Genomic DNA, 103,145 nt, shown 5'->3' with positions numbered 1-103,145 from the left:
CATTTTACTTGAAACCCACAAGCTTAAAGAAATTACAATGGAGAACTCTCATGTCATGTTTTTTCCAGACTATACTGTATCAGTACAAAAACGGCATAATACCTTAATGGCAGTCAAGAGTAATCTTTGAACCAAGGACATCTGCTACTCGCTCTTTTTTCCAGCACAGCTGAGACTGATTGCCAATGGAAAAAACTATTTCTTCCACTCCGCAGAGAATATATGGAAATGGCTGGAGACCAATGTCCTTGTGTTCCCGACTCACCGCGAGCTCTAGCTGAGGTTATCTAAGAACTTGCCCGAGGGCCACTGAATGGAACACCACTCTCGTCCTTGACGAGTGTCACATCTACAATCCTGACATGACCTGGAACAAATCATACAAGAGAGATTGCGGGCCCTACAGATAGATGACACATTGCTTAAGACTGAACAGAACTTGGACCAGGAGATGAGATCCACCAAGTCATTCAGTGACAATAACTCATCCACCACCTGGCCATCTAGAGCGCAATCCCTGCCCCCCCCCCCCTCCTCCCCCTCCCCCAGACAGCAGAAGACGTCATATGAACATAATTATTTAGTGCTGTTGTGCAGTTCTTATAAACACTGGACCCACTTTCCAAACAAAACTGTCCATTATTGCTCCACTAATCTGCTATTCTCTATGGGAAAGCTATACGCTATAACTCTGCATCTTATGTCAATACTAATCACCATGGATATATTGGCCCAGATTTGCCTACCCAACACGGCCATACCATTGCAACTTGGTGACCGACCTACTGTATTGCTCAGGGGATAGTCTCCTCTGGCTGCTGAAATTTGTCCCCCCTAGATTTTCTTATGATACGAGATACAGACTACGCCACATATGTTGTTTGGGCGGATACCTGTTGGTCCTCTGCTCTTTCTGTAAACATGTTTTGGTGTTTATGATATGCACTTCACTTAATGCAAATGACGCAAGCACCCGCCCATAATACTAACATGTCCAACCCAATCTAACAGTGCCTGGATAATCTACTCTGAAACGACCCCTCGCTGGACCCCATATACTAAGCTCATGACCCTCCGGAAGTATTTATCCACAGAAAGTTGTATAATTAAAGACTCAAAACAACACTTTGTATCTTCTTCCAAGAGCTTTAATCCAGATAAATATCACAGGTAACAAGAACTCCATCCACATCAGCACGCAGGATGCTCTCGTCCAACTGCCAAGATAGAACACCAGGAGAGTTCCAGGCAGCTGCACAGAGAACAGGCACAGGGGGGTCGGAAGGAACATACCAAGTTGACATACAAACATAGGAGAAATACACTTGCTGCACCTACCTAGGTGAAAGACTTTTGATTACTTTTTCAACACAAAACGAAGTGACTGCATTTACCATGATGGATTGGGGCTAACTTTTTGCTGGAGTGTGAGGCAGTGTGCTCCCTTTTTTCTTTTTGTCCATAGGAGAAATAATGACAAAACCAATAATACAAATAAAGATAACAATACTACAATACCCCTCTTCCCTGAAAGAAAATACAAAAAATACATAAATAACACTCATTACAATTTAACAACTCTATTAAGATTCCAAATACGACTATCATCAAGCTTAACTGCCCCCTTGAACACTTTAGTAGGGTGTACCAAGTTATTAAAGTGTTAAACTTTTTTTTCAGGCAGTTTAACCTTGACCTTATCACCTACTTGCACATTTATTTCTTTTATTGATTTGCGAATATCCTCCTAAACTGAAAATACTTGTCTTTCTCAATGGCAACCCTCTTATGAGTTTCCTGATCAAATTAAACTTTAACATACTTTTTCACCCATGGTGGGCTCACGTTAGTGTGAGGAATGCGCTTCCTGAATAAAACAAAAGGAGATTGACTCGTACTCAAATGTGGAGTAAATCTGTAATCTTCCACCTTAGATTTAACCAACACTTCCCAACTATCACCTATCTGTTTAGCTAACTGAATAGTCTCCTTTAAAGTTCTGTTAAAGCGTCCCACCATTTCATTTGATTCTGGATAACATAATTCACATTTCTTTTGAACTATTCCCCTTGCAGAAAGAAAATCACACATAAGCTTAGAGGTAAATTGAACCCCATTGTCTGATAAAATGAATTTAGGATTTCCTTCCCTGCTAAACACATCGGCAAGAAAATCCACAACTGTCCTAGATGTAACCTCAGATGTAATTAAAACTTCAGGCCAACGAGACAACACATCCATAAGCACAATAATATATTTGGAAATAGCCCCACAAGATATGGGCCCCATGATGTCAATGGAAACTTCCTCCCAAACATCCTTTGGAATATCCTTAAGCACTAAAGGTTGAGTCCTAAGCTTCAATATTTTATCAGCCAATCTGTACTCAACGCACTCCCTAACTCTTCTTTCCAAAATCATATCTATACCTGGCCACCAATATGTACCTCTCATCCTTTCTTTAGTTTTACAAATCCCATGATGACCAGAATGAGCAAGATTAATGAGGCGTTCACGTAAATAAGAGGGAGGTATTAACCTACATCCTCTCAATAGCAATATATTCTGCACTGAAAGTTGAGTCCATATTTTTTTGAATGGCAACACTTCCTTATCACAGTTGTGTACCGACGTCCCAGACAACAGCATATTCGTAATCTTCAATAATTCCTCATCCTTACTCGTTTCTTCCAGCCACTCCCTTTCTGAAATGCAGCCATCCGTCACAACACAGACATTAACCTCATCATCGATCCACTAGTAAGTACCATTAATATCATCATCCACACTCTTAGAACTCATTCTGGTCAAACAATCAGCTGTCCTGTTATCACATCCTGGAACATACTTGACAACAAACTGAAACTCCTGTAATGCTATGACCCATTTACAAATATGAGAAGAAACATTGTCTAGACCCTTCTTCTCAAATATTTATCGCAAAGGCTTATGGTCCGAATGCACTTCAAAACATACACCCCATAGAAATTGCTTGAATTTTTTAATAGCCCAATATATAGCTAACGCTTCTTTTTCTATCGTAGAATACCTGAACTCTGCTCCACGCAAAGTACGTGAGGCAAATGCTATGGTATTAATCTGACCGTCGTTCATGTGTTTAAAAACACAACCCAAACCCTTTTCCAAAGCATCAGTAATAAAACAACAGGACAATCCAGGTTGAAGACTACTAAGAGATTGGGCAGATGACAACGCATTCTTCAAATCTTGAGAATCTTCCTCACATTCACTTGTCCACAGAAATTCAGAATCTTTCTTGAGTAAATGTCTGATGGAACTGGACCTTTTGGCAAAATTAGGGACATACCTGGCGTAAACTTCTGCCATCCCTAAGAAAACTTGAATATCACTTTTCTTTTCTGGGGTAGACAGTTTCACAATAGTTTGCACCAACTCATCTTTAGGTTTAACTCCACTACCCGAAATAACATGACCTAAGTACACAATTTTTGACTTTAAAAACTTGCACTTTTCCTTTTTCAAGGTTATACCTTTTGATCTAAACACATGAAGTACATCCCTGATTTTCTTCTCATGTTGCTCACGTGTCTCTGTGAATACTAGAACATCATCCTGAAAACAACAAACACCATCCATACCACCCAGTATTTCATTCATTAATCTTTGAAACACAGCAGCTGCAGAACAAAGGCCCTATAGCATCCTGTTGAATTTGTAAACACCAAACGGTGTTATGAAGGAAGTCAACAATTTAGATTCCTCAGTTAATTGTACCTGATGGTAGGCAGAAGTTAGATCAAGAGTTGAAAAAAACTTTGCATTACCCAAAGAACTAACCATTTCAGTAATGTTAGGTAACAGAAATTTATCCTCAATAATTTCCTTATTGAGGTTGCGAAGATCAACATAAAGTCTTATATCACCAGACCGTTTAGTGGCAACCACGATGGGAGCAATCCATTGTGCTGCCTCCACTTCCTCAATGATGCCTTCCACTTGCAATCTCTGAAGTTCAGACTTCACTTTGTCTCGTAGTCTAATAGGAATATTTCTTAGTTTGCAGCAACAGGTTTAGCATCGCTCTTCAACACAATACGATGCTTATAGGCTTTGAAACACCCCCACATTGGAGCTGAAGACATCAAGGAATTCAACCAATAAATCATGTTCAAAATCAGAAACTTTCTTTACTTGAACTTGGAGGACCGCATTTGGATTCAAAATAATACCCAATTGTTTTTGATGAGGCCAACTCAATATAGTGTCCCCTACAACTGGAACATAAATTTTGCCAAGAATCTTATTGCCTTTAAATTGTATAAATGTTTCAAAATAACCTTTCAAATCTATAGTTTTACCCCCATAGGAGTATGGTGTTACATCAGGGTCATGAAGAGTGACTATCCCATCAAAATACCTTTTGTAATCATCCACAGATACAAGGGATAATTTTGCACCCGAATCCATCATCATAGAAACCAATGTTCCATTGACATCAACCATATCTGTAGGATAGTCACATCGAACTACAGAAACACAATTAACATCGTTTACAACCTGTAAAATAAAATCATGGTCAGTACTATCACAAACAACTTCATTCAATTTCACATTAGTCTTGGAAGAAGACTTACAATACTTTGAAAAGTGCCCCTTTTTGCCACACTTGTTGCAAATTGCAGCAAGAGCAGGACAATCCTTACAGTTAGCTAAATGAGAGGTAGAACCACACCTGAAACATAACAACTTCGTTTTCATATTGACATTAGATTTGATTTTTAGTTTTGAATCCACTTTTTGAATAGATGAAGGTGAAATCTTAGATTTTTTTAAACTTTCAATGCAAGATTCAGAGTGCTCAATTTGTTTAGCAATCAACAAAACCTCATTCAAAGTATGATCACTTTTCGACCAGAGCGCTTCTCTAATTTTATCACTCTTACACTCAAGCATGAACTGGTCACAAATGCACTCATCAACACTACCCCCAATATTGCAAAGTGCAGCAAGTTTGCGAAGATTGGTTGCAAAAGCCTCAATCATTCAATCCTGAATGTCCCCTTCAGCTGCGTCGGAAGTAATAACAGCAGGAAGAGTTTCCAAAACCTCCTGACCTTCTGCTCTTAAACAATGTTTAAGAACCGATGTTTTTCTTTCAGCTGAGAAATTACCACAAACTTTTAGGTAGGTTAAAAAAACTTTCTTCCATTTAGGCCAAGGAATAGGAGGTTCACCAGGAACAGACATAAAGAAAGGTGGAGGTGAAATGTTCTACATAACTGTAATCAGCAATTGGAAAAAACTGAAAGTATGAAGAAAAAATCACACAGTTTTAAACGTTGATATACAAGTTGTAGGTTCCCAATAAAACATATGAAACCAAAAAAATATGAAAGTTGTTGCAGATGGTTGAAAGCACTTCTATTGTAACATGTGAAATTAAGGCCCATATTTATACTAATTTAGCTCCACATTTGCACCGCTTTTTGATGCAAAAACGGTGCAAACTTACAAAATACAATTGTATTTTGTAAGTTTACGCCGCATTTGCGTAAAAAAATGACGCAAATACAACACAAAAAAAGTATAAATATGGGCCTAAGTTTCCAGAGTGCTACATGCCACAAAGTAACCTCCGAAGGAAAATGGGAAACCGTACTGCGATACACTGTATAAATAACGCGGTCAGCGGCAACCTTGAAACTGTGGGTGAAGACACGTTATATTTCCTGGAGGGACAGTAATGCGTGTGTTTGTTTGAACAATGACGCGCAATTGTAGAAGAAAAACGATTGCGCGTAAAAGAATGAAAAGATGACACGCAAGAGCTGTCCCAGAAACACGAAAGCTGGGAGACAGCAAAGCGTGTGAAAAAAATTACCTGGAACGACAGTAATGCGTGTGTTTGTTTGAAAAATGATGAGCGATTGCAGAATGGAAAAGCAATCGCACGTACCAGAATAAAACAATGACAGCACGAGCTGCACTGGAGCGCGTGAAGAAAGTTGCTAGGAAACGATGTCAACAAAGCAGTGCGATTGCGAGATGAAAATGAGGAAGCAATCGCACGTAGAAGGTTGCTAGGCAACTTGAGTAATTACATGAAATACAAACAATCGCTCAAAAAAAAAAAAACGATTGAGGAAAAAAACAAGATGAAAATGAAGTGAAAAAAAAAACCACTGCATAAACAACACAGTACCTTGATATGTAAAAATCCAAAGGTCAAAATACGGATGTTGAAGTTCTTGTTTTCATCAAAGCGTAGATACAAAAGCCACTCATCGCCCAATGAAGTAATTATCCACAGAAAGTTGTATAATTAAAGACTCCAAACAGCACTTTGATGTATCTTCTTCCAGAGCTTTAATCTAGATAAATATCACAGGTAACAAGAACTCCATCCACACCAGCACGCAAGATGCTCTTGTCCAACTGCCAAGATAGAACACCTGGAGAGATCCAGGCAGCTGCACAGAGAACAAGCACAGGGGGCTGGGAAGGAACATACCAAGTTGATATACAAAAATAGGAGAAATAATTACAAAACTAATAATACAAATATAGATAACAATACTACAATACTACACCTCCCTTAGTGTAATCAGATGGAATGTGAGAGGTATGCATATCGCCTCAAGACATTATTTGGTGTACTCACACTTCAAGCGTCACTCTATAAACATAGCCCTTTTACAAGAAACCAACCTGTCACAAACTGAGGCCTCCAGATTACATAGGCACTGGAGGGGTCAGGTATTTACTACTACCTTCTCCTCTTACACTAGGGGCACACTGCTATGGATTAGGCCAGGAACTCCCTTCGGTGTAGATAGTGCCGAAGTAGATAAGGAGGGACAATATGTTTTTGTTGGAGGCCGACTAGATGGCAATCATATCCTCCTGGGTTCAATGTACGCACCTAATTCTGACCAAGTCAACTTCATACCCTATCAGGAGTACTATCTCAATGGGGAAACCTTCCCTGGCTGATAGGAGGAGATTTCACCAGTGTATTAGACAATACTCTAGACAGCTCCTTCCCTCCTCTACCAAAAACATCTGCTACCTATAGCACATTGGCACTACACAATTGGCTCCACCATTGGCTATTAGCTGACATTTGGCGACAACGCAATCCAAACACAGGGGTATATTCCTACTATTCAGCTCCACACCCACTGCATGTGCGAATAGATTGATTGGCTCCCTCTCCATGCTCCCAACCATCACTTTTTTTTTTTAGAATATCTGGGCCATACCCATTCAGACTACAAACCCCAACTCTTGCACCTAGCCTGGGATGTACGCCCTTCACCCATCCACCAATGGCAGCTGCAGCCTTCAATGCTGGAAGATCCACCATTCAGGACCTCGTCTAACCTGGCAATCTCCAACTATTTTGACACCAACACTGGCATGGCCTCATAGAGTGGGACGCCTTTAAAGTCACAATAAGAGGACACTGTCTAGGGGCACAATGGTTTATACGCCAAGTGATACAGAGAGACATCTTGCAAATTGAACACACACTACTGCCTCTTCAACGCCAGTCCATAAGGCACCCAAATACAGCATCCTGACTAGTGGAAGCCTAGCAAGAACACTCCTCCTTGCTAGAAAGACTATGCTGCTTAAACTACCGGGCACACTCAGCCCACACGTATGCAGCCGCAGACAAATATAGCAACCTACTGGCATGTCTACTTAGAGAAGATACATCCCAACACCAAACAGTGGCACTACACTCTGTTCAAAACACACTGGTTTACACCCAACCTAAAACACACAATGAACTGACCTCACATTACAGGCAACTATACCAGTCGGTCTCTACAGCGGATACCGCTGACTTCCACTGCTTTTCCTTCGAGATTACATTACCCCACATTACCCCAGAACATTGAACGGAGCTCGATGAATCTATCACACAACACAAAGTCCAGGAGGCAATATGATTGCTAGCCTCCAGTAAAACGCCTGGCTCAGACGGACTCCCCACCGAATTTTACAAAACATACGCCCCCTAGTAAGCTCATGACCACTGAAATTGTACATCGAGGCACTATCCACCTCTTGCCTCCCTACCTTCTATATAGAGGTGCTCCTTATCTTCTTTCCGAAACCAATATAGACCCCACACTAATGTGGTCCTACCAACTGCTTGCCCTACTCAACACAGACTATAAAATATTGGCCAAAACACTTGCAGACCCACTTGCCCCCCTGGTCCCATCCCTGATGCACTCTGATCAGAATGGGTTGGTCCCTGCCCAAAGCACTTAGTTAAATCTAAGACTCTTCACTCGTGTCATTACTTACTTACATTTGCATTGGCCTAATGCTGGTTGCCTGGTCTTAGTTCTCGAGAAGGCTTTTGATTCGCTGGAATAGCACTATCTGTTTAACACACTCATGCCATGGCATCAAAGACCGCTTGCTACGCCTAAGACAATTGTTATATATGCAACCAACGATTCGGACTCTTTGCTGTCAGATGCCATTCCAATATAACGAGGCACCAGGCAGGGATGCTGCCTGTCGCCTCCTTTATTCGCCCTAGCCATCGAGCCATTTGCGGTGAAGCTCCGGAGTTTAGGTGAACACTGGGGCATACCACTAAGAGATGGCAACCATATCATTTCACTCTATGCTGATGACATTATACTTTACTTCTGTAACATGCACGCCATTCCTGTCACCTTGGCGCCAACCCAAGAACATTTTGTGTCCCTTTCAAGCTGTGTCAATTGGCCGAAATCATGTCTTTATCCCTTCATACTGGACTCACCAGACCCCCGCCTTCTACCCAGCTTACTGTATTATTTTCACAAATCTGCTCATATACATCCTGGCATCATTTTTCGGTTCCTTCGAACAACACATAAGGGAGTTCATCTGGCACACATCTCGCTGTAGACTAGCTTTAAAGTACACAGGGAGGCCTTGAAGTTCAACACCTGGAACAGTATTACCTGGCCTCCCAAATCTAATGGGTGGCCAGATGGTCACCAAACCAGCAACTGATGGACACAGTGACCTGTATCGAGAAAGCATGCTTCTCACACACACCCTACTTATGGATGATGAAGGGCTTCCTCGTGGTCAGTTTTAACTATACAGTTAATTACTAACCTCAACAAGTGGTCACTAGGGCCACATGAAAACTGAACCTACTAAGCACCTCCTCATACAATACATACTGGGCTCCGCCCTCGCCTCAATCGCTGGTTTGCAGATTCACTATGTACTCATACTTCCCAAACACTAACAACCTTATGCCAGTGATGGGAATCTGACATAACTGGGTCCTGCTCTGACAAGGAGTGGGTAGCGCTGCTAGTGGACCCAACACGTTACTCAAAATGCCCGGTTTAAACTGATATACTTTTATACCATACACAGGGCATACTTTAGCCCAGCCAATATTAATCGCTACTTCCCCCGAACAGACACCGCCTGCCCCTGAAGCCAGCATATGGATGCTGCTTACTCCACATGTTATGGCAATGCCCACAATTACAGACCTACTGGCAGGGGGTAGAAACCTCCCTATTGAAGTGCACTGAACGTCCAGACCTACACACCTGGGAAACCTGCCTATTGGGTTTATATTGTAGACCTAAAGCGCAGAAAGACTCTATCCGACTCATACCTGGGCTTCAGAGCAGACAAGCTCCTCATATCACGGCACTGGAAATCATCAGAGCCTCCTGCACTACAAGCCTGCTATGCATCTGTACTTACATAGGCCTGGGCAGAAAGCATGGCTTTACATAGGGAGGGCATGTTAGGTCTGAGAAAATACCCAATAGCGAGGCTTAGCTTTAGCATGAATAAAGGTAATCTTTTGGTCCTTTCGACCTACCTGCGATTGCCAGATCAACCTTCCTTGTTTAAATCACAGATTGTGATGATGTTTTTGAAAGGGTTGCAGCATCGTTTCCCACTTCCCGTTTGGTGATTCCCCCTTACCCCCAAAGGGACCTCAATCTCGTCCTTACTTTTTTGATGTGTACTCCATTCAAGCCACTCCACAGCAGTTCCCTAAAGAGCCTCATCATCAAAACTGTGTTCCTAGCTGCCATCACCACAGCACAATGCAAGTGTGCTTCAGGCACTGTGTGCTCATCCACCACATCCCACCTTCTTCCTCAATAAGGTGGTCTGCGAACACTGCCATCCTTTCTGCTGAAAGTTGTGACGCCGTTTCGCATTGGTCAAACCATCACCCTGCAGAATTGTATGCTCCACCTCTATGGAGGAGAAGATACTCTATCACTTGAACCCCAAAAGAGGGCTCATTTTCTACATCATACCCCTCAGGTGGACGATCAGCTATTTGTGGGGTTTGTCGGAGCGAAAAAAGGCAAGGGTGTAGCGAAGCATACAATCTTGTGCTAGATCAGACTTTAAAATAGGTTCAGATACATATTGGCTAAAAAGGAAAGTGTAGAAGGACTGCATGCTCATTCTACCAGGGCCAAAGCTGCTACTACTTGACTAGCACACAGGCCGTATTTATACTTTTTTAGCGCCGCATTTGCACTGCTTTTTGATGCAAAAACGGTACAAACCTACAACATACAATTGTATTTTGCAAGTTTGCACCGGTTGTGCGTAAAAAAATGACACAAATGCAGCGCAAAAAAGTATAAATACGGGCCACAGTGTCTCTGTCCTAGACAGAAGCCAGCCGGCTACATGGGCGCCCCACCATAGGTTCATGAAGTACTATTACCTGAACAGTCACATCCACTGAGGGCACTTAACCTGCTAGTTTATGCAGGACCTTTCCGGTTTTAGTCCATTCAAAGCCCACTTCCAATTAGGTATTGCTTTGGTATCTATTCAGAAGGTGAAGAATCTGTGGCTAGAAGTCTCTAAAAGAACAAGTTACTTACATTTGGTAATGCTGTTTTTGGTAGAGACTGTCTAGCCGCAGGTTCCTCTCTGCCCTCCCATCTCCCTGTTCTGTGACTGGATTCTACCCATCAATACGTTCCAAAGTCTAGGAATCTGCACCCTAGTACATCAATTTGCTTGAGGCTTCATGTCTGGGAATGGCGCCTATATAGGCTCTGTACGTCACTTCCCAAGTGGAATGGAGTCCATGGGGAGCCACATGGCTCCTCATCCGGGGCGCAGAGGTACTACAAAAACGTTTCCTGACAACCCCCATTGAAATGACTCCTGTCTTAGCAAAGTCATGCCCCCTTACCCAATGGCCATGCCCAGTGGACTTCTGTCCCCCAGGCATGGCCATTGGGCACAGTGGGATGTAAGGGGGCCCAAGTTAGGCCCCCCGTGCCACTGTAAAAAAAAAAAAAAAAAAACAATCTTACCTTAACTTACCTGGGATGGGTCCCCCGTCATCCATGGGTGTCCTCCAGGGGTGGGCGAGGGAGCGGTCCCTGGGTGCAGGGAAGGGCACCTGTGGACTGCTTCCATTGTCAGAGACCATGGAAGTGGCCCACATGTCTCTTAACGCCCGCCCCTTCCTGTGCGTCAAAATGACGCGGGAGTATAAATAAGGTGCACAGGCTTTAAAGTCATTTTTTTGGATGGGAACGCCTACCTTGCATTTATTAACGCAAGGTGGTTTGCCGCATCCAGAAAAATACACAAACGTAGGGATTTTGACGTTTGCAGGTTCGGGCGTCATTGTATAAATATGGGGCAAGGTTTGCGCTGAATGTGCGTCAACATTTTTTATGCACATTTGGCGCAGACAGAGTATAAATATGCCCCTTTTGTGCCCGACTGAAACTATTAACTAGTTTCAGTAGGTCAAGTTATGACTTGAGAGCGCACAATACTTAGACCAAGACTTTGGTCTCGCCAAAGGAAGCACCTCTCACAGAAAGGACTTGGCATTCATTCCAACCCAGCAACTTGTGTTTTATGCTTGAGGAAGAAACGGTCTACCTTTAATTAGAAGTGGCTTTTATATTTAAATCAACAGTGAGTGAATGTGTATCTTGCAGCAATTTCACTATTTTGGAAGGATGTGCATTTGCGTTACAGGGCTTAAAAATGGCAAATATCGAGACAGCACATGTTATTCTTGCAATGAGAATTGCCAGCTGTATGCGCAATTGTAAGTTTTCCGCAGAAAGAACTGCACGCATGGGCAAGCACTCTCAAGGGCCAGGCAGTGTTTTACCTTACAGGTAATTACATTAAGGTAACTACATCACCTGGATCCTGAAAACAATTGAGGTGGTGTCAGGCCTGCAAACTCGGATATGCCCCAGTAAAAAAAACTCTTAGTTAATCATTTGCCTTTGAAGGAACCAATGTTTGTTTAGATAGAGACCAATACTGGTTTGCAGAGACCAATGCTTCTTGGAACTAATACTTGTTAGAGACCAATGCTTGTTTGGGAACAGGTGTTGCACAAGTCTCCAGCATCCCTATGACTCAGAGTGAGTGTGGCTCCCAGTGAATCAGACTGGGTGTGGCTGGATGCAGCAGGTATTTAAACCACATCCGGCCTGAGTGAATTGCTTGCTGTAAAGGTCACCGGCTGCAGAGAAAGGAATCGTTGGTGCTCTGCCTTTGATCTTCACGTTCTGTTCTGCATCTTGGAGGCCACTACTGGAAGAAAAGGAGACCGAGGGAATTAACCCTTAAAAAGGCAGAAATGAGCTGCATGCGATTTAAGAACATGTATTGCTAAAACTTTATACTTGCTGACTTGAAACTTGATAAGCAAATGTTCCAGGGTGCGATGTGATGCACCTAAAAGGGCATATCTTTTGGTTTTAAGGTCATTGGGATGTCCGTCGCTTGTCATGCTATAACACTAGTTGCCTGCATTATACCACAGAAAGCAGTTTCTATCAAACAATTAATATGAAAACTATATACTGCAAATATGTTTATTTTTGCTGAGTTTCATGTGGCATTACTATTGTTGTTAGTGATATAATGTACTGTGAATACGGTTACTATTGCGGAGTTTAAAGCGACATTTGCATTGTTTCAAGTTTTTTCTGGTGATGCTGAACATTCTGTGCTTGTCGTTTATACAAATTTGAAGCTCATCTTTGGCATGCTCAAAATTATACTGTGATGCAACAGCGATATACCTGTTGTTCATGAAGTAGAAAGCTATTGATTAACCCTAAGTTTTCATAGTAATACGTGAACTGTAATCCTTGATATTAACCCTATATTTTCAGTGGGATATAAACACTGAAATGCTGAAATGTATTCCTCGCAATACTAGCACAGTATAATGATTAACCCAGGAATATCTAGAGAATCTATTTCCCGGACAGGTTGTTATTATTGTTGCCTATGTAAATGTCTATGAGTCGAGTGAGTCAGCATCTTGGGAAATCTCATCAAGGTGAAACACGCAAGATACCACTGAATGTCAAAGAACACCTAGGCAGGCTTGATGTGATGAGGGACTAATCTGGGATCACAGTGGAAGTAGTTATACACAGTATAGGAGGTTCAAGGATCTGATTTAATTTGAGGTAATCCACATCATTTCCAAAACTTCCTAGAGAGGGAGAGCCATCAAAAGTGGGAAAGGGGACCCCCAACAGGTACATCTAGCTTGCACATCATAGCTTAACAGTAGAGTATACATGAGATATTACTTATTTGACTGAAGTGTAATTTATCCTAGGAAAGACAGGCTCTTCAAGAACCATCACTAGGTGGACGGATAAAGCCCTGTGACTCCAGTCTCTCTCTCCTCCTCTCATCTATCCCCTTTTCCCCGGGATGTTGCGGTGCCAATCATATGTATTCAAGTGGGAGGCACGCATCATTTAGGTGGAAGTGGGAACAAGCAGCTTGGTAAACATTGTGCCTCTGAGGGACAAACAGGTTAGTGCTTGACAGGGGAGCATTGGCGATTTCTCTTTTTCACCTATAGAGCAACCCTGGTTGTACTTAAGATGCGAAAAAAAAAAGAATGAAAGAGACAGAATGCATTGCTGTCGTACTTAAGGAGGTTAAAACTTGGTGCCTCATTTTGAGTTTGGCAGAATAATTACTCGGTCACAAACAAGATGGTAGGCTCAGTCAACTGATTACAGGTGAAGTGCATCATATAGAACAGCACTTGTAATAAGACAGACATTATATCCATCACGTTTGTGATGAAGTTTCCTCGGTGGCGCAATGCATGGATTTTGCCACTTTGTAACCCTTTGTGCTACAGCCTGTGCCAGACATAATGTATGCAAAGGGGGCACTTTTAACGCCTGATCAGAGTAGGAGTTAAAAGGAGGCATGCCATTGTTTTCAATGGGCTTTGCAGGATTAGCATCAACATGAATTACGCTAATCCTGCAAAGCTCTGACCTTGCGCCAAACATTTTGACACTAGTTCTCCTAACTACCGCCATGGTGTGCTGTATCTTAGATATGGTGCACACATGGTGTTGGGGGGGTAGGGTGCTAATGAGTGCATTCTTAAATCAGGGCCTGAATGTATAAGTTGAGGCCCACATTTTGCGTCTGGGTTGTGTCACTTTTTTTGTACAACAACCTTGATGCAAAATCTAATTTGTTAAATATTGTAAAGCGCTCAAATGTATTCATGATCGACCTGCTAAACATATGTGAGGTCATATGCGATGTCACACAGTGAAGCAACGTGCTGTGATGTCATGAGCCATGCTAAGGTGAAACAGTTATACAGGTTAATGAAATACACTTTTTTTAAAATTGTGAACAGAGTTTATCACACTTTTGCTGCAAGAGGCCTTTAAACAATGAAGGTGTTTCTAAAAATTAAGCGGTGCAGGACACCCTAGTTACTTCCTTCCTTACTTTAACTTAACCTTTAAATAAATTGTCTGTTTACTACAATATAAATGTTCGTGCTGAGTCGAGTAAACAGCAGCCCTGTGATGCGGTTGACCAGGGCGCCGCATGTAACGGTCAGGAGGGCCACATGCGGCTCCCAGGTTATACTTGGAGTATCACCGTTTTATAGGGACCACTAGCACCAACCTGAGATATTGCACCTAGTCTGTCCACTTCCACGGGCCATCTAGTAACCATATGATGTATAGTACCTTTGTTGCTCACTTCAGATGGATAGGCAACAATGGCCTATGGATGGTACTGCAGCCTAATGAAGAAGCTTGTACAGAAGTCAAAACTGCATGGAGCGTAGTGTCAGTAGTACATGCACTGTCATTTCCATGTGAAGATTGTTTAATAATACAATAAGCTATCACTTTCTCTTATAAAATAGTCAAGTGTAATAGCTTTGATGTAATTGGGGTGCATCCATAAAGTCACAAATTCATCCAGCCACCCATTAACTCAGTTACTCAACCATTCATAGATTGATCATTTTGCTTACACTATACCTCTTCGTGCACTGTCACTTATCCACCCAAGGCCGAACTCATCCATCCAATTTCTATTGCATTATAACATTCACCAATCCAGGAACACCAATCATTGAAAAATTAATTTAACTTATAAAACAGTCAGGCTTAATTGCTTTGGTGTAATATGTCGGCATCCATTGATCGAGGTTATTCAACCATTTATCCACTTATGAATACACTTACCTTAGTCGTATTTCAAAAAGATGACATTCACATTCACCCACCTTGGTAATCAATGAAGAATCACTCTCACTTAAAGTCTGGCCCACTGGCAATGGTGGAATGTTGGAGAGATAAATAAGTGCAAGACTGAGTAAAAGAAGAATAGCACTCGTTTCCCATGGTGATGTGGAAAGCAAACAAAAGTAGTTATTTCTCAAAGCTGGTTTGTCTGCAGCTCAGGCAGTTCACTATTTGGCATCCACCTCCAGTGGCTGCCAAGCTTCGCCATAGAGAAGGCTGGCCCTGGAATAAACATTACTGCAGTAATATATGGAGAATGACCTGCTGTACAACAACACGTAGGAGCATGTACTACTGTGCATCTGTGCATGTAGGCATGGGGGTGCTCCACTGATACGATTGCACAAGTAAGTTATTGTAAGTTAATGGCGGGGAGAATTAACCCTTTCATTGCTAGGCCTCCATACATTTTTCCCCACATAAGGTACCCATGTCAAATTTGTGCGCCCCCCCCCCCCCCCCCCCTCTCTCTCTAACATCCTGTGGGATTTTATAGGTACCTAGTGTTTGTGGATTCTCCTGGAAGGGACTGAGAAAATAGCCAAAATGCAGTTACATTTTAGGTGTTTAGGAAAAATGTGCTGCAGAAGAAAGCGTCTGTTTTTTCATCCTGCGAATTACATCAATGAAAGCTTTGTAGTGCTAAAATCACAATCTTCCCAGCTTTCAGGAACAGGCAGACTACCTAATTTTTCAACATGGTTTTGGCATTTTACTGGGACACAGCCCATTTTTCCTATTTTATGTGCTTTCAACCTCCTTCCAGTTAGTGACAGAAATGTGTGTGAAACAAATGGATCCCAGAAAGCTATATATTTCTGAAAAGTAGAAAAAAAAAAACTGAATTCAGCAAGGGTTCATTTTTGTAGATCCTGCAAGGTTTTCCCAAAGAAACCAAGTGTTGAAATAGAACAAAAATATTGAAATTGAATTGGAACCCCCCCCCCCCCCCCCCCACCTCCCAAAAAATAAAAAATAAATAAAGCCATTTGTGTCTACATTTTAATCTGCAACTTCTTCTAAGGCAGATTTTCCAAAAGCAATATACTGTTACATCCGCTGCATGCTTCTGGTTGTGGGGACATATATAGGGCTTGTAGGTTAACCAAGCACCCTAGGCACCCAGAACCAAAAACTGAGCTGTAAACTGCAATGTTTCTTCATTGTGCACCAGGTATACAGTAATTAATTTGGTAAAATATAAAGAGTAAAAAAAGGTATCGATGAAACCTATGTATTTCTGAAATGGGCACAAGATATGGCGTTTAGAAGCAGTGGTTATTTGCACATCTCTGAACTTGGGGGGTTCCCATTCTAGCACATGACTAGAGTTCATTTCTCAAACTGACTTCTTTCTTACACACTGTTTTTCATTTGGAAGGCACAAATGCACAGAAAGACAATTAGTAATAACACTTTTTCTACTATTCTGTGTCCCCCCACCCCCCAAGTCTCCCAATAAAAATGGTAACTCACTTGTGTGGGTAGGTCTAGTGCCCACAACAGGAAACGGCCCAAAATACAACACAGATACATCAAATGTTTTCACTCAAAACTGACCAGATTTTTGCAAAGTGGGTAGTTGTGGCTTTTGGGAACTACCTCAGCTGGCACCCAGGGAAACCTAGCAAACCTATATACAAAAACTAGACACCTAAGGGAGGCCAGGGCGGGGTGACTTGTGGATCTCAACAGTTTTTTTTTAATTTTTTACTGAGAATCCCTTGCAAACCTCAAAACATTGACCAAAAAAAACACAAAAAAACCAAACACATTCTCCTCATTTCTGTGATGGAAAGTTCTGGAATCTACAGAGCCACAAACTTCCATCCAGCCAGCATTCTCCTAAATCTTCTGATGAAAATGGTACCTCACTTGTATGGGTAGGCATTGATCCTGTGACAGGAAATGGCCCAAAAAGCAACATGGATACATCAAATATTTCTAATCAAAATGGACCCATTTTTTTCCAGTGGGTAGCTGTGGTTTTTGTGCCCTACATCAGCCAGCACCTAGGGACACCTAACAAACCTGTACATTGCTGAAAATTAGACACCTAGGGGAATCCAGGATGGGGTGACTTGTGTGGCTCTGACCATGTTCTGTTACCCAGAATCCCTTGCAAGCCTCGAAATGTGACTTTAAAAAAAAAACAAAAATAAATAAAATACATTTAACTCAAATTTCTGTGATGGAAAGAATGTTGCCCCCTTCTGTTGGGGGGGGGGGGGGGGGGGGGGGGGGGGGGGGGAGGGCATAACCATGCCCATGGTGGTGGAAAGCCCCACCCCTCCACTTAAAATGCCCCTAAATAAATCTAATAAAAAAAAACCATGGTGCCTAGTGGGCTAGAGGGATAAAGGCATTAGAATGTAGGGCAGCCCCCACCCCTAGATATACATACAAAATGAATCCCTGGTTCTTAGTGGGCTCTCTGCCCGCTCCCCCCCCCACCCCCCCTCAGGGGAGGGAGATCAGGGGGTACTGCCATGTGAGACAATTACTGAAAAAGACTAAATAAGGCCAAAATATAAAGGGGGAAGCAATCTCTTTGCCAGGGTGCGCACACCCCCCCCCCCCCCCCCACTAGTGTCTACTGGGTGGGTCCCTGCTTCAGGATCACCCTCCTCTTCTGACAGCCTCAGTGATTTTTGGGGGTGCAAGAAGAGCCTCAGGAGCTGAGGAAGATACTCCCCCCCTACTCGTGAGGCTGTTTTGGAAGAAAGGAAATCCCTCTGCTCGCACCAGAGGGATTTTGAGTGCCATGTGTGCGCACGGCAGGAGCCACCCGACACACACGAGCACTGTTGTGTCAGATGGTCCGGCCGTCCAATGTATCAAAAATGTTAAGTGGGAAAATGCAAACTAAACAATACCTTGTGTTCTGCTATTTTCATGTTATTAGACATATGATTACACATATTTACATTTTATTTGAATACCAACCAGCTCTTCCCAATGCCCCTCCTGGGCAGCAATTTCCATCTCTTCCCACAAAACACTTACTTTAGTTGACCACACTGCGTCGGCTGCCCAACTCAACTTGTATCTCCCTTTAAAATGTCCAGTTTATCTATCCTACAGCTCAGGTAATGTTCTCACATGATACTTCTTCACCAGAGCACCTTTGTTGTGGATCTGTTTTGCTACCTCACTAGGAACCTTTAAAAGCATCAGTCCAAACTAATAACCTGTCCACTCCATTCACTGATATACTCACTCAAACTCCTTCCCATATCCTGGTTTCTGTTACCAAACAACAAGGGCATGATTACCAGGGGCGGTCCCTCTATGGGAGCGTGGTGGTGTGGACCTGCTACTGTGAGCCACTGCAACCGGGTCACTCTTTTTAACACATTTCTTTCATTTAAATATTTTCCCTGAACCAGCATTCATTTTTTCCCCCTAGTACGGGTGGGGCTACAGTGCTCTTTCCCAGCAAGGATAGCCTGAGACAACCACTAGAAGGTGAGACAGTGTAAGCTGAACTGCACGTCAGATTGGCTGGTGTTTTCACTGTGGTCAGCCTATCATGCGCATTTCAGGCTTCCAGAGGAAATGTTATCAGGGAGGGGACACAGCAGAGACACAGCCCCATCAGTCTCTGAGGAAGTGTTGTCTGTGCCTGATCCAGCCAATCCTGGCACTGCTCTTTTGCTGTATACATTTATAAACAGCATTAGAGCAGTGCTGGGATGCTTGGGGCTTATCTTGTGTGGGATCAGCATGCACACCTTAACAGTCGAGCAGAACGAAGCAGGAGAATCCAGTTGCCAAGGTAAGATTTATGTTCATTTTAGGCAGTGTCCATGCTTATAACAGACAGTAAATGCATTAGAAATAGAATGTGCACAGATTACCTCTACAATACAAATGTAATTCTGCAACTATTGCTGCAGAATGAAATTCGTATTGCAGGGGTGATAGGGGTATATTTTATTTATAAAGCATTTACTATCCGTTATAAGCCCATTTAAGTTTACACGCCCCACCACTTTCAGAATTTGCCAGCCGCCTCTGCTTAATAAGAGTTGTTGGGGAAAAACATGCAGATATTGGTGTTTAACACTCAACATTTCACATGATACGATTTTCCTCCAGTAAATGTAAGCAGGCTTGACCTGCTGAAATTTAATAAAGGTTGAGTTATTTAACGCATCTGATAATTATCGGATGCGTTAAATGCCTAAACAACTTGTAATTCCAACTCGTGCGTTAACAGGGTAAAGAGCAACTTGTAAGGAGACCCTATAAGTCGTATGAAACCCACGTGCTGTACTTTTGTTACCTGAGCTGTAAGATGCATAAATAATACACATACATTTGAGAATGTAAACACATTATGTTCAGGAAAACCAAGTCTGTGTACTGGAAATCTGCAACTAAAAAAAAGTTATAACAGCAATAATGCAAAAATAACTTTAATATTGTCTGGACATTGTTTGAGAAATAAAAATTAAAAAAATCACATGGAAAGCCTGAAGAGAAAAAAAATAAAATTTAAAAGGCAAATTTAACACTTTATGCACAACAGCTTGTACTGTGACAACATTTTAACTAACACAATCAACTCATCAGTTGCATAAAGCAAATAATAATTCAGGAAGCCTGTTTTATGGCACCTAATTAAAAAACAACTAACGTGTTTGATAAACTTTTCCGAGTCAATCTCTCTCGCTATATATATATATATATATATATATATAAAAATAAATAGATGACCCATGCAGCAGAAGTACTACTTTTAATTACTAGAATATGCTACAAATTTTAATAAAAATATATCAGTCATCCCTCACGACTTCAGAGTGCGAGGTGGCTTGAAGTCAAACGACAATCAAAGGACTAGTTTAAACACCAGATGAAGCACGTGGTTTCATGTAGCATCCGGAGGACCTTTAAAAGCATCCGAGACCCTGCAGATGCCATTTTTTTCCTCAAACTTTCAAAACCCTAACCGTTGTGCATACAGCTAACCAAGGTGGACTCTAGGCCACACAAACATATTCGACTCTAGTGCCCATGTGAGGTCAGGCCATTACACTGCTGAAAGCAAACAACAAGGCTGAAAAATCAGGCTTCAGATCTTGTGCTTTTTTTGTCTATATCTTGAGATAAATGTCTGCAAGGTAGTTAGTTATCTGCTACAAGGTAAATCAATAATGACTGATGACCGTACAGGCCGAAGCCATATTTTTAGCATTCCTTACATTCCACTACTAGATCCATTCCAGATTTTGACACTATCCATAGAAGTAAAATGTAATTCACTGTACATTAATTCTATTCATTTTGAGTGTATGTCATCTTGAAAATCTGGAATGGCACCGCACGTCATCTCTCCTACCCTCTGATTCCCCCTACCACAAATGTGTAAGTCGTCAAATACTCTCATGCTAACCTGGCTTCTGCTGTTACCAATGATCCCTTAGGTCAAGATGTGTGGCCTCTTAGACTTTTACCTCATATCATCCTGCTGCCAAAGGTTCCTTCTGTCTCGGAAAGCTACTGCCCCTTTCTCCCTTTCCAGGGCATTAATTAATTACGTAGATAAAGAATTAAAATGAAGCTCTTCGTATAGTCTGCCTACCACCCTGGACAGAAGTCAATAATTAAAGCAATTTTTACTGAGTGGGTGCCACTGTGAGTGTTCACTACGGCGAGCAGAACTCTGCAAGTACAGTTGTCAAACTAGCTACACACAAATCAGTTTCCACAACTACACAAATTGTGTATGGTTTATCCCTTTGAAAGCGTCTAACAATTTGGGCTACATGTAATGTTTACACAAACCCCTCTACCATTTGTACATCAAAATAAAATACAAAAACAGATGAAGCTGGAAATGAACACACGCACCATGGCCCAACATATGTATGGCTCAATTTCCCATACTCGTGCCTACACGAGGTTCGTGCAACATAAAACACAAATCAAAGCAAACAACAATAACAAATAACCTATCCCTTGGAAAGCGCAAAGATCTTTTTGCCCCCAACTATTAAACACATTTTTTAAGGCTGATTAGTGTTCATAAAACATATCAGAGACCACAATCCTACATCTTGCACAATGCAGATATCTATACGATACCCTGTGCTACTAAAAGTAGTAAATTAAAAATGTATAAGCAGTTACATATTCTTTCAATAAATAAAGCAAAAAAACAAGGGAGACCAAGCAAGAGCCATAAATAAATAATTGTGTGCCATACACATAGCTGCCACATTTCCCAGGGACATGCACAACTACTTAATCCAGTCCAGGTTTTTTTCTTAGAAATGAGCAGGAGTCCCAGAATTCTAAGAACAAAAAATTGGGACTGGCTTAAACAGTCACGCATGGACCTGGGAAATTTAGCAGCTAGGCTACGTGTATTTTTTTTAAAAAAAATTTACAACACATTTAAAACACAAGATTGCAACAAAAAAAATGTGGCTTATGAAAATTTGCAGCACTCCGTGTTTCAACATTTGACAATTTTGCAGAAAAATTACTACACTCACAAAGCTCTGAAAAATCCCATCTTCTCCATTAAATAGAGGCAGCAGCTAGATATGCATCAATATCCTAATGAAAGTATCTTTCCGGTTTGAAAGCCTTCACCATTAAATGTTTCTTTACACTAATACCTATTATCCGGTTATGTCTATATTCAGCAAAAGCAATATTATGGCCCCAATGTAATAACATTTTGACGACAGCAGCAACCGATGACTGGAACTGTTGTGTGAAACTAAGCCAACAAAAATGGCAAATTTTCAGCCTTACACAGGGAGATTCAAGACGTCCTAATTATGTTGATAGCACTCACCCCACCCACAGTGACTTTAAAAGTTTACAAATTAGCTGGACAAACAAGTGAAGAAACAGTAACCGCATACACTGTAAATTACACTATGTTTGCAATCATATTTTGAATCTTTGAGAAAGAAAATGTTGTGCTTGTATTTACAACTACTACTTTTGTATTAGGCAGTATCCTGGGTAATTTTAATCAAAGAAAGTTCAGAAACTGCTTTGGCATAATTTTTAATTCCAATTCTCCCTGCCAGAAAAAATTTAAACCTGATGCTGGTCCAACAATGATGAAAATGTTGAAAGTTTTCAAAATGGGAATTATTCAAAGAAGACCTTATGCAGTAGCTCTTCTTAAATAGAAAAGGGTACATGGCCTCCAGGGTCTGAAAGAGAAAGCTCACATTATTTTGCTGGCGGTTTCTCTACTGACCTCAGTGGCCTTGTTGACGTCGATATTAGACATAACTGTAAACAAGTCCTGAAGTAAAATGTAAAGCATTTGTTTGAAGATCCTTCTTACCTCTCGAAAATAGAGTGATCTTTGTGCAAGTATACTAACTTTTGAAACAGAAGTTCAAAGTTCATTCTTGCTAATACTTACAACTCCTTATCTCGTGTATTGGCCATACAGAAATCTCTGTAGCTTCTTGACGCTCAAGGGCACTTCTACCCTCCATACATGTTGCCTGAAACGTGGCTACTGTATTCAGATACTACTTGGATAACAGTGTGCCTATGCCAACTCTGCTAGAAAGTGATTTAGTAAATTCTCATTGGGAACATATAATCTGATTGTTAGGAATGTGGGAGTGGCTGGTAATCAATAGCTACATTCATCTGTGTCCTCGGATTCAATAGAAACTCTGTTGAAATGTCTTGGTTTTTTTGGAGGCTCCAAAGGATCAGCAAGCCCTGAGCTGCAGTGAGGTTTCCCCTCTCCGACTTGCGTGTACTGCTCCCCTCAAGGGCTGCATGGCTGAAACTTACCAGCAGGAGTGTGTTTAAGTAAAGGTAGTAATGTTTTTTTTTTTTTTTTTTTTACCTGTCCCGTCTGCAGAAATCATGTTTCGTTATGGAAATCTAACTCAGGGTAGCAGTAAAGAATCCCATAATGTACCTCTGCAAACACTGTTATATTATCAATTGCCAACATCCATTAAAAGTGGTTCTAGGGGTGTAACTTTTTTTTTTTTTTTTTTTTAAGTAAATTGCTAATATCACATCCCCTGAACCCTTCTTTGTACGCAGATGTTCTGGGCAGATTCTGGTTTATGACTGAAACCAGTATTTCATCTTCCAGTGGATTGAGACGATAAAAAGAAAACCTTCCAAATAGCCAGCTTCTCCAAAATTCCTTATGCTCATGCAACAAATCTTCAAATACACATACAGAGTGGATAGATCCATGGATAAGAGAAAGTTTGTGTCCATGATTAAAAATAAGTGATGTTAAGCTTATAAACCTGTAAACTTATTTTTAACCCAACTCTGTGCCACTCAGTTCATCATTTCAGAAAAAAGGTTGAGATAAGCAACTAAGATTCAAACTTCAGGTTACATATATCAACCCACGGAGGTATTTTATCAGGGTTTGTAGCCATTGTAGAGAAGTAGTTAAACACACAAGTCATAAGTTGTGCACATATTGCTCATGCAAGGGCATCCTTCCATCACGATGGGTTTCCATGTAATGTCCCATGTTTTACTGGCATCTGCATCATGTACATCCTCTCTCTTTTTACCAGTTGAGGCACATTTCCAATTACCGCACCTACAATAGTGCCTTGTATGATACTGCAGCATAACGTGTCATCTTTGAGCTGGTCAGATGTCTTCGCTTGTTAAACAGTGACTTTCATCCCAAGGAAGATGCAGAAACCAAGCACAGTAGCTTCATCTTCAGCAACACCTTTAGGCATTAAAATGTTTTCATCTGAGCTAGACGACTTTTGAAAACGAAACGTCTTTCTTCTGCATTTGTACAAATTTAAGTAGATGCTTCACTTAAAACAAAAGATAACTTGTCATATTGATCCTCTTCGTTGGCTTGCGATTCCAACTTCTCGATGTATGAGTTCGGACAGTTATCATGCAAATACTAAAAAAAAAAAAAAAGTTACATTACATGGTACACAATACCATAACGCATTATTCAGGAGAAGCAACCCACCCAAGCGATTTAACGTTTTCACCCTTTTCATTCATGAAAATTATTCCTTGATACACAACACAATAAAAAAAAAAAATTATATTTTCTTTTTTAAGTGAACAGTCTGTTGTACAAGAGAATGAAAAAGCAAGCATTATACCAAGTATTTCCATTCATTACACTGCAACACACTGAGGAATAATGCACTACTTTTGTGCAAAAATTTGGAAGCTGGTTCTGCAGGCGGTTGAGAAACCAAGTGTATATTGGTTAAATTAGGAGCACAATATTTGCGGAGGATGGAGTTGTTTAAGAGAAAACCCATAAAGAACTTATTACAACCAGCTGAACAAAAGTGAATTACTTCTTTAATCCGGATAGAGGATCCCAGGTGCAAGGTGCGGGGGTTTCAGTTGCACTCAGGAATGAATCTATTTAAAGATCACCCCAGTCGCTGTGTGGTAAAATGACATTAAGAAAAAGAGATGGGGTTTTCTCGAAAAATTCTGATTAACACGTCTGCCTTGCTATATTGCACCCAAGCATCAATAAAGGTGTTGGAGATACACACGTTTTAAAGATACATGTATGTAATGGTTAATATTTGTAAACTGCACTCGGGGGTTTGCTGGTCATCACAAATGTAATGACATGACATAAACCCATAGCTATAGACATTCTGCTCCTGACAATCTACACATTTGATAAACGTCCAATTGTGTATGTTGTAATAACATACAGAAACCAACGCACAACCTTTCAACCTGACCGGGATGTGGTGAAGATAAGAACACGATTACTTATAGTAATACATGATTCTGGGAAGCTGATGAATATCATTTGGATATATATTTTCTCAAGGGTAAGGATAAACTCCTGCTTTAAAAATACATACGTCAGGAAGTAATTATTATACGGAAATTACTGATAAAGATTTGAGTTAATAGCAAGTTTCCAGAAACGTTTCCTGCTGTAAGAGGTTAATCAGAATTATGTGGCGTTCTGTAAATGACAGGCAAAAAAAACTAATTAACTTCCTGTTTTACGGCCGGCATACAATATATGTTTAAACCTGAAATACACGTTTTTCAACCAGCCGGGTTAATACACTAAAGCACACAGCAATACAAATGACAAAATACATTAAAAACATGTGAAACCGGCATTTAAGTAACACCTCAACTAGAAATATACAATTCTAAGCCAATTATCTCTCAAGCAATGTACCCCAAGGAAACTCTAATAACCTACACCAATTCTGCTTTAATGCCGGCTAAATCTGCTGTAATAGTATTAATGGTGAGCTTCAGTTTGGTCCTCGCCTTATTACAAAGTATTGCTATTTGGACTTCATTTTCTGATTAAATGATGGGAATATTCGTACTGAAATATCCCACTGAATTAGATCATTTTAAGTGAATCATTTAGAAAATGCAAAACAATTTCATACAGTCCATACAGTTTGGTCAACCTTTAGCCTTGGTCCTTGAATATCCGATTTTAAGGCTTGGACAGAAATCAATAACAGTTAATACCAGAAATGCCATTGCAATGCCGATTACCACCCTCCTAATAGCGGCCTGCTGCCCTAAAATGACGGACGGACAGTGGCAGTTTGCTAACAAGTATTATGCTCCAGAAAGGGCCCTTGATGTAATCAGTCCTTTTGAGAGAAACTTGCAGCTTCCTCATGTCTGCTATTACGAGGCCCAGGAGTTAGTCCTAGGTGCTCCTCATCCAGGAGGACAACAGTAATCCTTCACATTACCTTCCAAAAGGGATGTGCACCTTCTGGGTATAGGGGATTTAATGGACATACAGAAGGAGCGGTGGGTGCACACACCCCTGACTGGCAAACCTGTAGAATGCCTCCCATTTGTGAGGCCAGGGAATGGTCATTGTTACGGAAATTCAAGAAATCTCACCGATACAGCTTATCATGCAACTAACACAAGGCATATCTGAGGCAGGCCTGGAATGCGCCAACAAAAGGGCCACTATGAGACGTTCTGGGAGAGGTGAGCCATAACATCCTTTTTTTGCCAAACAACCTTGAACGACTACCAGTGAAACTGGAGAGGAACAGAGAAAGATCTTGGCACAGCCCTGCCACCCACGAGTCTCTAGTACAATTAGAAGTTGGTACATATGAGTGTGGCAGAGAATCCTATGAGGTGATATTAGGGCCCAAGTATTAAGAGGGGCTATGAGATAAACAGGTTTTAAGAAGAAAGCATGGAATGGTCAATGGTTATAGGGACGTTATACAGGGAGTGCAGAATTATTAGGCAAATGAGTATTTTGACCACATCATCCTCTTTATGCATGTTGTCTTACTCCAAGCTGTATAGGCTCGAAAGCCTACTACCAATTAAGCATATTAGGTGATGTGCATCTCTGTAATGAGAAGGGGTGTGGTCTAATGACATCAACACCCTATATCAGGTGTGCATAATTATTAGGCAACTTCCTTTCCTTTGGCAAAATGGGTCAAAAGAAGGACTTGACAGTCTCAGAAAAGTCAAAAATAGTGAGATATCTTGCAGAGGGATGCAGCACTCTTAAAATTGCAAAGCTTCTGAAGCGTGATCATCGAACAATCAAGCGTTTCATTCAAAATAGTCAACAGGGTCGCAAGAAGCGTGTGGAAAAACCAAGGCGCAAAATAACTGCCCATGAACTGAGAAAAGTCAAGCGTGCAGCTGCCACGATGCCACTTGCCACCAGTTTGGCCATATTTCAGAGCTGCAACATCACTGGAGTGCCCAAAAGCACAAGGTGTGCAATACTCAGAGACATGGCCAAGGTAAGAAAGGCTGAAAGACGACCACCACTGAACAAGACACACAAGCTGAAACGTCAAGACTGGGCCAAGAAATATCTCAAGACTGATTTTTCTAAGGTTTTATGGACTGATGAAATGAGTGAGTCTTGATGGGCCAGATGGATGGGCCCGTGGCTGGATTGGTAGAGGGCAGAGAGCTCCAGCCCGACTCAGACGCCAGCAAGGTGGAGGTGGAGTACTGGTTTGGGCTGGTATCATCAAAGATGAGCTTGTGGGGCCTTTTCGGGTTGAGGATGGAGTCAAGCTCAACTCCCAGTCCTACTGCCAGTTCCTGGAAGACACCTTCTTCAAGCAGTGGTACAGGAAGAAGTCTGCATCCTTCAAGAAAAACATGATTTTCATGCAGGACAATGCTCCATCACACGCGTCCAAGTACTCCACAGCGTGGCTGGCAAGAAAGGGTATAAAAGAAGGAAATCTAATGCCATGGCCTCCTTGTTCACCTGATCTGAACCCCATTGAGAACCTGTGGTCCATTATCAAATGTGAGATTTACAAGGAGGGAAAACAGTACACCTCTCTGAACAGTGTCTGGGAGGCTGTGGTTGCTGCTGCACGCAATGTTGATGGTGAACAGATCAAAACACTGACAGAATCCATGGATGGCAGGCTTTTGAGTGTCCTTGCAAAGAAAGGTGGCTATATTGGTCACTGATTTTTTTTTGTTTTGTTTTTGAATGTCAGAAATGTATATTTGTGAATGTTGAGATGTTATATTGGTTTCACTGGTAATAATAAATAGTTGAAATGGGTATATTTTTTTTTTTGTTGAGTTGCCTAATAATTATGCACAGTAATAGTCACCTGCACACACAGATATCCCCCTGACATAGCTAAAACTAAAAACAAACTAAAAACTACTTCCAAAAATATTCAGCTTTTATATTAATGAGTTTTTTGGGTTCATTGAGAACATCGTTGTTGTTCAATAATAAAATTAATCCTCAAAAATACAACTTGCCTAATAATTCTGCACTCCCTGTAGTTAGGCTCACAATTGAAACGTACTAAACCATAAAATTCACCTGTTATAGTTAGAGCTATTTAAAGTTACTGTAACTTGTGCCCCCGCCATGCACAGTTATCTAATCAATAATTTTACTGCAGATGTTACACTGACATTATCAATGATGTTATCAAAGATGTCATGAGTGTTGTAATTTGTGGGGTAATTAACACTGCATGGGGAGGGCACGAGTTATAGGTACTTTAGATAACCAACTATAACAGGTGAATTTCTATGGTTTGATAAATTTAAAATGAGAGCCTAATAATAACGCACAATTAATCTTTGTTTTTTTTAAGTGAATTTCTCTGTTTAAAAATAAATTCTATTTCCCCCAACTATAGCGTCCCTTTAACCTTTGTTTTTTTCAGTGAATTGTGTGAAGTAATTTTTATTACTATATGTTAATCCAACCACTGGCTTTCAGCCAGACCCTGTGGCCAACCCCCTTAACAACCCAACCCCATGCTGCGCACGGCCCTCAAGCTGTGTGTGGCAGCAGCTGGCTGGCTGCAGCCTGTCTCTCTGGGTGTGAGAATGGGTGTGACAATACAGGGAGTGCAGAATTATTAGGCAAGTTGTATTTTTGAGGATTAATTTTATTATTGAACAACAACCATGTTCTCAATGAACCCAAAAAACTCATTAATATCAAAGCTGAATATTTTTGGAAGTAGTTTTTAGTTTGTTTTTAGTTTTAGCTATGTTAGGGGGATATCTGTGTGTGCAGGTGACTATTACTGTGCAGAATTATTAGGCAACTCAACAACAAAAAAATATATACCCATTTCAATTATTTATTATTACCAGTGAAACCAATATAACATCTCAACATTCACAAATATACATTTCTGACATTCAAAAACAAAACAAAAAAAAATCAGTGACCAATATAGCCACCTTTCTTTGCAAGGACACTCAAAAGCCTGCCATCCATGGATTCTGTCAGTGTTTTGATCTGTTCACCATCAACATTGCGTGCAGCAGCAACCACAGCCTCCCAGACACTGTTCAGAGAGGTGTACTGTTTTCCCTCCTTGTAAATCTCACATTTGATGATGGACCACAGGTTCTCAATGGGGTTCAGATCAGGTGAACAAGGAGGCCATGTCATTAGATTTCCTTCTTTTATACCCTTTCTTGCCAGCCACGCTGTGGAGTACTTGGACGCGTGTGATGGAGCATTGTCCTGCATGAAAATCATGTTTTTCTTGAAGGATGCAGACTTCTTCCTGTACCACTGCTTGAAGAAGGTGTCTTCCAGGAACTGGCAGTAGGACTGGGAGTTGAGCTTGACTCCATCCTCAACCCGAAAAGGCCCCACAAGCTCATCTTTGATGATACCAGCCCAAACCAGTACTCCACCTCCACCTGGCTGGCGTCTGAGTCGGACTGGAGCTCTCTGCCCTTTACCAATCCAGCCACGGGCCCATCCATCTGGCCCATCAAGACTCACTCTCATTTCATCAGTCCATAAAACCTTAGAAAAATCAGTCTTGAGATATTTCTTGGCCCAGTCTTGACGTTTCAGCTTGTGTGTCTTGTTCAGTGGTGGTCGTATTTCAGCCTTTCTTACCTTGGCCATGTCTCTGAGTATTGCACACCTTGTGCTTTTGGGCACTCCAGTGATGTTGCAGCTCTGAAATATGGCCAAACTGGTGGCAAGTGGCATCGTGGCAGCTGCACGCTTGACTTTTCTCAGTTCATGGGCAGTTATTTTGCGCCTTGGTTTTTCCACACGCTTCTTGCGACCCTGTTGACTATTTTGAATGAAACGCTTGATTGTTCGATGATCACGCTTCAGAAGCTTTGCAATTTTAAGAGTGCTGCATCCCTCTGCAAGATATCTCACTATTTTTGACTTTTCTGAGCCTGTCAAGTCCTTCTTTTGACCCATTTTGCCAAAGGAAAGGAAGTTGCCTAATAATTATGCACACCCGATATAGGGTGTTGATGTCATTAGACCACACCCCTTCTCATTACAGAGATGCACATCACCTAATATGCTTAATTGGTAGTAGGCTTTCGAGCCTATACAGCTTGGAGTAAGACAACATGCATAAAGAGGATGATGTGGTCAAAATACTCATTTGCCTAATAATTCTGCACTCCCTGTAGGTGTGAGAGGGTGTGTCTGGGGTTGAGAGTGGGTGCATCAGTTTCTGTGCAGATCAGTGAGTGAGTCGTGAGTTTCAGTGGGTGCACGAGGGTCTGAGTGTGTAAAAGGGTTTGAATTGAGAGAGAGGGATCAAGAGAGAAAGGGTGAAAGAGGGGGGGGGGAAAGAGAGGTAGAGCGTTTTTTTAGGCTTTGACGGATGATATACTTAGAATGAGATTTCTGGACAAATTGGAAAAAGAAAATGTATTTATTAATTAAAAAGATTGAGATCATCTTTTAGTATGAACCTTAAACTTTTAAAAAGTTTAAAAGAAATTAAAGTAGGAAAACAACCACAGACATTTCTGGACTAGAACCCTTCAGTGTGAGGATCTGTGACCTTAACCATTATGCCACAGGTGACTTCCTTACTGTATGCATTGCATGGAGAGACAATTGCAATGACCCATTATGGGATGGAAAAAAAGATAGCGAGAAGAAAAAACAAAAAAAACAAACAAAAAAAAAAAACGGTGGTGGAGCCTCAAGGTCCCTGCCGGCATAGCTCCCATAAGCAGGGAGCTGCTTTAAGTAGCTGTTCCCTACATGTGGGAGCAATGTTTTTATCTGACTTCCCTGCACGCATATTTGTGTGCGGGGAAGACAGATGAAAACTCTAGTTTCTGCAAGGGAGAGCTGTTTTGGGTAGGGGGGGGGGGGGAGAGGTGCTCCCCCCTGCATTGAAATAGATGTGCCCCGATAAGGTGGCGGACCATGGGAATGCAAGGTGGCCACGCGCACTCCACTTTTGAAATGATAGATAGATAGATAGATAGATAGATAGATATGGAAAATGTCACTTACCCAGTGTACATCTGTTCGTGGCATGAGACGCTGAAGATTCACATGCTGTGCATTATCCTGCCATCTAGTGTTGGGCTTGGAGTGTTACAAGTTGTTTTTCTTCGAAGAAGTCTTTGAGTCACATGACCGAGGGACTCCTCCCTTTCGGCTCCATTGCGCATGGGCGTCGACTCCATCTTAGATTGTATTCCCCGCAGAGGGTGAGGTAGGAGTTGTGTATATAGCAAAGGTGCCCATGCAATGGAGTAATTATGTATGTACATAAACTGTATTAAAAAAAAAAAATAGTATATATTTACAAGTTTCATTCAACTTATAATGACTAAAGGCTCACGGGGAGGCGGGAGGGCGCATGTGAATCTGCAGCATCTCATGCCACGAACAGATGTACACTGGGTAAGTGACATTTTCCGTTCGATGGCATGTGTAGCTGCAGATACACATGCTGTGCATAGACTAGTAAGCAGTAATCTACCCAAAAAGCAGTAGCCTGTAGGAGTTGAAGTTGTCTGAAATAATGTTCGTAATACAGCCTGTCCTACTGTGGCTTGTTGTGTTGTTAACACATCTACACAGTAATGTTTTGTGAATGTATGCGGCGTAGACCATGTGGCTGCCTTACAGATTTCGGTCATAGGTATATTCCCTAGAAAAGCCAGTGTGGCGCCTTTTTTCCTAGTGGAGTGCGCCTTTGGTGTAGTAGGTAGATCTCTTTTTGCTTTGATATAGCAGGTCTGAATACATTTCACTATCCATCTGGCAATGCCTTGTTTGGATATTGGATTTCCTGCATGAGGTTTTTGGAAGGCTACGAACAATTGTTTTGTTTTGCGAAACTGTTTTGTTCTATCAATGTAATACATTAGTGCTCTTTTAATGTCTAACATATGTAAGGCTCTTTCGGCTACTGAGTCTGGTTGTGGAAAAAAGCCTGGGAGTTCCACTGTTTGGTTTAGGTGGAACTGTGATAAAACTTTTGGTAGAAATTTGGGATTTGTGCGTAGAACCACTTTATGTATTTGTATAAAGGGTTCTTGTACAGTAAATGCTTGTATTTCACTTACTCTTCTAAGAGATGTGATAGCTATCAGGAAGGCTACTTTCCAAGTTAAGTATTGCATCTCACAAGAGTGCATGGGTTCAAATGGCGGTCCCATGAACCGTGTTAACACAATATTGAGGTTCCACGAGGGGACTGGTGTTGTTCTCGGGGGTATGATTCTTTTTAATCCCTCCATAAATGCTTTGATGACTGGGATTCTAAAAAGTGATGTTGAATGTGTAATCTGCAGATATTGCTGTGAGATGTATTTTAATAGAAGAAAATGCTAGTTTAGATTTTTGTAAGAGTAATAAGTAGCTTACAATGTTTTTTGCGGAAGCATGTAGTGGTTGAATTTGATTATTATGGCAGTAATAAACAAATCTTTTCCATTTGTTTGCATAACAATGTCTTGTAGTAGGTTTTCTAGCTTGTTTAATGACCTCCATACATTCTGGTGTAAGGTCTAAATGCCCAAATGCTAAGACTTCAGGAGCCAGATTGCTAGATTGAGCGATGCTGGGTTCTGGTGTCTGATCTGTTGTTTGTGTTGAATTAACAGATCTGGTCTGTTTGGTAGTTTGATTATGAGGTACTACTGACAGGTCCAGTAGTGTCGTGTACCACGGTTGGCGAGCCCAGGTTGGTGCTATTAGTATTAGTTTGAGTTTGTTTTGACTCAATTTGTTTACCAGATAAAGAAGGAGTGGGAGAGGGGGAAAAGCGTAAGCAAATATCCCAGACCAACTCATCCATAACGCATTGCCCTTGGACTGGGGGTGTGGATACCTGGACGCGAAGTCTTGGCATTTTGCATTTTCTTTTGTTGCGTATAGGTCTATTTCTGGTGTTCCCCAGTGTCGAAAGTAAGTTTGTAGTATCTGGGGATGAATTTCCCCATTCGTGTGTTTGTTGGTGATCTCGACTGAGATTGTCGGCCAACTGGTTTTGAATCCCTGGGATGTACTGTGCTATTAGGCGAATGTGATTGTGAATTGCCCAATGCCAAATCTTTTGTGCTAAGAGACACAGTTGTGATGAGTGTGTCCCACCTTGTTTGTTTAGGTAATACATTGTTGTCATGTTGTCTGTTTTGACAAGAATGTGTTTGTGGGCTATTAGTGGTTGAAATGCTTTCAATGCTAGAAACACTGCTAACAGTTCTAAATGATTTATATGCACTTGTTTTTGGTGAACGTCCCACTGTCCCTGTATACTGTGCTGGTTGAGGTGTGCTCCCCACCCCCATCATGGAAGCATCTGTTGTGATCACGTATTGAGGCACTGGGTCTTGGAATGGCCGCCCTTGGTTTAAATTTATAGGATACTACCATTGAAGCGAGAAGTGTGTCTGCCGGTCTATCAACACTAGATCTTGAAGTTGACCCTGTGCTTGTGTCCATTGTGTCGCTAGGCACTGTTGTAAGGGCCGCATGTGTAGTATTGCGTTTGGTACAATGGCTATGCATGAAGACATCATGCCTAGAAGTTTCATTACAAACCTCACTTGATAGTGCTGGTTTGGGTACATGTTTAAATATTTTATTTTGGAAGGCTTGTACTCTTTGTGGACTTGGAGTGGCAATTGCCTTTTGTGTGTCGATTGTTGCCACCAAATATTGTTGTATTTGGCACGGTTGTAGATGTGATTTTTGGTAGTTTAGAGAGAACCCTAGTTTGTGTAGGGTTTCTATGACGTATTGTGTGTGTAGAAGACACTGTTGCTGAGTGCTGATTTTTATTAACCAATCGTCCAAGTAAGTGAATACGTGCATGTGCCGTCTCCTGATGTGAGCGCTACTACTGCAAGGCATTTTGTGAATACCCTTGGGGCCGTTGTTATCCCGAATGGTACCACTTTGAATTGCTAATGCACGCCTTGGATTACAAACCTTAAGAATTTCCTGTGGGAAGGATGTATGGGTATGTGGAAATAAGCATCCTTGAGATCTAATGTTGACATGTAGTCCTGTTTTTTGAGCAAGGGAATAACGTCTTGACGTGTTACCATGTGAAAGTGATCTGATTTGATGTAAAGATTCAGTGTTCCGAGGTCTAATATGGGTCTCAGCGTTTTGTCCTTCTTTGGAATTAGGTTCCTTTTTGATGGTTGGGTACTAGTTCTATTGCTTGTTTTTGTAACAATGCTTGGACTTCTAGTTGTAACAGGTCTAAGTGTTGTTGGGACATATTGTGTGCTCTTGGAGGCACATCTGGTGGCAATTGTAGGAATTCTATGCAATAACCATGTTAGATAATGGCTAGGACCCATGCGTCCGTAGTTATGTTTTCCCAGTTGTGGTAGTATGCGGTAAGTCTCCCCCCCCCCCACTGGTGGGGGCTTGTGACATTTAAGTCACTGTTTGGTTTGTGGGGTTTTTGGGCTCTGGAATTTCCCTCTTGTCTTTGGGAATTGTCCACCCCTATATGTGCCTCGAAAACCCCCTCTCTGATACTGGCCCTGATATGTGGGTCTGACTTGTGAGGTGGAAGGCTCTGTGGTTTGGGAACGAAACCCCCCTCTAAAGTGCGGCTTTCTGAAAGTGCCTCTGCTCTGTGGGGAGTAGAGCGTGCCCATGGCTTTGGCCGTGTCTGTGTCCTTTTTGAGTTTTTCTATTGCCGTATCCACCTCCGGCCCAAACAATTGTTCTTGGTTGAACGGCATATTCAGCACAGACTGCTGGATTTCTGGTTTAAAACCCGAGCTCCATAACCATGCGTGCCTACGAATGGTTACTGCAGTGTTCACTGTCCTTGCTGCTGTGTCTGCCGAGTCCATAGCCGACCTTATTTGGTTGTTTGAAATAGTTTGTCCTTCCTCAACAACCTGTTGGGCACGTTTTTGGTACTCCTTGGGTAAGTGCTGAATGATATGTTGCATCTCATCCCAATGTGCCCTGTAGTAGAGCCTGCGAATTGGTAATCCGCCATTGATTGGCTGCCTGTGCAGCCACCCTCTTGCCTGCTGCATCGAATTTCCGACTTTCCTTGTTGGCGGTGGTGCGTCTCCTGAGGATTGGGAGTTTACCCTCTTTCGGGCTGCTCCCACTACCACCGAATCAGGAGTTAATTGCTGTGTTATAAACACAGGGTCCGTTGGGGGAGGTTTATATTTCTTCTTCACCCTAGGTGTGATGGCTCTGCCTTTTACTGGGTCCTGGAACACCTGTTTGGCGTGTTTTAACATGCCTGGTAGCATTGGCAAACTTTGGTATGAGCTGTGAGTGGATGCCAAGGTGTTAAACAAAAAGTTGTCTTCTATGAGCTCTGCATGCATTGCTACATTATGGAATGTAGCTGCCCTTCAAACCACCTGCATATATGCAGTGCTGTCCTCTGGTGGTGACGGCCTTGCCGGGTAGCAATCAGGACTATTGTCTGAGACCGGTGCATCATATAGGTCCCATGCACCCGGGTCATCTTGTGTCATCCCCGTGTGTGTCGGCGACTGCATTGGGGGTGTTGCTACCGGGGACAGGTGTGGCAAATGCAATGGAGACTGCTGTGGCGAGAACCTTGGTGGTGTTTTGTCTTTTTCCACTTTTGCTTTTGGCTGCATTTCCGTCTCCTGGAATGCTAGCTTTCGCTTGATTTTTATTGGAGGAAGAGTTTGGATTTTCCCTGTGTCCTTCTGTATGTGCAGCCTCCTCTGGGTATGGTCTGGCTCTCCCATGCCCAGTTCTTGTTCAAATCTGTGCCCTTGCAACTGACTTGAAAGGCCTCGCTCTTCTGTATAGGAGCCTGGTTTCGGCTCAGAGGCTGCATGTTTCGGCACCAAAGGTTTTTGTACAGACTTTTTCGGCTCCAAGGAAACCTTCTTGAGTTTAGGGGTGCCGAACTCTCAGTGCCGAGATGGTTCGGAGCCGGTATCTCGACCAGAGTCGGATGTCTTCGGCTGCTGGGAGGCCTTTTTCGGTGCCGATGTTTGGTCACCGTGTTTTTGGGTTAAGCCATGGCCTGTTGGCGGTGGCATCCCCTTGGCCTTTAGTATTTTCGAGTGAGTCTTTGCCGGGGCTGGTTTACTCACAGTTTGTTGCTGCGTCTTCGGCCTCGTCAGAGTCCGAATATCTAATGGAGAATCTCTCCTCTTCCTCGAAGTCTATCTGCTCAGCCGGTGTCGACGCCATCTGGAGTCTTCTAGCTCTTCGATCGCGTAGGGTTTTCTTCGATCGAAATTCCCAACAGGCCTCGCAAGTATCCTCCCTGTGTTCCGGAGATAAACACAGATTACAGACCAAGTGTTGGTCTGTATAAGGATACTTTGCGTGGCAATTCGGGCAGAAACGGAAGGGGGTCCGGTTCATGAGGTTTGAAGATGGAAGCGGCCGGGCCGACGAGGCCCCGCTGAAGAGTGAAAGCCCCCGAAGGGCCGCCGGAGCGCTTCTTTTTTTTGGTGTAGATGTGCTAACACTAAACCGGTACCGAGCGCGAACAATACCGTAGAATTTTCCGATAACTAGTTAACTTTCCCGATTCGAAATACGGAGCGAAGAGGAACACGTCCGAACCGGATGGCGGAAAGAAAACAATCTAAGATGGAGTCGACGCCCATTTGCAATGGAACCGAAAGGGAGGAGTCCCTCGGTCTCGTGACTCGAAAAGACTTCAAAGAAAAACAACTTGTAACACTCCGAGCCCAACACTAGATGGCAGGATAATGCACAGCATGTGTTCTGCAGCTACACATGCCATCGAACATATTATATATATATACACACACACACATATATACAAATAAATAAAATGTCACTTACCTAGTGTACATCTGTTTGTGGTATGTAGTGTTGCAGATTCACATGCTGCGCACATATCACCATCTAGTGCTGGGGGCTCGCAGTGTTACACGTTTTTCTTCTAATAAGCTTTTTTTCGAGTCAAGAGATATTCTCTATCTTTGAGGAAATGACTAAGCTTCCTCCGGTCAAGAACATAGTAGAGGGCTCTCAGACACATAGTAATGACTTAGCAATTTTCTTTTGAAAAAAAAAACCAGGCTGACATCCAAGCAACTCTTCCTAGTAATTGATGCACTGAGGATGAGTTTGTCCTTCAACCTGACGATCAGCCCCCTCAAGCCTCACTCATCTTTCCAGCCTCTGACTAAAGACCTAGTAGATAAATACCTGGGCTCCATAAAATCCAGATCTCCTCTGGACCCAGTCTAGGTTTGTGGCTGGACTCTCTCCTCTCAATGGAATGCCACTCGAAGAGATTGACAGCTACTTGCTTTTACTTACTGAGGACCGGTAGGAAGATTTTCACATTTCTTCCCTTTGTAGCTAATAGGCTCATTGTCCAGGCCCTGATACTGTCTCAACTCGACTAGGGAATGTTTTGTTCTTTAGTTCTCTTTCCAATGTGTTAGAGACTACAGGTCGTGCAGAATGCTGCTTCCGGTCTTCTAATGGGTACCCCAAGACACCATTCGGCTAAATCTGCTCTGGGTTCTCTTCACTGGCTCCCCATTGAACAGCGCATTAACTTTAATGCCGCCTTCTAAGTGCATCATGCACTCCACAATAGGGGTCTGGCCTTTCTCGGCATATTATAACTCCTTACAACTCCCAGAGATCAGTCAGCTCTTCCTCCACTTCTTTGATCAATACTCTTCGGTTTAATAAAGTAAGATGGGGAAGCAGGTCGTTTGCCTTCAAGGCAGGTCACCTATGGAATTCTTTACCAATGGAGCTTCGAACAGAAAACTGTTTCCTTTATAGCCCATCCGCTTTATCTGTTCAATGGTCCTGCATTAGCGATGGGAGGCCTCCGGGTAGCCATGCCCTCTACAAAAATATTTAATAATATTAAGAGATCGAGTGGTGACTCCTCTCGGTGATAGTGCACATGGGCATCGAGTCCTCTGTTGGATTGTTTTCCTGCAGGAGGGTGAATTAAAGGTGAATCTGCAGCACTGCATGCTACGAACAGATGTACACTGGGTAAGTGACATTTTCTGTTCGACTGCATGTGTAGCTGCAGATACACATGCTGTGCATAGATTGAAAAGCAGTCCCTCTCCTAAACATGCAGTGCTAGCCTGTAGGAGTTCGAGTAGTTTGAAATAGTGTTTTAAGTACTGCTTGACCAACATTTGCTTGTTGTTGAGAAAGCACATCCACACAGTAGTGTTTAGTAAATGTGTGTGGTGTGGACCATGTGGCTGCTTTGCATATGTCTTTCATTGGTATATTTCCTAAGAATGCCATTGAAGCTCCTTTTAGTAGAATGTGCTTTAGGAGTTACTAATAGTTGTCTTTTAGCTTTAAGATAGCAAGTTTGAATACACTACTATCCATCTGGCCAATCCTTGTTTGGAAATAGGATTACCTTTATGAGGCTGTTGGAAAGCCACAAAAAGTTGTTTTGATTTTCTAAAATCTTTTGTTTTTTCTATATAATACATGAGAGCTCTTTTTTAGATCAAGAGTGTTGAGAGCTCTTTCAGCAACTGAATCAGTCAGTGGAATTGCAAGTCTTCTTTCCAACGGACTGATTAATGGGAAATGGTGAAACCACTCTGGATAAAAATTTTGGATTTGTCCTAAGTACTATTTTGTGTTTGTGTACTTGAATGAAAGGTTCTTCTAAAGTGATTGCTTGAATTTCACTTATTCTTCTTAAGGAATAATTGCTATCGGCAAAGCAACCTTCCATGAGAGAAACTGAAGAGCGCAAGAATGCATAGGTTACAATGGTGGACCCCTAAGCCTCGTGAGTACAATGCTAAGATTCCATGCAGGAGCTAGTGGAGCTCTAGGTGGGATAACACTTTTAAGGCCTTCTATAGAAGCTTTTATAACAGGAATTCTAAACAGAGAGGTATGTTGTCAGTTTTGGAGGTAGGCTGATATTGTTGTCAAATTAATTTTAATAGATGAATATGCAAGATTTGCTTTCTGTAAATGAAGCAAATAACATACAATATCTTGTACTGATGCTTTAAGTGGATCAATGTTTTTAGATTGGCAGTAATATACAAGACGTTTCCATTTATTTGCCTAGCACTGCCTGGTTGTAGGTTTACATGCTTGACTTAAAAAGTCCATACATTCGGATGGAAGCTGTATGTATCCAAATTCTATGACCTCAGGAGCCAAATCACCAGGTTGAGCATACTGCGCCACTGTTGACATTCCCACGTTGGAGCTATGAATATCATAGTGAGAGGTGTGATGGATTTTGTTGATCAAAAATGGAATTAGTAGGCGAGGGGGAAAGGCGTAAGAAAATATCCCTGACAAATTGATCCATAGGGCATTGCCCTTGGATTGAGGGTGTTGGAACCTGGATGCGAAGTTTGGGCACTTTGTGTTTTCTCTTGTTGTGAAAAGGTCTATGTTTGGTGTCCCCCACATGTGAAAGTACTGTTGAATTACTTGTGGGTGAATCTCCCATTCCTGAATTTGTTGCTGTGTCCTGCATAAGAGGTCCACAAGTTGGTTGTGTATCCCTGAGATATACTCTGCTAGTACTTGAATGTGATTGTGAATTGCCCATTTCCACATTGTCTGTGCTAGAAAGGACAACTGGGCAGAGTGTGTGCCTCCCCCAACCCCCTGTCACCGTTTTTGCAGATAATACAGTGTTGTCATGTTGTCTGTTCTTACTAACAACACCGTTTTGTGAGTGATCTGTGTCTGGAATGCTTTGAGTGCTAGAAACACTGCTAGCAATTCCAAGTAGCTTATGTGGTAAGTCTGCTGTGTGGAGTCCCATTCTCCCTGTATAGTAAGACTGTTGAGATGGGCTCCCTAACTGGTCATCGATGCATCTGTTGTGATCATGGTCTGCGGCACAGGGTTCAGAAATGGCCGCCCTTTTGATAAGTTGGTTTGATTCCATTATTGCAGAGATTTGTAAGTTTGGCAGTCTAACAACACTAGATCCTGTAGTTGACCCTGTACCCGAGATCATTGTTGCGAGAGACACTGTTGCAGTGGTCTCATGTTTAGGTGTGCATTGGGCACTACTGCTATGCATGATGCTATCATTCCCAATAGCCTCGTGACAAACCTTACTGTGTAGGTTTGATTGACTTGTAATTTCGATATAAGAGTGTTAAAAGCCGGAATTAGTTGTGGATTTGGGTAGGCTAATGCTGACTGAGTGATCAGAATTGCTCCTAGATATGGTTAAATTTGTGATGGCTGAAGGTGAGATTTCTGGTAATGGATTGTGAACCCTAGTTTGTGTAGGGTATCTATTGTGTATTGTGTGTGCTGTGGACTGTTTTAAATGGTGCTGGCTTTTATTAGCCAGTTGTCCAGATATGGAAAGACATGTATGTACTGTCTTCTGAGGTATGCCGCAACTACTGCTAGGCATTTTGTGAATACTCTTGGTGCTGTCGATTCTCCAAAAGGTAGTACTTTGAATTGATAATGCGTGCCTGCTATCACAGACCTTAAGTACTTCCGGTGTCCTGGATGTATATGAATTTTGAAGTAAGCATCCTTTAGATCTAATGCGGTCATGTAGTCTTGTTTTTGTAACAAGGTAATGACATCCTGTAAAGTGACCACGTGAAAATGCTCTGACAGGATATATTGATTTTGAGGTCAGAGATCAAGAATTGGTCTGAGAGCGCCATCCTTTTTTGGTATGAGGAAGTATAGAGAATATACGCCTGTTCCTCGACTGATGGGAACTATCTTGATTGCCCCTTTGAGTAGAAGAGATTCTATCTTTTGTTTTAACAGAGCAATGTGTTCAAGAGAAAGCCTGTGTGAATGAGGAGAAATGTTTGGTGGAGTGGAGATAAGTTCTAGGTAATAACCATTAAGGTAATTGAGGGTACCCATTGATCTGTTGTAATTTTTTTGCCAGTGAGGATGGAAATATTGCAGTCTTCCTCCCACAGGAGATGTATACTGTGTGGGGATGCATGGAAAGTCACGGATTTGATGAGGTGGAGGCACCTCTTGCATCAGCGGATTTGCCTCTAGATCTGAAAGTGTGTCCTGTATTAGAGCCCCTGAACGATCTCCTGGGATAATATTTTTGTCCCTGTTTAGGTTGGGACGTAGAGGCCTCTGAAGTTTGTAGTTTAAAACCTCCTCTAAATTGAGGTTTACGAAATAAGCCTCAAAAAGGTGTTGTGTAAATGGCTCCCATGGTCTTTGCTGTTTCAGAGTCCTTTTTTAATTTGTCAATAGTTTTATCCAACTCAGGTCCAAAAACAGTTTATTAAAAAGCATATTAAGGACCGCTTGTTGTATTTCTGGTTTAAATCCTGAGGCTCTCACCCAAGCATGCAGTCTAATCATAACTCCAGTGTTAATTCCCCTAGCTGCTGGGTCAGCTGCATCTAGTGCTCATCTAATTTGATTATTGGCAATGGCTTGTCCTTCTGCCACTACTTGCTGTGCTCTTTTTTGGAGTTCTTTTGGGAGGTATTGAAAGAACTCTTACGTCTCGTCCCAATGTGCCCTATCATACCTGGCTGAAAGAGCTTGGGAGTTGTCAATTCTCCACTGATTTGAAGATTGAGTTGCCACTCTTGCCTGCTGCATCAACTTTGTGGCTCTCTTTATCAGGGGGAGGAGCATCCCCTGTGGACTGGCTATTTGCCCTTTTCCTGGCTGCATTGACTACGATGGAATCAGGTGGCAATTGCTTTGATATATAGACTGGGTCAGATAGTGCAGCTTTATATTTTTTTTTATCTATTCTAGGTGTTAATACCCTAGCCTTCGCCGGTTCTTTAAAAAAATGGCATCGGCATGTTTTAACATACCTGGTAACATTGGCAAATATTGATATTGTTTGCAAGTTGAGAAAAGAGTGTTAAATAGGAAAACCTCTTCTATAGGTTCAGAATGCATTTGTACGTTATGGTAAGCGGCTGCTCTGGAAATGACCTGATTATAGGCTGTTGTATCCTCAGTTGAAGACGGTCTTGGGGAATACAAATCAGGGTCATTGGATTGAATTGGATCAGAATCATATATATATCCCATGGATCCATGTTGTAAAAATTGTCACCCTTATAATCCTCATGTGAAGACACTGGAGAATGTGTGGAACATTGTGTGGGTGGAGCAGAAAAGATGAATCTGGTGGAGAAGGCTGTTGTACAGTCTTTGGCTTCTCCTTGTGTTTAAAAATCTTCACAGGTGAAGGTCCAGTCTTGTTGGAATGCCAATCTCCTCTTTGTTATAGGAGGCGGAAAGGCAATGATCTTCCCGGTATCGTTCTGAATTTAAATTCTCCCTTGCCTTTCGTCCATGACCTAAATAAATTGGTCTAATGTCTCATTTGTTTCCTGTCCTGAAGATGAAACCAGTTTGCTTCCCATTAATAAATGCTCCGAAAGCTTGGTAGCGGCATGCATTGTACGGGCCGAAAAAATAGTTTGTTCAGAAGGTGAATGTTTTTTCGACTCTGAAAAGGAGCTTTGATGTTTTCGGCTCCGATGTGGTGTGTAGCCGTCTCGGTTCTGAAGTGGAAGCCTCCATTTTTCGACTAAGCTGAAACAGGCATGACCATGTTTGTCATAGCGAGTCTTGGCCTTTTCCGGCACAAACCAGAGGCTCGGACGTCGATATGTACTTTTTGGGTCAAACCATGGCATCAAGCAGTGGTGGATCCAAGGCCTTCTTTGATTTTTAAAATTTGTTTCTGATGGGAAGGGGCTGGTGTACTCACGTACTGTGCAGCAGGAAATATCTGGCTGTCCTCATCTGAATCGAAGTCTCGGACTGAGACTGCAGTTTGTGCCTGTTCCTCACCAAAGATTTCAGGCGTTTGTTCATTGGACTTTGATACCATCTCTAACCTTCTTGCTCTTCGATCCCGTAAGGATTTCTTGGATCTGAAGGATTGACATGCCTCGCAGGTCTCTTCTTTGTGGTCCGGAGCGAGGCAGTGGTTACACACCGAATGCTGGTCTGTATAGGGGAACATGACGTGGCACCAAGGACAGAATCAAAATGTAGTCGGATCTATGAGCCTGTGGCGGAGTAGGGCCGAGAAGGGGGTGGGTGCCCAAAAGGGCGTTTGATCGATCCCGACAATACAACTGGATCAAGTGTAGTCACAAAGGCGTTCAACAACGAAATTGCTGTTGTAGAAAAAGATAGAGAAGTTCAGATAGTATTGAACCGAAATTGAACGGAGCTAGAGGGAAAACGTCTGAACCCAACAGCGGAAAGAAAACAATCTAACAAAGGACTCAATGCCCATGCGCACTATCACCAAGAGGAATCACTCGATCTTGTGACTCGAAAAAAAGCTTCTTCGAAGAAAAACAACTTGTAATACTCGAGCCCAACACTAGATGGCGATATAGGCACATCATGTGTATCTGCAGCTACACATGCCATTATATATATATATATATATATATATATATATATATATATATATACACATACATACATATACACACACACACATATACATATACACACACACACATATACATATACACACACACACATATACATATACACACACATATATATATACATACACACACACACACACATAGATCTTTTTAAATATATTGGGCCAAATGTACAATTTGTAATAGCGCACACTGCAACAGATGTAGCTTTACCACAGAAAGCTAGCAATAGGTTATAAGTAGAAAGCTGGGGATCATCAGTTGATCATATGGCAACAGTTGCAGTTAGTGACACTGTGGACAGCAAGACTAGATGTTACTTATTAAACTTAAATCTTTGTTGCAATAGGACAACGGCTAATCTGTTAGCTTTATAGATCTGTTCGACTATACTGGTAGAACATATAGATGTTATGGGTCAAAAAAATGGATCCCTTGAATGGGCAAAGCTATGTTACAGTTACTCCTGAGCATATTAACAGCTAGGTAAACACGGCTTAAGCCCTTCCACTTTTCTCAAGGGAGATCGTGCTGCGCAGAGGTTTGATGCAGTGAGCATTTTTCTGTGTGTGTGTTTTGATCGAAGTAGGATTTTTTTGGGGGGTGAAACCGCTTTATACTATGTACCTTGGGTGGATACAAGGGTATGCAGGACCCAGCTGTACAAAGACTTGAGGTTTCAAAATCAGAGGTTCTCAGTCAATGGGAAAACCATTTATGAGAAAAACAATGATTTGCTCAACTTTTATTTTGCCTCCAATATTTAGTATCACAAAATCTTGTATTTAACTCTTCGACCTTTATAAAAATAAAGATATTGTAACATATGGAACAAACACAAATTGAGTAATCTTAGGAAGCATTACAATGTGGCAATGTAAAATATCATACCTCCTCTATATGCTCTGGTATTCGGAAAGGCGGGTACAGCCAGTGTTTAAAGTCCTTGCGAAACTTGTGCAGCAAGAAGAAACAGCCAAGCCCCACACCAAACACAATCAACATTAATGAGAACAGGAGTATGGCGATGTAACCTGCTCTGGTGAAAGCTGTAAAAAACACACAGGCACAAAGGTTGGTGTTTGAAAATTTGAACCAAGCTAAAAATCCAAGGCTGCTCGATTTCACAGTCTACCTTACCAACATACAAAACACCAGAAACTAAATATTCCTGAACGTGTCTAAATGTCATCACAGCCTTTGTCTCCCACACATTATTAAATGGATAACAACCATGTGGGCCACAGTTTAGAAGCAAAATAACAGTGGGATGCATGCTCAGGTATCATACAATAACACCACATTAGTAATATGCAATTATGATACACCCCCCCCCCCAAGAAGAGTGAATAATCATGTAGACCTGTTTTTTCCAGATAAAATTACATAGATTTCCTATTCCATGCAGATTACTGTGTCAATTTAGGAAAAGGGCTGGGGAGGATGTCAGTAGATAGGGCAGGCTGGAGTCTGGCATAAAGGAGCCAGCCATCCTCTGTGCTGCAAGAAGGGGCCTAGTAGGAGCCTGCTCCCCCTGCCTAATCGTCCAGCAAGTTTACTGCCTGGATTTTCTGGCTGGTAAAATCTGCCTAAGTATTCCCTCATCTTAATAATATAGATCCTGAATCACAAGATCAGTTGTGATCTGCCATAGCAGCATAATACCCCAAAATACCAATCTGTCGTAGTAATCGGGCTCTGGAGGGCAAAGCTACAGCAGTGAGGAAATAATATCACCTCTTAATCAATGAATTAACACATTTGGGTTAGGGTCAAATACATTGTTCCCACTTATTAAGTGATATCATGATGCTTTTGTTAATACATATATTTGTGAGTTTTAGTGAAAAATGAAGAATTATATTTTTCACGGTGTCAAGTGTAGGTTTATTGCGGTCGACATACAATTCACTATAGAGGCTGGTTCAGTACAGGATAAATCTGATCACTGCTGAATTTTCCTGTGATGCGCTTAAGAACTCGTATTAGACCTGTGTAAAGAAATGGCTCCCTGTTGCAGTTACCCCCCACTTTTTGCCTGATACTGATGCTGACTTGACTGAGAAGAGTGCTGGGACCCTGCTAACCAGGCCCCAGCACCAGTGTTCCTTCACCTAAAATGTACTTTTGTATCCACAATTGGCAGACCCTGGCATCCAGATAAGTCCCTTGTAACTGGTACTTCTAGTACCAAGGGCCCTGATGCCAAGGAAGGTCTCTAAGGGCTGCAGCATGTCTTATGCCACCCTGGAGACCTCTCACTCAGCACAGACACACTGCTTGCCAGCTTGTGTGTGCTAGTGAGGACAAAACGAGTAAGTCGACATGGCACTCCCCTCAGGGTGCCATGCCAGCCTCTCACTGCCTATGCAGTATAGGTAAGACACCCCTCTAGCAGGCCTTACAGCCCTAAGGCAGGGTGCACTATACCATAGGTGAGGGTACCAGTGCATGAGCATGGTACCCCTACAGTGTCTAAACAAAACCTTAGACATTGTAAGTGCAGGGTAGCCATAAGAGTATATGGTCTGGGAGTCTGTCAAACACGAACTCCACAGCACCATAATGGCTACACTGAAAACTGGGAAGTTTGGTATCAAACTTCTCAGCACAATAAATGCACACTGATGCCAGTGTACATTTTATTGTAAAATACACCACAGAGGGCACCTTAGAGGTGCCCCCTGAAACTTAACCGACTGTCTGTGTAGGCTGACTAGTTCCAGCAGCCTGCCACACCAGAGACATGTTGCTGGCCCCATGGGGAGAGTGCCTTTGTCACTCTGAGGCCAGTAACAAAGCCTGCACTGGGTGGAGATGCTAACACCTCCCCCAGGCAGGAGCTGTAACACCTGGCGGTGAGCCTCAAAGGCTCACCCCTTTGTCACAGCCCAGCAGGGCACTCCAGCTTAGTGGAGTTGCCCGCCCCCTCCGGCCACGGCCCCCACTTTTGGCGGCAAGGCAGGAGGGAACAAAGAAAGCAACAAGGAGGAGTCACTGGCCAGTCAGGACAGCCCCTAAGGTGTCCTGAGCTGAGGTGACTGACTTTTAGAAATCCTCCATCTTGCAGATGGAGGATTCCCCCAATAGGGTTAGGATTGTGACCCCCTCCCCTTGGGAGGAGGCACAAAGAGGGTGTACCCACCCTCAGGGCTAGTAGCCATTGGCTACTAACCCCCCAGACCTAAACACGCCCTTAAATTTAGTATTTAAGGGCTACCCTGAACCCTAGAAAATTAGATTCCTGCAACTACAAGAAGAAGGACTGCCTAGCTGAAAACCCCTGCAGAGGAAGACCAGAAGACGACAACTGCCTTGGCTCCAGAAACTCACCGGCCTGTCTCCTGCCTTCCAAAGATCCTGCTCCAGCGACGCCTTCCAAAGGGACCAGCGACCTCGACATCCTCTGAGGACTGCCCCTGCTTCGAAAAGACAAGAAACTCCCGAGGACAGCGGACCTGCTCCAAGAAAAGCTGCAACTTTGTTTCCAGCAGCTTTAAAGAACCCTGCAAGCTCCCCGCAAGAAGCGTGAGACTTGCAACACTGCACCCGGCGACCCCGACTCGGCTGGTGGCGATCCAACACCTCAGGAGGGACCCCAGGACTACTCTAAGACTGTGAGTACAAAAACCTGTCCCCCCTGAGCCCCCACAGCGCCGCCTGCAGAGGGAATCCCGAGGCTTCCCCTGACCGCGACTCTTTGAATCCAAAGTCCCGACACCTGGGAGAGACCCGCAGCCCCCAGGACCTGAAGGACCGGACTTTCACTGGAGGAGTGACCCCCAGGAGTCCCTCTCCCTTGATCAAGTGGAGGTTTCCCCGAGGAACCCCCCCCTTGCCTGCCTGCAGCGCTGAAGAGATCCCGAGATCTCTCATAGACTAACATTGCGAACCGGACGCTTGTTTCTACACTGCACCCGGCCGCCCCCGCGCCGCTGAGGGTGAAATTTCTGTGTGGGCTTGTGTCCCCCCCGGTGCCCTACAAAACCCCCCTGGTCTGCCCTCCGAAGACGCGGGTACTTACCTGCAAGCAGACCGGAACCGGGGCACCCCCTTCTCTCCATTCTAGCCTATGTGTTTTGGGCACCACTTTGAACTCTGCACCTGACCGGCCCTGAGCTGCTGGTGTGGTGACTTTGGGGTTGCTCTGAACCCCCAACGGTGGGCTACCTTGGACCAAGAACTAAGCCCTGTAAGTGTCTTACTTACCTGGTTAACCTAACAAATACTTACCTCCCCTAGGAACTGTGAAAATTGCACTAAGTGTCCACTTTTAAAACAGCTATTTGTGAATAACTTGCAAAGTATACATGCAATTTTGATGATTTGAAGTTCCTAAAGTACTTACCTGCAATACCTTTCGAATGAGATATTACATGTAGAATTTGAACCTGTGGTTCTTAAAATAAACTAAGAAAATATATTTTTCTATATAAAAACCTATTGGCTGGATTTGTCTCTGAGTGTGTGTACCTCATTTATTGTCTATGTGTATGTACAACAAATGCTTAACACTACTCCTTGGATAAGCCTACTGCTCGACCACACTACCACAAAACAGAGCATTAGTATTATCTATTTTTACCACTATTTTACCTCTAAGGGGAACCCTTGGACTCTGTGCATGCTATTCCTTACTTTGAAATAGCACATACAGAGCCAACTTCCTACATTGGTGGATCAGCGGTGGGGTACAAGACTTTGCATTTGCTGGACTACTCAGCCAATACCTGATCACACGACAAATTCCAAAATTGTCATTAGAAATTGATTTTTGCAATTTGAAAAGTTTTCTAAATTCTTAAAAGTCCTGCTAGGGCCTTGTGTTAGATCCTGTTTAGCATTTCTTTTAGAGTTTAAAAGTTTGTAAAAGTTTGAATTAGAACCTAGAACTAGTTGTAGATTCTTAAAAAGTATTCCAACTTTTAGAAGCAAAATGTCTAGCACAGATGTGACTGTGGTGGAACTCGACACCACACCTTACCTCCATCTTAAGATGAGGGAGCTAAGGTCACTCTGTAAAATAAAGAAAATAACAATGGGCCCCAAACCTACCAAAATACAGCTCCAGGAGCTTTTGGCAGAGTTTGAAAAGGCCAACCCCTCTGAGGGTGGCAACTCAGAGGAAGAGGATAGTGACTTGGAGGAAAATTCCCCCCTACCAGTCCTATCTAGGGAGAACAGGGTCCCTCAAACCCTGACTCCAAAAATAATAGTCAGAGATGCTGGTTCCCTCACAGGAGAGACCAACACCTCTGAAATCACTGAGGATAACTCCAGTGAAGATGACCCCCTGTTAGCCAGGATGGTCAAAAGATTGGCTTTGGAAAAGCAGCTCCTAGCCATAGAAAGGGAAAGAAAAGAGATGGGCCTAGGTCCCATCGATGGTGGCAGCAACTTAAATAGGGTCAGAGATTCTCCTGACATCCTAAAAATCCCCAAAGGGATTGTAACAAAATATGAAGATGGTGATGACATCACCAAATGGTTCACAGCTTTTGAGAGGGCTTGTGTAACCAGAAAAGTAAACAGATCTCACTGGGGTGCTCTCCTTTGGGAAATGTTCACTGGAAAGTGTAGGGATAGACTCCTCACACTCTCTGGAAAAGATGCAGAATCTTATGACCTCATGAAGGGTACCCTGATTGAGGGCTTTGGATTCTCCACTGAGGAGTATAGAATTAGATTCAGGGGGGCTCAAAAATCCTCGAGCCAGACCTGGGTTGATTTTGTAGACTACTCAGTAAAAACACTAGATGGTTGGTTAACTGGAAATGAAGTGTGTGACTATGTTGGGCTTTATAATTTGTTTATGAAAGAACACATTTTAAGTAACTGCTTCAATGAAAAGTTGCATCAGTATCTGGTAGACCTAGGTCCAATTTCTCCCCAAGAACTGGGAAAGAAGGCAGACCACTGGGTCAAGACTAGGGTAACCAAAACTTCCACTGGGGGTGACCAAAAGAAAGGGGTTACAAAAACTCCCCAGGAGAAAGTGGGTGACACTAGAAACAAAGAAAAAGAGTCCTCTGTAGGCCCCCAAAAACCAGAACAGGTGGGTGGGCCCCAAGACACAACCCAAAACAAAGGTGGGTACCAGGGTAAGAACTGGGATGCCACTAAGGCATGGTGCCACAACTGTAAACAGTCTGGGCACCACACCAAGGACACTTCTTGTCCCAAAAACAAACCCCAGAACAAAATTCCAGGGGTAACCAGTGTAGCCATGGGAGATGACTCCTCAGATGAGGAGGTCTTCATAGCCTTCAACTGGAAACAGGGCCCAACAGGTGAGTTGGAGATTCCAGAGGGAAGTAGACACTTCCACCACCTACTGGTGAATGGAATCCCAACCACTGCCCTGAGAGACACTTGTGCCAGTCACACTATTGTGCATGACAGGCTGGTGCTCTCAAACCAGTACATCCCAGGTGAGACTGCCAGGGTAAGAGTTAGCCTAGACAGGGTCACTAAGAGGCCTGTGGCTTTAGTGCCCATAGAAGTGGGTGGCACTCTTAGCTGGAGAAGGGTAGTAGTCAGTACAGACCTCCCCCTTGATTGTCTCCTTGGAAATGACTACCCAGAGGTTAGTCAGAGCCCAAGAGAGGAACTGGTCCAGTGCCAGTCCTCTCCCAAGGATTCTGGAAGTCCTGCCTCTGCAGTAAATGCAAGCAGGCCCCAGAAGAAGAAGAAAAGAAAACAGAGTAGGAAGGGTGGACAACCTTTAGCCAAGGTTACAGCAAGCCAAGGAGATTCTGCTCCAGTAGGGGAGAACTCCAAAAATGGCCCTGATAAAGTCCAACCTGACCCACAAGAAGTCCTGGCTAGTCAGGCAACTGTTAAACCTGAGTGGGTGGCTCCTCAGCTAACAGAAGAAAGAGTGGAAGAAGGGTGTTTACTACAAGATGTGGTAACCCCCCACTCTAATACAGCAGACAGGCAACCTGAACCCAAAGAGGCCTGTAACTTAGCCCCTTCCCCTTTAGGTGAAGAGCTAAAGGTGTGGTTCTGGGCACTGACAGCTGTCAGTGGCCTCTGCTGGGTGTTAGCCTTTATGGCTGCACTATCCTTAGCATGGTGGTCTGACCCCATGCCAAATAGCAAGTTAGGCCCCCTGACCCTATTGGTCATGGTGGGGTTACTCCAGCTCTGGGTAACCTCTCTGGGTAAGCTAGGGGTAACCCTGGCCAAGATAAAGTTAGCAGAGGTGGATACCTCTAAGACCAAAATAGAAAGAATGGGTGGAGACATTGAAGAGGCAGACAAGAGGCAATTCAGACTAGGTCCTATCACTGTGGAAGTAGGTCAGTTCCCCAAAGGGAATGACCTGAACAGAAGGATGTAAGGCAGAGTAGGCCCTGCAACTAACCAGCCTATTTCTCCTACTCTTCCTCGCCTGACAGACTAGGAAGACTCTCCCAGCTTGGGCTGAGTCTCCTGGCCTGTGGGCTGGGGGGGGCTTGTGTAAAGAAATGGCTCCCTGTTGCAGTTACCCCCCACTTTTTGCCTGATACTGATGCTGACTTGACTGAGAAGAGTGCTGGGACCCTGCTAACCAGGCCCCAGCACCAGTGTTCCTTCACCTAAAATGTACTTTTGTATCCACAATTGGCAGACCCTGGCATCCAGATAAGTCCCTTGTAACTGGTACTTCTAGTACCAAGGGCCCTGATGCCAAGGAAGGTCTCTAAGGGCTGCAGCATGTCTTATGCCACCCTGGAGACCTCTCACTCAGCACAGACACCCTGCTTGCCAGCTTGTGTGTGCTAGTGAGGACAAAACGAGTAAGTCGACATGGCACTCCCCTCAGGGTGCCATGCCAGCCTCTCACTGCCTATGCAGTATAGGTAAGACACCCCTCTAGCAGGCCTTACAGCCCTAAGGCAGGGTGCACTATACCATAGGTGAGGGTACCAGTGCATGAGCATGGTACCCCTACAGTGTCTAAACAAAACCTTAGACATTGTAAGTGCAGGGTAGCCATAAGAGTATATGGTCTGGGAGTCTGTCAAACACGAACTCCACAGCACCATAATGGCTACACTGAAAACTGGGAAGTTTGGTATCAAACTTCTCAGCACAATAAATGCACACTGATGCCAGTGTACATTTTATTGTAAAATACACCACAGAGGGCACCTTAGAGGTGCCCCCTGAAACTTAACCGACTGTCTGTGTAGGCTGACTAGTTCCAGCAGCCTGCCACACCAGAGACATGTTGCTGGCCCCATGGGGAGAGTGCCTTTGTCACTCTGAGGCCAGTAACAAAGCCTGCACTGGGTGGAGATGCTAACACCTCCCCCAGGCAGGAGCTGTAACGCCTCAAAGGCTCACCCCTTTGTCACAGCCCAGCAGGGCACTCCAGCTTAGTGGAGTTGCCCGCCCCCTCCGGCCACGGCCCCCACTTTTGGCGGCAAGGCAGGAGGGAACAAAGAAAGCAACAAGGAGGAGTCACTGGCCAGTCAGGACAGCCCCTAAGGTGTCCTGAGCTGAGGTGACTCTGACTTTTAGAAATCCTCCATCTTGCAGATGGAGGATTCCCCCAATAGGGTTAGGATTGTGACCCCCTCCCCTTGGGAGGAGGCACAAAGAGGGTGTACCCACCCTCAGGGCTAGTAGCCATTGGCTACTAACCCCCCAGACCTAAACACGCCCTTAAATTTAGTATTTAAGGGCTACCCTGAACCCTAGAAAATTAGATTCCTGCAACTACAAGAAGAAGGACTGCCTAGCTGAAAACCCCTGCAGAGGAAGACCAGAAGACGACAACTGCCTTGGCTCCAGAAACTCACCGGCCTGTCTCCTGCCTTCCAAAGATCCTGCTCCAGCGACGCCTTCCAAAGGGACCAGCGACCTCGACATCCTCTGAGGACTGCCCCTGCTTCGAAAAGACAAGAAACTCCCGAGGACAGCGGACCTGCTCCAAGAAAAGCTGCAACTTTGTTTCCAGCAGCTTTAAAGAACCCTGCAAGCACCCCGCAAGAAGCGTGAGACTTGCAACACTGCACCCGGCGACCCCGACTCGGCTGGTGGCGATCCAACACCTCAGGAGGGACCCCAGGACTACTCTAAGACTGTGAGTACAAAAACCTGTCCCCCCTGAGCCCCCACAGCGCCGCCTGCAGAGGGAATCCCGAGGCTTCCCCTGACCGCGACTCTTTGAATCCAAAGTCCCGACACCTGGGAGAGACCCTGCACCCGCAGCCCCCAGGACCTGAAGGACCGGACTTTCACTGGAGGAGTGACCCCCAGGAGTCCCTCTCCCTTGATCAAGTGGAGGTTTCCCTGAGGAACCCCCCCCTTGCCTGCAGCGCTGAAGAGATCCCGAGATCTCTCATAGACTAACATTGCGAACCCGACGCTTGTTTCTACACTGCACCCGGCCGCCCCCGCGCCGCTGAGGGTGAAATTTCTGTGTGGGCTTGTGTCCCCCCCGGTGCCCTACAAAACCCCCCTGGTCTGCCCTCCGAAGACGCGGGTACTTACCTGCAAGCAGACCGGAACCGGGGCACCCCCTTCTCTCCATTCTAGCCTATGTGTTTTGGGCACCACTTTGAACTCTGCACCTGACCGGCCCTGAGCTGCTGGTGTGGGGACTTTGGGGTTGCTCTGAACCCCCAACGGTGGGCTACCTTGGACCAAGAACTAAGCCCTGTAAGTGTCTTACTTATCTGGTTAACCTAACAAATACTTACCTCCCCTAGGAACTGTGAAAATTGCACTAAGTGTCCACTTTTAAAACAGCTATTTGTGAATAACTTGAAAAGTATACATGCAATTTTGATGATTTGAAGTTCCTAAAGTACTTACCTGCAATACCTTTCGAATGAGATATTACATGTAGAATTTGAACCTGTGGTTCTTAAAATAAACTAAGAAAAGATATTTTTCTATATAAAAACCTATTGGCTGGATTTGTCTCTGAGTGTGTGTACCTCATTTATTGTCTATGTGTATGTACAACAAATGCTTAACACTACTCCTTGGATAAACCTACTGCTCGACCACACTACCACAAAATAGAGCATTAGTATTATCTATTTTTACCACTATTTTACCTCTAAGGGGAACCCTTGGACTCTGTGCATGCTATTCCTTACTTTGAAATAGCACATACAGAGCCAACTTCCTACAACCTGGCATCTGTGGCGTGGTCTCTTCTGATTTCTTTGCCTTCTCATCTCCTGTTTCGGCCGACTTCATTTTTCTGTTTTTAGGACTCTGGGCACTTTACCACTGCCTACCAGTTCTATAGTGCATGTGTTCTTTAAAGTATGGTAACATTAAATATGCCAATTGTAGATAAGCCAATTTACTTATAAGTCTGTGGTAAAGTGCACTACATGTGCCCAGGGACTGTACATTAAATGGTACTAGTGGGCCTGCAGCACTAATTGTGCCACCCACTTCAGTAGGCCTTTTAAACATCTCAGGCCTGCCATTACAGAACCTGTGTGGATGGTTTTAAAATGCTATGTCGACCTGATAACTTATCATCTTGCCAGGCCCACTTCTTTTTTATTACATATAAGTCACCCCCATCACAGGCCTTGGACAGCCCCAAGGGCAGGGTGCAGAGTATTTAAAAAGTTGTACATGTACTTTTTAGTTTTAAATGTTCAGGTAGTGAAAAACTCTTAAATTGTTTTTTTTACTACTGCAAGGCCTACCTCTCCCATAGTTTAACATTGGGATTACCTTATTATATTTTATAAGAGTAATTTCCAATTGGAAAGAGTTGAGGCCCTCAAGTTTGGGGTCTCTGGAATCACAATTTAAAATGCCACTTTTAGAAAGTTGGCATTTTCTTAATTAACCATTCTGTGCCTTTTGCTTGCCCCTGAATACACGTCTGGGATGGGTGACAGATTGGATGTCTGGTGGGAATGTACAAAGCCCAACACAAAGGGAGCTTGGTGTGACTGATAGACCATCAACATCCTGATGGGCCACCCTGGGCAGGATGGGAGGGAGGAGCTGACAGTTACATATGAACAGGCTTTGAAGCCCTCATACAAAGGGCTGCATATCCCCCCTGTATTGAGTCTGGAGCCAGGATAGAAAGCACAGGGACCCAGTGCACTTCAAATTCCTCTCTTTGAACCCCCCCCCCCCATTTCAAAGGCACAATTGGGTATAATTACTGGACCCCAGACATCCCCACTTCAGTACACTTTTGGACCTGTGGTTACTCCGCTAGGAAGAAGAACTGCTGTGCTGCTGAAAGGACTCACTCTTCTGGTCTCTGCTGGACTCCTGCTGTGTTGACCTGCTGCCCTCTTTGCCTGGTAGCGAGAAGGACTGGACCTGAATCTCTCCAACCCAGAACCAGTGACTCCAGGAGGTGGCTGCTTGCCTCCAGTTTTTTCTGAAGTCTCAGTGACACAAAAGACTTCCAACACATCTGCTACAGCTTCCGGACCGGTCTTCAACCAGCTTCTGGGCCCTCAAAAGTGGTTTTGTGGGTTCTGAAATCAACCTTTTAGGCTCTTAGCAACCGCGAATGGGCAGGTTGCACCAGAACTGCATTACTTGCTCAAACAATCAGCATGAGCCACCGCAATTTTGCCTCTTTGCACAGCAAATATTGCCGATCGCAACCGCGAAGGTCCAGTCTGCTTGTCTGTGACACTTGGCTGACTCTTCGTGCCTAAGGACCACCATCAGCGACAGCTCTCCTTACTCCGGCGAACTTCCCTCCCACAAATGGGAGTTTTGGCTCAACTTGGAGAAGGTAATCTTCAGCTGGACTTGTCTGGGACTGTATCAGACCTGCGCTCCATCGCGGTCGGCCTGAATTTTTGGATTTTACCCAGTCTAGCAGGCCCAAGTAGCCCTGAAAAGCACTTTGTGCTTTTAAGCACTATATTGCATTTTAATCTTTAAAAATTCATAACTCAACTTATACTTGTTGGATTTTTGTCATTTCTGGTCTTGTTTTTATTCATAAAATTAAGGTCTATTTGTCTTTTTGTGTGGTGTGTTCACTGTTTTAAGTATTGCAAGAGTACTTAACACATTGCCTTCTAAGATAAGCCTGCCTGCCCTATGCCAAGCTACCAGAGGGGGAGCACAGGTTAATTTATGGTGTGCAATTGATTTACTCTCACTAGGATTGTGGTCCCTACTATAGTTGGCAGAGGTCTGCATCCTATCAGAGACCTAATTTCTAACAGCCAGGATTCACACCTGATGCTTTTCCACATACAAAAGCAGGTTTGCTACCCAGGACCAAATGATTATATATTAAAATGTCTGCACTGGGGTTTGTTTGTTACTTAAGCTTACTGAAAAGTTGTTTCAAAATGGCTCCATTCACAGTTTTCCATTTTAAATAACTGAGTTTAAGATTTACATGAGGACCAAATTATTTTCGCAATACAAAAGAGTCATGGCATTAAGTTATGATTTAAAGCAGCATGGGAAGGCATCCGAGTGAGACTGAGGAAAAGCAGTTACTGTCTTGTGGTTAACTGTTATCAAGCTCTCAAAATGCCTAAAAGTGTCACAAGGATAACAACCAGGTATCCTAGAAACATCTGACCTAAGCAGTGAATTGTGCATGAAGAATTTGCGATTAAGAAAATCAATAAACAATACAGTTAAATTGACAGCCCTCAAACCAACTACAAGGAGTTGACAAGATTTAACAAAAAAAAAAAAAAAAGTATATTAAGGGACTATTTTTGACTCTGAGGCCACCCAAACATCACCGATTAGTGCTTCAGTCAGGAACAACTTTTTCCAAGTAGGCAACTCAAAGCCAATCTTCTCATCTTCATACATGGGCCTGGTCTGGTGGTTAGTGCAGCAATTCATTCCAGCCTTCTTTATTGCTTGCAATGAAGCAGGTTTTACAGCAGGCTGCCTTAAAGGACATTCATCGCCTGTTCTCAGTGATTAGGGGAACTGACTTAAAGATACACTTCCTTAACCATCAGGTTGACCACAAAGAGCACCCTCAGTATCTGACACTGACTGGATGGAACAGGTCTTGAATTCCTCAGCTCAAACAGAACCTTCTACCAACATACAAATTCTAATGACATGGGGCCAGATTGTGTTTGGCCTTGAGAACCCTACTGTGAGAAACCCTTCCAACAGAAATGCATACTTAATGTTCAAAGTAACTCACGTTGTCAAATGGCTCTGGTTACTCAGCTAGCTGTATTCCATCCAAGGGTCGCCTATCTTTTAATAAGATACACACGTACTAAAGCGGGCTTGGGATGGGATTGAGCAGAATATGGCTCACAAAAAAACAATGTGGCACAATAAAATATAACCTGGCAATGTGCTAATTAAATTCGAGAAAGGTTTGGTGCTATTAGGAGCAGGGACACGCTTGCTAGTTATTTAGGTATGTCACACTGCAGGTAAATATTCCTCACCAGGAAACAAGTTACAGCCTGGTTTAGTGTATGGCCGTGGATTATCCTACTGCCACTGCAGCAGTTTTTCCTGCCAGGGCACCAGACATTTTCCCATCAAAGTGGCTTTTTATAGCATAGGAGTCGTCCCTAACCAGAGACTTTCGGAAGAAAATCCGACAATGTCCATGCGGCTGCTGCAATGTCCACAATCAAAGGCACTAGAAACCAACATTTTTGCTAGTGTCTGTTCTAGTTGTCTAACCCAAAGGCAGAGCTGGATGGTGTGATCTTGACTAGCAGTATTATCATTGTTTAGGAAAATGTAAAGTCAGCCATTCTAGGCACATTTCCTCTCTTCCTTAAATCAGGTCCTTCAAAGCTTTATTTCACTGTTATGTAGGCATAAGCACATCACTCTTCTAGAAAGCTTTTGTGAGCATCCTTATTCAATGTGCAACAGCTTCTAAGAGGTCCATATATTTATATATGCCAATCTGCCAGGAAGTCTAAGACAATCTACTGCCCAGAAAAAATAATTGGAAAAAAAAAATTACAACAGACAGCTTCACAGTGATTAACAATAAATTGAAATAAGGGGCAACAGCCCTTTGAAGCTTAAAGAATATTTTATATCAAGATCCTGGCCTTCCTGATGCTAAATGCAATTCGATTTCTGTGTGTTTATGATTGACAATGAACGCTACTACAAATGATTGGACTCATGTATGACTTCTAGCTCATCTTTTTATGATCAGGAATGAAGAGGTATCTCAGGGGTCTGTATATGTAACTGGCCCACATTTGGATCACTGTGACTGAACCCCTCTTCATCCATTTTTGAATGGACACTGGTCCAGAAAGAGAATTACCTACTATCATGCTTGATGTTGAAATGTCCGTGATGCCCCTAGTTACGACCGCTGTGATAAATAGGTTCAAGTAATATGCATGATTTCATTGCTCTAATATTTGAAGCATCCAGCTCAAGCATTATGTCATGGGTCCAAACAAGACTCAATTACACTATAAGATTTTCTTAAACCAGATGTAACCCTCAAATACTGCAGATGAGCTATTGATATCAACTGCATGAAATGCACATGTCTAATCAGCTGTTACATTACTCTGTCTGTACATGAAAGAATCAGATTTAAGAAAATGTAATCAAAACTTTTGAAATTGAAAAATAGAATCAGATTTAAGACTCTCTGTCTCTAGTACATCGTGCACGTATCAACAGCAAACCTAGGTCAGCAAGATAAGATCACCCCACATAAACTGCAAGTTCTAAAATTAAAAAAGCACAAACTGGAGGGTCAGCCTTCTAGGTACAAGTCAATAGAATGTTGAACCAAATCTTACTTTACCCGTGAAAGATAGAGGATCATTTTACATTGAGACAACCTCAAAAAAAAAATTCCCCAAAGGCATTTAACACTCAAATTTGTTCTCTTCAGGAGAATATTTAGGCCGTCATTACGAGGCTGGCGGTCATCAGACCGTCAGCCTTGCTGTGGCGGTCTTACCGCCGCAGAGCTGACAGTAAAGACTGCCACATTACAAGTTGTGGTATTTGGCAGAAGCCAAACCACCATAACGCCGCCTGGTCCGCTGGTGCAGTTGCACCGGCGTGGCTGGCGGTGAGCTCCTCTTCAAGGGAGTAAGAGAAAACTGTAAGGTTTGAAAGGGGTATCTACAAATCTAAAGGAGACAAAAGAAATATAAGGACAAGAGTTGAATAACCGTAATTGATTTCAGATAGGAAGATCCTGCCCTAGAGGTGTGCAAAGGGCTCTAAATAATAGTTCTCTTACTCACTCAAGCAGATCGTAGGGCAAGGGGGAATCAAATGCTAGAGCGTCAGATCCCGTAGACAGAAACTGCACACAAGCCTAAAAACAGAATGGCATCAGACCAACCCATCTCAGTTCTTAAGCGACACACATCAACCAAAGAGCCAGAGATCACTAGTTATTAACTTGCAGCCAAACAGGCAAGACATGATAATAAGAGACTACCAAACAAAAACAACTTAAAGATATTAAGAGAGACAACATATCCAGCCATGACATATCATGCTTCACATGTTAGGCAGAATTGTTAAGTGTGCAGGTAGATCAATGACTGGCAATATATTATGCGACCTTTTCACAGTACTACTCACTGCAGAGCCGTAAGCAGCTTCAAGCAGGTATTTTCACTTTCCTCTTTATAAAATATGTGTAATTCACCATCTCTCCCCCGTATGCACAATTTTCCCTACACACACATTTTTCATCTCTCCCTGTTAGCTTTGCACCCTTTACTCCTTCTAGCACACTCAAGGTTTGGTAAAGGAACACTGACATTTGTATTTGTGGTCCACCTTGTATTCTGGTTACTATCCTCTTAATGTTCCTTGTCTCTGGATGCTGTTTCTATTTTTTCATTTGTTGAAGACACGGTCTATGGGCTCACTTAATTAAGCAAATTTCCAACACCCAAAACCTACCTGTGGCTTCAGTTTCTGTGCATACCACATCACTGCTCTTCCCTCTTCTCTTTCCTCTGGAGGTTATGTACCTTGGTATCACCTCAACACAGTATTCAGTCCAGGCCTCTACATTTGAAAGCGTGTGGACGATTTTCTTTGTGTCAATGCATGCTTTATCCTGTTTTAAAACATATTTGTAATACAATGAACAATACACAGTGGCAAAATGATAGTTCACAGCCTTTGAGTAAAAAAACTTGCAACATTCTAAAGATTGGAGCATGAATTCTATTACGTAATAAGACTATTGCAAATTGGAAGAACAGGGTAGGCAGGAATAGGCCGCTGAATTATTGTTGTTGGCATTGTAATGCCCCCATTTATTTAGAAAATGGATTGCGTTTAAACAAAAAAAAAAAAAAAAAGAAGGCTTTCCAAATGAATGAAGTAAGCCCAGTCCAAATGGCAAAAGGTACCTTTTAAGCAACTGGCAATGTATTGCATAAAATACTATCAAGTTCCAGTGGGGTCCTCATAAATAGAATGATAAGTGGTCCATGGTTTATTCAAACCTCCACTGCCTGGCCTGCAATCTAGTGCACTTTGTTGCACACACTGGTGAGATGAAGCCAGATGCCTTTCTGGTTCTAATTACTTGAATTCTCTAATCGTCATACACGGTGGGTAAAACTTGAGTGCACAATCCTTCTTAAAGCTTATGCTTGGTCTCAGGTTATCTTTTTCTGTTTATCTGGCATTACAAACATTCTTGCACCCTCCATTTTGTTATACTTTTTGAACTCTTATAACTATATGTATCCAAGCTATGGCTGGCTGACAAGGGAACTTCTACAACCATCTGCATAAAAGGGATAATGCAACCGATCACAAATTACACCAAGGAAATACCAGACCATAGCAAATGTGCCTGGCCAAGGACACTTAAGGGAATAAACAAATGGCCAAAACTAGAAACAGAAGGCAACTACATCCTCTCTCATATAGGCCTCTGTTAAGTTTTTATTTGCAGACAGGACATATGCTGTACATGCCTGCCTGATGTCTGTGACTGTTACTGTAAATCCTCATACGATATCGGAGCTCAGCTTTTCCTGCTTGCCACAGTCTGCTTGTGTCAAGCCTATCTCTACCAGGATGTAATCCACTGTTTTGATATGGGAACCAATTTCGTACATGGGTGCAGGGCCTCAGGACCCTCTTGATTTCAGGCATACAAAGTGCTGGGGACAACAGTGATACTCAACAGAATGTGTTTTACTGATTGCCTGTGTCATGATACAAAATGTGTGCATATCCTTCAGCTATTCGGCTGCATGGACAGACTGAGGAAGTAGACTCCTTGGAGAAGATAAATTCTTTGTTTATGTGGAAAGCGGAGAGTTGCTGGAACTAGATTGGAAAGAGGAAAGTAAAGAGCCAGAAGCCAATTGCATCTGTAAAGCAAGGTACTGCTAGTCTTTCACTATAATGTCCCTTTCCCTCAAATGCGCCATATTTATGAACTAGTTGAAACTGAGAATAGAATATTACTATCAATACTCCTAGGCACATTTTAGCACAAATGTGAAACAAGTTACCATCATCAAATTAAGCTTTGATTCACAATTTTGTTCTTTTTCTAAAAACAATAATGTTCTAATTTTGGAATTGCTTAGACATACTTGAGATCTGTATAAAAATGTTCTACATTAAAAAACAAATAGACTGAATGCATGTCAAAATCACAACATTTATGAATCGCACATTTAGTCATCTACTCAAAAACAAAAACACCTAAGAATGTAATTAATCATTACAGATTGTATGCCAACTTTTTACAATATCCTAAACACTTTTATTTAATTGTGGTTTTAGAATACAATAATAATATTCTGTAGTACTTAACAACCAATTCAAATCATTGAAAAAAATATATTTTTAAAGCTTTATGACAAACAATTTCAAACAACATACAACACCTTTTGGTTGTTATTCCATGGGCGAAGCACACTATTGCATTTATCTTTTTCCCCCAAATAATTTTATACAAACGTGCATCTAAAAAAAATGAATGAAAATGTTCTATAAACAATGTAGCCTGAATTATGCTTTGCTGGAAATCACCTGCATGCTACACATGTGCAGCGTTCTACATTTACTTAAGAAAATATGTACCCTGCAGTAGTTTCAATCGCCATGATTAAGCAAATGCTAGTTGAAGGGCATTTGGACATCCATTCTATAGATCAGTTTTGTCCGCCATGCATGGAAAAAAGTTGGGGCAGAAAAAACCCATTCAAAAGATAATACATAAATGGAAAGTCACTGAAGTACACGATATGAGCTAGGGTCTTTCTTGCAAGTTCTGCCATCAGGGCTGGTTCAGTACTGCTTGGCTTGAGACAATAGGTGCTCTGTACTCTCTGTTGGAAGCACTGTAAAATAGTGTCCTTTCATGTCTTAGGGTTTTTGGTTTAAAAAAACTTGGTGTGTGCCATTTGAGAAGCAATCGCAACAAAAGCTTGATGTATTCGCTTTCACATGGCCTCCCATACAAACAGGGATGCCTAAGCAACTGTACCATTTTGAGTTGTAAAGTTCTAAAATATACCAAGCCTTGGTTTTCATCTCTACTATAGCCTACACTAGAGATGTTCTAGAAAATATGTATGCAGTGCAAAAAGGACTACCAGAGAACCAGCAAGGCCATGTCACCCAAAACCCGTTTTCAGTAAAGCCCTTCTGCCACTAACAAAATAGATAACCACTTCCAAAGGGTAATTAGTAAAACCATTTGTGCTGACAAAAGGCTTAATAACACAGTAGGTGAGATTACAGCAGCATACAACGACACCTCCTTCTGCCTCAAATGTACCTCTCAAGACTTCTGAAGGCAGCAAAACTGCTCAGAAGAAATCTGTGTGCTTGGAATCGGATATTTGGTTTCCGGTAATCCAACACTATGTAAGTTGTGGAACAGAATAAACGTGAGTTGTGGGAACGTTACCTGCACCTATAATAACACACTTCCCAATAGAAAATGTATGAGCCTGTGAAAACTTGCTTTGTAACCAAATCCATTAATTTGTTTTTCTCACTAATAGCAAAACTCAAATACAAGTTTTAAGTGATGCCAGATACCTTGCTTTATTTATAGTGGTTATTTTCTAATATTCGCCAAGGCTAAAAATAAGAGTTTTTTTCCAAGAATTCAGAGGCCACTTTTATTGGCACAAAGGTATCTCAATCATGCTCCTGGCGATGTTCCAATGACTCGCCGAGTGTCACAGTCTTACACACAAATTATAAAAAAAAAAAAAAAAGAAACCCAAACTCTATACAAAGATAATAATAAAACACTCTAGAGCAGCAGTTAATAATCGTGTTACTTGTGTGGGCCCCCACTGAATCCTTCCTGGAATACAAAAACATCCACTGAGTCCTTATTGTTAGGTGGGGACCCCAGACCTAAGCAACGTCTATGATCTGAACCGCAAAACAAACACAAGAAAATAAAAACAAGTGAACACCAAACAAATACTCACATATTTAGTTTAATTCACAATCAATTTAGGAAAAGGTTTCCCCTTTTTTAATTTAGCTTCTTTCGCTATAATGTATACATTTTAACATATTCATTTTAATATTATTCAATTCTGAAACAGTTGCAGACCCCTCTAAGTAAGCCTCGCAGACCCCAAGGGGTCGTCGTACTACAGGTTAAGAGCCACTGCTCTAGACTAATGGTGGAATACAGTCTACATAGCCACAATCACCTTTTTTTGTATTTGTTTCCAGCAACTAACGGGGAGAATTACATATACACACACACACAAATATAGATATTTTTGGGGGGTTGGGGACATCATTGTGATGGGTTAAAGACAATTTAAGCATCCCACTATTCAACTGGTAATACTGTTAAAATGTTGCAGGAAGTGGAATGTTACGACGATGGCTGGGTCCTAACCACTTTTCTTTAAAAATACTATCTAGTGCCACACCTCTGCAGGCCACACCTCAGCGCTCCACTCCAGAAGGAGGCAAAAGGTACCAAGAACAACAGTGGGAGTTTCACTCTTAGAATTTACCTTTCACAATCCAAAAGATGTACAGCAGATGAAAAAACATCCTGAAGTCACTCTTAGTAGTTGATGACAAAGGGCCCGATTACGACCTTGGTGGATGGGATACTATGCCACACACATGACGGATATCCCGCCCGCCGTTTTACAAGTTCCATAGGATATAATGGAACTTATAATACGGCGGACAGGATATCCTTCATGTTTGTGACGGAGTATCCCATCCGCCAAGGTCGTAATCAGGCCCAGTCTCTACGTCCACTCCTTGTATCTCTTATAGTGTCCTCAGATGCAAAAGGATGGGCTAAAGAACATTCTAAACGAGGCTTTTTACATGAAAATCAAGCTAGTGCTTGGTTTGAATTTACAATTTTGATTGTGTTTTCACAGCAGATTTTCAGGCTTGTTAGCCCTTAAACGTGTATATTTATAGGAGTTGACTGGAGGGTAAATTTCAACCCATTTAGCGTCCATATAAACATGTTCTGTAAAATACACACCTAGTGGCGAACAAAATGACTGGCATACATCCACATGCCTTTCATTCACTCTTTAAAAAAAGAAAAGAATCATAACGCAACATAGAAAAATGGTTTAAAATATGTTTCAGGGTAGCACTTGCCTTAGTAGCCAACTTATTTTTCCAGTAGCAGAGCTCATACTCCAAATACCAGTCTTCAGGTGTACCCTGGAAAGGCGCAGAATAGCTGATGAAAAGTGACCCATACTCTGGAGTGACATTCAGCGAGCTTACTGGTCCCACAACAGCTAAAATGAAAAAAGAAAAATATCTTAATTGCAGGATTTGAGGTTTTGAATTTACTGTTTTTGCTCCACAGAAAATTAGCAAGTCATAAAAAGTTGAACTCAAGCCCAAGTACTGCAAATATAACCCATGGGAGCTTAGAAGTGGCGTTTCCACGTATTAAGAACTATGTCAAAACTGTTAAAGTTAATTAACTTCATTCTGTACGTCCACACAAGTTCAATTTCTGTTCTTCGGGATCACTAAAATGCTCTTTATATTTATTACACAAGAAACCCAAGGGAGGGCTGGTGTTTTTTGCTGCTTCTGCAACCTCTCTATTCTAAATGAGACACTAAGCGCAGGGGGTTACGCTTTTAGAAAGGTCTATTCATTACGCCTGTTTATGCAGACAATATATTCTTGTTTGAATGGGACCCTGCGACTCACATCACGCCCACGCCCACGCCCACCCCCAATCATCAGTGAAGTAATATGTATGGAGCCCTTTAGGGCCCATTGATAAACTGGCATAAATTAATTATTTCCACTAATGGAGGCCCCTATTCCCCGTTTTTTGGAGTACCCACTGAGATGGTGTGATGACTCCCCTATAAAACTTGGTATTTTCCTTGATAGACAAAAAGATTTGGTGATCGGCCGTAACTACGGGCCCACAATCAATAAGCTTACCACCCAGATAAACAGGCGGATTCGACCAGGCGGATTCGACCACCCAGATAAACAGGTGGATTCGACTGCCTCTATCTATTACAGGACACATCGCCATATTAAAAATGGTGGTGCTCCCATGCTTCCTTTATTTATTCATCAATATCCCGATTGCCATAAACAATTCCTTTTTTTCCACGGTGTGCAGCCTCTCGACGGGTCTAATATGGCAGGCTGCCATCCCTGAATCAAATGGGAGACTCTTACTCTTACCTACACTAAAGGGGGTTTTGGTGTACCAGATTTTCGTCTATATTACATGGCAGCACAGTGCCACTTCTCTAACTACATGGCACCCCCCGGAAGCCAGACTCCCCTATATAAAGCCGAAACGGGATCAGATGGAACAGCTTCTCCTCGATCCTCCCCAAGGGTTCTGTTGGGCATGGTCCAAACTCCGTAGATATTTATGAGCTTACCTCCTGTACTCTCCAGACATTCCTATTAACAACAACCCATGGCTCCCCATGACACTAGAAAAATTAGTGCAACGTACACTCAGACCACTACGGGGGATCTCTTGGATATTGGCAAAACAGGCCTCCACACTTCATTCGGGACAACAGGGACCACTTCCTCAACGGATAACTATATCCGCCTCTGGCTACAGAGCACACTTCTTAGCAGATTACTTACAAAGCCTGAAGAAATCGTCACATTTCTAACCTCCATCATTAGTGATCTCGACTGTGGAGAGCACTAGACTTACCTCTCACCTCTACCATACGTTTAGAGCGGAGACCAGTACACACTATTGCATCATGGGTGATGTGGGAGGAGGATCTGGGCTGCACTATCCCAGAGAAGACATGGTAATACTACCAAAAACGAAATTAGTATCAATACCCGACAAAAAACACTCCACTACAGGTTTCTGTACCAAGCATACACCACTCCTCAGGCTCTTGCTAAACTTGACCCCTCGAATTCCCACAGTTACCATAAGTGTGCTACTGACAATGCTTACTTTGCTCACCTAACCTAGAATTGCACCATTATACAGTCATATTGGCAGGCTATATTTTCCCTCATCTCGAACGTGCTGGAGCATAGCATTGACCCAGACCCTCTCCTAGCACTCCAGGGATAAGTTAAACTAGACTCTGCACACAGGAAGTTTGTAGCCATGGTGCTGCTGCTAGCCAAGGAACGCATCACCAACCTTTGGGGCAGCAGTAGAATACCCACCACAAATGACTGGTTGAAAGATATGATATATTGTGGCACTACTATTGAACTTTATGGATCCCTAAAGCCCCTCCCACGTCCAGACCTAAAGATATCTGGGCCCCCTCTGCATTTATCTGAGGACGACAGATCCAGACGTAATCACTGATACTCCGAGCAGATTCATTTGCACCATGTTTATTAATTGTATCAGTATGCTCTACATGTGGTTATATATGGATGTAATGTATCTCGATTAGTGTTTCATTCTACTCAATTGTAGCACTTTCTTTTTGTTGTAAACTGGAAAAGCAACAAAAACCAAATAATAAAAAAGCAATACAAGAGCCACAAAGTGGCCTTTTGACTACTGCCACTCTTAGGTCATCCAAGACCGAGATGAGGACAGATGTGTAGAGAGAAAACCCGATTGAACGAGGTCAAGCAGATGAAAGAAAAAAAAAAAACAGATAGAATTCTATTGAGATGTTTTCCAAACCTTTAATGGGAAATGGGAAAGTTCACTGGCTTTACAATTTAGAAAGGTAAACCTATCCTATATGCATGCACATTGCTACAAGGGTCAGATGCCTCACCTCTTACCCAGTACCAGCCTTCTCACTTCAGTTGCTCTTGTTCTGAATCTATGCTACCATGATAATGTGATTGTCTCTGTCAAAGAAGATCCCAACATGGCATTGTGCAAATTTAGCTTTGTTTTCTGACAAATTTTAAAATTCCAATAATAAGCAGGAATTTTGACTAGGGTACGGGGTCCACACATTTGCTATCTATGTTCGGAAAACCAAGTAGAAAAGTAACCTGCAGGTCCAAAGTTTACTCTGAAAAGAGAAATGTTTGTGTTGGTGAAAAACAATGGGGCAGGAGCTGAAAGAAACAGAAAATATAAGAGCAAGCATCAACAAGTAGATGCAAGGGCAGATATGAAACTGAAAAAGCAGAAAAAGGGGATCCAAATGCCAAACATGTTTTCATCAAGATGAAGTCATCTTGAGGAATTTTATCACTCACTGCTCTCTTGTGAGAACATAGATCCTCCCAGAACATGTTAGCGGGGGATGGGACTGCGAAGATAAAATTTAAATCCCAGTTTAGAGTTCAGCTGACACAGATCCCAATTATGGATTTCCGCCAGGCCAGCAGTCAGTAAAGTCACCAGTGGCTTTAAAACCAATGGCCAAATCTGTAAGTGAATTTACAAAACTGAGTGATGTCAGAGGCACAGTTTTTTACTCTTTACAAAGAGTACCAGCACTTCTGTGTTCCAATTTAGAGCACTGACTACGACTTAACATTCACCAACACCTGAAGGCACATCAACCACTAAGCTTGGCACTACTTTTCATACCTTTCACATGCTAACCATCTTATTACCTTATATTCCCCTAAAATACTGGCCTCACTACCTTATACTTCTCTCAAATGATGTTTAGACAAAAACTCAGCATTGCAATGTGTTTCAAAATTGCCATAAAGGATGACTGTCAAGGAAATGGAAACAGAAATGACAAAAGCACAACCAAGCCTTTCTAATGATGGCCAGAGTATGATCCCTTGCCAATTGCTATAACCAGAACAAATAAAATAAAATAACATAATGGAGCCTGAGAGGGTTTGCATACATAAACAAGCATTTGCAATGCAATAGGTCTTGCATTTGCTTGAGTTCGAGCTATTGGCATTGTAAATTCATAACTGGACTTTCATATATTCCACGTTCATGTTGAATCAACCAGTCCCAAACAACAAAGTCCAACACGAAGTTTCCATCTACTTGCAAAGTAACACTAAGCTGTTTTTCCTGGACATCGACTTAGGGTGGTTCATTGAACGAACAGCTGCACAGTAAAAAAAAAAAAAAAAAAAAAAAAAAAAAAGTGTTTGTAAGGGACAATTTTCCCACGGATAAAATGCTGTGTAGAACCAGTTGCCTAAACAAGTCTCCTTTTTTCCCCCCACAAGCAGTCCAAGAGTTTGTTTCTGTCCAATACATTGCCTGCGATAAGCAAATGATTACACTGGGATACAGTTGGTGCTTCTGTTTAGCAGTCGGTCAATAAAGTATATATATTTTTTTTTTAAAGAGTAATTCATCAGCTCTTTTAGGTAGACAACTTTTTTAGGGAGCGCCGGTGCAAGTAAAGGAAGAGAATCCAGTCACATTGAAACATAGTTGGCGCAGAGGTCAGGTGAACGAGACCAAGGATGAATGGTTTGCAGTTTCATGTAAGCACAAAACTGCACACTGATGAACGAACAGGAAATATACAGGTATCAGCCAATATTGTATGTACAATTTTTGTTTGGTATGCTTCATTTGCTTGCACGATAAACCTACACCTATAATTACAGTGAATTATGCTAATGTGAGGAAATGTAAAAAAAATAAATATATATATATAAAAAAAAAAATACAATTTTCACATGTAACATTTCACTTGTTAGTGCACAAGGTGCTACCTTGTGCTTGTGTGTGTGTGTGTGTGTGGGGGGGGGGGGGGGGGAGGGGGGGGGGGGAAGAGACAATAAAACAGAAATGGATGTCATTGCAAAGCTACAAAAAAAACCCGGGCCGATTCAAAGCGCCATGGCTGCCATGATCATGAGCGCAAATGAGACACAAAAGGAAAAAGAAGTTCGCTCACAGTCAAACATATCAGCAATTGTACAATTATCTTTATAAAAGGGTCAGTCATGCAAGGTGTTAACAAAATCTCCCCAAGGAGGGACAAATGTAAAGCATTTACCAATGATAAATGATTTTTGAAAAGCAAGGACACTAACGAGTGAAAGTGATGGGCAAAAGGAGGCCCTGGATAAAAGCCCACAATACTTACAACAGGTCAAATCGCTTGTGCGATGGACCTAAAAATGAGGGACTATAAGGTCAGTAACCCTATTTCCCACCTTTAGGATACGGCAAAATCTCAGCAACAGTTTTCCCCTGCTCTTGCAGCCAAAAGTTCCTGAAGGAAGGCCTGTGTAAAATATAGACCCCCTTGTAACGTGAGATCAGATTCACTTCGAGAGTTTGATGGAGCATATAATCTACTCCCAGGTACGTGACAACAAGAATCATTTCACAAAGTAATGTTTTGCATCTGTGAACTAGTTTAAGGACCAGTGGAAGTGAAAGAAGGTGCAAAGCTTTGATTAATGAGGTCCACCCTTTGCCCATTCAAGATTTCTACCGGGACATTTAGAGTTGCCCGGCAAGACGACGAGGTGAAATCATGGCCATTCACATAAACAAGACAATTTGCACATGTACTTGAGTGAGAAATCTAGTGCAAGGCATGGATTTTGTTCACTTGCAGGGTACAAGCTGCCACTAAACGAATCACAGAAATCTGTTTTAAAATGTTCTTCGGTTCCAGAAGTAAAAAAAGAATACCTTTCAACAGGTTACTGTCCAATCTCCAGTTACCGTCTTATGAGACACTGATAACTGGATGACAGAACACTAAACGATGGGGGAAGTCAGTCACTTCCTTGATGCCACCGGAGGAATAAACAGATTTACACGTTCCTCAAATGAAGCCTAGTCAAGGGCACCACCTGAACAAAGGAAGCCAAGAGTCTTCGGGATGTGAAACCACCATGCAGGAGTGGATTTGTGCACCATAACATATTCTTGCACTTCATTCTGGAAAGCTTATATTTCCAAAGGAGATTAAGTTAGTCTTTTAAGCAAGATTAAGTGATCATTGGGACTGGTTCATCATTTGTCACCCTCTTAAATCAAACAAACAAGAGGGTATTTGAGTGGTGGAAAAGATGCCAGATACTGCAAAGTATCTAGTTAACAGTATTTAGTTCTGTAACTCAGAAGATGATTCCAGTCATAATATGGGTGAATAAACCTGAGAGGCAACTGGCACTGATAATATTTTTTTTTCTTACCACAAAGCAAGGTGAGTTTCAATAAGGTTGCCATATTGGTCTACTGAACATTACCCTTTTGACTATCATCACGGCAAAACAACTTTAACTTTTATGCAAATTACCCCATTGTTATGGCTTTCACTAGACAAGGAGGATTTACAAAGCACCAGTAGAGTAGAGTACTTAACCTTTGACAGAAGCGAAAGATATAGGTTTGTTAAGGGAAGAGAAGACTTGCAGAGAATGAAGGGTAGCAAGCTGATCCACTGGCCCAAAACCATGTACAAGTAAGGCTCTTCTCTGCCAGTGTTTTAGCTACAGCAATAAGTTTGCCTTACCTAAATAAGGTCAGCCCTGACGATAAAGTGGGTAGCCTCCAGCCAAGATTTAGATGCATTTCTTCTTTTGTGGGGGTTGAGCAATGATAAAAAGGTAAATAAACCCCTGTAACACATCTTCTATAACTTAATATCTGTTCTCTGGTGTAACAGTCAGGTTATGTGCTTCTGGACTAGACATCTCTAAACTCTAAAGTGAACGGACTTATTAAGATAAAGGGGCTGGGTGGGATTTAGCCAAAGGTTTCATGGAATTTATTGGGAAGCATTAGAGCCTATAAGCCTGTGATTAGTCTACATGACTTAGTCCTATTTGAGAGTGGCTGGCCCAAGTTTATTCCATGCACAGTAGAATCAAGTGTGACAGACTGCAGAAAGATCGCAATGAAAACTTGGCCTTCTATGGTCCTGTAAGAGAAATCTACAGCCATGCCTGGCGAGAGAGCACTCTCAAATATTTGCAAGCAGCATTTTGTGACAATAGTACACTTATGTTTGTAAAAATAAAACCAAAACAAAAAAAGACCCACAAAGTGCGCTCGTTCTTATTTCCTAATATGACAAAGTATCACACTTAACTGTTGAATAGGACAGAATAAGGGGTCCTTGAAAATGCACCACTAAACAGAACCATCAGAAAAGGTGAAGGATGCTTTTATGTACACTCTTAAAGGATCTCCCCCATTAAACTGTATCCACATTTCTCCAATTCGGTATAGAAATGAGTGTCATGAGGCTTGAGCACGAGGCTTTAAATTTAAGAGGGCTCCAGGCTCATAGTGAAAATCTAGTTAAGGAACTGATTATTCGGTGGCGACCTCAGAAAATGCATGAAAGAGACAGGCAAATCTGGTAGGTCAGACTGCCACTGGGAAGGGCCTAGGAATACATGAAAACCCTATTGCAGCTCTGTTGTTTGTATATTTCTTACTGAATTTATGAGTGATTTTATCTATGGGGGGAGAAGAGCACTTTACAAACATCCTACAATGAGCATTAGGGAAAGATGAAGTTAGGTGTGAAGAAAGCTAACCTGGCCTGATTATTTGCAGGCATTTGCTGGATATTTCCCAAAGAGCACATCGAGAAGCATACGTACACCACACAAGTTAAGATTTTATCTGAAGAATCTTCTACTCCTTTGTTCTGAAGCTAGGCATACCGAGCCCCGAGTCTAGATCCCAAGTGTTTCTTACACCACCTACGGAAATGTAATGAGCTTAATGTGCATTTAGAACTAAAGTGTATACATCACACCAGTGCTAACAATGTGACACGAGCAGAATAAATCTGAATCCATCTACGAAGACAATGAAACTGAATCTAAGATTACACTGCGCACACAAAATAAATATTACAAAAGTGACAGAATACAGTAACAAATTAGAGCACATCTTTTACTCGTACACCCAGGCAGCGACAGATATATTGGAGAAAGTGAAAGTGTCACAGGTTGCCATTTCAAGGTCAATAAAATGAATCCACTTAGGTAACTGAAACAAATTATGCAACTAAAAACAAAAGATTATGTGGTGGGCTATACATGAATACCTATGTCTATTATATGGATTCATATCATTGTCTTCAATTAATATACTTCCATCTGCAAGGGCAAAACTTTTCATTCGCTCTGTACTTTCTGCAGAAAACAAAGACTATGGGCATCATACGAGTCTGGCTGTCCGATGACTGCCAGACTCGCAGTGACGGTCGGACCTCCGCAATCCAGGCTGTTTGACCGCAACACTGACATTCGGGCTGCCGTGGACCGCTGTGCCCACCAGGAACATGGTTCCCGATGGGCTAATGGCAGTCAGAATCGTAGTAAGTCACAGCGGAGCTGAACTCAGCACCACAGTGCTGATTACAACTCCTGTTTCTGCCAGTCTTTCTCCACAGAAAGGCTGTCAGAAACAGTGCTGGGAGCCTTGGGGTTGGGTGGGAAGCCCATGGCATGGGCAGTGCAGGATCCCCCCCACCCGCGCACTCTCGGCATGCACACTGTCTGCTGTGCAAACAGTGCACATTCCGAAGGTGCTGATGTGCTACGGTATTGGCCTCGGCTGCCTTAAGAGAGCAGAGACCAATACTGTAGCACTGCTCCTGCCAGTCAGCCCAGCAGGAACACTGTAATACGATGAGGGAGTGGGGTGGGTAGGACCGCCAAAGTCGTAATGAGGCCCTAAGTATGGATAACAAAAATAAATGTGAGGATCTATTTTCCTACATGCTGAGAGTACATATTAAAATACTGTAAGGTAACCTTGGGGCACTTATTTAGGACAAGAACATAGTTAACAACCAGACAATATACTATTCCTCTCATGTAATTGAGGAGTTAGATTGCATCAACAAGCAGGTACGATTAATATATTCAAAGGCACATGCTAGCCAAAAGAGTACAAAGACAGGCTATATTATCTTTATGATAAAAATAATCAACGTATTCAGAAATGATTCTTACTGTCTCTGGTTGCCTGGAACTCGTGTGTTTCTACCCAGTCAGATTTTAGCTGCCCTTGGGTAGCCTGGACTTGAAGCCTAATTCTCCAAGAGAGTGGCACAGCATTGGTGAAGTCACATTGTGTCTTTGTGGCATCTTCACATGTAATTGTATTCCAACTGAGGCGTGATCTGCAACAATACAGTAACATCAATAAATCAGAGAGCCAATGTTTTGATGTACTCTTTTGTGATTTAGCAAATCATGCGGAGACTAGCACCAAACTCTTGCATGTGGTTATATTATACTCCAAGAACAAGATTCATGAGGTGCGCTGGTGCAATTTCAAAATGAAATATTTAACTCAGTCAAACTGCATGCAGTTTTTCTTTGCACACCAACTGCACAGTTAAGCCAATACATTCAGTGCATTTTCTATTACCAGACTGGACTCAACACCCACACTAAATCTTGTTCAGCTTCTTCTGGATGCAGATCATGTCGGGTGGGCAGCCTTGGCTTGTGGACCACTCAGCCAAATAGGTACGTGGAAGTGTATGCAGACAGAGCCAAGGTGCCCTAGATTAAGTATTTGTGGGTGATTAACAACTGGACCACTCACAATTAAGTAGATGTTCCTTGCAGGTGTGTAACAAAGCCATACCATACAGGGCTTGGAATAAAAATTAAAAAAAAGACATTCATCACAGACGCCCAATTCAAACAACAGATGACAAACTTGAAAAAGAGCAAGGACGTACAATCAAGTAGGTAGAAGATAATGGAACTAAAAATGATCCAGGTGGTTCAAGATTAAAAGATGAAGTGACAAACTGAACACCCTTGAAACTGGGAACACAGGGATGTGGAATTCCTATTGCCCGACGCCCGGGACATCTGGTTTGGGGTCAAGGGCAACAAGTTTTTATGTTTACTTTGTCCTTGGGACAAGTAGGCCCAACCCCCTGCAGCACAAACCCTTTGGCTGCCTGTTTACAGAGAGTGGAACTCTCTGCAGTTGACAAATGTGTTTCCAAAAGATAATGCTGTTCGAACTTGTATTTATGGTTCATTATTTGAAAGCCTTCATTATTAGGGTGAGTGCTGTAAATAAATGTTTTAAGGTCACACTTCACTACTGACGTTGGTTCCAGTACAAAAAAAAAAAAAAAGTGTACACACATGTTTGAAAAGTTTAGACTAAGAGGCTAAGAATAATTCTCCCAGAATGCTCTCTGGTTTTATGCAAATGAAGTGTCATTTAATAAAATGTGTTGATGCATGCTAGTATTTCCCAAAAATATTTCTAATGAAAAATCAGTGTAACCATTTTCAACACGATTATGGGAAGCATGAAAATAAACAAACACTGACAAAGCCAACTGATCTGACATATTTTTATAAGTCTTTTAGTTTCATCAATGCGTGTCTTGTTTTGACATGGCTTTTGTAATACTTTATTGTTGTGGGAGCTACCAGGCCCTCAACATTGTAACAAACACTGGCAAAACCCCCCCAAAAGGTTTTTGAACTCTAAAAGCACATGTTGCCACCAGTGGCATAACAAAGGCCCCGCAGCCGCCCTCCAGGGGGCCCCTTCAGCACAGCACCTGCCCTGAGTGAGTCTGGAGAGGGGGCTCCTCCATGTTCTTTGCAAAGGGGCACCCTCCAGTTTCCTTACGTCACTGATTGCCACTGTAGTTCCCGACACTGAACAAAACTACTTTGTGTGGCAATATGCTCCTTGTGGAAGAGCAGAATACGATCACTCACAGTAAAGCCAGCCGAAAGAGAGAGAAATAGAAGTTTAATAAAAACAAAATGTCTTTTTTAACACCAGACCTAATTAGGGACCAAGACCCACATGTAGGTAGCTTTTTGCATGTCGCAAACAGCGACTTTCGCTGTTTGCGACGTGCAAAAAGCACACTGCGATGCACAAGCCCAGTTTTGCGATTCAGTAACCTGGTTACCGAATCACAAAACGGGTTTGCGACTCGCAATTAGTAAGGGGTGTTCCCTTCCTAATTGCGACTAGCAAGGGAAATGTAGGATTGTTTCGTGACCGCGAACGCGGGCGCAAACCAATCGCAGTTTGCACCCATTTCAAATGGGTGCTAACACTTTTGCAAAAGGGAAGGGATCCCCTTGGGACCCCTTCCCCATTGTGAATGTCCCTGCAAACATTTTCTCAGAGCAGGCAGTGGTCCTGCGGACCACTGCCTGCTCTGAAAAAATGAAACGAAAACGTTTAATTTTTCATTTTTGTTATGCATCTCGTTTTCCTTTAAGGAAAACGGGCTGCATTACAAAAAAAAAAAAAAAAAATGCTTTATTGAAAAGCAGTCACAGACATGGTGGTCTGCTGTCTCCAGTAGGCCACCATTCGCGAAGGGGTCGCAAATTGCGACCCACCTCATGATTATTCATGAGGTGGGCATTTGCGAAGCCCTTGCGAATCACAGATGGTGTCAAGGACACCATCCTACATTCGGATTTGCGACTCGCAATTTGCAGGTCACAAATCTGAACCTACCTACATGTGGCCCCAAATTCTTAAAGAAAGTCACAAAAGTGCACCCATGGTATATGTCGTACCCCTGTAAAATATTTGTGAACTGTATTTTAGCATGGGTGAATACGATGTGTAGATTTGCTCATGTGAAAATCTATTGAGCATTTGCAAGTTCATTTTCCCTCCAGCCACTTTCTTCCCAACCCTGGAAGAAGTTCTAATTCTGCCATTGTCAGGAGTAAATGTGCAACCTTTCTTATTATGGGAAAATATTAGAGAGAAGCTGGTAAAAATCTTTAAAACATGCAGGTTAGTAGGTTTGCAGACTTAAAGGCATTCCAGCCCTGGAACTATTGCTTTCTGCTTCCTCCAGCCTAAGTATGCAGATCTGCAGAAAGGTGGCAAAAAAAGGAAATTGCTACAGTAGGGATTGAAACTGCAAGTATTCAAGCCCTACTATGGTAGTAGCCCTGGCATAATCAGAGAGGCTATTAATTGCGGCCATAATTTGTCGCCACACTACATGGCACCAAAGGGACAAGTAGATCTTTTTACAGGACAAGTAGATTTGAGAAGCAACATGTCCCCTGGACAAGTAGATATTTTAATAAATTCCACACCCCTGGAACACATGCCAAATCATGCAAAGAAGAAAATTAGAATATAACTGATCACTGAAGTGAAAGTAGTCTGCATAAACAATAAGGTGTTTGTTTCAAAGATTTAAGGAGACTTGCTGTCCTCGCCCAAATAAAATGTTTTTTTCAGAAATTCAAAGTATACACCAATACTCATCTTGAGGGTAAGTGAAAAGAGGTCAAAATCAGTCTGGTTCATTTGACAGTGCACAACTACGAAAATTATAATTAAATAAAAGAGTGAACAGTGAAACTTTGATTAGAAGGGATGAACATTAAGGAGTTATACAACCCAATCTATGCTCCGCTACACCCTACAGAAGGTGGAAACTGCCACACCATACTGACATATTAAATAGCATGTGTCACCACCTTTCTGAGATACCTTGAAAATTAGCAATTACCACAAGCTAAGAAGTACAATTTTTCTTCACTGATAAGGAAGCAGCAATGCTATTCAAAACGGCCAACAGGAATAAATGGAAACACACACAAAGACAAAGAGAAGGGTGGACGTCTATACTTGCGGTAAACAGGATAAATTAAGACCAAGCAGGAAAATGGGAAAAAAAGGAATGTTCAGAATGTAAGACACCATATAATAGCTACCCCTGTAAAGGAGTGTGTATGAACACTTCAGATTAAGGAAGGTCACTAGCAGAAGGACAGATTAAAAGTAATAAATTAACGATGAAGTGGAAGTGCTAAATTAATTAGATACTCGAAAATCAATAATAATAAAACAAGTTAAGAATATTATTGGCATGCAAACAATAAGTATAATGAGGAAAAAGAGAAAAGGTGGCAAAACTTATTTTTATGGTCCATACAGGATAAAAGTTGTGAGTTTAAATGCATATAGACAATGCCATAAAAAATAAAAAAAATAAAAAAAAATAAAAAAAACACGCACATTTAATTATACTCCAAGATAATTCAAGAATCTCATCTGCCTAATCAGGGATATTAAATTGGTAAATCATAATTGGGTGAGAATAACTAGGATACAATAATATTGTTTGATGGCAAATCCAGAAGAGTCATAATTATGCACGATCCAAATATGAGCTATAATGAAGATCACATCATTTTGCTGGTCATGAACAAAGTCCATCTGAAAAGTAAATATTGAAGGAAAAATGGTGACTGCTTTTATGCCTGAAATAAAGATGATTAGAAATGGCAGGGATATGAAGCACTGCAAAAAAAAAAAAAAAAAAAAAAAAAAAAAAAAAACACCTTACAATTATTATTTATGTTATGAAATCTAACTTTCAAGGAGAAATTATCCACTAAAAGTGCATTTTAAACTGAAGGTTTTTAAAAAATATATATTTCGTTAGTCATCTTATCATTGCCTATAAGACATCAGCCACACAATACATATTACTTGTATTCACCTCAATGACTGCATAACAATGCCCCTCCAATTACAATCTTCCCTCATAATAGTGCCAGTGAACAACTCTTTCCAAGGTCACATCTCAAGCCCAAAATGAGAGTTCCAGGAACCCCATATTGTATTGAGTTTTTGAGACAGCCTTGTGTCTGGTAGAATACTTTTATCATCATTTCACATATGTCCATCTTCATCAAACATTCCTTCATTAGTGAGACCTTGGACAACAGCCAGTGCTTGGCAATGTCCCGCTTTTCCACTAAAAACGAATTCCTTATTAGATTACCCAAACCACGTGGGAATCCCATACCCTACATTTTTCCCAACACGGAGCGTGTGGTGACATGTCAATGAGGAGGTGTATGACCTAGGATAACACGTGTATGATTTTGAACCATTATTTTTGGATGTATGGACAGGACCATCAGACCAGAGAACAAAATAACCAATCCCCTGCTTAGATCTGAGACAGTTTGAGGATACGATGTTCCCCATCTTTCAGAGCTCCTCTGGTGTGTAGTAAATGCCAAGTGTATTGAAACTGGACAAGTTTAAGATTAACTGGCATTGTGAGTAGACAGGTTAGCATCTTTGCCTCACGCCACGTGCTTTCATCCAAAGGTCCTTCGTCAACCTCCCAGGCTTCTCTAACATTTAAGAAGCTACCTAGAGTAATATTTAGTATACATATGTTCGATGGCATGTGTAGCTGCAGATACACATGCTCTGCACAGTCCGCCATCTGGTGTTGGGCTCGGAGCGTTACAAGTTGTTTTTCTTCGAAGAAGTCTTTGAGTCACGAGACCGAGGGACTCCTCCCATTTCGAGTCCATTGCGCATGGGCGTAGACTCCATCTTAGATTGTTTTTTTTCCGCCATCGGGTTCGGACGTGTTCCTTTTCGCTCCGTGTTTCGGGTCGGAAAGTTAGTTAGAATCTCGGGAAAAAAAATCGTTGGTATTGTTTGCGTTCGGTATCGGGTTAGTTAGAACAAATCGACACCGAATTTTGAAGAGCTCCGGTGGCCCTTCGGGGTTTTTTCGATCCCCCATCGGGGCCTGGTCGGCCCGGCCACGTGCGACTTCAAGGCTCATGGAACGGACCCCATTCCGCTTCTGCCCAAAATGCCATAACAAGTACCCGTATACAGATCAGCATCTGGTCTGTAACTTGTGCTTGTCCCCCGAGCACAAGGAGGATACTTGTGAAGCCTGTCGAGCGTTTCGGTCGAAGAAGACGCTGAGAGACCGAAGAGCCAGGAGACTACAAATGGCGTCCACGCCGACAGGTCAAGAACGTTTCGAGGAGGAAGAAGAAGCTTTCTCCATCCGCGAGTTGGATTCTGAAGAACTCGACGCCGAAGAAACACACCAAACCGTGAGTAAGACGTCGAAAATCAAGACTCACGAGAAGTCTACAAAAGCCCAGGGGACGCCACCGCCAACAGGCCATGGCTTAACCCGAAAACTAGGTGACCCATCCAAGGCACCGAAAAAGGGCATGCTAGTGTCGAAGTCATCCAACTCCGGTCGAGATACCGCCACACAGCAACCTCGGAGCCGAGACAGCGGCTCCGAGAAACTTCGGCACAGAGACAGCGGCACCGAAGAATTTCGCCACCGAGACACCACGCCGAAAACAAAGAAGGTTTCTTCGGAGCCTAAAAAGACTTCCGAAAAGGTTTCGGTTCCGAAACAGCCAGCCTCGGAGCCGAAAACTAGTTCCTATACAGAGGAACAAGGATTAACCTCCCAATTACACAGATTTGGAGAGGAGCTCCAAGCTGTAGAGCCTGACTACACGCAAAGAAGGCTTCATATTCATGAGGACACAGGGAAGATAACCACTCTTCCCCCAATCAAAATAAAAAGGAAACTTGCCTTTCAACAAAAGGACAAGCAACCACAAGCAAAGGTGGCAAGGAAAACAACCCCACCACCGTCTCCACCACCATCAATACATGCATCACCAGCAACAACTCCACCACTGATGCACTCACCAGCTCATACCACAATGAGTCAGGATGATCCCGATGCATGGGACCTCTACGATGCTCCAGTGTCTGACAATAGCCCAGACTCTTATCCTACAAAACCGTCACCACCTGAGGACAGTACATCCTATACACAGGTGGTCGCAAGGGCAGCCGAGTTTCACAATGTCTCCTTACATTCGGAACCAATTGAGGATGACTTTCTCTTTAACACCCTATCCTCCACCCATAGCCAGTATCAATGCCTTCCCATGCTCCCAGGAATGCTAAGACATTCAAAAAAATTTTTCAGGATCCAGTTAAAGGCAGAGCCATAACTCCAAGGGTGGAGAAAAAAATCTAAGCCACCGCCCACAGATCCAATATATATCACAACACAACACAACTAACACCGGACTCAGTAGTTGTGGGGGCAGCTCGTAAGAGAGCCAACTCTCATACCTCAGGTGACGCACCACCTCCAGACAAGGAGAGCCGCAAATTTGATGCTGCGGGAAAAAGGGTTGCAGCACAAGCAGCAAATCAGTGGCGTATTGCCAATTCACAAGCACTTTTGGCAAGATACGACAGGGCTCACTGGGATGAAATGCAACATTTCATCGAACACTTACCCAAGGAGTTCCAAAAAAGAGCGCAACAGGTGGTGGAAGAGGGACAAAGTATCTCAAATAATCAGATACGGTCTTCCATGGATGCAGCAGATACAGCTGCAAGGACAATAAACACTGCAGTCACAATACGAAGGCACGCATGGCTCCGCACTTCTGGGTTCAAACCGGAAATCCAGCAGGCTGTGCTCAATATGCCGTTTAATGAACAGCAATTGTTTGGGCCGGAGGTAGACACTGCCATCGAAAAACTCAAAAAGGACACCGATACAGCCAAAGCCATGGGCGCACTCTACTCCCCGCAGAGCAGAGGCACATTTCGGAAAACACCTTTTAGGGGAGGGTTTCGAGGTCAACCCACAGAAACCACAACCTCACAAACAAGGCCTACCTACCAGGGTCAATATCAAAGGGGAGGTTTTCGGGGGCAATTTAGAGGGGGCCAATTCCCAAAGAATAGAGGAAAATTCCAAGGCCCCAAAACCCCTCAAAATAAGCAGTGACTCACAAGTCACACACCCCCATCACATAACACCTGTGGGGGGAAGACTAAGCCAATTTTACAAACTTTGGGAGGAAATAACAACAGACACTTGGGTCTTAGCAATTATCCAGCATGGTTATTGCATAGAATTTCGCCAATTCCCTCCAAACGTCCCACCGAAAACACACAATATGTCAAAACAACATATAGATCTTCTAGGACTAGAAGTTCAAGCATTGCTACAAAAAGACGCAATAGAATTAGTTCCAATTCAACAGAAAAGCACAGGAGTTTACTCACTGTACTTTCTAATACCCAAAAAGGACTAAACTCTGAGACCAATACTAGATCTCAGAACACTAAATACCTACATCAAATCAGACCACTTTCACATGGTCACTTTACAAGACGTAAGCCCACTGCTCAAACAGCAAGACTACATGACAACATTAGATCTAAAAGATGCGTATTTCCATATACCAATACATCCTTCACACAGGAAATACCTAAGGTTCGTATTCCAAGGAATACATTACCAATTCAAAGTGTTGCCATTCGGAATAACAACTGCGCCAAGAGTTTTTACAAAATGCCTGGCAGTAGTAGCTGCACATATCAGAAGGCAGCAAATACATGTGTTCCCGTACTTAGACGACTGGTTAATCAAAACCAACACGCTAAGACAATGTTCACAGCACACAAACTACGTCATACAGACCCTTCACAGGCTAGGTTTCTCGATCAACTACGCGAAGTCATACCTTTTGCCGTGTCAAACACAGCAATACTTAGGAGCGACAATCAACACAGCAAAAGGGATTGCCACTCCAAGTCCACAAAGGGTTCAAACATTTCACAAGGTAATACAGGCCATGTATCCAACACAAAAGATACAAGTCAAAATGGTAATGAAACTCCTAGGCATGATGTCTTCATGCATAGCCATTGTCCCAAACGCAAGATTGCACATGCGGCCCTTACAACAGTGCCTAGCATCAAAATGGTCACAAGCACAGGGTCAACTTCTAGATCTGGTGTTGATAGACCGCCAAACATACATCTCGCTTCTATGGTGGAACAGTACAAATTTAAACCGAGGGCGGCCTTTCCAAGACCCAGTGCCACAATACGTCATAACGACGGATGCTTCCATTACAGGGTGGGGAGCACACCTCAATCAACACAGCATCCAAGGACAACGGGACATACATCAGAGGCAGTTTCACATAAATCACTTAGAACTGTTAGCAGTATTTCTAGCGCTAAAAGCATTTCAACCCATAATAACCCAAAAATACATTCTTGTCAAAACAGACAACATGACAACAATGTATTATCTAAACAAACAAGGAGGGACACACTCGACACAGTTGTGCCTCCTAACACAAAAAATATGGCATTGGGCGATTCACAACCACATTCGCCTAATAGCACAATTTATTCCAGGGATTCAGAACCAGTTGGGAGACAATCTCTCTCGAGATCACCAACAAACCCACGAATGGGAAATTCACCCCCAAATACTAAACAATTACTTTCAAATTTGGGGAATACCTCAAATAGATCTATTTGCAACAAAAGAAAACTCAAAATGCCAAAACTTCGCATCCAGGTACCCACAAGATCAATCCCAAGGCAATGCTCTATGGATGAACTGGTCAGGGATATTTGCGTACGCTTTTCCACCTCTCCCTCTCCTTCCATATCTAGTAAACAGGTTGAGTCAAAACAAACTCAAACTCATACTAATAGCACCAACATGGGCAAGGCAACCTTGGTACACAACACTACTAGACCTTTCAGTAGTACCTCATGTCAAACTACCCAACAGACCAGATCTGTTAACACAACACAAACAACAGATCAGACATCCAAATCCAGCATCATTGAATCTAGCAATTTGGCTCCTGAAATCCTAGAATTCGGGCACTTAGACCTCACACAGGAATGTATGGAGGTCATAAAACAAGCTAGAAAACCTACCACTAGACACTGCTATGCAAATAAGTGGAAAAGATTTGTTTATTACTGCCATAATAATCAAATTCAACCTTTACACGCATCTGCAAAAGAAATAGTAGGATACTTACTACATTTGCAAAAATCTAACCTAGCTTTCTCTTCCATTAAAATACATCTTACGGCAATTTCTGCTTACCTACAAATTACGCACTCAATTTCATTGTTTAGGATACCAGTCATAAAGGCGTTTATGGAAGGCCTAAAGAGAATTATACCACCAAGAACACCACCAGTTCCTTCATGGAACCTCAACATTGTCCTAACACGACTCATGGGACCACCTTTTGAGCCCATGCACTCTTGTGAAATGCAATACTTAATGTGGAAAGTTGCTTTTTTAATTGCCATCACATCTCTAAGAAGAGTGAGTGAGATTCAAGCATTTACCATTCAAGAACCATTTATTCAAATACACAAAAATAGAGTTGTTCTACGGACCAATCCTAAATTTTTACCAAAAGTAATTTCACCGTTCCACCTAAATCAAACGGTAGAATTACCAGTGTTCTTTCCACAACCAGATTCTGTAGCCGAAAGAGCACTACATACATTGGACATCAAAAGAGCACTAATGTACTACATTGACAGAACAAAACTAATTCGAAAGACAAAACAATTATTTGTCGCCTTTCAAAAACCTCATACAGGAAATCCAATTTCAAAACAAGGCATTGCTAGATGGATAGTTAGGTGCATTCAAACCTGCTATCTTAAAGCTAAAAGAGAACTGCCTATTACACCAAAGGCACACTCAACCAGAAAGAAAGGTGCTACCATGGCCTTTCTAGGAAATATTCCAATGAACGAAATATGTAAGGCAGCAACATGGTCTACGCCTCATACATTTACCAAGCACTACTGTGTAGATGTGTTAACTGCACAACAAGCAACAGTAGGTCAAGCTGTACTAAGAACATTATTTCAAACTACTTCAACTCCTACAGGCTGAACCACCGCTTTTGGGGAGATAACTGCTTACTAGTCTATGCACAGCATGTGTATCTGCAGCTACACATGCCATCGAACGGAAAATGTCACTTACCCAGTGTACATCTGTTCGTGGCATTAGTCGCTGCAGATTCGCATGCGCCCACCCGCCTCCCCGGGAGCCTGTAGCCGTTTAGAAGTAGATCTTAAACATTTGTACATTTGTAAATATATTACTTAAAACTTTATTATGTACATACGCATTCACTCCATTGCATGGGCACTATTACTAGCATACACAACTCCTACCTCACCCTCTGCGGGCAAAACAATCTAAGATGGAGTCGACGCCCATGCGCAATGGACTCGAAATGGGAGGAGTCCCTCGGTCTCGTGACTCGAAAAGACTTCTTCGAAGAAAAACAACTTGTAACACTCCGAGCCCAACACCAGATGGCGGACTGTGCACAGCATGTGAATCTGCAGAGACTAATGCCACGAACAGATGTACACTGGGTAAGTGACATTTTCCATACTTCTCCTCCACTACAAGGGACCTTTCACAGTTACTTCTAATAGGCTAGATTCTACGATTTAAATGATGGAGGATGAGTTCAAATTCCTACGCAAGTTCTTGAAAGAAATTTATAAAACTAGTCTTCCAGAGAACGCATCCAACATTTATAAGCAGAATACCATGCCAGATGTGTTTCTTATTCGTTACCCATCTATGCCATCCAATCCATTGGATTGCCTTGCACCAGCAGTCCAGTACCACCTTAGTTACCTGGGGTAAAATAGCTGGTACAGGTCCACCATAAAGGATGTTCAACACCAACATTTTGCTAAGTTCTGGCAGTTCAACCCATATTGCTGAGTCATCCATACTCCTGTAAAGCCAGTCATTTTAAGATGTCAGCTGCGCTGCCCAATAATATAACAATGTCTGCCATCCCAAGGCTTTCTTCATACTATTAGCGAACACACTTGTCAAAAGCTGCTCTGGGTACCTTGTGTGCCCACAGGAAGGCATAAATGTATTCTCTGGGGAATAATCTAAAGCTAATTCGGAAGGACATACACCAGTCTAGTTGGTGAGACCATTTTCAACAGTGCTACTCTGCCATCAGTTGAAAATTGGTAAAACGTTTCATTGCAGTAGTTCAGTGCAGACTTTACGGAGCAATGTGTCCAAGCTGAGATCTCATGCCAGTTGTGGGTCTCCCATCACCTGCATTCCCAGCTATTTGAAACTGTCCTGGGCAACTAGAAGATGGGACTGCCAGTTGTATGCATTGCTCCCTCATCTCAGTGGGTATATCACTGACTTGTCCCATTTGACCACTGGGCTGGACATTACGCTGAACCTATGTAATATTTCCATCAAGGGTATTGGACAAACAGTAGATGGTTGTCTGCGGGGAGGGAGCCGAGCCCCCTCACCAATCCAGACTCTACTCTGATCGGTCCTTCTAAACTCACTGCTAGCGGTTCAATAAATGTGCATAAAAAAGGGAAGAGATGACATCTCTGGTATGTGCCCCTTGCAAGGTGGAGTGGAACCCATGCTGTTGGCTTAGTTTATAGAAGCATAACATGGTTTGTAAATTTGCCCCCTAATGTGCACCGCTCTAATACCTGGAACAAGTAGGGCCAGTTTAGGGTATCAAAAGCTTTCTCAAGGTTGACAAGAACAATGACCACCAACCATGAAAGCAAGTGTGCTCGTTCCATGAATATTTCTGGGAAATAGTAACATGCATCAACATATTTTATTAAATGAAGCTTCAAAGAAACGGTACCTAAAATGTCACAGTAATTTAGCAAAACATTGGTTTCCTAGTTGCATTTTTTGTGAATATTTTATTTTGCAAGCAAAGAATCGTGAATCTTGCTTTCAAGCTTCTGCAAATATCTACATCTAATCAGAGAGCCGACTGGGAGCATTATACATAGCCTCATATTGTCAGACTTTGCAAGTCCACCAAGTTATAAATTTATAAAGTTATAAATTACGCCCTGTGTGTGTAAAGTGAGCCCCAAGTGAAACACCATAACCAAAGAACAATGTGACAAACAGTGAATATAATACAGTTTATTGGTTACGCAAACAACCATAATATGTATAATTAGGAATGGAACCTACTGTATCCAGGAGGACAGATTTTAAAGTGAGACAAGTCTAGGCAACATGAATTATGTGTAACCCCAATGCGCTTATAAAGGAAAAATGTTATTCATGGGGAAGAGCATGAATAAGTGAGATAAACTGTATGAATATGTAGGTTACTCCTGAATCACATAATGACTAATAAGTCTATAAAAAAATCTTACCCAGGAGGATATGTAAAATGCTTTCCGATATGGAATAACAGCTGATGTGTGCATCAACAAGGAACCAACAGGGCAAGACCTGAACTGCCAAATAAATGGCATAACATTCACAGCTGCCGTCTTTGGAACCCAAGGAACAGGGAGAGAGTCTAGGTGTTGTCTCTCCCCGTGCCTTCTAAAAATAAAATGCTGAGACATGCCGATTTGAAAAATGTAAGTAAAACAATGGCGGAAGCCAACAAAATGCTGCCATTTATTGGTGTCTGTGCGATTTCAAAGGGGATCTTGACAGAAAAAAAACTAAGCATGTTTGTCACCACTCCTTAAGGCACCTACTTTTAAGATGCCCATCTCAAGAATGTAGTAGTTTTCCTACTTCAATTTCTGACTGACAATCTGTTACTTTGTATATGATGGGTCTCGTTATCTCAAGATGGTACATCAATGAGCTTGTCCGCAGCCTAATGCAATGTAAAGAAGTTTGACTAAACTTGAATATTACATTTAAAAAAATAAACAATAACACTGTTGACTGCCATTGTATAAAAGGATTGAAGATGATATCTTTATACTATAGATCAATCGAAAAGAATCAGAGAACAACATTATCACACTACAATCAGTTCATCCCAGGATTGAGTTTACAGTCAACATATACGAAACAGCTATTCCTTGCCATTACGACATCCATTAATCAAAATACACTCAGTGGCACTGTACCCTAAACCAACTGATGGTAATAATGTGCTGCACTACAAATGTTTCCGTCCCCCATCACTCAAAAACAACATGTAAGTCAGCCAATATAAGAGAGCTAAGGAAAATTCAGCAAATCAGATGACTGCTTGAGAAGTACTTGCATCAAAAATTCCCCCTGGAAAGTTCTAAAATTAAGAAGGTTATTTTAAAATATGCATCATTCTGCAAATAGATGTAGGTTTCAAAAACCTGTTTAGTGAGCTACCATTGCTAGTGCACCTAAGACAAAAATATAAAGCAAATTATATTCATGAACAAGACACGGTTGACTAGTAAACGTACAGCTCAAAAAGATCCCATTATGCCTGGAACTCAACCATATGCAAATAATAGGGCTGTCTTGGAGGTCCTGAAACATCCTTACTCTAGGCAAAAATTCAAGGTCAACATTTGCACATTTGATACAAGCATTTGCAATTACCTTCTGAAATGCTTCTATGGAAAAATATATATCAGCAAAAAAAGAAAGGAAAAATCTAGATCTGCAAAAATGAAAGGAAAATCAAGATAAAACTGTGCGAGCATAAAAGTTATATCAGGAATAACTTGGAGAAGTCATCAGTTGCTAAACACTATAATAAAAATGCCCACAAGGTTTGTTATCTGGGATTTTAGGTGGTAGAAACAACCGAGAAACGAGTGGACAGAAATACCAACACTACAAAGGGATCTTCAGGATCAAGGAACTGTCTAGCCAACAGCCCAGGGGTTCAGTAGAATTGAAATGCCATGTGTTTTTCTTATTATTTTCCTTATTTAATTTTTTGTTTGCATATGTAACTATTTCAGAATACTTTTGGTCTAGTATTTTCCTGTACTCTTTTCAGCTTAATATTCCTCCAATCACTCATGTGCCCTTTTTTGGGGTTTTCTGGTCCTAACTTTATTTTTGTTGTTCCCTAGAAGGATCCTTATACTTATTTTTTTCCTATCTCCTCCTAAGATGCTGTCTACTTTCTTAAGGTCCTCCTACAATATGGCAGCCACATCTACTGGCCACAGGTCCTGTTCACATTCTTCCTTTTCCACAGAACTCATTCCAGACCACTGCATTTGATTAACGCATTGACGGTGCCTTTTCAGGAAGGCTGAGGTATTGCTGTTTCAGTGCTTTCATTTTTCTTGACACCATTACTTTTGCTGGTTCTTTTCCCGCATGACTGGACTTGACATTTGCCTGCCCTTTCTCTCCCCCACCCCACACTCTGCTTCTCCTTTCAAGATCATGATTACACTTTTAATATGCAGACTTTTAAATTTGAGCTCAACCTGGGTTAATATGATCTAACAGACAAGGTTTGTGTTTTCTCCAGACATCCTTGGAATGTTGTTAGGAACCCTTGTTTTACAGCCACAGGTCAGCTGTTTTCCTGGTCTTTCGCACCTCAGACGTTTAACCATCTCTTGCTAAATACCCACCTCAGATTATTGCCCTTTCTCCTGCAGCCTCTTATTTTTCTCTGCATCGATGTGCGACATACCTAGTATTTTCGAAATGTTCTTACACTTTGCGTAAGTTTATATACAGATTGTTTTTTTGACAAACTAATTGAATTTTAGGGGTTCCCTTTTAACCTACTTATTAGTGATCATTAAATTGTACTTGTTGTGTCATCTGCTTTTCTGAATTCTTTCTCTGTGCCAGAGCTTTATAGTTTTTTTTTTTCCTGTGCTTCTTTTCTAGGGATATGTTGTTCCATTTGGTTACTTTTTGAACCTGATGAAGGGTATTCCTCAAAATGCACTGGGGCCTTGGATAAGAATGTCTGGATGAAATATCACAAGAGATTACATCATTACAAGAATTAAACAATTGTTTAATGTTATCAAATATATCCAAAAAAGTGGAACATATTTCAAATGGCCCACCAAAGGCTATGCAAATGGATACACTTCTTATGATTAGTGTGTGCTTAGGTTGACATACATTTAAAGCCATCATAAGAGTGAGAAACAAGAATGTCTGGTTAATAAAAAGAAACCCCACAAAAAAAGAAGATACAAAGAGGGATATATTGCATCTTGAATCAATGCATAGCAAATTGCTGACAGTATGCATCATGAACAAAAGGAAACAAACTGTGAACCAGTGTCAGACCAGTGGACATAGAAATGGTTAAAGCAGGAAAAATAATCAGGACGTGTACAAATATAATAAGACTTGTTTAATCATAATCTTGCAATGGTAAAAGGGTGACTTGTATAGAGGCAAAAGTAATTTGTCTGATCTTGATCACCTTACACCATAAAACAGATAATTTTAAAAATGAGAGAGGTTATCAAATTTCTGTTGTAAAAGAACTTCATCATATGGAATTATCTGTTTTTTTCTGTCCAAAGCTTGATATGTATAAAATATGTAGAAGTCTAGTTGACGGAGCAGACGAAATAAATGTATATTTAGAATTTTGAGGAAAAAAAACTAATCAAGTTAAAATCTCATTCACAATCTTTAGCTAGCATTCATCGGGAAAATGCATGGCTAAAATGTTAATTCTTCTGAAAATTAGATTTATATGCAATGCCTAATAATGGATTTATCAGCAAAATATGTCAATGCAGTAAATCAAGGGGAAACTACATGTAGATAGAAAACCCTACTTAGCTAGAATATCATATGCCATGTTACTAGAGGGACAAACTGAAAGTGCATGGAATTGGCCAGAATTCTTCAGATATTATGAAGCAGTGAATGGGCATAAAAATTAGAAACATTTAAAAAAAGTTTTGATGTTTAATAATACACATACATGAGCTGTAGAATCCGCAACTGGTAGTAATATCTATTAATAAAAATACACTGTGATATTGTGGACATGACTTATCCCCCAGCAGATATTTCAAATGGTAGACATTCTGATTACTTCCCAGAATAACAATCAAAATGTTGACAGGCACGGAGCACAACATTTAAGTATACTGAACCACTATTTGTTTCAGCCCAATCTGAGTATCCGTCGTCTTGGTCCACTTATTTTGGTTCACCTAGCTGTGTAAGTCCTGCCGCTTATCACAATCAGATCTGAGTGTGTTCATTTTTTTCAGTTCTATCAATAGAGATTTTTCCTACCTCTCATTGAGTCATATAGCTCAAGGCCTTTCTGTTTTATCTACGACTTTTTGATTTAATATTAATAAGCGAGTATGGCAAGAGATAGTAATCATCAACTACACATCTTTCTTTTTACCTGGTGCAGATTCTAGGATGCATGCTTTTGCATTCATTAAATCATTCCATACCATAAATCCAAAGATAAAATCTGCAATATACATTCATGTTTAGGCTACCTCCTTCCAGCACTACCAAATCATATGTCTTAAATTCACTGTTATTTGTCTCAATATGGGGCATCTCAGCAGTCATGGCCAAACGTATGTCTCCTGGAAGAAATCAGTCAGCTCTTAGGTAGAAACCTTTGTTGCGGGAGTATGATTCATGCATTTGTTGACACTAGTTGTAGTTAGATACGCTCAACCACTATAGTCCGTTTATAACTTTCAGTATACAGCATTAGATAGCAGGAAACCGCATCAGGGTGACTAAGATAGGAAGAGAATGTTGTGCTCTTTTGGAATAAAGGAAGATCTGTAGCTAAAGAAAGGTGGGTTTAAATGATCTGCCACTGACAATGAAAACTATGAAAAAGCCTCTAAACAGAACCAGCCCTGGGTCTCTGACAGGAATAAGCTGCATGGCTATCCGTGGAGGAGGGTATAGAGTAGTGAAGCTTTAATCAAAAGCTAAGAGGAAGAGGTGTGACTTCAAACCTTAATGGTACTTCATGTAATCTTTCTTAAGTCTTAGATGACTAACAGACTATTTAACAGAGTAGAACCTTTAAAAAGCTCTGTTGACAAATAATTTATAACTGCAGTTGCCTGGAGGCAAGATTATGATTGGCGAATTCCTAGAAGGTAGACATGGATGAAAGACTCATGCAAGATGGAAGATTAACATGTGCAGTACCTTGTGGGATAAAAGCACATTGTCTTGAACTGGAATCTTTCTTTGACAAACAACATATAAAATGTTTGATGAGTGATCTCCATGTTCAAGTGTAGTGATCAATGTTTTCTGTAGGAACACTGTGTATCGTATATCACTGTGAACCAGCGTGTGTGTGTGTGTGTGTGTGTGTGTGTGAGAATCATTGCTGCGACAAGGGGCGATGGTGGAGATTAAGCTGGAAAATACAGGTGCATTTAACTATAGAGTGCATCACCATGTACGTTATGAATAGCCCATGATTAGGCCTGTGGGTTTCTTGAATTGCGTGGGTCAAGTATTTTCAAATCCTTGAATAGCTGTTGTGTTTTGCACAATACTTTATGTCCAGTCTTTAATTTTCATGTTAAACATTTGCCTTGTTAACCTGGTAGCTATCGTTCTCCTTCAAATTGTATAAGATATTGCTTTTGTCTACCTTTTATTATACCTTAGCCACAATTTGATAAGGGGCTCTCTTTCAGCAGATATGTCCGTGTTTTTCTTTTTATGAGTGGTTTCAACAGAGAGACCGTTTATCTTTGTGGAGGTATGGAGGTGAGGGGGGCAGTGGTTTTGCTAGCCAGTGGTATACTGGAGCTCTGCTGCAAGGCAAGCATTTATTTATTCATTTCATTAATTCAGTTTTGATTTTTTGTTTCAAGTGAACCAGGCCAATTCAAACAAAAAAGCACTCTCAACACAATAGTCTAAATAAATGAAATAATACTATTGTTAGTTGTTAACCTGTGGACAAACCATTAAAAGAGATTGAGTGCTAGGCAAGGCAAGTAAAGACAGTTATCTAAATAGTAGCAAAACAAGGTGTTATTATAGCAGTGACACATTTTGCATGATGAGCCCTGTATTGAAGCATGTCAACACAATAGTATAAACAAAGAACAGAATCATTTGTTATGAGGGCAACACATTATGCACACGTGATGCATAATTAAAAGGTGACTCGAAGACACAGGATTAAGTAGAGGTTTATGGGCAAAACTTTGATGACTAAACCTATATGGTCACAACATCATAATACACAAAGAAGCATAAAACGTGTACAAAATGACAGCATAGGAACTTTGTCATGGAAATTTGCTCGTAGAGTCAGACCCTTGTATGTATCTACATAATAGAAATGATGACGGTCGGTCTGCACACAAAGGCATAGTCAGAGCCTGGATCTTTCTCAAAATTCTGCAGAATACATCGATAGGAATTCCAAGAGGCACAATGTTGAGATGGTAATGATCCCTGCATTGAAGTGGAGGGGCTCTCAAAGTATGTACTTATAGGCAAAGGACTACTCTCCCTGTCATTGGCATAGCACGGTAAGCTGTGGGGGCAGTATACATTTTTTTTTTTGAGAAGGAGGTGTGTCTGAGTAATAAGGAGCGTGGGATCCATTTTGGATCGGGGTGAAGCGCCAATAAGGATCATCGCACCTATGGACATTACCTTGTGTAACAAATTGGCTCATGTGTTAATTAGTACTATAATTCAACACTGCGACGATTAACATTTTAGACACTAATAAAACGCAAAGAGTGATCCTAGTTCATGCGTTTATATTATTTTAGGTCTGATACTGAAAACCATGTCATCCGGAGTAGACAAATTAGTACTTCATAAGACTTTGAAATCTGTACAGGAAAGTGCAATAATGATAACATTTTCAAATGCCGCAGCACCTCAAAAATAGCTCCTGCACAGTCCAAGAAACACTGGAGAAAGGTATAAATATGACTTCCTTCGAATAGTTTATGTTGCTATTTTTTTTCGATATTTAAGGAGCTGAAAAGAGCAATCTCAAAAGGGCAGTGAGGCTGCAAGATTAACACCACCAGGAAAATACTAATCCGGGTTTATAGCACATGCAAGGCCTACATAAGTGGACGTATACAGGGAAACTAGCACCAGCTAATTCTTCTCCTTTTCATGCTCAGTACTCTCCTCTGTAGCTACACCGCTGTACTCAGAGACTGGCCCATTCATGGAAGAGAAAAGAACTGATTTCTCAGTAAGATGATTATTTCGCCAAAGATTTCCCATAAACCCACTTCCTATCCGCTGGCCAGTCTATTTTTCTTCCACCAAGGGAAACCTATACAGTTCTTACAAATGATATTATAGGTGCAGATAGCTGTAGGTAGACGTGGCCATTCAAGCGAGTGGAGCACCAAGCCATTGAGTATGTTTTCATATTTTTTATGTATTTTGCTGCGGTCTTTTTGTGCTAAATCGTGTTTACCTAGATTACCTTTTTATTGATGCCCTGTCTCCGAAAGGAAGCCTTTTTGATTAGTCCACTCCTATAAAGTGAAAAGCTAGGTAACATTAAATGCCCTGGATAAGCTACAATGCAGACCATGTAACCTGGCTCTGAGTCGGAGTTTCGGTTTGACGAAACTTCCAGTCTCTCTCACGTTTTAAGTGTATGGCAGGGCAAGGGAAATCTTCACAATTTCACTTCAGGGAACTCTGAAATGGCATACTCTTGTGGGTACAATGTAGTAGGTCCAGAAAACTTGGCAGCTTAAAAACAGAAGAGGAACCCTCTAAAAACTCTTAAAGGAAAATACACATTTTTTCCTGCAAATCTCATATTTCTCCCAAATGGGTACCCCCCTAACTAAAATGTAAATTATAGAACAATAGTAGGACAACTAAAGAAATGCTACTTTGTGGTGGGGTTATTCTTCCTATCTAGGTGTGCATGGTTTTGTTACTCCATAAGGATTCTAACAAACTGACATGATCCTTGGTCTCCCAATTCTGCCACTCAACACAGGTGGAAGCTAAGGTGTCATCAGCGACTAGACAAGCGGAATGTTCTTCTTCCAAACTGGGATAGATATGATTGAGCAATGCTTGAGGAATGCAGCGACTCAACAGAATATACTTAAATGATTTTTGATGAGACACTTCCAACAAGTGTCCTATCCATAAAGTATATTTTTCCCCAATCGCTACTGAACCTGTTCCAGAGATGGATTTGGGATCGGATGTTTAAGGGGTAGTATCGGTCATTGCTGGCTCTGGATGCCTCTGTAGATGCTCTACAAGCATTCGGCCACAGAGGGTCTTTAATTCGAAACAGGTTGTAGTCCCATGGCTGTATCTTCACACAAGGGTCTACTGCCACTTAGTTAAACCATACCTTCTTTATTCCATGCTAGGTCCTTAATTACAGCTGAAGCATCATTGCTCTTACAGGGCTCCAACCTCTTGCTACACTATTAACTTGCAGGCTAGCCCCAGCACACTGACATTCACACTGCATTTTCACTACAACATCCAAACTCAACGTTTAACAGCATTCAACTTCAACCTATAACAACATAGACACATCAAGACAGAACCCTAAGCAAATGAAAAGTGAAATCAGTAAACCACTGATCTAAATTTCTTAACGTTTCAAGACTCATTTTAATGGGGTGTCAGTGTTTGTTGATGTAGGGAACGTAGTTCCCCTTTATCCAAAGGAGATTATGTAGATTTTTACTAGAGTTTCCAAACACACTTCGTTACACGGAAGATCTCAACGTTGGGGCATCTTATTAATCACCCAACATCAGAAACTAAGTCATTTGCAGACCTGGGCTTGGTGATAACCAAAACAAATGTTGCCCAAAGTTGAAGCCCCGAGTGCTGCCAAATAAAAGGCATGTTCAATCGGTAAGAATCTTTGAGATCCAATTTATGAAGAATCCTGCGACCCACAAAAACATGATCCTGTGGGCTTTGGATAAAACAATATGATGTTCTTGGTCGGGGTCCCTCCCAGAACTGATGAATCTGTGTGACTGACATAACTGAGTATTTCATTTCCACAACAACACTGAAATTCTTAATGTGTACTTGATGATAACCTGCCATACTGTTTTGTTTCAGCTATTTACCAATCAAAAATCATAATAGTATGCACACCCACAATACAGAAACAATTTAACAAATATGAGTCTTCCATGTTATTGGGAACTAAAGAGAAAAAAAACGCAGCCCTGGAGTTAAATGAACCTTCCTGTAAATGGAACATGCAATCCGAAACTAACTGAAATATATTACCACTTCAGGCATTCAGAACGTGCATCATTTCACTCCATTTTTCAATGTACTGCAGCAACGGCGTAAATCAAAACGTCAACTTACATTGTGTTGTACTGGACAACGTACTTGATTGGCGAGTTGTACTCTACGCTGTACGTGACTGTAGAGTTCTCCAATGGAAGAACTGGATCCCAGGTCAGCATCTGCCTTAAATTGTAGGACTTAATTGTGACATTTGAAGGTGCCGGCAGCTTTGGAAGAGACTCTAAAAATGAAAACAAGAGAATCACTGAACTTGACACAGCATGATACAAAGCGGACACTGCCTGAGGCGTTGTTGGTCTTACTCTTATTCATGCCATGAAAGTGGTGTTTATGCATCTAACGGACAACTGTCTCCGCACACAAACCCAAAAACACCCCATACCAAACACAACCAACCGAAGAGCTGTCTCCATACACAAATCCAAAAACACCCCAAACCAAACACAACCAACCGAAGAGTAATCAGTGGCCTGTCCAGAATTCCAGGGCAGGGTGCAGCACGAGGAGAGATGTGTCTTCTTCTGAAACCAGCTGGGAAAACGTTTTGTTGCCCCTATCGCATTAACTCTCTCCAGATAAATAAGTCAGGCTTGAATACGTTTATTTGATATATTTTTCAATTTGTATTTTTGAACTAGCGAAATCTGGCACATAGTTGAAGAGAATTTGATAGTCATACAAACCCAGGCTGGAGGGTAGAGTAGGAGCTGGGTGCCTTGTGGCAAGAGGTGGTGCTCAGTGGCTTTCTTGGGAGAGCAGAGGGACAGGTTTCCTTTCAGATCCAGCCTATGGGTGAACGAGGCGAGTGAAGGCATGAAGCCTGAATGCCGCACTTCATCTCCTGGTTTACAGATTATAGGGAACAGGTGGGAGTATAACTCAAGATACTACTGTTGAGATACATGGACCAGAAGTCATGCTGTAATGATGAGGAATGAAAAGAGAACCTTGCTCAATTACAAAGACAAGCTCCAAGCTGGCGGCAAGAGGAGTTGTGTCATTCTAGGGGTGAGGCTCATGGTGTTTTTGGTGGAAGGGGTAAAGGAGTGTGTGAGGGGGGGAGAAAGCCACTGCAACAGTCAATTATACTCAAAACGGCTATAAACACAAGGTTGCAGAGTTTATCAAAATATTGTGTATTCACTGAAACACTGTCTTGCGTTGCAGACTCCAGTCAGAGTGACCTGCATTTTGTCACTTCGGTCGCACGATCTGATGGACTGTTTAGTTTAGCATTTTTGTAACAAGAATATATTTAGTTCAAATTGATTTTGCTTCAATGCTTGTGTGCCACTAGTGTCTTTCAGCCCTTGTCACACCACAGACTTGAATGAAAAATCATCTACCTGCTCCGATTGTTCCTTTTTTATCAATATGACAATTAGGTCATTTTGGCCCAGGGATTTATAGGGGGTTGTGACAGAGCAGCTCATAAAACAATAATGTAAGAAAATGACAATGAGCACATCTCACAATTGCCCTTTATAGAGTACTTCCCTGAACATTTGTTGTCCTAAAGAAGGACAAAGTGAAAAAACCGTAAAAGGCATTACCCCCTGGTCCCCTTCATTACATATGGAGAGATCTCTCTCTCCATGACAGAAAAAAAAAAAAAAAAGGCTTCCTGTCTATCTGTAGATGGATCAAGCAGGTGATTGAGATGACGTATTCTTTGGCGGGCATTCCTCCTCGGGCCGGATTATAGGGGCACTCAACCAGGGGCATGGCAGCTTCTTGGGCGGAATTGAAGGGGGTGTCCATTGCTGCAATCTGTAGGGCAGCTACATGGGCTGTTTCCAATTCTTTTGTCAATCATTATCATCTCTAGAATGTGCTGGGGGAAGAGTTGCATTTTGGGTTGGGGGTGCTGTGTGCAATTTGCTTCAAATTTTTGCATGGATTCAGTTCTTCAGTAAATCACTTTTGGGCATTGATTTTGTTCTGGTGTGCCTATGTGTGGTTTCTTTTTTCTTAGGCCGCTCTGGTTTTGGCTTGGTTACTGTCAATATGTAATGAAGGGGGCGAGGACTGGAATGGAAGAGAAGAGCGGCCAAATAACCTCTTCAAAAACACACTTGTACTGTTGCTTTACAAATTTTAAAAGCATGGCATTAACTGCCCTAGTTTACAAATCTACATTGCACTGAGAATCGTTCCTTCATAAAAACTAGCACTGGCAAAGTCAATATGTTTCGACTATGCAAGATCTATTGGCTTTGTCGTTTGATTTTTTTACATGTTGCCCAACAGCATACCAGCAAAAGCAAAAAGTAATTTTTTTTAAACGAGTCAATCTTAGGTGTTTAGGATTTGTCTACATGTACCCACGGTAGAGATTTGCACTTTAGAGATTACTTGCAATCCTGTATCTTGCTTCTTTTAACACTGATGTTTATTTATTGAACAAGAAGTAGAGTTAAACTGAGTGTCATAAGCAATTAGGCATGACCTTACTTGTGCCCTAGCTGTAATTTGAACAAGCAGAAGATAAATATGTACCCCCATTTTTATCCACGTTTACAATAGTAAACCTAATATTATATTTTATGTACGTTTTTTCAGTTTATTGTAACGTGATAGTTGCCTTTCTATATGAATGTAGTCTTGGAAATAAAATTATTTTTAAAAGTTTTAAAATCCATAAAAACAATGGGCTCCTCAATTCTTTTTTCAGTCATTGTACATACTTTCTCCGTAATTTCAGCGTCCTGTAAAATGAAATTCACAACAGCAAAGTTTACTGTTGGGGATTTTAATTATTGATCATTCTACCTATTCTGTGGATGTGCAGCCCAATTTAATGGGTGTTACTCAAGGACCCACATATGAAAAGGTGACCTTATCAAGGCACGCTTTGAACAATGCACATATAAGTGTTCATAATCAAATTTTTTTCCAATTCTTTCTTCAGTGCTGTCCCCAACAATTTTAGGTGTTAACCATTACTTTATATCACAGTCGGATATAATGTAAGTTATTTCTGAAATCTATAGCACTATATAGAATGGCGTTGGAGGGCAGTTTGACGTATGCGAAAGTGAACTAAAACCTGATCAGGCTTTTTGACTGAATTTTCACCCACTTGACAAGTCAGGCCAGTGGCCAAGGATGTCAATCAACAGCTCTCGCTGTTCTGTGAATTCCTACCAAGACACCAAACAGAATACAAGATGGAGGTAACTTTACCCTTGTCAAGACACACACGGACTACTCAAATATCATCTAAACCGCTCTTCCTAAGAAGCTCAAAGTCTTTAGAGGATACACACAAAGGCAGTGAGACTGTTTATACGCCTGCAAGGGTGACTACATCAAACCTACCTTCAAAAAAAACACTGGCTTCCCGTAGATGGAAGGAACGTTTTCTACCTGTCACTGGTCTAAAATACCTGCAGAAACTGGCACAACACTATGCTCCAACAAGAAACCTTTAGTCAGCATCTGACAATCTGATAAACCAACAATCTTACAGGAGACTGATACAAGAAGAAGGCTCCATGGGACAGCAAACAACAGCTTGTTCAACGCCCTAAACCCACGCCTGAGACCCGAACCTAGCCACAATCTGTTCATAAGTGTGGTCAAATCCGGATGATTTAGAGGGTAGTGGTAGGCAATTCTTGGTGTGCGAACAATTCTAGATCTGCAGTGTTTAAACTCCCGTTTTCATACTGCAGCTCAATTTGACGTGTACACTCCGCAATAATGAAAAGTGACTCATGTGCTGATAATGTACCAAGGTCACTGTGAGTCACCCAAGAGCTTAGAGACAATCGAGAAGACGTCAGCTGGTGCCAAGGAGTGAGGCTTTCACTCAAATAAGTTGCATGCAAAAGACAATAGGGAGGATTTGGGAACAACAACCCTTTCCAGATAGATTACTGTCAATTTAACTATTTCGGCTAATTCAAACGCATTGTTTGTGAGCAATTTCTTTAAAAAGAAATAAGTGTTGAGAAGTTAACTGAGAGCAAGAGTAATTTGGCCTGAAAACGCACGCATTGACCTACCTGCCTCCAGACAGCTGTCGCTGAGATGATACTAAGAATGCTAGCTTAATTGTTCAATTCAAGAATTGGAATTTTTTTGGGGAAAGTCTAAAATTCCCCAATATTCTACAGTAGCCCTTAAATGTTATAAGATAGGGCCTCACCGCGATCCTCAGGGCTGTCACACTAAAAGTGTATGTGTTCGTAAAAAGCTAGAAATGCCCTGAACACGAGAGGGAACTGTCGTCCATGTGACAGAAGGAAGGAGTGCGTGGAAGGCTGGCTGGTCAGCCAAAAATAGTGATGCGACTTCTTAACACAACATAGTCGTACTTATTTGCCCTCTTTGTATATGACAACTCCTCAGTTTATGCAGGAAAAACGCTGTAGAGTCACACCTCTGGATTAGACGAATGCAGAACAAATTCGTATTTATAACCGCAAACTGAAAAGTGAACAGACTCAAAAAGGGCACGCAGTCTGATTACACATTACCCGGTGTAAGTAACGTAATCACACGCCATTCGAGCTCCACGACACAAAACAAACACTTGTTTTTTAGTACCTAAAGAAAGTAGAAAACCAAACAAGACGACGACAACAATCAGGTATTTCAAAAGTTTTGAGGCTTTTTAAGATATATTTCTCAGTTTAAATCATTACAACTCAGAGTTCAAAATACGTTCATATACGTTGTCATAGTTATTCTTTCAAAGTGAGTGCTGACAACATAATCAACGAGACACATGCGAAATTAAGTATGACTGAGAATCATACACCAGGAACGGTGAGGCGCCGAGGGAGTGGATGTAACTAGTAAGGGTTGGTGGGTTTTACTCAGACAACAACCAAGAAGTACAGCAATGAATATGACACTGATATTTCTTAAAACAAAAGTTGGGTTGGGGGGAGCTGCGCTGAGAAATATTCCCGGAAAAGATTGTCGAGTTTGAAAAAAAATGACTCCCCCGAAACGTGTAGTTTGAAGAAAAACTAAAGGGCAATACGACCAACATACAAGCTGGTGAACGTGTTGTGTTTTAGTGTTAGGCAAAAGAATAACTACATACTCGGTGGTTCGGGAACGAGCGTCTCTACGTTTGTGGTGCTCGGGGTCGGACAGGGAAAGAAAATAGAACCGGGCACTAAAGTAAAGTGAGCGAACAGATACCTAAGAACCTAGATTAGTAAATCGGGGTTGTTTTGAACTTGTAAAGACAGGCTCAATAGGTATTTTGCAAAGTATAAGAGAATGTATGCGTTTTGTGCATCCTGCAGGCAACTTCGGGGGTAATAATAAGAGAGAACTTAACAGTAAAAAACAGCCCAACAGACCTAAAAAAAAAAAAAAAAAAAAACACAGCTCACAGGTTGTTCTGAAGGCCAGTCCGGGCTAAAACAAGAACCAGGATGACAGGATAGACAAGCCCGACCCTGGCTGTGCTTGTTAAAAATACGAACGAAGAGAAACTGTAGCTATGTGTGAAATAAAGTTCATATACATTGGCCTCCTTGAGAAGACGGACAGCGGCTCGTACTTAGGCCTAGTTAGGGACTGGCAATGACAATGAGTAAAACAAAAAGCCCCACAGAGGGGAAAAAGAAAACCAGGCTTCACAGCAGAAACGGAGGTGATTCCCAGGCCGCGGCTCCCTCTTTTATGGATTTTAGAAGGCGGAGCACGGGGTTCAACCAACTTACCAACATGTACTGTCTGACACACGGAGAACCCTGCAGCCGGCGCCCAACCCACCGATTTATCCTTCCCCGGGGAAAAGTTCATAAATCATCACCGTTACCTTGTCCGTCTCACATGATTCTCTAGACCAGTGTTCCCAACCTGTGTTCCGGGGACTCCTGGGGGACCGCAAAGCCTCCTCGGGGGTCCGTCACTGGTCAGAAACGTAAATAATATTAAAAGATTGGGGCCCCAGCTTCCAGTAATGATAAAGTGGTGGTCCACATAAGGCAAAAGGTTGGGAACCACTGCTCTAGACACCTACAGCTAAGCGCATACAGAGTTTATGGATACTACGCATCCCCTTCTGAAGGGGAAGTACAGCTGACGCCGGGAGTTTTCTATGCTGCTATATAACACTGTGATGAGAGTAGCACTGGGCTCGCAATCGCCCCTTTACGGTACCTGCGAATAGAGCGCGGAGCAGGGCGAGCAGGCAGACGACGCGCAGGGTCTTCCCCATGGTAGCATCAGCAGCTGAGCCCGTCCTCCGCCCCCAAGCACATTACATTGTGCCCAACAGTTGAACCGCACCAGACCCGAGGCAACCGGAAGCTCTCTCCCTTCCTCCGCCCCCAGCGCACGTCAGAGACCCAACCGGGAAATCGCCATAGAGCGTCACTAAGCGACCCAGCTCTTTTGTCACCGCCCACAAGGGAAGTAGCTTTTTACAGGCATATGTGGCACGCCTAGCACCGTATCAATGTGCTATCTATACGTCATACTGGCCGATCCCAGACATTGTGCATGAGCATGAGTTGACCACCTTACCTAAAGAAAAATATCGGCAGTTTCTTTAAGTTTAAACATTTGCAAAGACCAGCGCATTATACTTCGTGAAACATTATTGCAAATCGTCTTTTTTCATTTTTAACAAGTCCTTACAATCTTTGGTTATCTTTATTATCAGCCAGAGATCATTACGGCAGCTCCCGAGCACATTTAAAATGTGCACCCCAACCTCATGACATGAAAAACAAACATTTGCAATGCAATGGGTCTTGCGTTCGCTCGAGTTAAAGCTATTAGCGTTATAAACTCCTAACCGACTAATAAAAGGTAAAACAGTTTCACATACGCGCTGATGGCCTCCATGAGCAAAACCGACACACAAAAAGGAACAGAAGTAAAATGTATCAGCAAAAGTGCAATTATCTATGTAATCTGCAAAAGTGCAATTATCCATATTAATGGCAAAAGTGCAAATATCCAATTAACACAGTCGATGTCATGCAATCCCCTCGCCTACTGTTAAAGCAGAAATCTCACCTATATTTTAGTCATAGCAGACAAGATAGCAGATTTCATGCTCTGGATCGGTTAACCAAACCAGATCTGCTTTAAAGAAAACGTCACAGGAAATACCCCATAAACTATCAAATTAAGCATACCATATTTAATGCGAACACCAAAAAAAAACACACTTAAGAAGTTAAAAGGTTTAATTCCCTATATTAACAATGCTAAAGTCACGAAAATAATTCTCAAACTCAAATAATACATGTAAAGAAGCAATAAAGGCAAATTCAGTAGAGAATGAACCTAAGCTTAATCAATGCAATAAGAAACAATACCTCAATGGATAATACACAAAACCATAGCAATAGAATCTGAGCAAAAGAAATTTAATACATTGAAATAACAAAACAAAAGGAATCAATGACCATTCATGTGTATGAGAGTAACACCTTACTAACCACTAATTAGCATTAACATGTTGGACTTCATGTAAAAGAATTTAGTAACATGAATTTGGAAAACATCTAGCTAAGGCGCTATGAAAAATAGCAGCAGTTTTAAAATATTATCAGTTGGTACATGAAAAACAAGCACCTTCTGAATACGCTATGACAGGATAGTGATTACAAAATATGGAAGCATTTTCTCGTCGCACCATTTCCTCGAGGGAAAAACATAAGTTAGAAACATAACTACAAGAAAATATGCGAATACAATGAATTAAGTCTGTTAGGCTATGGAAATGCAGCCAGAAAAAACAGAATACACCAGAAACATTTAATACATATAACATTGCACAGTTACCTCGCATCTGCTTCAGCCTAGTAGAGGCCACAAAATACTCATTTTATTTCAGCCTTTATTTTAACAAAGAACACGCTCTTAAGGAGACAGAATATTTTCATCACAATCTTAACTTAGCATTAGAAAACAAATGCAGGCTTTTTGCTTGATGGTGGCTGTTAGAAATGGAGTCTTTGGTTGCCCCCTGTCCAAGTAAGGACCCTCACTCTAGTCAGGGTAAGTCACACACAGTCCAAATTATCCTGCGCCCACCCTCTGGTAGTTTGGCACTGAGCAGTCAGGCTTAACTTAGAAGGCAATGTGCAAAGTATTTGTGCAATAAATCATGCAATAACACAGTAGAACACCACAAAAATACACCACAAAGTGTTTAGATAAATATATAATATTTATCTGATAAGATGCAGGTCAAAATGATTAAGATGCAATACATATATGTTTAAATATCACTGTAAAAATAATATAAAGTGTCTTTAGTCTCTCAAAAAGCAACAAGTGTCTTTTGCAAGCACAAAGTACCTGGTTTGCGTTCAAATTCTCTGCAAGAGACCGCAGAGGAGGAGATGTGTGGAAAACGGGGAGGTGTGCATCGATTTTTCTGGTG

The 103,145-nt window shown here is 42.0% G+C and overlaps 1 protein-coding gene across 2 annotated transcripts; it reads right to left on the bottom strand.

Moving 5' to 3' along the window:
- Nucleotides 1–23,437: 23,437 nt before the first annotated feature.
- IFNGR2 (interferon gamma receptor 2) lies at nt 23,438–101,066 on the bottom strand. Of its 2 annotated transcripts, none has more exons than XM_069202459.1 (7): nt 100,904–101,066; nt 94,829–94,991; nt 73,032–73,201; nt 64,302–64,447; nt 59,613–59,772; nt 44,640–44,797; nt 23,438–24,495 (listed from the first exon to the last, which is right to left on the bottom strand). In XM_069202459.1, exons 1-7 carry the CDS (start codon nt 100,959–100,961, stop codon nt 24,385–24,387), a joined length of 966 nt encoding a protein of 321 aa, XP_069058560.1. In that variant the 5' UTR covers nt 100,962–101,066; the 3' UTR covers nt 23,438–24,384. The 2 variants fall into 2 exon arrangements, with proteins under 2 accessions (XP_069058560.1, XP_069058561.1); XM_069202460.1 differs by having other exon boundaries at nt 24,249–24,495; nt 94,853–94,991.
- Between the last annotated feature and the right edge of the window lie 2,079 nt (nt 101,067–103,145).

Source organism: Pleurodeles waltl, chromosome 8, assembly GCF_031143425.1.
Source record: "Pleurodeles waltl isolate 20211129_DDA chromosome 8, aPleWal1.hap1.20221129, whole genome shotgun sequence".
NCBI lineage: Eukaryota > Metazoa > Chordata > Amphibia > Caudata > Salamandridae > Pleurodeles > Pleurodeles waltl.
The sequence above is the reverse complement of the archived record's forward strand: the minus strand, read 5'-3'. Positions and strand labels throughout refer to the sequence as shown.

Coding starts and splice junctions, on each gene's coding strand:
- IFNGR2 (XM_069202459.1), bottom strand. CDS start 100,961: ATGGGGAAGACCCTGCGCGTCGTCTGCCTGCTCGCCCTGCTCCGCGCT. Junction 64,448..73,031: donor GTTCCAGGCAACCAGAGACA/GTAAGAATCATT, acceptor TTTTCATTTTAG/CTGTTGTGGGACCAGTAAGC. Junction 44,798..59,612: donor CACAGAAACTGAAGCCACAG/GTAGGTTTTGGG, acceptor TGTTTTTTACAG/CTTTCACCAGAGCAGGTTAC.